The sequence below is a fragment of the Mirounga angustirostris genome, unplaced genomic scaffold (genome assembly GCF_029215605.1).
Source record: "Mirounga angustirostris isolate CCGP_5_RB_7025 unplaced genomic scaffold, mMirAng1.0.hap1 SCAF_11, whole genome shotgun sequence".
In the NCBI taxonomy this organism is placed as follows: Eukaryota; Metazoa; Chordata; class Mammalia; order Carnivora; family Phocidae; genus Mirounga; species Mirounga angustirostris.
In genome coordinates, this window is record NW_026991719.1 from 97,355,052 (window position 1) to 97,480,235 (window position 125,184).

Consider the following 125,184-nt stretch of genomic DNA (forward strand, 5'->3'; position numbering starts at 1 on the left):
CCTAAGCTGAGGTTTTTAAAAAATGAAGCATACGCAATCACATTCTCTTCTGAAAAGATTTATTAATGATAACATTGCAGTGACACTCAAAATCAATTTTGTACTCTAAGTATATAAAAAGTTTAAGTTATTTGAAATCAGTTTATCTCATCCCTGTCTCATCCATGAACATGTCCTTTTTGTGTATGCTTTCTAATATACATCATATATTAGTAGAGTGACACATCGTTTTGAAATTACAAAACCCTCAAATGTGGGGAATACTGGCTCAAAATATTTTCATTCAAGGGATGTGCAATCAAAAAAGTTGGGAGACCTGGGGCGCCTGGGTGGCTCAGTCGGTTAAGCATTGGACTCTTGATTTCGGCTGGCTTGGGTCATGATCTTGGGGTTGTGAGATTGAGCCCCACATTGGGCTCTGTGCTGAGGGTAGAGCCTGCTGGGGATTCTCTCTCTCCCTCTCCCTCTCCCCACCCCCCAACTCCAGCTCGCGCACACGCACACACTATCTCTTCTTCTTCAAAAAAAAAAAAAGTTGGGAGACTACTGCTTTCATAGTATCTACCTTGTTTGAGGCATCAGCAAGATCATGAACGTAATGTGCTTGGCACATAATATTAAGTCCTCAGTGAATGTTGGCTCCGTCTGAGGGAAGCACTAGGGACAGTGTAAGAGATGGTCACAGGCATGAGCCCTGAGGTCAGGCCAGATTGGATGGGTTCCCTTGACACTAGCTGAGTGAACGTGACCACATTATTATTTTCGTTGGGCCTCAAGTTCTCACGAGTCGCCATCTCTTAGAGTTGTAAAGATTAAGAGAGAGAATGCTCTTTTTTTTGTGACGGCTTTACTGAAATATAATCCACATGCCATATAATTCCCCCTTTTAAAGTGTGCACCTCAGTGATTTTTAGTATATTCACACGGTTATGCGACCATCACTATGATCTGATTCCAGAACCTTTTGGACACCCCAGAAAGAAACCTGTACCCATCAGCAGTCATTCTCCAATAGCCCTTTCCTGCCTCCGCCCCACCCCCGAGCCTGGGCAACCGCTAACCTACTTTCTGTCTCTATGGATTTGCCTCTTCTGGACATTTCCTATAAATGGAATCAGGCAATATGCGATCTTTTGTGTCTGGCTCCTTTCACTAAGCCTCATGCTTTCAGGGTCCCTCCACGTTGTAGGATGTGTCATTATTTCATTCCTTGTTATGACCAAGTAATATTCCACTGCGGGGGTACGCTGCATTTAGTTTATCCACTCATCGTTGGACATCGGGATCGTTTTGACCTTTCGGCTGTTGTGAATACAACTGCTAGGAGCTTTCATGTATGATTATGCACGTTTAATGCTTGGCACAGGGCCTGCCAGGTACCCAAGGGCTCAGGACCAGCAGGTAGCTGTCACCCTTACTGCTAAGGAGTGCTACCTTGGGTGATTTGGGGCACGGGGCGTCTGGATTAGAAACAGAAGGCGGAAGGCATCCCCATACTGCACAGTGCGGCTGACAAGCTGCCTTGGCCCACCAGACCCACGGAAGGCAGCATGACATGGAGGCAGGAGCGCAGACCCCGCTCCACCGCTTTCGAGCTGTGTGACTCCAGGCAGGTCACTTAACCTCTCTCAGTCTTCTGTGTGAATTGGATATAAATACTGTCTTCGCTACATACCTCACAGGCTTGCTGCCTGGGCCAAAGAGATCATTAAAAACCATGGAAGCACTTTGAAAATCACAAGGGATTATTATTCCAAGCCTTTCATATTACAGAAGCCTACCCCTCTTGAATAAAGTAAGGAAACACTGTTCTGTTCACCATCCTCCTCTTTCCAGATTGTTCCCGTTCTCTTCAAGATGACACCCCGGCCTTCTCCCCCACAGGCCCGGATGCTAGCACCTTCTTCTTCGCATCTACTTACGGGCCAAGGGTGAGCCGCCTGGGCCAAAACCTGAATCCACATCGACAAAAGACCTGCAAATGCCTCTTCCCTCCCAGGTTGGCATCTGTACGACCTTTCTGGTTTGCTGGAGCTCTACTTGCTTAGAGCGCCCTCTTGTGTCTTCTCCGGGATATCAGTATAATGTGCGCGGGAATTTTTTTTTTTTTTTCTCGTCGCACTTCAGGGCCCATGCTTGACATGTGGAATCCAGTTAAGCCATTGCAGCCCAGGTCTTTTTTTTTTTTTTTTAACTATATGCTAATTTTTTTAAAGATTTTTTATTTATTTAGGGCAACGCTCTCAGGTCCCCTCCCTCCTCGGGAGCTTTGTACTATCACTTTGCTATCACTCAATACACCTTGCTTTGCTGGCCCCCTCCCAAAAAGATTTTTTATTTATTTATGAGAGAGAGAGAGGGAGAAAGAGCATGGGGGGGGGCAGAGGGAGAAGCATATTCCCCGCTGAGCAGGGAGCCTGACGAGGATCCCAGGACCCTGGGATCATGACCTGAGCTGAAGGCAGACGCTTCACCGACTGAGCCACCCAGGCGCCCTGAAGTGTCTTTAAATGATTTGTTCTATCAGCCAAGGAAAAGGTATTCAGAATGTTGAACCTTTCCCAGGGGTGTCCTCATGTAAAGCCCTGGCCCTTGGAAAGGGGAAAATGACAACCAGAGACGGTAACGCCCGGCAGGGTATACACACACACACGAACACACACTCTTTTGCTCAGTGGGAAAGGAGTTTTCTCTCATGGCTTTTCTCCTTCATTGAGAATCACGTGATGATATCAGCACAGTTTTCCGGAAGAAAGAAAATCTATTTTATATCTAGAACCTCAAGAATGTTCCCTGCTCTCTCCATCAGCAAGGATTATAGAAGCTGGAGGGACTTTCCTTCCCATATGCCACATATCACCCTCTTGCCTGTTTTGCAGCCATGAATTTCTCTAAATCCCTAAGCCTCACTGGCAAACGCCACTGAGAGCCAAAGATACACGTGCCTTTGGCTTCCCCCCAGGAACACGCTCCTGAAAAGTTGCATGCAAATTACATTTCTGCAGCTCAGTAATCACTCCCCACTGACTTCTAATAAGATATGCGAGCCCCTCTCTCTTTTCGTTGAGATTGAGTTTCAATGTATGCCTGACACTTCGGCTTTAAGTTTCTCTGCTTCCTGCCACCCCTTCTGACGGTTAAACCACATCTGAAAAATGAAGAAACGACCAGCGAAACATGAAGTTCTAGTTCAAATAGTCTAGGATCTGTAAACAAACCCAACAAGTACATCAGAGAGGCTATTTGGAAGAGACACCAGGCATCGCCATTTGAAATGCAAATACCCACCCCATGTGCACCTTTGGGGGAGACTATTTCCAAGGGCTTGAGGGATTTCTGCCCCACTCCCTTGGGAGGGAGCAGCCACCTCAAGGCGATGGGCATCTTCATTCTGGGGGGGGGGGCGGTCCCGATTTGTCCCTTCTGCTTTCTGCATCCTCTACCCCACTCCCAGCTCTGAAATTCCAGAGACCCTCTCTACTGGAATAGAGACGGGGTGCTGTGGCTCTGGGGACCCGTGTATGCAGCTGGTGACCTCGGGTAGGAAGTACTTGCTAAGTAAAGAAGGAACGAGTCGTTAGGGAGGTGCCGTGGCTTCGGTCCCTGGCAACAGAGCTCAGCGAGGGCCCGTGCGGCATGGGTGTGCGCAGCTGGTCAGAAAATTGTCTTTGTGGTCTTTGGACTGGAACTGGAGATACTGTTAGTGCTGATAGGGAAGGGACTTGCTTGCTTAGTAGCGAGGAAAATTAACAGTCCAAGCATTCTTCCATCCTGCATTCTCCATGCTGGCATTTTGATTAAAAAAAAATATTGCTGCAGCTGTTTGCATATTCTGGAAGTGTATGTGCACGCGTGTGGTTTGGTGTTTACAGATTCGGGGTTGTGGAGGGGAGTTTCCAGAGCAGCGGAAGTAGCTGCTTGTCAGTCAGGGTTCATTTTGAAAACGAAAGCCTGAAAGCTTGGGGCCCACGCTGGGCCTGGGCCTGGTCCCTGAGGAGTCAGCAAAGGCCAAGAGGTGGCTTTGGCTAGTTGGCTCAGCGAAGCAACTACGCGATCGCTATCTTATTTTCTACGAACCGATGAAATCTGTGAGCTGTTTTTTGTGTCCCGAAGGTGCAGTGTGAGGCAGGGATGTGGGAGTGGGCACGGAGGCTCCGGCTGCAGACCACCCCCTAACACGCCCGCACACAATCACAGCTTCCCAGGCGGCCAAACCAGAACAAGGCAAGAACTGGTTCTCCCGCACCTACTACACAAGGATAGTATGACACCGTCGTCAAAGAGTCTCGAGTCTAGCTGGCGTGTCAGAGCAAGGGAAGAGAGACACAACACAGGGCCGTCTGGGCTGCGTACCAGAGGAGGAAGACAACCAGCCGGCTGGGGTGGGGGGAAGGGGCGGGGGGGCGGAGAGCGATCACCCCGGGCTGGGGTCATCAGAGGAGGCACGCTGGAGAAGGTGGAAGCTGAGGCCAACCTTGAAGGACAGGGAGAACGTCCCGGGACAGAAGCTCTGAGGGAGGACATTCTAGAAGAGGAGGGCGACTTCAAGATATGTTCAGGTCAAGGCAAGTCCCTCTGTTGGGCTGGAATTTGGGGCTTGTGTGAGTGATCTGCAGTTGATAAGCCTGGCTTGAATGCCAGTCCCTTGGTGCCAGGACAAAGGCTATGGTGTCACACAGACCTGCTCTGCCACTTCCTGCTGGGTGACCTTGAGCAAGTGACCTCAATCTCTGCAAACTGGGGACAGTAATAATACTTAGCTTTTGACGTGGCTGGGAGGATTAAAAGTGTTAACATATATATAAAGCATCTAGCACAGTGTCCGGCGCATAATAAATGTTCAAACATTGATGACAAATGCGTAGGCTGTCATGAAGGAAAGCTCAAGATATTTAGGGCAAAATATTTGAGGGCCAAGGAGGAAAGCCTCTGATACCTTCCATCACAGGTGGGCCCAGTGGAGTGGGCTGGCTTGGCTTGACCCCCCATCACCTTTGGCCTAGACCGTGGGAACAGTCTCCTGCCTTCTTGTCTGCCTCTCCCAGAATCGTCTTCCCAAACACCACCTTAATCACGGCTGTGTCCCTCTCTGACTCAAGAATCGTCTGAGGGTCCCTGTCGCCCACTAACTGAACTCCCTAACATGGTGGGGGGCAGGAGGCAAGAACTACCACTTATTGAGGGAAAGGAAGAGCAAAGAGAAGGCCACTCTTAGGATGAGGTAAAATATCCTCGAGGAGACAACAGGGACACATCCCTGAAAAAGGCAGGGCATTCCCGTGGCAGCTGACGGATTCACCTGCGCCTGCTTCTTCAAGCCAACTTGGGGAAGGTTAAAGAGAAGAGGGCGGAGGGCCGAGCGGGAACCCGCGGGGAAGAAGGGAACACCTTTATTATTATTATTATTATTTTTAAGATTTTATTTATTTATTTGACAGAGAGAGACACAGCGAGAGGGGGAACACAAGCAGGGGGAGTGGGAGAGGGAGAAGCAGGCTTCCCGCCGAGCAGGGAGCCCCATGCGGGGCTCGATCCCAGGACCCTGGGACCATGACCTGAGCCGAAGGCAGACGCTTAATGACTAAGCCACCCAGGCGCGAATATTTTCCCAGGTCCCCTGCAAGAGCTTCTGCCTGGATCCTTGTCTCGGGTTCCTCTGCAGGAATCGCGGGCAACTCCAGGATCTGCGGGGAGGGTCAAGGCCATACAAAGGGCAAGGCAGGGGAGCCCAGGTCCCAGGCCGCCTCGCCGAATGCTAGGGGCGGGACAAAGGCTGCTCGGGGACAAAGTGCAGGAGATAAGAGGGAAGGGCGAAGGAGGGGGGCGGGGAGCCAGCGCCCAGGAGCTCAAGGATCGCGCTCCCGGAGGCCTTGGCTGCCGGCCGAGCTCAGCCCGCCGGGGAGGGGGCGCCCTAGAGCCTCTTCATCCCGGCAGCTGCGGGGATGGCGAGAAGCCGGCGGCTGGGGCGCTCGGGGCCCGCTCGCCCCCACCCCGCGCCAGCCCCACCGTCGCGCGCGGTGCGGGAGGCGGGGCTGCCCCGGCTCACCTGGCCGCTTGGGGCGGGGCCGCCCGCCACCCGGGGACGCGGAGGTGGCGGCGGTCCCCGCGGGGCGCTGGAGGGCCTGGTCCCCGGGCCCCGGCCCGGAGCTCCCACCCCTCCACGCCCGCCACCTCCCGCGCGGGGGCCCTCCCTCGGCTCGCCGCTCTCTCCCTCCCTCTCCCCTCCTTTGCTCCCTCCCTCCCAGAGCCCAGTTGCTCAAGCCGCTTCCTTCCCCAACGCCAGCGCCAGTTCCTCTCCCGGAGGGGCCCGGGAAGGGCAGCGAACGCTCGACACGGGAAGCGCCGCGCCGGCGGCGGCGGCGGCGGCGGCGGCGGCGGCAAGACCATGGCCGAGCCCCGGGGGCCCGCGAGCCCGGGGCCCAAGGCCTCCCTCGCCGCCACCGCGCTGAGCCCGCGGAGCGCCCTGCAGCCCCGCCCCTGGGGAGCGGACGCCGGCACGCGGGGCAGGGACCGGGGCCACGCCGCCGCCTCCCGGGACCCCCTCCTGCACGGCTCGCCGATGCTCTCGGGAGCAGGCTCGGGCCGCCGGCGGGGAGCGCTGCGGGAGCTGCTGGGGCTGCGCGGGGCGGCCCCCGCCGGCTGGCTGTCGGAGGAGCGCGCCGAGGAGCAGTGCCCGGCCGGGCCGAACGGGCCGAACGGGCCGAACGGGCCGGGCGGCGGCGGGCTGTGCCTGGAGCCCCGCGAGCACGCGTGGATACTGGCGGCCGCCGAGGGCCGCCTGGAGGTGCTGTGGGAGCAGCTGGAAGCCGAGCCCGCCCTGTTGCTGCGCTGCGACCCGATCACGGGCTACACGGTGCTCCACTGGTTGGCCAAGCACGGGTGCCACGAGGAGCTCATCCTGGTGCACGACTTCGCCCAGCGCCGGGGGCTGCCGCTCGACGTGAGCGCCTCGGGCAGCGGCGGCCTCACGCCCCTCCACCTGGCCGCCCTGCAGGGCCACGACATGGTCATCAAGGTGCTGGTGGGCGCCCTGGGGGCTGACCCCTCGCGCCGCGACTACAGCGGCCACAGGGCCTGTCACTACCTGCGGCCCGACGCGCCCCAGAGCCTGCGGGAGCTGTCGGGGGCCGAGGACTGGGAGACGGCGGGCGGCGGCGAGCGGATCAACGCCAACAATAACAGCAGCAGCGCCGCCGCCCGGGCGCTGCGACGGACCCCGAGCTCGGCGGGCACGAGCTCCGTGGAGGCCCCGGCGAGGGCGGCGGCGTCGCCCGGCAAGGAGAAGAACTACGCGGGCAGCCGGGTGGCGCAAATTCAGGGCCTCCTCCGCCAGATGTTCCCCTTCTTCCAGGACCGTTGAGGGCGACAGGGACTGGAGAGCGCGGACGGAGCGCGACGCTGCGGTCGAGGCCTCGGTCTCGGGTGGGCTCGGGCCCCACCCGAAGGGGCGGCAGCTCCGGCCGCAGCCGAGTGCGCTGGGCCTGCAAGCGGCGGACCACCTCCAGGTTTGTCGCAGGTACCTGTCCCAGGTCACCTACGGCCACCGGCCAGGAGACCTGGGGACCGGGAAACCGTCACCGAGAGAGAGCGCAAAGACCAAAGCTGTCCTGGCGCAAAACTAGTCCCCAAAACTAGGGGACTAAGGAGTTAGGGGCAGGAGTGTGGTCCTGCTTGGGAGAGGGAAAGTAAGGCTTCCAGGAGCCATTTCTGGGCAGGCAGAAGCTCCGCGTGTATTGGGAAGCACTTGCTAGAAGAATGAGTTAAGACTGGAACCCACTGATACAGAGGAAGCGCCTAACTGAAGGCTAGACTCGGCTGTTCCTGCGGGCACTCACCCTCCCCCCGCCAACCTGCTCCTGAGACATCCAGGCTTTACCGGTACTTTTTCTAATGTATCACCGATGACTTCTTAAGCATATTAAAGCCGGGTATGTTTTCCTTTCACATGACAAAGCTGTCCTTTGAGTGACTTTTTTTTTTTTTCATTAACCACTGAGTGCGGGAAGCTTCCTACATTCGCGGGGAAGAGTTCACCAACCCCTGGCCATGAGCTAGTGATCCGGGAGGCTCTGGACCTTGTTCCCACAGCAAATGGCCAAGCGGGGCGCTGGAAGGAGCTACACTCACCTTGGCTCTGAGTGGAGACACACAGTTTGCCTGTCTCCCGGACTCTTTTGGCAGCTAGGTCCCACTTCTGGCACAAGTCTCATCCTAGAAGAGTTGTCTGTAGGGGGCAGAGGGGTGGTAAAAGGGGAAAATCTCCAAATGTACATTTCTGATGTTTTATGGTGAGTCATGTAATTTACCTTGACTTCTGCCCTCCTGGGGGACACACCCATCCACGCTTTTTCCAAGATAGGGCTTTAATCCTCGGCATTGCTTTTTAATTACATCTAATACATAAGTTGTAGTTTGGAAACTGGCTCCCATTCAGAAATCGTATGAAGCCAGTAGAATACAGGAGGGTTGACTTTGAGAGGAGGGAAAGCAGTTGGTGGCTAGGGATCCATGCTGCCTTAGAGAACAGTGCATTTTCTTTTTTCTTTTTTCTTTTTTAGATTTTATTTATTTACTTGAGAGAGAGAATGAGCGCACGCGCGCGCACGCGCGCGCAAGAGAGAGAGAGAGAGAGAGAGAGAGAGAGCATTGGCAGGGGGAGGAGGAGAGGGAGAAGCAGACTCCTGAGTAGGGAGCCTGAATCGGGGCTCGATCCCAGGACCCTGGGATCATGACCTGAGCCGAAGGCAGACGCTTAACCGACTGAGCCACCCAGGCGCCCCAGAGAAACAGTGCATTTTCAAAAATAGCACTGTATCCCTAGAAGCTTGGGCCGCCCTTGCAATGGACTGTTGCATCCCCAGCCCTCCCCTCCCTGCCCTTGAACACCAGGGAGAAACAGTCATCACCAAACATAGAAAGCCCAGAAACACTACCCTGAGCTCATCCATACAGGTTTCCATCTCCACCTGGTGGTCCCGTTTGCCCCCCCCATTACATCCTCTGTGCTAGAAATGTTCCGATCTTCCCTTAATAACCCATTAGATTCTTCTCATCCGTAAAATGATCCAAACCCTCCCTATCAATGTTTTCAGCCTGTCACATGTTTCTAGGAACTACACCTTAAAACAAATTTACACAGTGTGATGTAGCAATAACTTTTCGTTCTCAATGAACTTCTTCAATGTTTGAAAGGAGGAGTGCAAACGGTTCCTGGATCTTGGCAGTTGGCATCAGCATCTGGCATAACTCCCTCCATCCCTGTGCCCATTTTATAGTTTTTTTTTAAGAATTTATTTATTTGAGAGAGAGAGAGAGCACGAGCCAGGGGGGAGGGGCGGAGGGAGAGGGAAAAGCAGACTCCCCGCTGAGCAGGGCTCCCTCCCAGGACCCCAAGATCACGACCTGATTGGAAGTCAGATGCTTAAGCTTACCCAACTGAGCCACCCAGGCGCCCCCCCACACACACACACATGCCCATTTTATAGATGCAGGGCTGCAGGTTCTGCTCTACAGTCGCCCTTGACAGCTGCCAAGGCTGGTGGGGCTTGGTGAAGACTGCTGGGACAGGGCCTTCCTGCCCAATGGCTGGGTCTGCAGGCTCCTGGCTTGGAGGGAAGCGTGGCTTGTGCCTTTGCCCCACATTCAAAGGACACTTTGAGGTAGTCCCCTCTTCACGGGAAAAGTCTGAACCTAAGCATCTTAACTAGGAGCAGATCTGGGGACCGGAGACAAGCATCTGCCCTGCTTTTACCAACAAGAAAACCAAGTCAGCCAGAAGGTTCGAAAGCGCTTTCTGTCGTTTCTCCTGCAGTCAGCTATTCTTCCCCACAGATTTTTCTCATCATGTGATAGTCCCTGGCCTACCTCCTCCATGTAAAATTGAGGTTTGGCTGCAGGGGACAAACTCCCATGCTGAAAACTCTCCATGCCTAACATCAAGCCATTGGCATTTCTGGTATGCTTTTTGAGGCAAGACTGGTATGCTTACCCCAAGAGAAAGAACAAATTCCCTAAAAAACTGCTTTCCAGGGGAGCAAAACGGAGTTAGGCAGATGATGCAAATCTGCATTCTATTGGAGCAAGGGACAAGCAAAGGTGACAGAAGCAGGGCTGTGACAGGTGAGCATGGCAGTTGGGGGTGGGGGGTGCTGCACCAGGGCGGGGCCTGGCCCGGGGGTGAGATGCAGGGAAGGCTTTCCAGGAAGGAAGGTAAGGCCTGGTCTGAGGCTCCAGGCGTGAGTGGGAGTTGGTCGGTGGAGAAGGGGAGGGGCCTCCTGGCAGAGCCGCCGGGAGTACGGAGTAAGGTACGTCTGGTCTGGTCCGTCCAGGAGAAGAGAGCAAGTACCAGGAAATGTAAGTCAGCCGGTTTGGCAGGAAGGTGGGAGCTGGGGAGTGATTAAGGGCAAAGCTGGAGAAGTGGATGGGGGCTCAGATCACTAAGGGTCTCATAGAGGAGGCTAAAAGAGGAACGGAGATTTTAACCTAAAGGTAGCCGGGAGCCAGAGAAGGTTTCTAAGCAGAGGAGTAACCTGATGGGATTCTAGAGGAGTCCCTCTGGCAGTCACGTGGAGAATGGATGTGTCAGGGAGCAGGGCGACAACGGGGGGGGGGGGGTGCGTAGGGGGTAGGGGGTGAGGGGCACGGGGCGGGGGAGCATCACGCAAGCAGAGCCATTCTGGCGAAATGAAAGGTTTCAAGAAAAGTCGGGCTTCGGCTGAGAAGTTCAAAGAACCCTGTGGGGAGCACTGGCTTTCAAACTTTTTTTTTCCTCCATAGAATTTGCTGTCACGAAGCTGACCTCGAAGCCCCATGTGGGAAAGGCCCAGGCGAACAGAACCCCCCCTTCCCAGCCAGGTTCAAAACCACTGGTGGGCTCTGCGCTCGGCCTGACCCGGGTTCCGATGCGCACTGCCGGTCACTCACCCCTCGGAGTCATGCGTTCCTCATCGGTAAAAGGGGACCGATCCAATCCCCCTCGCGGGGTTCAGAGGGTTTGACATCATCACGGATCCGCATCCCCCCGCAGCGCGCTGCCGAGAAAATGGGCCGCCGGTTGGAAGAAGGGAGAGGTGTTCGGCGGGCTGTTGTGGTAAAGCTGGTTTCTCGGCCAGGGTGGTCCCGGAAGGTTCTTGTGGTTCCCTGTGTTAACCCCTCTCTAAAATGCGTGCGCACTGATTGCAGGTTCCTGTCTCTCTGCTGTTCCTCAAAGGAGATGGTGCCTCCCTCGCTAATGTTCTCCACCACCGACATACTTGGACCTCAGGCAGAATCGCAGCGAGCCCACAGCTTGTTCCATGGCCCACACAAGTCAAAGCCGCAAGTTAGGAAGGGCCCACCAAGTACTAAGTAGGTGAGATACGGTTTCCCGAGAAAGTCACAGACTAGAGTCAGGGCCAAACCCGAAGTCCTCTGAGGAGAATAAAAGCATGCAAGTCCTTCATCTCCTGACCCTATTATCTACACAAAAGCCCCCTTCCATCCCCTACCCACCATTCCACACCCCGCCTCCTAAGGGCTCTTCTTCCCCCTTGCCACTCATTTGAAGGAAGGAGATGCCAGTCTATCCTCTCAAGATGTGACTCCAGCTCTCCACACCGGCTCCTCCCAGGGCCTAATGCTGTCAATGGTCCCTCTCCGGTATCTCCAAGCTCCCCATCAGTGTGGCTCAGTGTAATAAACATTTATTAAGAAGCCAGGCTCTTGGGGGGACAAACAGGCTTGAGTCTCTCCCCTGCGCCCCACCTTCTGGCCCAGTCTCGTGACTCTCCCTCTCCTCTTCACCGCCAAACCTCTCCAAGGGGAGGTCTCCTCCCCTCAGTGTCTCTGTCTCCTCACCTCTTAATCTCTCCTCAGCCCTCTGCATTCTGCTCTCCACCTCCATCATCCCAACCCAACTGTTTCCACGAGGATCTCCAGTGATGACCCCCCCACACACGAGGGTCTCCAACGATGACCCCCCAGCTGCCAAATGCAAGTCCTTATCTTGATTCACTTCTTGGCCTCACCGGCCAGTGTTGGCTACTTCCTACTCCTTGAAACTCCCTTCTCGAGTCTTCCATGACCTCCTATAGCTTTAATTGTTGGCGTTTACCAACTTGAAGTCTCAGCAAACCTTTCTTTTCACTCTACATTCTCTCCCCAAGTCCTTTTCTCCCTTCTCCACTTCCCGCCCTTCTCCCTCCATCCCTCTGCTTCCGCCACACAGTCCTCCTTGCTGTTCCTTGAAAGAGCCATGTTCTTCTGACCTCTGGGATTCGTACGTGCTGTTCCCTCTCCAGAAACACTCTTCCCTCTATTCCTTGCCCTCTTCACCTGGCCCACTCCCACTCATCCTTCAGATGTTAGTCACCACCCTGGGGAGGACTTCCTTGCCCCCTCAGCCTAGGTTAGCACTTCACTCATTTTGCTCCTTTTCATAGTCCTTATTACACAGGAGGAAATTATCCCAGCAGTTAGTAAATTGCTCTCTCTGCCACCACTAGACTGACATTCCATGAGGACAGGGACCGAGTCTGTCTCATTTACCACAGTATCCCTAGCTCCTGGTAGACGGAAGGTGCTCAATAAATAGATATTGATTGACAATGGAATCATAGATTTGAACTCAAAAGCACAGGAAACAAAACAAGAAATAGATAAATGGGACTTCATCAAAATTAAAGACTTTTGGGCCTCCGAGGACAACTATCAGAAAAGTAAAAAGACAACCCACAGAATGGCAGAAAATATTTGCAAACGTATATCTCATAAGGGTCCAGTATCCAGGGCACCTGGGTGGCTCAGTTGTTAAGCGTCTGCCTTGGGCTCAGGTCATGGGAGCCCCGCGTCGGGCTCCGTGCTCAGCGGGAGGCCTGCTTCTCCCTCTCCCACTCCCCCTGCTTGTATTCCCTCTCTCGCTGTCTCTCTCTCTCTCTCTCTCTCTCTCTCTCTGTCAAATAAATAAATAAATAAAATCTTTAAAAAAAGGGTCCAGTATCCAGAATATATAAAGAATCCTAAACTCAACAACAAAATAATATAAACAACTTGCCTTACAAATGGGCAAAGGACTTGAACAGACATTTCTCGGAAGAAGATATATATGCAAATCTCCAACAAGCACATGAAAGGATGCTCAACTTCATTAGTCATTAGGACTTTGTTGTGTTTTGTTTTGGGGGGGAGGGGCAGAGAGAGAGAGAGAATCTTAGCAGGCACCATGCTCAGCGTGGAGCCCGACATGGGACTTCATCTCATGACCCTAAGATCATGACCTGAGCCAAAATCAAGAGTTGGACACTTAACTGACTGAGCCACCCAGGCGCCCCTGTTGTTTGTTTTTTTTAAGTAAGCTCTAGGCCCAAAGTGGGGCTTGAACTCACGAACCCAAGATCAAGAGTTGCGTGCTCTACCGACTGAGCCAGCCAGGTGCCCCAACATCATTAGTCGTTAGGGAAATGCAAGCAAAACCCAGGATGAGATACCACTTTATATCCACTAGGCTATAATGGCTATAATCAGAAAGTCAGATTATAACAAGCATTGGGCGAGGATGCGGAGAAATGAGAACCCTCATACTCTGCTGGTACGGATGTAAAATGGTGCAGCCACTTTGGAAAGTAGTTCTGAAAAGCCGGCAGCTCCTCAGAAAGTTAAACATAGAGCTACCATATACGATATTATGATTTATCATAAATATGCATTTGGTCTCTGACCCCGTTCCAAGGCACAGAGCTCCTAAAACCCTTGGAATTTCCTGTGATAAGAGTGATCATGGTGGGCGCCTAGGTGGCTCAGTTGGTTAAGCGACTGCCTTCGACTCAGGTCATGATCCCGGAGTCCTGGGATCGAGTCCCACATTGGGCTCCCGGCTCAGCGGGGAGCCTGCTTCTCCCTCTGACCCTATCCCCTCTCATGCTGTTTCTCTCTCTCTGTCAAATAAATAAATAAACAAAATCTTTAAAAAAAAAAAAGTGATCATGGTGTCTTTTGTTATGTTAAACAGGGTGACTTTTGGAAAGCCCTTTTTTTTTTAAACGATTTTATCCCTTTATTTGAGAGAGAGAGCAGGAGCACAAGCAGGGGAGTGGCAGAGGTAGAGGGAGAAGCAGGCTCCCTGATGTGGGACTTGATCTCAGGACCCTGGAATCATGACCTGAGCCGAAGGCAGACGCTTAACCGACTGAGCCACCCAGATGCCCCTGGAACCCTTAAGATGGGGGCTGGTTGCCAGGGGAATCAACCATGTGATTACAGGAATGGAACTTTCAGTACCTCCCCCAAACCTCCTGGGAGGGAAGAGGGCCTGGAGGTTGAGTCAATGGTCAATGGCCAATGATTTAATCAATTGTGACTATGTGATGAAGCCTCCACAAAGACCCAAAAGGACAAGGCTTTAAGAGCTTCTGGGCTGGTAAACACATGGAGGTGCTGGGTGAGTGGCACCCTGGAGGGCATGGGAGCTCTGAGCCCCTGCCCCATGCCTTGCCCTATGCATCTCTTCCGTCTGTCTCTTCCTGTGTTATAGCCTTTTATAATAAACTAGGGGTCTAATAAGTGAAATGTTTCTCTGATTTCTGTGAGCTGCTCCAGCAAATTAATTGAACCCAAGGAAAAGGGGCCTTGGAACCTGCAATCTACAGCTGGTCGGTCAGCTGCACAGGTGACACCTGGGTTTATGATTGGTATCTAGAGGTGGCAGGGGAGGGGGTGAGTCTGGTAGGACTCCGTCCTCAACCTGTGGAATCTGATGCTATCTCCCGGTAAATAGTGTCAGAATTAAGTGAAATTGAGTTACATTGTAGGATACCCAGCTGGTGTCAGAGAGTTTCTCCTTGTTAGTTTGGGGATTTCCCCCCACCGACACACACACACACACACACACACACACACACACACAGGTTGGATTTGGTACAAGAACCTGTTTACTATATGACCCAGAAATTCCACTCCTAGGTATCTAGGTATCTACCTAAGAGAAATAAAAGCACATGTCCACACTTCTCCATGAATGTTCATAGCGGCATCATTCATAATAGCCAACAGGTAAAAATAACCCTGATGTCTATCAACAGATGAATGGGGGCACCTGGGTGGCTCAGTTGGTTAAGCGACTGCCTTCGGCTCAGGTCATGATCCTGGAGCCCCGGGATCGAGTCCCGCATCGGGCTCCCTGCTCGGCGGAGAGTCTGCTTCTCCCTCTGACCCTCCCCCCTCTCATGTGCGCTCTCTCTCATTCTCTCTCTGTCAAATAAATAAATAAAATCTTTAAAAAAAAAACAACAACAGATGAATGGATAAACAAAATGTGGTGTCGCCATACAATAGAATGTTATTTAGCCGTAAAAAGGAATGAAGTTCTGATACATGCAATAATGTGGATGAACCTTGAAAAGGTTATGATACATGAAATAAGCCAGTCACAAAATACCGCATATTATATGATCCCACTGATATTTGATGTCCAGAATAGGCAAATCCATAGAGGCAGAAAGGAGATTAATGGTTGCCTAGGGCTTCGGAGGATGGGAGACTAGAAGGTGATAGCTAAAGGGCAGGGAATTTCTTTTTAAGGTGATGAAAATGTTCTAAAATTCTATGGAGGGGTGCCTGGCTGGGTCAGTCAGAATAGCGTGCAACTCTTTTTTTTTTTTTTAAGATTTATTTATTTATTTTAGAGAGAGAGAGCAGGGGGAGGGGCAAAGGGAGAGGGAGAGAGAGTCAAGCAGACTCTGAGCTGAGCGTGGAGCCAGCACCTGGCTTGATCTCGTAACCCTGAGATCAGGACCTGAGCCAAAATCAAGGGTTGGACCCTTAACCAACTGCGCCACCCAGGCGCCCTAAGCGTTGCAACTCTAGCCCTATGTTGGGGGTAGAGATTACTTAAATAAATAAAACTTAAAAAAAATAAAAATAAAAAATTCTTTAAATTGTGGTAATGGCTGCACATAGCTGTAAATATACTAAAAACCACTAAACTGAACACTTTATTTTTTAAAAGATTTATTTTTTTATTTTAGAGAGAGAAAGCACACACATGAACGGGGGTGGGGGCAGAGGGAGAGGGAGAGAGAATCTCAAGCAGACTTTCCACTGAGCGTGGAGCAGGACCCTGAATTCTTTATTCATACAACTGGGCTCAATCTCATGACCCTGAGATCATGACACTGGGATCATGACCTGAGCTGAAATCAGGAGTCGGATGCTCAACTGACTGAGCTACCAAGGCGCGCCCACACTTCATTTTTTTTAACTGAAGTATAGTTGACATACAATATTATATTAGTTTTAAGTGTACAACATAGTAATTTGACAATTATATACATTACAAAATACTCATTATGAGAAGTGTAGTCATTTGTCAACCATACAAAATTTTTATATTACTGATTGGAATCCCTGTGCTGTATTTTTCATCCCTGTGATTTATTTACTTTATAACTGAAAGTTTGTACCTCTTTTTTTTTTTAAGATTTTATTTATTTATTTGAGAGAGAGAGAGAACACAAGGGGGGGAGCGGGAGAGGGAGAAGCAGACTCCCTGCTGAGCAGGTAGCCCGATGCGGGACTCGATCCCGGGACTCCAGGATCATGACCTGAGCCGAAGGCAGTCACTTAACCAACTGAGCCACCCAGACGCCCCTCTTTTTTTTTTTTTTAAATAGGCTCCACACCCAATGTGGGGCTAACTCACAGCCCTGAGATTGAGTCACGTGCTCTACCAACTGAGTCAGCCAGGCACCCCAAAAGTTTGTACCTCTTAATCCTCTTCACCTATTTCCTCTGTCCCTCCATCCCTTTCCCTCTGGTAACCACCATTTTGTTATCTGTTCTATATCTTTATGAGTCTTTCTGATTTGTTTGTTCTTTTTGTTTTTTAGATTCCACATATAAGTGAAATACTATGGTATTTGTCTTTCCCCGACTTACTTCATGTGGCATAATACCCTCTAGGTCCATCCATGTTGTCATGAATGGCAAGATTTCATTCTTTTTTATGGCTATGATTCCATTGCATGTATATACTGCAATCTCTTTTACTAATGGACACTTAAGTTGCTTCCATATCTTGGCTATTATAAATAACACTGCAATAAATACAGGTGGGCATATATCTTTTTGAATTAGTGTCTTCAATATCTCTGGGTAAATAACCAGCAGTAGAATTACTGGATCATATGATATCTGTGTTATTAATTTTTTGAGGAACCTCCATACTGTTTTCCATAGTGGCCGCACCAACTTGCATTCTCACCAACAGTGCATGAGGATTCCCTTTTCTCCACATCCTCCTCAACACTTGTGATCTCTTGGCTTTTTGATACTAGCCATTCTGACTGGTGTGAGGTGATCTCTCTTTGTGATTTTGATTTGCATTTCCCTGATGATGGGTGATGTTGAGCATCCTTTTATGTGTGTGTTGGTCATCTGTATGTCTTCTTTGGAAAAATGCCTACTCAGGCCCTTTGGCAATTTTTAAATCAGATTAGTTGGATTTTTGTTTGTTTTTTAATGTTGAGTTGTATGAATTCTTTATATATTTTGGATATTAGCCCCTTATCAGATATGTCATTTGCAAATACCTCGCATTCAGTAGGTTGCCTTTTTGTTTTCTTGATGGCTTCCTTCACTGTGCAAAAGCTTTTTACTTTGCTGTAGTTGCAATTATTTATTTTTGCTTTTGTTTCCCTTGCCTAAGGAGACAGATCTGGAAAAATATTGCTAAGGCTGATGTCTAAGAGATTACTGCTTTTTTATTTTTATTTATTTATTTTTAAACAACTCCTTTTTTTAAAAAAGATTTTATTTCTTTATTTGACAGAGAGAGACAGCGAGAGAGGGAACACCTGCAAGGGGAGTGAGAGAGGGAGAAGCAGGCTTCCCGTGGAGCAGGGAGCCCAATGCGGGGCTCGATCCCAGGACCCTGAGATCATGACCTGAGCTGAAGGCAGACGCTTAACCGACTGAGCCACCAAGGTGCCCCAGATTACTGCTTTTTTAATTTAAGATTTATTTATTTATTTGAGAGAGAAGGAGCGAATGGGAAGGTAGGGGCAAAGGAAGAGGGAGAGAGAGAATCTTATTTTTAAACATTTTATTTATTTATTTATTTAAGAGAGAGAATGAGAGAGAGAGAGCACATGCATGAACTGGGGAGGGGCAGAAGGAGAGGGAGAAAGAGAATCCCAAGCAAGCTCCATGCCCAGCACAGAGCCCCACACAGGGCTCAATCTACTAACCCTGAGATCATGACCTGAGCCAAAATCAAGAGTCAAATGCTTAACCCACTGAGCCACCCAGGTGTCCCTTTACTTCTTCTTTACCAATTTCAATGCCTTTTTTTTTTTCTTTTTTTTGGCTGATTGTTGTGGCTAGGTCATCCAGTGCTATACTGGATAAAAGTGGTGAGAGAGGACATCCTAGTCTTGCTCCTGATCTTAGGGAAAAAGCTTTCAGCTTTTCACCATTGAATATGATGTTAGTTGTAGGTTTGTTGTATATGGCCTTTATCGTGTTGAGGTATGTTCCCTCTAAATTCACTTTGTCAAGAATTTTTATCATGAACAGATGTTGAATTTTGTCAAATGCTCTTTCTGCATCTATTGAGATGATCATATGATTTTTATCCTTCATTTTGTCAATGTGGTGTATCGTATTGATTGATTTGCAGATATTGAATAATCCCTTGCATCCCTGGAATAAACTGCACTTGATCATGGTGAACGATTTTTTAATGTATTATTAAATTCGGTTTGCTAATATTTGTTGAGGATTTTTGTATCTATGTACATCAGGGATGTTGGCCTGTAATTTTCTTTTCTTTCTTTCTTTCTTTCTTTCTTTCTTTCTTTCTTTCTTTCTTTCTTTCTTTCTTTCTTTCTTTCTTTCTTTCTTTCTTTCCTTTTTTTTTTTTTTGTAGTACCTGATTTGGGTATTTGGGTAATGCTGGCTTCATAGAATGAATTTGGAAGCTTTCCTTCATCTTCTCTTTTTTGGAATAGTTTGAGAAGAATAGGTATTAACTCTTGATTAAATGTTTGGTAGAATTCACCAGTGAAGCCAATTGGTCCTGGACTTCCATTTGTTGGGAGGTTTTTGGTTACCAATTGAATTTTGTTACTAGCAATTGGTCTGTTCAGATTTTTTATTTCTTCCTGATTCAGTCTCAGAAGATTGTATGTTTCTAGGAATTTATCCATTTCTTCCTGGTTGTCCAATTTACTGACTTATAATTTTCCTAGTAGTGTCATAATTCTTTGTATTTCCTTGGTGTCAGTTGTAACTTCTCTTTCATTTCTGATTTTATTTATTAGAGTCCTCCCCTTTTTTTTCTTTATGAGTCTGGCTAAAGCATTATCAATTTTGTTTATCTTTTCAAAGAACCACCTCTTAGTTTTATTGATCTTTTCTACTGTTTTTTTTTTTTTTTTTTTGGTCTCTATTTTATCTATTTCCATTCTCATTATTTTCTTCCTTCTATTAACTTTGGGCTTTGTTCTTTTTCTGGTTCCTTTGGATGTAAGGTTAGATTGTTTATTTGAGACTTTTTTCCTTGTTTCTTGAGGTAGGCTTGTATTGCTATAAACTTCCCTCTTAGGACTGCTTTTTCTGTGTCCCAAAGATTTTGAACTGTTGTGTTTCCATTTTCATTTGCCTCCAGGTACATTTTGATTTCTTCTTTGACTTCTTTGTTGATTCATTAATTGTATAGTAGCATATTGTTTAGCTTCTACATGTTTGTGTTTTTTCCTGTTTTTTTTTTTTCTTATAATTGATTTCTAGTTTCAAACCGTGTGGTTGGAAAAAATGGTTGATATGATTTCAATCTTAAATTTATTGAGACTTGGGGTGCCTGGGTGCCTCAGTCGTTAAGCGTCTGCCTTCGGCTTGGGTCATGATCCCAGGGTCCTGGGATCGAGCCCCACATCGGGTTCCCTGTTCCGCGGGAAGCCTGCTTCTCCCTCCTCTACTCCCCCTGCTTGTGTTCCCTCTCTCGCTGTCTCTCTGTCTGTCAAATAAATAAATTTTTAAAAAATCTTAAAAAAAAATTTATTGAGACTTGTTTTGTGATCTAACATGGGATCTATCCTGTAGAATGCTCTATGTGCACTTGAAAAGAACATGTATTCTGCTGTTTTGGGATGGTATGTTCTGTATGTATATGTTAAGTCCGTCTGGTCTAATGTGTCATTCAAAGCCATTTTTTCCTTACTGATTTTCTGTCTGGATGATCTATCCACTGAAGTAAGTGGGGTGTTAAAGTTCCCTACTATTATTGTATCACTGTCACTTTCTCCCTTTATATTTGTCAATATCTGCTTTATATATTTAGGCACTCCACTATTGGGTACATAGATACTTACAATTGTTATATGCTCTTGTTGGATTGATCCCTTTATCATAATGTAATGTTCTTCTTTGTCTCTTATTATATTATTTCTTTTAAAGTCTATTTTGTTTGATGTAAGTATTGCTACCTCAGCTGTTTTTTTTTTTTTTGCTTCCATTTACATGGAGTATATTTTTCCATTCATTCACTTTTTGTTTGTATGTGTCTTTAAGTCTGATGTGAGTTTCTTATAGGCAGCATATAGATGGGTCTTGTTTTTTTTTTAATCCATTCAGTCACCCTAGTCTTTTGATTGGAGCATTTAGACCATTTACTTTTAAAGTAATTATTGATGGGCATGTACTTATTGCCAATTTTGCTAATTGTTTTCTGGTTGCTTTTATAGTTTTCTGTTCCTTTTTTCTTTTCTTTTTTTTACAATTTTATTTATTTAATTGACAGAGAGAGAGAGAGACAGCGTGAGGGGGAACACAAGCAGGGGGAGTGGGAGAGGGAGAAGCAGGCTTCTAGCCGAGCAGGGAGCCTGATGCGGGGCTCGATCCCAGGACCCCGGGATCATGACCTGAGCTGAAGGCAGTTGCTTAACCAACTGAGCCACCCAGGTGCCCCTCTGTTCCTTTTTTTCTTCTCTTGCTCACTTCCCTTGTGGATTGATGACTTTCTTCAGTGTTACGCTTGGATTTCTTTCTTTTTATTTTTTGTGTATCTATCATAGGTTTTTGGTTTGTGGTTACCATGAGGTTCATATATAACATCCTAAGTATATGGCAGTCTATATTAAGTTGATGGTCACTTAAGTTCAAACACATTCTAGAAGCACTACATTTTTACTCCTCCTTCTCCACATTTTATGTATATGATGTCATATTTTACATCTTTTTATTTTGTGAATCCCTGAATTAATTTTTTAGATGTAATTAATTTTATTACTTTTGTCTTTTAATATTCATGCTAGCTTTATAAGTGACTGATCTATACTACCTTTACATGTTTGCTTTTACCAGTGAAATTTGTTTCATAATTTTCTTACTTCTAGTTACGTTGTTTTCTTTTCCGCTGAAAGACCCTTTAACATTTCTTGGAAGGCTGGCTTAGTGGTGATGAGCTCCTTTAACTTTTTTTTAAAGATTATTTATTTATTTATTTTAGAAAGAGAGAGAGAGAGCAGGGGTGAGGAGCAGGGGGTGGGAGAGGGAGGGGAAAGAATCTCAAGCAGACTCCATGCCGAGTGCAGAGCCTGACATGGGGCTTGATCTTACCACCTTGAGATCATGACCTGAGCCAAAACCAAGAGTCGCACACCCAATCAATTCAGCCATCCAGGCACACCATTAACTTTTATTTGTCTTAGAAACTCTCTCTCTCCTTTAATTCTGCATGATAACTTTGCTGGATAGAGTATTCTTGGTTGTAGGTTTTTCCTTTCAGCACTGTGAATGCATCATGCCACCTTCTTCTGGCCTGCTAACTTTCTGCTGAAAGATTAGCTGATAGCCTTATATGTAATATGCTTTCCCTTGTCCACAACACACACACACACACACACACACACAGAGTTACTGAGTAAATAAGGAAAGAAAAGTATCAGCTCTTACTTATCCTTGTATCCCCAGTAGCGAGTACAGAAATATGAGCGTTCATTTTGTATAATGCTTTTGGTCGATCCATTTCATATTTGACACTTGTCTCAACCCCAAGGACAGAGAGACACCTGTAGGATCGACGTTTGTTCCCAGAGCAACCTGTGTGCCCTTGGCTTTCAGCTCCCATCACCCAGCAAAGTTGTTGCATGCAGTGTGTGGGAGAGTCAGGCTAATGACAGTGAGAAGTGGCAGCCTTCAGAAAGGAAAGGAGGAGGGGCGCCTGGGTGGCTCAGTTGGTTAAGCGACTGCCTTCGGCTCAGGTCATGATCCTGGAGTCCCTGGATCGAGTCCCACATCGGGCTCCCTGCTCGGCAGGGGGTCTGCTTCTCCCTCTGACCCTCCCCCCTCTCATGTGCTCTCTCTCTCTCATTCTCTCTCTCAAATGAATAAATAAAATCTTTAAAAAAAAATAAAAAAAATTAAAAAAATTAAAAAAAAGGAAAGGAGGAGGAAGTCTATCAGTAGAAAGCTGACGGAGAGGGGGCACCTGGCTGGCTCAAGCGGAAGCATGTGCTGCTGACCCTTGATCTCAGGGTCCTGAGTTCAGGCCCTGCATTGGGTGTAGAGATGACTAAAATAAATAAATAAACTTTAAAAGAAAGTTGACAGAGGAACTAAAAGACCTGGAGCAACGAGGATCCTGGGCTGGGAGGTAAGTCATCTTCCAGGCCTCGGAGGCCCTGAAGCACCTCTGTGAGCTCAGTTCAGTATGATAAATGATGTTCACATTGGGGGCCCTGGGTAATTACGACCAGAGCAAAGTATTCAGTGTTCAGCTGAAGAAGGCAAGAAGTTTATGGGCGTCCTGAATATGTAACAGTCTAGGGGGTTACCCGGCTGGCTCAGTTGGGAGAGCATGTGATTCCCAATCTTGGAGTCTTGAGTTCAAGCCCCAAGTTGGGCATGGAGCTTACTTAAACAAAACAAAACAAAACAAAACAAAACAAAACAAAAGCTCTGATCTGAATATGTAACAGTCTGAAAGCTTTAGTTCATAAGGGGGTGATGCGCCCCAAGGTGTGATGGTCTTCTTGATGTGTCAGCTTAGCTCTGCTACAGTCCCCATTTATTCAAACACTAATTTAGGTGTTGCAGTCGGTGGGGGGGGGTCGTATTTTGCAGATGTAATTAAATCTATAGTTCGCTTTAAGTAAGGGAAGTTATCCTAGATAACCTGGGTGGGCCCGATTCAATCAGTTGAAAAGCCTTAAGAGCAGGGTTGAAGCTCCCCTGAGAAAAGAAATTCTGGGATGCCTGGGTGGCTCAGTCAGTTGAGCGTCTGCCTTTGGCTCAGGTCATGATCCTAGGGTCCTGGGATTGAGTCCCACATCAGGCTCCTTGGTCAGCGGGGAGTCTGCTTCTCCCATTGCCTGCTGCTCCCCTTGCTTGTGCGCTCTCTCTCTCTGAAATATAAATAAATAAAATCTTAAAAAAAAAAAAAAAGAAAAGAAATTCTGCCTGGGGACAGTGGCTTTAGCCTGTGGACAGCCCATACCTGTGAGGTCCGCTGTGCCCTTCTGAAAACCTGCCCTGTGAATTCCCAATTTGCCTAGTCAGACCTCACCATCGCAGAAGTCAGTTCCTTACAATAAATCCCTTAATAGGGATTTCCTACTGGTCCTGCTTCTCTGGCTGAACACTAACTGATAGGAAAAACAACTACGTTACTTCAAGGTGATAGGTTTGTGATCAAGTTAAAGTTTATTCAGATGGAAGATTCCTACCACCCAGATTGTGGTTTCTAATACCATTCTCCAATAAGAGAAACCAAGGATCCTTGTTTCCTTGGAGAAAAGGCTGATTCTAGGGCTGGGGAGGTACTGGATTATAGCACAAAGTATAAAAGAAATATCCGTGTGCATTCCGATATAAAGAAATGATAGAAGGAATTAATGAATGAATGCATAAATAAATAAATAAATAAATAAATACGAAAGAAGAGACAAATCTCACATGCAGAATAATTCCAAATAATTTATGGGGTATTCCTTCCTTAAAGTGTGCTTCCCACTCCTTAAGAGTGTACTGCACATTGTGACTTCCTTCCAAAGAGTTGCGAAGGGGGGAAAGTAACTTTACAGTGGAGAAGCCTGACCAACCCTATTTCAGCCAGGTGATCAAGGTCAATATCAAGGGTGATAAATCATATTGATAGTATATACCCTTAACATGATCTGATAAGAATGGCACTTGATCTCTGTGATCTTCCTCCCCAAACCCTGTAACCTTAGTCTAAACATGAGAAAAACATCAAATAATCCAATAGAGGAGCATCCTCCAAAATATTTGACCAGTACTCCTCAAAACTGTCCAGGTCATCAAAAAGGAAAGCCCAAGACACTATCACAGCCAAGAGGAGCCTAAGGGTACATAACAACTATATGCAAAGTAGATGGGATCCTGGAACAGAAAAAGGATATTAGGTAAAAACTAAGAAAATCCAAATAAACCATGAACTTTAACTCTGTATTATCTTCTCAATTTTTTGGTAAATCTCAAACTGTTCTTTAAAAAGTCTATTAAGAAACCAGATCAGGGGGTGCCTAGGTGGCTTAGTTGGGAGAGCATGTGACTCTTGATCTTGGGGTTGTAAGTTCGAGCCCTACATTGGGTGTAGAGATTACTTAAAAAATAAAATAAATTTTTTTAATTTTTTTTATTAAAGATTTTATTTATTTATTTGACAGAGAGAGACACAGTGAGAGAGGGAACACAAGCAGGGAGAGCAGGAGAGGGAGAAGCAGGCTTCCCGCGGAGCAGGGAGCCCGATGTGGGGCTCGATCTCAGGACCCTGGGATCATGACCTGAGCCGAAGGCAGACGCTTAACCGACTGAGCCACCCAGGCGCCCCTAAAATCTTTTTTTTTTTTTAAAGAAACTAGATCAGGAAAAAATCAGATGAACAAATACTTGTGACTATGCCCTCTACACAAGTTTCAGTATTAGGCTACAAAATCGGGAATCATTCTGCTATTCCCATTTTTACTTTAATTTTTGTAAAGATTTATTTATTTGAGAGAGAGAGTGCAAAAGAGCACAAGCCAGGGGAGGGACAGAGGAAGAGGGAGAGACGGAATCCCAAGCAGACTCCCTGCTGAGTGCAGAGCCCCACATGGGGCTCGAGCTCATGACCCTGAGATCACGACCTGAGCTGAAACCAAGAGTCGATGCTCAACCGACTGATCCACCCAGGTGCCCCACTTTTTTTTTTTTTTTACTTTAATTTAAAAGCCAATCTAGGGCGCCTGGGTGGCTCAGTTGGTTGAGCGACTGCCTTCGGCTCAGGTCATGATCCTGGAGTCCCGGGATCGAGTCCCGCATCGGGCTCCCTGCTCGGCGGGGAGTCTGCTTCTCCCTCTGACCCTCCCCACTCTCATGTGCTCTCTCTCATTCTCTCTCTCAAATAAATAAATAAAATCTTTAAAAAAAAATAAAAGCCAATCTAAATGATTTCAGTGACTGGTGATTTGTGGACCCTCTCTTGATAGTGACTATTCTAGGTCCCAGTCAGTGCAAAAAAAGTGGCTTTTCTATGCCCAGAGACATTAGCAGATAGTCCCCCAGAGATAACTTCACCTTTTATTTCATCTGAAAGATATAAAACATCTAAAAAGAATTTGTTCAACTTCCTGCAACCAAGCTTATGAACTGACTTGCATGTGTACCCATTTTTTTTTTACTCCTGGGCTCCTGTTATAATAATAACATCTACCATTTATGCAGGGCCAGGCACAATAGTAAGTCTATTACCTGCATTATCTCCTTTAATTATCAGACCAAACAGGAGGTTCTCATCATTTTCCCACCTTAAAGTTGAGGAAACTGAGACTCAGGGAGAGTACATGACTTGTCCAAGGTCTCACAGCTAGGTGATAGAACCACGTGTTCCAACCCAGATTCCAGAGTCTGAACTCTTTTGTTTATTGTTTCCTAAAGTACACTCTCCCCCCAATGGGGGGCTCAAACTCACAACCCCAAGTTCAGGAGTCGTGTGCTCTACTGATGAGCCAGCCAGGCACTCCTGAACTCTTTTTTTTAATTCCAGTAGAGTTAACATATGGTGTTATATTAGTTTCAGGTGTACAATATAGTAATTCAACAACTCTATACATTACTCAGTGCTCATCAAGATAAGTGTACTTTAAAGAGCCCAAGTGTCCATCAACTGATGAATGGGTAAAGAAGAGGTGGTATACACACACACAAACACACACACGCGCGCACACACACACGCGCACACACACACTGGAATATTACTCAGCCATCAAAAAGAATGAAATCTTGGGGCCCCTGGGTGGCTCAGTCAGTTAAGCATCTGCCTTCAGCTCAGGTCATGATCCCAGGGTCCTGGGATCGAGCCTGGCATTGGGCTCCCTGCTTAGTGGAGAGTCTGCTTCTCCCTCTGCCCCTCCCTTCACTTGTGCTCTCTCTCTCTCAGATAAATAAATAAAATCTTAAAAAAAAAAAAAAGAATGAAATCTTAGGTTGCCTGGGTGGCTCAGTCGGTGAAGCATACCAGTCTTGATTTTGGCTCAGGTCATGATCTCAGGGTTGTGAGACTGAGCCCGGTGTCGGGCTCCATGCTGGGTGGGCATGGAGCCTGCTTAGGATTCTCTCTCTCCCACTCTCTACCCCTCCCTATTCCCTCTCTAGAAACAAAAAAAGAGGTTCATCCTGGTGGCTCAGTTGGTTAAGTGTCTGACTTCGGCTCAGGTCATGATCTCGGGGTCCTGGGATCGAGCCCTGTTTTGGGCTCCCTGCTCACTGGGGAGTCTGCTTGTCCCTCTCCCTTTACCCCTCCGCCCCCTACTGCTCATGCTCACTCTCTCAAATAAATAAATAAAATCTTTTAAAAAAAGAATGAAATCTTGCCATTTGCAACAATGTCGATGGAGCTAGAGAGTATTATGCTAAGTGAAATAAATCAGAGAAAGACGAATACCATATGATTTCACTCATATGTGGAATTTAGGAAACAAAACAAATGAACATGTGGGAAGGGGAAAAAAGAGAAGGAGAGAGGGGAGGCAAACCACAAGAGACTCTTAACCATAGAGAACAAACTGAGGGTTGATAGAGGGAGATGGGTGAGGGATGGGCTAAATGGGGGATGGGTATTAAGGAGGGCACTTGTGATGAGCACTGGTTGTTATATGTAAGTGATGAATCACTAAATTCTATTCCTGAAACCAGTATTACACTATATGCTAAGTAACTAGAATTTAAATAACAATTTTGAAGGAAAAAATAGTACAAATTTTTTTACAAAGTATATATATATTTTTTAAGATAAGTGTACTCTTAATTCCCTTCATCTACTTCCCCCATCCCCCCAACCCAAGAGTCTGAACTCTTAATTCCTAGGCTCTCCTCCTCTGTAAGACAAATCCCTAGTCCTGTGCTGACCCATCCGTTTCCAGCCTTCAGGAGCTTTGATCCATTGACTATTCCTATTGACCCCTCTTGTCTTCCTACTTTTCCTCTCCTGTGTTCTTCACATCATTATGCAAACAAGCTGTCACTCCTAGGTCAAAATCAAAACCCCTCTCCTAACCCACAGCCTCCTCCAGTTCTTTTGACTTGCATACCCACAACCCAACTCTCTATTGGGTATCTTCACCTGGAAGTCTTACCACCGTCCCAAACGAAATATATGCCAAACTGAACGCTTGATCTCCTCCACTTTTCCACCAAAAAATCTATTGTTTCCCTCTCAGTAGATGACACCACCATCCAATCCACCCTGTTGCCCAAACCAGAAACTTGGGCATCATCCTTGCCACCGTCGTCTTCTTCCTCCCCTATACTCCATCACAAGGCTTGCTGCTTCTACAGGATCTCTCTTATCTGTCCATTTCCCTCCATCTCTACTCCCCCTGCCTTAGTGCTGTCACCATCGTTTCTCACCCAGACTACAAACCACAGCCTCTTACCAGTCCACTCTTAGCCTAACCGTGCCCCACAGTTGACCAGTCCACACAGTAACCCCGATGATTCCTTAACCCCCAACCAGACAGACCACTGTCCAATTCTGAAACTTTCAATGTTTTTCTGGGCCTCAGGATAGAATCCAAACTCCCTCTCAAGACTTAGAGGCTCCCCGAGATCTGACCCTGCTTGTGTCTTCAGCCTCATTCCTACTCCTGTCAGCACTGTCTCAGGCCACCACCCAACATATCCCGTCTGCACTAGCGCCACCCCCAGTGACTCTCAGTTCCCTAAAGTCTCCCAGCTTCCTCTTGACCGGGCCTATTTCACGGTCTCTTTCTTCTGCAGAGGATATGAACCAGCCACACTCCATTCCCCAGACCTAACTCCTCTTCAGCCATAGAGCTCAGCTTGCTCTTCCTCAGCCCCTGCCCTGTTCAGGACAGGTACGCAAGGACTTCATGCCTTCCCCGCCACAGCACTCAGCATTCGGGGCTGCAACCGTCTGCATGCTCGCCTGTAGACTGTGAACCCATGGAGATGGGCGCCTGTGGATGTGGTTCAGCACCGCAGCCCAGCACCCAGCACTGTGGGTCTGCCTCACACTCTGTAACGGGTGTTCCTGGAATGAACAAGTGGCAGGCGGAGGCAGTTGACCTTGAATTTAGATTCACGGTCCTCCTGATTAAACTAATAATCATCGTCTAGTAGTTCATTTGCCTTCTGTTCCCATGCCTCTCTCCCTTTGGTGAACCCCGTGGAAACACTTTTTCTAACGAACACTATATCAGATGTACATTTAGAGAGTTACAAATGTGGTACTAGAGGTTCATGACTTTAGAACCAATTTCCTCATTTCAAGTGGAAGGAAACTGAAGTCCCAAGAGCTGAAGTGGTTGTGAGGGGCAGGCCCCTGGTAGCTATAAAACTGGGACTAGACCTCAGATTTCTTTTTTTTTTTCTTTGTTTATTTAAGTAATCTCTACACCCAATGTTGGGGCTCAAACTCATGACCCCGAGATCAAGAGTCACATGTTTTTCTGACTGAGCCAGCCAGCTGCCCCCAGACCTCAGATTTCTTGATTCTCGCACTCTCACTCCTCTCTTACACCATGCTGTGACGGATTAAAGGTGATCATGAGTTCTTTGACACTCTTCCCAATGGTGGGCTCTATATCCCCTTCCCTTGAATCCCAGTGGATTCTGTAACTGCTTAGACCAATAAAATACAGCAAAAGAGATATACTAGGCAGAGCGCAAACTGAAAATGTAGGATCCCTTCTGAGCATTTATTAAGAATTTCAATAGGGCGGGCGCCTACTTGGCTCAGTGTGGAAGAGCATGGGACTCTTGACCTTAGGATCATGATGAGTTCAAGCCCCCACACTGGGTTTAGAGATTACCAAAAATAAATAAATAAACTTTAAAAAAATAGAATAATTTAAAAAAAGAATTTCAAGACGGCAACGAGCAGGGCATCAAACTCAGCGTGGAGCCCTGTGTGGTTACACAGTCTTTACAGCCATGAACACGCTCCTGCTGCCAGTTTCAGGGCTCAGGTCCGAAGAGTCTGCCAGCAGCATCCGGTTCCTGTTTCTCGGAACATTCAGTCAAGCCAGGTGCCGCGTAAGCAGTCAACTAGCCTGAGATCACCGTGTTGTGCGAAGCCCACGCTTCATGGAGGGGCCCTGGAGGATGAGTTGCCATGTGGAGGGAAACAGACCAAGCAGTGCCAAGGTGCTCAGCGTGTGAGTGTAGGGGTTCAGAACGATCACCCCAAAATGTGTCACTTTTGCACACATTATTTCGAGCTGAAAACAATCAAGGCCCAAAAGACTCAGGAAGAAACTCTCTCCAAAGAGAGCTAACACCATATATAACTACGGTATAACATGAACTAAGTATGGTAGACAAGGAGGCACCTAGTGAGGCCTGTTTGATCCAAGTTCTGTGTCCCCTTGTTTCTGTGTGGCCTAGCAAACACTTGTTTACCAAACATTTACTCCTTTCTATCTTCCTGTGAGTTGCTTTCCTTCCCTTTGAAGTCCCAGGTCCCTACCCTCTTCTCCTTAGTTCAGGATGACATATATACCTCGTTTTACCTGTCATTGGAATCGCTCATGTTTATATGGATTCCCCATACATACATAATCAAATTTGATTTTCCCTTGTCAATCTGTCTCAGATCAAGACACTTCTTAGACCAGCCAGAAGAACTTTGAAAGGTAGAGGAGATTTTTCCTTCTCAGCGTAAGTGAAGAAGCCATCCTGGGATCCTCCGGCCCTGTTGCCCCTTACATCCAGCCAAGGCCCTATACAAGGTCCTGACCCACAAAATGATGATGGAAACAAAATGTTTTAGGCCACTAATTTTGGGGATAGTTTGTTACCCAGCAATAGATAATGGACAAAAGTACTGTTTCTAGTGTGCTTCGAAATGTCCGTGAAAAGCTTTTAAAGCACAAAGCTTTTATTTGAATAAAATGCTACCATTCTGGGATCCCCAAATTCCATACAAAATATATGGTTCTATGCATATTGCAAACACAGGAATGTCACTTTGGTGATTAAAGATAAAAAATATAAAAATGAAAAAAAAAAGATAAAAAATGCAGCTCACACTAGGGACATAGGCTGTTTTGGCACCAGATTTAACCAGACCTTTTAATTTAATATATGTGAGTTCAGAAGGCAAGGGAACTGCTCCCCTTGGCCCCTAGGAACACTCCCCTGTCGCTGCTCTTATAACAGTGTCGGATAACTAACAGTCTGTGTGTCTATCCCCCTGACTAGATCAATGTTTTTCAAACTGTGGATGCAACCTATTAGTGGGTTATGAAATGTATTTTTTAACGAAATAGAATAAAATAAAAATATGAGTATGTGTTGCACACAAATACTAAGTCAAGAACCTTGCAGGTGTGTGTGTGTGTCTGTGTGTGTCTACTGGACTAGACGGTGAGATCCCAGTACAGTGTCCATGCCAAGCCTGTTCACCCCTGTACCCCCAGCAGCCAGCATATGCTGTTTGACACATGAGGGAATATTTGTTACTAAAATATTTGTTACATGAGTGAATGTTATTCTTGACATTTCCTATTTGGAGATGAACATTCTCATCTTCTTGGGACCCTTTACTGTTTCCTAATAACGCTGGGCTCCAGGCTTCTACTCCTTCCATAAATTAGGGAGTCTTACAGCAGCTTATTTATTATTCATTCACTTTCAGTTTTTAGTTTTCAGTTTGCTCCTAAATATCTGCACCAGTGTGAACTTTCTGTTAACTGCCTGCTGAAGCAGAAACTGTCCATCCCCCCTCCAATCCAGTCAAAAGATAAAGAAGGAAGCAAAGGAAGCAAAGGAAGGAAGGAAGGAAAGAAAGAAAAAAGATGGAAGGAAGGAAGAAAGAAAGAAAGAAAAGGGAAGGGGAGGGGAGGGGGAGGGAGGGAAAGGGAAGGAAAGGAAAGGGAAGGGGAGGGGAGGGGAAGGGAGGGGAAGGGAAGGGAAGGGAAGGGAAGAGAAGAGAAGAGAAGAGAAGAGAAGAGAAGAGAAGAGAAGAGAAGAGAAGAGAAGAGAAAAGAGAAAGAAGAAAAAATATTGGTACAGATTTACTCCAGAACTCTTAAAGATAAATTGTTACCATTTACTAAGTCCCAACAACAGACCAGGTATTTTTGACATACCATCTCATTTAATTGTCACAGCAAGTCTGTAACACAGCATTAACCTCCATTTCATATGTCCTCAGGGAGGTTAAGTAACTCCCCTAAGTCACCCAGCGGGCCAGTGAAAGGTAGATGATGTAAACCCAGACCTGCCCAGCTCCAAAGCCCCATGAACTTTCTGCATTCTTCTGCTGCTCCCACACAATTAACCGAAACACCTACACAGAGGCTTCTACTAAGACCAGACAGCCTACAAATAGTACATTTTCTCTGTCAACCGATGGGGAAACACTCTGTGTCAACCTTAAGATAGGTGTTGGGCACCTGGGTGGCTCAGTCAGTTGAGCCGCTGCCTTCAGCTCGGGTCATGATCCCAGGGTCCTGGGATCGAGCCCCGCATCGGGCTCCCTGCTCCGCGGGAAGCCTGCTTCTCCCTCTCCCGCTCTCCCTGCTTGTGTTCCCTCTCTCGCTGTGGGTCTCTCTCTGTCAAATAAATAAATAAAATCTTTAAATAAATAAATAAATAAATAAATAAATAAATAAAATGTGTTAAAAAAAAAGAAAAGATAGGTGTTAATGATGTAGACATCATCAGTGGACCTCAACAGCTTTTGGTGATTTGTAAACATACCAGGAACTCACTTTCCCATCAGCATGCTTCCTTGAGCACCATACTTTAAAATGCCTGGTTTTTTTTAAAAGATTTTTTTTAAGTAATCTCTACATTCAACGTGGGGCTCGAACTCACAACCCCGAGATCAAGAGTTGCATGCTCTACCAACTGAGCCAGTCAGGCGCCCCTAAAATGCATGCTTAATTAATTTCACCCCTAGGCTTAGGTGTTTGGTTGGTTATTTCATTCTATTTTTTTAAAGATTTATTTTTAAGTAATCTCTACTCCCATCGTGGAGTTTGAACTCGCAACCCCGAGATCAAGAGTTGCATGCTCTACCGACTGGGCCAGCCAGGCACCCCTATTTCATTCTATTTTTAGATAAATGTTTTTATTTTCAAACAGTTTTAGATATACAGAAAAGTTGCAAGAATATTACAGAGAGTTCCCGTATGGCCCGCACGCAATTTCCCCTATGGTTACTGTATTTTTTAAATGTTTTCAAACAAGGGGCGCCTGGGTGGCTCAGTCCATTAAGCGGCTGCCTTTGGCTCAGGTCATGATCCCAGGGTCCTGGGATGGGCTCCCTGCTCAGCGGGGAGTCTGCTTCTCCCATTCCCTCTGCCCCTCCCCCACCCGGCTCAGCTCTCTCTCTCTCTCTCTCTCTCAAATAAATAAATAAAATCTTTTAAAAAACGCTTTCAAACACAACCACAATAATGAATTGATAGCAATCAAACAAGTTGCCTCTATCATGTGCTGTTTGGAACCCATCAAAATACATGTCTCAGGGGCGCCTGGGTAGCTCAGATGTTTAAGCGTCTGCCTTCGGCTCAGGTCATGATCCCAGGGTCCTGGGATGGAGCCCCGCATCGGGCTCCCTGCTCAGCGGGAAGCCCGCTTCTCCCTCTCCCACTCCCCCTGCTTGTGTTCCCTCTCTCGCTGTGTCTCTCTCTGTCAAATAAATAAATAAAATCTTTAAAAAGAAAATACATGTCTCAGAGGGCTTGGATGCCAGGCTGTACTGTACAAGGCGGCCACGAGGGCTTCTTCCAGAATGAGCAGCTCCAGATAAGAACATGGGACTCATCCCTGAGTTTCTAAAGAGAAGTAACATTTTATTCTAGCTTGAACTTCCAACTGGCCTTGTGGCCCAAACTAAGAATTTGGTCTAAGGTCAAAAGGGTATGTCTTTTTCAAATCCCACAGCTCATAAGCTTGTCTCATTTATTTCAGGATTCTCTCTTGTTTACTTGACATGTCATCTTTCCCACATCTCAGGATTCTTGGAAACTTCTGAAAATACACACAGCAAAGCAAACTTAAACAAAAACCAACATAAAGAACTGTAGAAAGCACTGGGTGAAGAGAAGCAGCCAAAAGAGGACAGAGGCCCAGAGAAGGAAAACATTGCTGGAGGCAACACCAGGCCTAGTGTGCAGGTGTCTTGTTCCCAGCTCGGAGCTGGGGCGGGCAGGTCCCCTCTGTCCGTACTGTATTCTCTAGGCACCAGCCACCCACTGGGCAGTCATGGTTCCATAGGACCCTGCCTTCATCTATAGTTGACTGATTCTTTTTTTTTTTTAAAGATTTTATTTATTTGACAGAGAGAGCACAAGCAGAGGGAGAGGGAGGGAGAAGCAGGCTCCCCGCTGAGCAAGGAGCCCGATGTGGGACTCGATCCTAGGACTCTGGGATCATGACCCCGGGCTGAAGGCAGCCGCTTAACCGACTGAGCCACCCAGGCGTCCCTATAGTTGACTGATTCTTGACTGAGCCAATCAGGCTCACCCTCTCATGATCTTGCTGTTGCGATTCAGAGATTCCCACCCATTTCTCTCTGGGACAGAGTGGATGCCATGTCTGGCTTTGCTCTAAGAGAAACAGGGGAAACAGGTCTGTCAAGAAGGACAAGAGTGAAGTGGACATTCAGAAAGAAGCTGAAAGAAAGGCCCCAGAGGGAGAACAGCCTGGCTTAAGGGCTTTCAAGACCCTGGTTCTGGTTCTTCTCGAAGCCTGGCTGTCCCCTGCCCTTGGGTTCCACAAGACATCTTTGAAGGCTTGTATTAAGGGCCCCACTAAAAAAAAAAAAAAAAAAAAAAAAGGCAACATATGTGAGTGGCTCCATTCTAACCCCAAAAGTTTAAGTTTATTTTCCTGTTCTTTACAAAGGAATTTTTTTCTGATTATAAACACATGTTCCTTGTAGAAATTTTAATTAGCTTTCTTCTCATTATAAAAAACATTTTTGTTAGGTCTATACATCCTGAGAAATATAAAATGAAAACTAAATCACTTGTAATGAGATGCATACACATGTTCAACTTGTACCGAGATGTTCATAGCAGCTCCATAAAGGCCCCAAGCTGGAAACTGTCCAAATGCATATCCAGAGGAAAATGGGGAAATAAATTGTGTTATATTCACATTCTGGAACACTTGTGAAAATTGATTAAAGGAAACCTTAACTAAAATGGAGTCGGGGGGATGCCTGGGTGGCTCAGCCTGTTGAGTGTCTGACTCTTGGTTTCGGCTCAGGTCATGATCTCCCCGTGGTGGGACTGAGCCCCAGGTTGAGTCACACCACAGGCTCTTCGCTCAGGGTGGAGTCCGCTTCGGATTCCTTCGCCCTCTCCCTCTCCTTTCCCCTCTGCCCCGCCCCCGCTCTCACTCTCTCTCTCTCTCAAAATAAATAAACAAAATCTTTAAAAAATAATAAAAATAAAATGGAGTCAGGAGGCCAGAAAGGCGAGCTCCCATGCCCTACCATTCAAGTCAATTGCAGACCCCGACAGGAAGAGATGTACCTTGCGTTGCCCACAGGAAGAAGCTATACTTCTAGGGTAGCTTACTACCCTAGGAGGAGGAAGAATGATTTTCTCCTTGCCAATGAGCAACTGTCACAACTCAGCCAATGAAAAGCCACCACACTTTGAATTCCCAGTTTACACCAAAGGACTTTTTGTTTATAACAGCCCCTTCCAACTCTCTCCTTTCCTCTCCAGAAGAGCCTTCCTCTTCTTTGTTTGCTGCTTTTGCCTTAGTTTGCATGTCCTGAAATGCAATTCTCTGCTATTCCTGAATAAACTCAATTTTGCTGGTAAAATAAGTTTGTTTTTTGTTTTTTTTTTAAGATTTTATTTATTTACTTGAGAGAAAGAGCACAAGCAGGGGGAATGGCAGAGGGAGAAGCAGCCTCGCCCTGAGCGGGGAGCCCCATGCGGGGCTCGATCCCAGGACCCTGGGATCATGACCTGAGCCGAAGGCAGACGCTTACCAGACTGAGCCACCCAGGCATCCCTAACTGAGTTTTATTTTTAAGGTTAATATATTATACAGCAATGAGAATGAACATCTACAACTGCACGCAGTACCAAAATCTCGTATGATGGTGAATGAGCAAAAGAAATTAGACACAGTAAGGGCAAAGTTAATTATCCCATTCATATAAAAGGCAAGAATAGGCAAGACTACCCTCTGCTGTTAGATGTTGGGACAGCGGTTACATTCGAGGGTGATAGTGACTGGAAGGGGGCCCAAGGAGGGGCTTCTGGGATGCTGATCACGTTCTGTTTCCTGACCTGGATGGTGGTGACACAACTGGATTCATCCTGTGAAAATTCATCGAGCTATACTCTTAGAGTAGATCCGTGCACCTTTCTTTATGTTATATTTTATTTATTTTTTAAAGATTATTTATTTATTTATTTCAGATTGAGAGTGAGAGAGAGAGGGAGAAGCAGACTCCCTGCTGAGCACAGGGAACCCGATGCGGGGCTCGATCCCAGGACCCTGAGATCATGACCTGAGCCAAAGGCACACGTTTCACCGACTGAGCCACCCAGACACCCCTGTATATTTTAAAAGAATTTTTAAAATAGTCTCTAACTCCAGATTTTTTGGGGGGGGGAAGGCGTTAAATTTTAAACTTTCTCGGGGCGCCTGGGTGGCTCAGTCGTTAAGCGTCGTGATCCCAGGGTCCTGGGATCGAGCCCCACATCGGGCTCCCTGCTCAGCGGGAAGCCTGCTTCTCCCTCTCCTGCTCCCCCTGCTTGTGTTCCCTCTCTCACTCTCTGTCAAATAAATAAATAAAATCTTTAAAAAAAAAATTTTTTTTTAAACTTTCTCGTTTTCTTTGCTTCTCCAAGGAAATGACTTTGGGTCTGGCCTACGCTGCCCATCTTTGCTTTTCTAACATTTCCCTCCCTGCTACTTGTTATGTGCATCTCTGTCTTTCTGGAGCCTCTCTAAACGATCTGTACTATCAGCTCCGCTGGAATCTAAATTATTCAAACTGATCAAGAGAACAGTTGCATTTAAGGGCCGGCTGAGAGCCAAGCCAAGCGCCGGTCTGGCTGCCCCAGCCAGTCTCCGTCAGCAGCCCCAAGGGGCCTCATCAGGGACCGTACTTCAGGTGCCTGCCGGTGTGGCGAAGGACATGCTCCTACAAGAGGGTGAGTGGTGGGAACCGTGCCAGGCCCGATATGCCCCCTTCTCCAGATCCTTTCCCTAGCCCCTCACACTCCAGCTACCTACCCCCTGGGCATGTGGAGGCTGCGCACACGAGCTGGCTGAGGCCTTCCCCAAGTCCCCAGCAAGTACCACCCCCTCACTCCTGGTCTCCGTGTTAAGGCCCACCGTTCGTACTGGTCTGTCTCACTTGCTTGCCTGCTCCCCCCTTCATCCATTCACTTGCTCGGTCCCTACATTGCTGGAGCACCTGCTTTGTGTCAGATGCTGGGTTAGGTGAGACGATGAGCAGGGAGCAGGACAGACCCATCCCTATCCTTGCAGAGCCCAGTCTAGTGAGGGAGGCGGATAATGGACCACACACACATTTTCTTCACAGTGACAGTTTGTAGGACACCCACGGGCCCTTTTCCGAGGTACTAAGCAGAAGGACCCGGGGGGGGGGTAGGGGAGTCAGGGAAGGTCTCTCCGTGGAGTGAGAAGTAGGCTGAGACCTTGCAGGATGAATGGGAGTTTCACCAGGTGAAGAGGAAGAACATTCCTTACAGGGAACAGCACGCGGGAAGGCTCTGAGGCAGGGTGGAGCTCGGTGCTCTGGGAGACGAAGAGGCCAGCGTGGCTGGATCCAGCTTAAGAGTGAAACGGGGCCAGGAGCCATGCCATGCTTCTTTGGGGCCGTTTTAAGACTTGCCCCATGAGTAGTGTGAAGTGGCGCGAAAGGGGAGCGGTGTGCTGAGCAGATCGGTGTCTCAAAAAGCTCACTCTGGCTGGCTGCCGTGCTAGGAAGCCAGGATTTCTCCAACTCGTTGCTCTTGACGTTTGGGGTCGGACAATTCTTTGCTGTGGGGGAATGCCCGGTGCATTGAAGGATTTTTTTGTGTGTTTAAGATTTTATCTATTTATTTGAGAGAGCGAGAGAGCACATGAGCAGGGGGAGAGGCAGAGGGAGAAGCAGACTCCCCGCCAAGCAGGGAGCCCGATGCGGGGCTCGATCCCAGGACCCCGAGACCATGACCCGAGCCAAAGGCAGATGCTTAAACGACTGAGCCACCCAGGCGCCCCATATTGGAGAATGTTTAGCAGCATCCCTGGCCTCTATCCACTAGCTGTCAGTGGCACCTTCTTTCCCTTTGTCTAAGCAAAGGGGTCTGACATTGTCAAATGTCCCCTCGGCGGGGCAGGGAGAGGTCCAGCAGCAAAATCGCTCCCAATGAAGACTGTCAAACCATTTATTTCGGTCAGGCCAATCAGTTTTCTCTGATGAGGGTCTGCCACCGTCCCTCCCTCCGTTCCCAGACACGCACATACGATGGACACAGGCACATACACATGTGCACGTGGCCTTGACCACAGTACTCTTGCAGGTCATACTCGTCTCTGGCTGCCCAAACACCCAAACACCCACCAGGGTTTTGCGTGGGCAGGGGTTTGATATTCTCTTCTCTGGAATAGAACAGGTTCAGTGAAGGGTAAATGGTTAATATTTCACTCTGTTCCATCTGGTTCTCGTCGCCACTCCTACTAACAGCAGCTACCTGGCAGCTTAAGCACTCAAAATGCTGGTTGCTATATTAGCAGGAATGAGAGCTGCAGAACCTTCTTGAATCTGTACGATAGGAGAACACCTGGTACAACTGATCTTTTACAGACATTTTCAGTCCTTACAAACCCAAGGTAGGTATGATTTTGGCTAAGTCTCCCTCTTCTTTTTGTTTAAAGATTTCATTTATTCATTTGAGACAGAGAGAGCACAAGCGGTGGAGAGGGAGAAGCAGGCTTCCCGCGGAGCAGGGAGCCCGATGCGGGGCTCGATCCCAGGACCCTGGGATCCCGACCTGAGCCGAAGACAGACTCTTAACGACTGAGCCCCCCAGGCGCCCCTCCCCTCTCATTTCTAATACGACCTATGTAAGGTCTGTAGGGAAGCTCCCTCTGCATCAGTGCCACCTTCGCCCTGTGCCAACCTCCCCTGAAGAGTGAGGCTAAGGTATTTTTAAAGCTCCAAAACATCACATCACGTGACTGCCAATTAGAGCAAGTCCCTCCGCTTTGGCCCGGGAGAGCATCTATAGCAGGCCAACGCTTACGGCTAGCCACACAGCCGCAGGTCCCAGCTTCCCAGGCTGGCTAGTTGGTATTCTGTAGCCCACTCTTCCAATTTCTGGCCAACCCTGGTCCTTAAGGATTATGCTCATTGGAGCCTGTAAACAGGGTCCTGGGTTAGGGACCCCTGTCCATGCCACCCCTACCCCTTGCTGCTTCTGCTACGTCCAGCACGGGGTCCCTACAAACTAGATCCGGGGTTGCCACCAAACTTGATTCCCCCCCTTTTCTCTTGCTATAGTTTCACCTTCATTCCACAGGTAATTAGAGAACTTTTTCCCTTCCCACCTTTTCCAGACATTTGCTCCGGCTTCCACAGTGGCCTGTCACTAGCCTAACATACAGGTGTCTATCCACCAACTAATCCCAAGTACCTGGAACGGTGCCTGACACATAAATGCCCAGTAAATCTAAATTTAGTAAATGCCAAAATGGTCTTTCGATTTCTCTCAACAATTTAAAGATGCAGACATTTAGTTCACAGGCTCTATAAGCCCAGGCAGACCAGTTTGATAACCCCTGGATCAGAGGATTCCTACTTGTACTGAAGACGGGCATTAGTCTGACCCTCGGTCCCGCCGCGCCCGGCTCTGCGCGGTGACCCGAGCCGAGGCCGCCCCTCGGCAGGTGCCGCGTCCCCAGCCTGCGGGCCGCGCACTCGCTCCCTGCTCCCTGCGCTCCCGAGGGGCGGCCGGGCCTCAGCATGAACCACAGCCACCGGCTCGGGCCAGCCAGCAGCTGCCTGGGCACCATGCAGGGGAAGAGCAAGTCTGGAGCTGAATTTTGTCGGTTTTCACTGGACAGATCAAAACCTGGAAAATTGGGGTTTTATGGATTACTGCGACATGTTCAGAAGATACCCAATGTTGGCGTTTTAGTAGGCTACACAGACATCCATGGAGACTTACTACCTATAAATAATGATGATAATTATCACAAAGCTGTTTCAATGGCCAATCCACTGCTTAGGATTTTTATACAAAAAAAGGGAGAAGCAGACTACAGTGCCTTTGGTACACATTAATAAAGAAGAATGTTTTTAACCAATCTATTGCGTCCTGACAACCATAGAAAAAAGCCACGCATAGTCATTAGTATGCCCCAAGACTTCAGACCTGTGCCTTCTATTATAGATGTGGATATTCTCCCAGAAACACATCGTAGGGCTCGTCTTTACAAATACGGCACTGAGAAACCCTTAGGGTTCTACATCCGGGATGGCTTGTGTCAGGGTCACACCGCATGGCCTAGAGAAGGTCCCAGGGATCTTTATATCCAGACCAAATCTGGCTCAAAGCACAGGACTATTAGCTGTAATGATGAAGTTTTAGAAGTTAACGGCATAGAAGTTTCAGGGAAGAGTCTGTTTGTTTTTTTTTTTAAGATTTTTATTTATTTATTTGACAGAGACACAGCGAGAGAGAGACACACACAAGCAGGGGGAGCGGGAGAGGGAGAAGCAGGCTTCCCGCTGAGCAGGGAGCCCGATGCGGGGCTCGATCCCAGGACCCTGAGATCATGACCTGAGCCGAAGGCAGATGCTTAACAACTGAGCCACCCAGGCATCCTGTGCTTTTGCTATTTTGTCTCTAGGGCACTGGATGTTAGCACACATTCTCAGAACCATGAGAGGACCAGATCACTTCCGTTCGAAGTTGTTGCATATTTAACCTGCGGTGCGGAGCCCAGTCAGCTTTTCCTTCAACGGCATTTTTTAAAAATTCTAATGTGAAAAAGTCTGATTCAGTCCTTTGGTACCTTGGGGACCTCAGCTCCTATGTTCCCTGTATTTTATTTTGATTTTTTAATGTTGTTCCTCTGTTGCTAATTGTTACAAGTGATATTTTATTTGTCAGAGAGAGAGAGCACACAAGCAGGGGGAGCAGCAGGCAGAGGGAGAAGCAGACTCCCTAAGGAGCCTGACGTGGGATTCGATCCCAGGACCCCGGGATCACGAACTGAGCCGAAGGCAGACACTTAACCAAGCCATCCAGGTGTCCCACAAGTAATTTTTTTAAATGCGCTTTTTTTTCCTAATATCTAAGAAATCAAACCAATTGCCTGTTTTGGGGAGTTGCTTCCTACGTCATAAAGCATTGAAGCCATGTTCCTGAATTAAAACCTGTAACAGTTGTTCAAGTTCAAAGCTTGTTCTTCCTGTATCACATTTACAGACTCATTCCATATGCGTATAACTTAATGACACAAAAGGCAGTTCCATCAAGGTAATACGTGAGACTTCCTTAATCTCCTCTCACCCTCATTCCCATCTCATTGGAAATCATTCCTTTTGTTGTTGGTGTTTTGTTGGTGTGTTTTTATACTCTAATGTATTTGAGTAGTATGAATCATTTTGGATTATAAAATGCACCCAAAGAGATTTTTTTTTTAAGATTTTATTTATTCAGAGAGAGAATGAGAAACAGAGAGCATGAGAGGGAGGAGGGTAAGAGGGAGAAGCAGACTCCCCGCTGAGCAGGGAGCCCGATGCGGGGCTTGATCCCAGGACTCCAAGATCATGACCTGAACCGAAAGCAGTCGCCCAACCAACTGAGCCACCCAGGCGCCCCCCCCAAAGAGATTTTTACACAGGACAAACTTGGGCACTTTTTTATAGGAGCATTTGGTTTTTCCCTAATGGGATTTCTAGGAACACTGCCTACACTTTATGAAAAAAATATATTCACCTTGGACAGGTAGTTTATTGCTATTTATTTTATGAGGCTATTTATTACTTTCCAACGCACCCACTTAGAATTAAGGGTAAGGCTGCTGACTTCTCTTCCTTGCCTGATTTCCCTGTACAACATGCATGAGCACTGCAGTAGGCCCAAGTTCCCTGTGGCTTATGGCTACTTCTGTTATTAATTTCATGGTAGGGCTAGAATGGGTACCTTTGTACAGTTGCATGCTATGGAAACAATTAAGTGCTATTTTCTCTCTATGGTAAAGATATATGAGGAAGTCTTGGGACTGAAGGAAGGTCACTTAGAATACTTTGTTCACGTTACCACCAAACAGATTATCACTGAACTATTAACTGCACATTATGTAATGCAATGTTCTTTTTTGTTGAATTCACCCAAGTTCTTCCACTTCTATACCGCTATTCATTAATGGCATTCCAGCTTTAACCTCACGAGGTATAGAAATTTGACTCTAGAATGGCAAAATGTTAACATGTAGTTTAAATTTCATTTTAAGTGGTGCAGGGGTTCAACAGTAAGTAAAAATCCTTTCACATACTACTTTTTGTGGGTTTTTTTTTAAGATTTTATTTATTTGACAGAGAGAGACACAGCGAGATGAGGGAACACAAGCAGGGCGAGTGGAAGAGGGAGAAGCAGGCTCCCCGCAGAGCAGGGAGCCTGATGTGGGACTCAACCCCAGGACCCTGGGATCATGACCTGAGCCGAAGGCAGTCGCTTAACCGACTGAGCCACCCAGGCGCCCTACTTTTTGTTTAACAATGTTTTAACATCTGAACTTTTCTCTTGGGGGTAAAATACTTCAGGGCTTGACTTTTCGTACAAATTTTAACTCTAAAGTACAGATTTGTATGTATTCATGAAAATGAAAATCAAAGCTGCTAATGCTTTTTATTTTAGTTATCCTAAGGGTATATGTCGGTGGTGTTAAAACTAGATCTCTCATTTAAATTGTTGGTGAAATAACTGATTACTAGCCATATTGTAAAACCAATAGATCTTGGTATACAATGTCAGTTCATTGGTAGTCTGAATCAATTATTTCAAGTGTACCTTAACAGAAATGTCAATGGATTCAGTGTAAAATTTTATAGTACTAATGTCAAGCCTGTGAATTTTGTTCTGTATCCTGAGTAAACTTACTGTAACGTTCTCATGAGCTACCAGCAAAAAAATGTAATTTTGTGAACTATAAACTTTCTAATTTTACATGCCATGTTTTTACATGAATGATACTTTGTTTAATCTATCAAAGTATTTTACAATTTTACTATAAACTGTACATTATCACTAAATGAACTTTTGATTTTAAAAATTCAATTTAGCTTTAGTTGTAGATTATTTTTTACAAATATAGACTTGTGAAAAAAGACTGGCATCATAGAATAGCAGAAAAAGATGCTATTGAAGAATGTGCTACCCAGAGGTATGAGGACGACACACATACTCACTACCCGTAAGGTGTTAAGAGCCATTAGCCACATGGAGCTTCTTAATTAAAATTAAATAAAAATTCAAGTCAGTTCTTTACTCAAACTAGGCACACTTTTTTTTTTTTTTAAAGCTTTTATTTATTTGAGGAGAGAGAACACAAGCCAGGGGAGGGGCAAGCAGATACCATGCTCAGTGGGGAGCCCAATCCCAGGACTGAGATCATGACCTGGGCCCAAGGCACTGAGCCATCTGGGCTCCCCCTAGCCACACTTTACATACTAGTTGTCAAGGGCCACTTCCATCACTGCAGAGAGTTCTGACAGTGCTATGCATGATTTGACAGGTGGGGGATTCAGTCCTTCGCAAATCAGAAACACAACAGCAGTGGAGGTGAAAGGTCTCCCATTTATTACCGAACCAACCTACTGGTGTGGAGGTGTAGTCACAGAGAAAATCATTTCCATGATAAGACAAGTCTACCGCCAGGTAGGAAGGATGTTTACAGAATGACAGAACACATGATCTTCACGCAGCTTAATTAAATATGTGTGCCAATTAAGTGTGTCATCTCATGATGGGTGACGCCTTACAGACCCAGCTTGGTTCTCCTCCAGTGCCTCCTCTTCGAGTTGTACCTGCACAGAAACAAACCGCAGCTTACCAAGGCCGTCTGACTGCAGTTTCGCTGCCCTCATTTACCACAAACGCTGCCTTGTCAGTACCGTAAAATCCTTGGAAGGCAAAGGGTCCCATTTTTCCTTCCTTTAACGGGTTTGGAGCTCTCTTTGGAGAGTAGAAAGTGATTTGCTAGATGTGTCTAAGAACTCGTCAAATCAAATTTTTACCTGAGAATGACTCCAGGCTAGGAAAACACACTGGTTCTTACTCGAGACTAGACGAGTGGGGAAGCTCCCTCCCCTCCCAAGGGTACACCCACCTACTTTTGATTCAACACACCTGGGGGGTAGACCCAGACACATTTCTATTGAACCCCCCCTTCCAAACTTCATCAGAAGCAACATTTCTACATCATGGGTCACACACATATAAAAGCCCCCACACTAATTTTTACAAGAGGTTAACACACCCAATCATTTCAAAAGCAAAGCAAGAGCTTTGCAGAGCTAAGGCCACCTCAGAAGTGTCCATGTCAATCAGTCACGACTTTACCCTCATTAAGGCAAAATCAAACATGACTGACAGATTTTCTTTCAGCAGGATAATGTCAGTACTTCCACAAAAGGAAACACCGTAATTGCAACCTGCTTTCAACACACTTCAAAAAGTTGCAAGACCGCTGAGGTAACAGAAAAATCAATTGTTGCCCGATCTCCGGGCTGAGTGTATACACTTTCATTCTGCACAATAACCCGGGAACCGCAAGTCCCACCACCAGATGGGGATATGACACCGAAGCCTATGTTCATGTCAACACATTAAAAAGGGGCATTACTATGGATGTCTGAGGTTCTCAAGAGAAACTCATCAAGCTCGTACAAGGGCTGGACTCCAAAGTAACCATTTCGCCAAGTGACTCAATGCTCTTTTTCTCAGTATTGTTACGAGGCCAACACCAGGGGTTTTAAGATCTTGTTGCACTTCTCACAGTGAGACACCTCCTATACATATTAATATAAATAACAAAGGCCAGTGTTCAGTACAGGATAAACTAAAGGCAGCAACTACCTGGCCTATAAGGCGACAGAGTGTGGTGATTTTCACCTTTGTAACTGGCTAAAAGAATTAAGGAAACAGGCCCCCCAATTCACATCTTGGTCTTCTGTGATTCAGTCAAATCAGAGTTCTATACTGGTATCATGACTTCAAAGTCTCTATCTTGCAAAAGGGACCCAAGGCTAGGCCTGCTCTAGAGTCTCAGGTTCAAGAGGCTTCTCAAATAAAAATTTTGGTCATAGTATTTGCTTCCTCCTCCTTTGTGGTCTTTTGTTGGGCTCCCTTATTCAGGAAAGCCAGAGAATCTAATACTTCATTTTAAACAAACCCAAGTTCTGGAAGCTGTTTAACCCACAGGGGCTTGTCGCTGGTTGTGAGCCCTTTTGAGGCTTATTTTTCTTCCTTTTGAGACCTGTCTCAAGGTCCAGCTGGTCCCCCATAGAACAGTGAGACTGAAAGGCATGCAGGAGACCTGAGTTTTAGGTTTAACTCTGCCTGTTCGCTTAGGTGACCCTGGAGGCCCTCTGCAGCCATCTGAGCCCTGTCTTTTTTCCAAAACCATCAATTCAACTACTTCTGCAGTAGAGAGCAATCTCCCGATCTTTAGAAAAGATAAACACCTCAAGATGGACTGGGTGCGCAACATGGCCTTCCGCACTGCGATGAGTAATGAAGACAGCCTTCCCACCTTATGTTCTGGCACAGACTGAAGACAACAGGAAATTAACAAATATGGAATGTCTGCCTCTAATCCCAGCCATGGGCTGGGTTGCTGTCCAGAAACACTGAGGAAGCGCGTTAAAAGAACCACCACAGGGCAACCCTCTCGGGTCCCCTCCCTCCTCGGGAGTTTTGTACTATCACTTCGCTATCGCCCAATAAACCTTGCTTTGCTGCCCACCCAAAAATAATTAATTAAAAACAAAATAAAATAGCAACCACAAAAAACAAGCAGGTAGTTGTGGGGGGGTCCTTACCTGATCTTATTACCAGTTTTCATCCGAATCCACTGGGGAATGGGACGATTCTGCTTTTGTTTCTTGGCCAGGAATCGCTTGATTCTGAAAGTCTTGTGAGAAGACTGGGAAGGAAACGTAATCAATTTAGACAGCAACACCAGAGCTTGCTCCACTGATCCAAAGTCAGGAACGCCCTCAATCCACAAACATTTGAATGCTTCATCTATACCAAAAACAACCTTCTCAATGCTAAACCCACCATGCCCTTTGCTGTTCCTCACAACTTCTGGAGGCAGATACCATAATCCCCATTATTCGAATAAAAATCAGCAATGAAAGTAAGTAACCTACTACTAATGCGCAGAGCTGGGATTCAAACCCAGGTCATCTATGCTTCCAAAGCTAGGGTACCTTCCCATCTTCCCTGCTGTCACCCCAGGACCCAGCGGACCACTGGGGATGGCTGGGGAATTTGGTTTTCACAAAAGAACACAGCTTTTTGTCAACCAGAACAATCCAGCACTTGCAAGTCAATGAGTTTCTGTGCATTATGTAAAATAGGGGTGGCTAACGATGCGGAGCGCGCGTGAGCCAGAGCGAGGGGGAAGGGCAGGAGTCAGTTCCCCAGCCGAGCCGATTCCTCGCTGAGGGCGGGGCCAGATGCAGGTCTGGATCCCAGGACCCTGAGATCATGACCCGAGCCGAAATCAAGAGTGGGCGGCTTAAACAACTGAGCCACCCAGGCGCCCCCATCACTTACCATTTTGGTATGAACTCTCCTGTACTTAAAATATCCTTTTCAAGGACGACTTTCCCAATTTCTCATTTCATTTTTTGGTTTTAAGAACTTGGGTCATCTAAGTCCAACCCCAACCACTCCCGCTCAAGTTTGCGGGACAATCCAGAAATGGCAGGTAGTCTCAAGTCTGGCCAACGTGGTCCGACACACCCTTGCACCTTGCATAATAGGGGCCTATTACAAAGAAGGCGAAGACTACACTCCTCTCTCCCAGCTCACTGTAGCAGCTGTAAATTTCCTGCCAACTAAAAAAACCAGATACCGATCCTCTCCACACCTAGAAGCATATAGCAATTTTAATTTCTCAGAAAACGATCACAGGTAAAACCCACGACCATAACTGTCCGCAGCTTGCATTTTACGAAGAACGCCCGAATGGCATATTGATCCACACCGCAGCACCTCTCCTTCCAGGTGCTTCCACGGGGAGATGCGCAAGTCCCTAACAAAGGACTAACAAGTCCTGTAAGTTCATAACGTATGATCCTGGCCGCCAACTTAAAAAAATCTTCCGAAAACCAGCAGACCCCATTCGCTTTTCGATGCCCGGCGCGCGTGGCGGCCACGATTTCTGTAGTGGACACCCCGCCACCCCGACTTCTCTCCCTGCCCCAGGATCACAGTTCGCTCCAGAAGGGCGAAGGGCAGTGGGAACCCCTGCTAGCCTGGGCCGCGCACAAAGCACCACCCCTCCGACCTCGCATGGCCAGGGCAGCCGGCCCCTCCTCGAACGCCTGCTAGCTTCCCGCTAGGCCCGCGGACTGGAGCGGTGGCCGAACTCGACCTTCCCTGGAAAAAGGCTTCTAGAAGGCCCCCGCACCTCGACGCAGTGTGCGGCGCCAGCGAGCTCGCAGGGGCCTCAGGCCTCGGGAAACCAGCCCGGAGCCGATGGCAACGGATGAACTTACCATGGTGAGAAGCAGCCAGCCACGCAGAGCAGGATGGCGGCGAAAAAGAGAAAGGAGGAACAGGGCGGAAGGACGTATTTAGACGACGCAGCCGAGGGCGGAGCTTAGAAGATGACGCCGGAGCCCCAAGGCCGCCGGCCGCGGCCCCCACCCCGCCCCCCGCGCGCGCCGCGCTCCCGTGGGAACTGGGCACACCGGGCGGTCCGGGCGAGCGGGACTTCGCTTTGCCGCGCTTCCGTAAGTGCGTCCCTCAGGAGCCGGTCAGTGTGCTACGCGCGCCGTGCTTCGTGGCTGAGGCACACGGCCCGCGGTAGAGCCCCAAGTGCTAACCCTTCCCGAAGGCGGAGGGAGCCGAGCGGGCGGGGCTGACTCCCAGGGCGGGCAGCGGAGACGTCACGTCCGAGTGCAAGGGACTTCGGTCCTGGGCGCCGGAGGGAGTGGCCCGAGGGCTACCCTCCGCCGGGCTGGGCCGGCGGCGCCCGTCTCGGTCCTGTCTCGACCTCGAGAAGTCGTCTCGACCTGGCTGGGCCGTGCTGGACGGGAAGGGATGGTGATGCTGGAGGAAGCAGGAGAGGGCGGCGGGGGCTGCGCTAGGAGGGTCCGGTAAGCCTAGGCAAGAGGTGGCTAATGGAGGTCTAAGCTGAGAAAGTTCGGGACAACCTTCTCCTTGGCTGCTAGGAATCCCAGGCTTTTAGCCCACTTTGCAAAAATGTATAGGAATTGATGGCATGCGTTTTGGATGTTAATGATACCCGTTTTCATGTTGGTCTTCTCCACATTTAAAAACAAAAACCTCTCTTTGCAGTCACCTCAAGCAGTTTTTGCACCAGTAGATTAAGGTAAGGGTTTTTAATGGTCCAAATGGTCCATGTATAGAACTCTCAGAATACATGAACTTGGATGGGGGGGGGGGGATCACAACTTCGTTTTTATCAAACTGTCTGAAATTTAGTTCTTTCTTTCTTTACAAACATAAGCAGCAAACTGTAGCGGCGTTAACAGTCCCTATGACTTTGTCACCAATAGAAATCAAAGATGGTTTCATATCACACTGCAGTTGATGCAGACGTCTTGAAATATCATTTATACATTCATCACTTCTTTGAAATTACAGTACAGTTGACCCTGGAACAACATGGGTTTGAACTGCATGGGTCCACTTATAGGTGGATTTTTTTCGATTAATACAGTACAGGACTATAAATGTGTTTTCCTTATGATTTTCTTTTTTTTTTTTTTTAAGATTTTATTTATTGGGGCGCCTGGGTGGCTCAGTTGGTTAAGCGACTGCCTTCGGCTCAGGTCATGATCCTGGAGTCCCGGGATCGAGTCCCGCATCGGGCTCCCTGCTCGGCAGGGAGTCTGCTTCTCCCTCTGACCCTCCTCCCTCTCATGCTCTCTGTCTCTCATTCTCTCTCTCTCAAAAAAAAAAAAAAAAAAAAGATTTTATTTATTTATTTGACAGAGCACAAGCAGGGGGAGCCGCAGAGGGAGAGGGAGAAGCAGGCTCCTCATTGAACAGAGAGCCCGACGTGGGGCTCGATCCCAGGACCATGGGATCATGACCTGAGCAGAAGGCAGATGCTTGACCGACTGAGCCACCCAGGCGCCCCCCCCCCGCTTTTTTTTTTGAGAGAGAGAGAGCAGGAGGGGGGGGGCAGATGTGCAGAGAGAGAAGGAAAGAGAGAATCTTAACCAGGCTCCAGGCCCAGCACGGAGCCCATCAGAGGGCTTGATCTCACGAACCTGAGATCATGACCTGAGCAGAAATGAAACTGACTGAGCCACCCAGGTGCCCCCTCATGATTTTCTTAATAACCTTTTCTCTAGCTTACTTAGTCGTAAGGATACAGTATATAATATGTATACTGTATAGAATATGTATTAACCAACTGTTTGTTATCCGTCAGGCTTCTGGTCAGCGGTAGGCTATTAAGTTTTGGGGGAGTCAAAAGTTACATGCAGATTTCCCACTGTGCTAGGTTGACACCCCTAACCCCTGTGCTGTTCAAGGGTCAACTGTAGTTATTAGACCCCTAAGGAGAACTGTGTTAAGAAGCTCGTATGTTACTACAGCACACATTTCTTTTAGAAAATATTTTGATAACTATATTGCAGTGTAACTGGTTTTCTTTGTAATCCTATGTACTTTGTTTTATGCATTTAAAAACATTCTGAAGATAAACTTCATTAGACTGCCAAAGGATTCCATGGCACAAAAATGGTTAGGAATCCCTGTATTGGCGTATTGTGACAGATGGTAGAACAAACAAACTAGTAGGAGACTTTGGAAAGAGTCTGGGCAAGAAATGATGGCCCATGGGGCGCCTGGCTGGCTCAATTGGTAGAGCATGCGACTCTTGATCTTGGTGTTGTGAGTTCAAGCCCCACATTGGGTGGCCCCAGGATGTTGAATAAGAAGAAATAAAATCAAGAGATGATTGTGACATTAACAGGACTTGGTCTCCAAGTTTCTGTCTTGAGCAACTGGATGCTGGTGCCTTAGGTCTAGAGAGGAAATACACAAACAATAGGAAGCTTGAGCCCATTTAATAAGCATTTTTTAACAGCAAAAGTTTAGTTACTTTAATCCCATCCAGTTTTTAAATTCAGACTGTCATCCGGATACATTTTTTTCATCATCCAGATAATTTTACGTTTAACTGAAGTGAGACTTCAGGCTTCTTAACCTAGATTTTTACTGTTTATTTGAGAGCCAGTATTTTCTTTTTGGTGGCCCAAAGAGCAGCAGATAAACCTTTAGTTGCTAAATTACTATCATCATCATCATCATCATTATAGCTACTATTTACCTCAGGTTTAGGGTGTGATTGACACTGCTAAGAGCTTATATAAATCATCCTTTTTAAAAAAAAAAAAGACTTTATTTATTTGAGAGAGAGAGAGCACAAGCTGGGGAAGAGGCAGAGGGAGAGGGAGAAGCAGGCTTCCTGCAGAGCAGGGAGCCCGACGCGGGGCTCGATCCCAGGACCCTGAGATCATGACCTGAGCCGAAGGCAGACACTTAACTGTCTGAGCCACTCAGGCGCCCTTAAATCATCTTTTTTTTTTTTTGCCTTTTTATTTTTTTTAAAGATTTTATTCATTTGAGAGAGAGAACATGCGCAAGTGGGGGGGAGGGGCAGAGGAAGAAGTAATAGGAGACCCACAGGAGACATGTAACAAAAGGATTACAACAAGGATGCATTGAGAACATGTAAGTTTAGGAAGCAAGTGTGTCTTTCTGTTCACTTCGGGGAACACCAAGATTCAAGACATAAGGCGAACCTCATCATGATGGTCATGGTAAGGAGGGTCGGCGCTGACCGCCCACCCGCAGTCTGTGACTGAATTGCTCCCCACCCCCCCTTCAGCTTTTCCCTCAGCTGTCTCCCATTCTCCCCAGTCCTTTCTATATTCTCTTCTCTCATCCTTACCTGTGACTCTCCAAGCCTCTGAATCAGGGCCCACCCATACTGCAGGCTGGGCTGCCTAACAGGGAACCGCCGAGCACTGACTCTAGGCACACAGTATTCACCTAGCTTCCAAAGGGACGGCCAAGGGCTCTCCTTTATTGGCAACTTGCTCCTTTTCGTCCTTTTGTTTTATTTTGTTTTCTTGGTTGGCATTTTCCACGTTGAGATTTTTTTACTGTTTGTTACTCTTTGGATGCCATTGGTCCTGAGCCTACGCTTGCCGTCTCCTCCTCCTGCTCCCAGTTCTTGCCAGGAGTGCACCTCTAGGATACTTAGATCCGCACACCAGCTCCCCCTGCCTCCTACTCTTTGGCCTGCGCACCCTCAGGGCCACTGGGAGCAGGTACCGGGGAGGGGAAATCATCTTTTTAATTCTTACAGCTTTGTAGGGCGCTCTTCGTTCTACCTGGTTTTCCTTCTACCTTGCACGCTACCCATTCTGAGTTTCTTTTGCTTATTCTTCCTTATCTCAATTCCTTTTTAACATTGGAGAGCCCCAAGGTTTAGTTTTGGACTTCTTCTCTTTTCTATATACACTCCCTCCTTTGGCGATTTCATCCAGTATCAGCTCTAAATACTCTTGGTTGATGATACCCAAACATATATCTGGACCTTCCTTGAACTCCTCCTGCCTTCCCAACATCCACTTGGATGTCTAATAGATACCTTAAACTTAATATGCCCCCAACAGAGCTCCTGATCTCCCCCCCACCTCCAACTGGGTCACTCAGTCTCCCCATTACAACAGATGGCACCTCCGTTCTTCCTGTGGCTTAAGCCAAAATTTATCTTCCACTCTTCTCTCTCACATCCCGCATCTGGTTTGTCAGCAAATCTGGTCAGCTTGACTTTGAAATTTTATCCAGAATCTGAGGACTTCTCATCACCTCTCCACGGGTCCAAGCCACCTGCTCTCACCTAGATGATTTAAGGCTCCTCACTGGTCTCTCTGCTTCTGTTCCGGCTTCTCTACAACAGCCGGAGTGACCCTTTCAAGACCTAAGGCAGATCACCTCACTCCTCTGCTCAACACTCTTCAGTGGCTCCCTATCCCTCTCCTGATAAAAGAAAGTACAGGAATTTGCTGTGGCAAATAAGTGAGGTTGGACTACCTTACTCCTCTGACCCAACCTCCTGCTACTCTCTCTCATTTAGTTTGCTAAAGCCTCACCGACCTCCTTGCCCTTCCTTACATACACCAGACACAGTTCTCTTCACAGCCTTAGTACTAGGTGTTCTCTCTGCCGAGGACTCCCATTTCCCCAGGTAGCCCGTGGCTGGTCTCCTCGCCTCCTACAAGTCAAGGCTCAGATGTCTCCGTTTAAGAGAGACCATCCCCCCAACAGTCTGTAGCCCCATTCCCTGCTTTTCTCGGTAATACTTACCACCTCCCATCCTGTCATATCACTTATGTATCATCTAATTCCACATTGGAATGAAGCTCAGTGAGGGCGGAGAGATTTTTTTTTAACCCTCTATTTTGAAATAATCGGGGATCCGTAAGAACTCCCCCAAATCTACAGAGAAGTCCCGTGCACCTTTCGCTCATCCTTCTCTAGTGTCAGTGTCTTGTGTCACTAACATACAATGTCAAAACCAGGAAATTGATGCTGGAATAATCCAAAGAGCTTACTCAGATTTCACCTTGTCTGTGTGTGTGTATGGATGGGTCTATATAGTTCTATCCCATGTGTAACTTCATGAACTACCACCACGCTAAAATACAGAACTGTACCATTACCACAAGCCTCCACAAGGGCAGGTTTTGGTTTTGGTTTTGGTTTTGTTTTCGTTTGTTGGATTTGTTTGCTCCTGTACCCCCAGCACCAAGACCCGAGCCTGACACATGGTAGGCCTGGGAGTCCGTTGAACTGAAAAGGGCACTAAATGAAGGCTGGTAGGACAACCTGAGTCTGAATACTAGCAGTGCAAAACACCAGCCGCATGTCCTTGGATCCATCACTGAGCCTGCCTGTGCCTCAGTTCTCTCCTCTGGAAAATGGGGAGAAATCCTATCACCTACCTCCTAGTGCTGTGGCGAGGGTTCAGGGTTACTGGTAAGACATGTTAAGCACCTAAGCAGCGCCTGGGTGGTTCAGTCGTTGGGCATCTGCCTTCGGCTCAGGTCATGATCCCAGGGTCTTGGGATCGAGCCCCGCATCCGGCTCCCTGCTCGGCAGGAAGCCTGCTTCTCCCTCTCCCACTCCCCCTGCTTGTGTTCCCTCTCTCGCTGTGTCTTGCTATCTGTCAAATAAATAAATAAAATCTTTAAAAAAAAAAAAAAAAAAAGAACGTGGTGCAAAGGAAGCCAGACAAAAGCACGCATACCATATGATTCCATTTACGGAAAGGCCCAAGCCAGGAGAACGGACTCTGTGCCATGCGAAGTCAGGATAATGGTGATCCTTGCGGGGAGGGGGCGCTGGTCATACTCTGTTCCTCGCTCTGGGTGCTGTTTCCGTGGCTGTGTTCACTTGTGACCGTTCATCTAGCTGTACGCTCTGGGTTTGCACCCTTTTCTGTATGGGGGTTCTGTTTCAGCGTAAAGTTCAAAACACATCTCCCTGGGTCTACAGACAAAACTGTAGATGAAACAATTTACAGAAGACTCTCTGCCATCCCAGTCTGCCCCAGCCACCCCATCGGCTAGTTTGTCCCCATAGGTAAATTTTTTTGGTTGCCGATTTCTCCTTCCATTGTTTCTTTTGGAAAATACCTGGATATTTTCTTTTTTTCTTAAGATTTGTTAATTTGAGAGCGAGCATGAGCAGGGAGAGGGGCAGGCAGAAGGAGAGGGAAAGAGAATCTCAAGCAGACTCCCCACTGAGCATGAAGCCTGACCTGGAGCTCGATCCCGTGACCCCGAGATCATGACCTGAGCCCGAAACCAAGAGTCGGCTGCCCGACCGACTAAGCCACCCAGGCGCCCCCTGAATATTTTCATTTTCATGTCATTTCAGATATTCATATATTTGTTTGAATAACCCCCGCCCCTGCCTTCCTATGACAAGCAGCCCGGCACATACAAGAGAGCCTGTGAGGTGGATGGAAGGAGCCTGGGGTGGCGCACGGCAGGTGGAGTGGAGTGCAGGAAATGAGGCTCACCAGCCTTCTGCAGGGAGGAAAGGCATCTGGAGGAAGGGGAAAGGATGTGGAGTGGATGCGTGCGTTTACTGGGGAAGTCAAATGCCCTCACTGTGTGCATTAGTGGGATGGACGGTACCGTCATCTGCAGCCCAGTGTGGCCCACGTGCTGAGAGGGACACATGGGATGCTGGGAGAGCACAGAGCACCCCCTTCCCCCAGCCTGGGCAGGAGAAGGTCGGGGCAAAGGTCTTCAGAGAAGTGGCTGCTTGAGGGAAATCCTGATGAAGGAATGGGAAGCAGCAGACAAGGGGAGTGAGGGACGGCTTTCTGGCTTTCCGGCTTTCCAGGAAGAGGGAACTCTATATTTGCAAAGGTGTAGAGACCCGGAGCAGGTATCCTGGGCCTCCCAGGGCAGGCCCAGGAGTCTGAGCTTTATCCTGGAGGCCAACAATCTGCAACTTCTTTTTTTCTTTCTTTTAAAGATTTTTTATTCATTTATTTGACACAGAGAGAGAGAGAGAAAACACAAGCAGGGGGAGGGGCAGAAGGAGAGGGAGAAGCAGGCTCCCCCCTGAGCAGAGAGTCTGATGTGGAACTTGATCCCAGGACCCTGGGATCATGACCTGAGCCAAAGGCAGTCGCTTAACCGACTGAGCCACCCAGGTGCCCCTATGGGGGCTTTTTTTTTAAGTTTTTTTTTTTTTTTAGTAATCTCTACACCCAGCATGGGGCTCCAGTGTAAACCCTGTGAGGTCTTATGTTTTGTTCACTGCCATCTTCCCTGAGCCTAGACTAGTGCCTCACAGAAGGCGCTCAGTAAACATCTGAAGAATGGATGAATGGAGTCTAATGCATCCACCAGCTAAAATACAAGAACGGGCTCCTCGGGGCAGTTTACATCTTCATTGTTTGGCCTGGGCACTTCTTGTTTTGAGGAACCCCTGAAGCACTTTGGCCCAGCTAAAAAGGTTCCTCAGTGTGGTTTGAAAATAACTACTGAAGGCAAATGGGAGCCATTGAAAGCTTTGGAAGGGTAAGCGGCAATTATGGAAGTATTTTAGAGAGACCCTATGGGCAGCCGTGTGGAGAGCAGATGGGGGCGGAGGCAGGAGTGGAAACAAAGAGACCCATGGGGGCCTGGCGCCACAGCCCCCCCCCCCCCCCCCCCGTGTTCTCTTTTGTTGCAGTTGCCTAGTGATCCCTGGGTCTCTCCCTCCCACTCCTTGGCAACCTAGCTCCTGGCTCACTGGCACTCTCTCGAACACCACTGCTGTCCTAATTCTTTTTTTTTTTTTTTTTAAGATTTTATTTATTTACTTGAGACAGAGAGAGAGGGGGAGAAGTGGACTCCCCGCTGAGCAGGGAGCCCGACGCGGGGCTCGATCCCAGGACCCTGGGATCATGACCTGAGCCGAAGGCAGACGCTTCACCGACTGAGCCAGCTTGTCCTAACTCCTGATGAGTGCAATATCCCTGCAGATGCTTCCAGCTCCTTGGGCTCCTGTCCTCCGGTGATCTTGTCCTCCCCACACCGCAGCCACTCAATCCCTTGCCATACCTCTGACCTTGGCGTTAGCCCATTCTCGCTGTCTGTGCCGCTCACCTCCTCGGCCCCCTCAGCACTAGCCCTACGTCCCTTTCATCTAGCCTCGCTTCCATTCTCCTAGAGCAGTTCTTCTCGAGGTTTCATCCGCAAGCGAGTCAGCTGGGGTTCTTGGCAGAATACAGATTCGGAGTCTGCATTTGTGACAACTTCCCGGGTGATACGTGTACCCCTGGGCCGGGGACCCACACTTTGAGCAGCAAGGGCCCAGACCAGAGGCTGGCAAACTTCTTCTGATGGTAAATATTTTAGGCTTTGCAGGCGACCCACGTCTACTGCAACCATTCAACTCTGCTGTTGCAACTAGACAATACATAAACCGAGGGGTGTGGCCGCGTCCCGATAAAATTTTCATTAGGCTAAAATGTGAATTTCAGAGTTTGTGATTGTCGCAAGCAGTTCTTCTGATTTTTTTTTTTTTCAACCATATAAAAATACAAAAGCCCTTCTTAGCTTGCAGGCTGTGCACAAATGTGCCGTGGCCAAGTGTGGTCCACAGCCAGCCTGTGGCCTGGATGACAGTTTCAAGCCTCTCCTCTGTCCTCAGACCTGCAGTCCTTCCTCTGTTCTCGCAGCTGATGGCCTTGCTTCCTAGTCTGAGAGGCACCGTAAGCCGTCACGGGAGAACTTGCCTAACTCATCCACCACGTCCCAGCCACGGGCACCTGCGCCCACCTCCCCTGCCTTCGTCCCCCTTCCTACAGCTGAAGTGTCCTTGCCCCAGCCAGCCTCTATTTTAACCCGTCACCTATTCGAGAACCTTGCTCTGGCAGTTCCTCGCTTTCTGTCCCCACTTCTCATGGCATCATTCCCATCCACATCTGAATACACAGGGTCACTTCTCCCATCTTAAAAACCTGCCCTTTGCCCCAGCTCCCTTTCCAACTACAGCTCTTTCCCCTCCTCCCTTTACAATAACACCGGGAAAGATTTGTCTATAGCTGCCGTCCCAATCGCTCTCTTCCCATTTTTTTTTTTTTACGCAGCCTTAGGCAACCACTAAGATACTTTCTCTCTATGGCTTTGTAGATTCGGGACATTTCATATACATGGAGCCGTACGTTATGTGGCCGTTTGTGTCTGGCTTCTTTCACTTAGCATCATGTTTTCAGGGGGCCTTCACGTTGTAGCATGTTAGTACTTCATTCCTTTTTTACAGCTAAATAATATTCTACCGTATGGACATATTTTGTCTATCAGTCGATGGACACGAGGGTGGCTTCCATTTTTTGGCTATAGTGAATAAAATAACACTGGCATGCAGTTATCTGTTTGAGTACCTGTCTTCAGTGATTGGAGGTATATGCTTAGCGGTAGAATTGTTGGGTCCCATGAAAACTTATCAATTTAATGTTTAACCTTTTGAATAACTCCCAGACTGTTTTTTTCCCCACAGTGGCTGCATCATTTTTACATTCCCTCCAGTAATGTAGGAGAGTTCCGATTTCCCACATCCTTGTGAATGCTTGTTATTTTCCATTAAAAAAAAAAATTGATAGCCATCCTAGTGGGTGCCCATCCTCTCAGGAACCCACTCCAATCCGGTTTTCACCTAGCACTCAAACCGAAACTGTTCTGAAGATCACCAGTGACCTCTCTGTTGCTAAATCCCAAGTTAATTTCTCTGATAGGATCTAATTTGACCCGTCAGCAACATTTGTCTTAGTTGACTTCTCCTTGAAATCAACTTTCTTCACTTGGCTTCCAGGACAGTACACTTGCTTGGTTTACTTCCTCTCTTGCTGACTGCTCCTTCAGAATCTCTTTCTCTGGGGGATGCCTGGGTGGCTCAGGCGGTTGGGCGTCTGCCTTTGGCTCAGGTCACGATCCCGGTGTCCTGGGATCGAGTCCCACATCGGGCTCCCTGCTCAGCAGGGAGCCTGCTTCTCCCTCTCCCTCTGCTTGTGCTCTGTCAAATAAATAAAATCTTAAAAAAAAGGGGGGGGGGGCACCTGGGTGGCTCAGTTGTTAAGCGTCTGCCTTTGGCTCAGGTCACGATCCCAGGGTCTTGGGATCGAGCCCCGCATCGGGCTCCCCGCTCAGCAGAAAGCCTGCTTCTCCCTCTCCTACTCCCCCTGCTTGTGTTCCCTCTCTTGCGTTGTCTCTCTCTGTCAAATAAATAAATAAAATCTTAAAAAAAAAATCTTTCTCTGGTTCTTTATCTTATGTCTAAATGCTTGAGCGCTCCAGACCTCAGCCCCAAATCTCTTCCCTTCAATCTATACTTACTCCCATGATGATCTCCATCTCATGGCTTCACATGTCCACAACTAAGCCCCCGATAACCCCTGCACCACCAAACACACACACACACACACACACCATTTTTCTTGCAGTTTTCCCCATCTGAATCCTTTCTCCATCCTTCCGGTTGCTTAAAAAATCTTTGACTCTCTCACCCCCCACATCTGGTCAGTCAGCAAATTCCGTGGGCTCTCCCTACAAAGTATGTTCAGAATGTGATCACTTCTGACTACTTCCACTGCCGCCAGCCGGTCCAGGTGACCATCATTTCTCCACTAGACTACTGCAATAGCTTATCCTCTCTTTGTCCTTCTTTCCCCTGCGTTGGTCTGTTTTCAACACAGCAGCCAGAGGGACCCTTTTATTTTAAAGTATTAAGTCAGATTATATCACACCTCTGCTCAAAATTTTGTGGTGGTTCCTATATCATAGGGAAGAAAAGCCCAAGTCCTAACTCTGACCTATAGGATCTTGCCCCTGTTAGCTCTCTGACTTTACTCCATCCCTTTTGGCTGCCCTCCTCCTTGCTCACTCTACTGCTCACTCTACTCCAGCCGTTATGGCCTCTTTGCCATTCCTGAGCAGACCAGGCACGCTCCAACCCCAGGGCCTTTTCACATACTTTTTCCTTTGGAGGCTTGTACCCCCAGATACCCATGGAGCTAGCTCCCTCATTTCCTTCTCAAGTCTTTACTCCGAAATCACCTTCTCATGTAGGCCTTTCAACCCCCCAACCATGAACATCATATTCCCTTTCCCTCATTTATTATTTCTCTCAAGCACCTGTCACTTTCTTTTTAAGTAATCTCTACACCCAACATGGGGCTCAAACTCACAACCCTGAGATCAATAGTCACATGTTCTGACTGAGCCAGCCAGGCGCCCCGCACCTGTCACTTTCTAACAACGCTTATTTTGCTTGCTTTATTGACTTTCTCCACTTGAACATAAGCTCCATGAAGGCAGGAATTTTGTGTTTTAGTCACTGATATAACTCCAGAGTCTAGAACATAAATGGCACATGGTGTATGCTCAAAAAATAGTGAATGAGTGAATAAATAATGGTAACCTGAACAAGGGCAGTGAAGGGATGGAGAGGAGGGAGAGGAATTGGACAAACGATACAGTGATTGGCTGTAGGGAGTGAGGATGGAGTCAAGTATGACTCTCAATGCTGAGTGGATAGGTGGTTGGCATCCTCGACAGGAGGGGGAGGAACCTGAGTTCAGTTTGGGACCAGAAATACTTGTGGGTCATTTGGGTACAGATGTCTAGCAGGCAGCTGCATCTGAGATTAGGGGGGTGGCAGGGCCAGAGATATGGAAGAGAACCTTAAAGTCTGGAAATATAGATAATCTACCCTATATTACAGTAGTAATGAACAATTACGTATTTACCCATGTCTCCATAGTAGGAGCTTGATAATTACTGATAATTATTTGGTGAATGAATAAATGTGAGTTTTCTAAGGATGGCTAATCCTATGTACGTAGCGGTCAATGTATACTTTCCAAGAACTCACCACATGTGAACCTATCTTTGCTACCTTGCCTTCCTTAATAATGACATAAGTGGTCATAATAGGTTTTTGTGGCATAGAATACGGCCCCAGAGATTGTAAAGAAAATTCTGGGCAGGCCCCATAAAAACATAAAACATACACGGAGTTTCTGTATACCGACAAAAGGCTCCCAAACTCTTATTAACCTTTCTCCTATGGAATTAAAGATGGCATCTGTGAATACCCCGGAGAGTCAGATCTTCATTTACTACCCGAGTTCAGTTACTGCCTCAGGACCACCCTCTGTAGGCCTGCTGGGGAAAGGGGGTGCGGTTCCTGTTTTTGAAGGCCTGAATGCCCAAAGCCATCTGTTTGTCACTGCCCTGAAGGGACCGAATCCCACTGCCCTCGCCCCTTGAATTTTCCCTGCCTGCTTCCCTTAGTATCACTGCCCACCAGAGCAGCAAGCTCCGCACGGCTCTAAGTATCGTGAGGGTGGGGACCTTGTTCACTCACAGTGTTAGTGCCAGCACATGCGAGATGCTCAGCGAATGTTCCCATACCCCAAGTCTCCGCTGTCTCCATCCTGTCGTTGTTCCCAAACAAACCAAACCTTTGTCTGAAGTAGGCAAAAATGGAATGAATGCTTACTTTTGCGTTGTTTACAGCAGTTGGTTTTCACTAAGACCACGAAAGGATGAGTTAGGAGGAAGGGGAGCCAACTAGGGAGAGCAAGGCGGCCCTGTGGAAAAGGAAGTCAGGATGGATGTTTTAAATTGCTCAGCAGGACGGAGGGCCCTCCTGTAGTCTCACCAGCTGATCTGGTTTCGGGGTTTTCTCCAGCAACACTTGGCAGCTTAGGGGCAGGCCAGGCCATCATAGCCCTCCTCACAATGGTGCACCGTGCTCTGGTTATTTCTAGTTGTTTCTTGCCACCACTGGACCATGGTTTCTCAAAGACAAGGACTTGAGGGGCGCCTGGGTGGCTCAGTTGGTTGGGCGACTGACTGCCTTCGGCTCGGGTCATGGTCCCGGGGTCCTGGGATCAAGCCCCGCATCGGGCTCCCTGCTCAGCCAGAGGCCTGCTTCTTCCTCTCCCACTCTCCCTGCTTGTGTTCCCTCTCATGCTGTCTCTCTCCTCTCTCTCCCTGTCAATTAAATAAATAAAATCTTTAAAAAAAAAAAAAAAGACAAGGACTTGAGTCCTTGACACCCGCCCCCACCCCGGGGCCTGGCACACCATCAGTGATTAGTAAATGTTGGCTAAAATGAACGTAAATGGAAAAAAATGTAAGGGGCGCAGGGAGGTGTGGTTACTGAGTCGGACTGGCAAGGCAAGTAGAACGAATGAGGGAGGTGCCGATGGGAAAACAGCCCAGAGAGGCCTGGCTGTGGGTCCCAGGCTGGGGAGGGAGGCAGGCGGTACCAGCTCAGGGCTGTGGAGCATCGCCTCTCCACTTCTCCGCAGGCCTACTGTCCCCTGTGCTGCCCCGCTTTCACCTGCCTTCCCAGGAGACCTACGCTACTGATGATCACTTCCCCTGGGCCCTTCTCAGAGCTTTCCTTTCGGCTTCCAAGCATGCTTTAGTAGTTCTCCTACTTAAAATAATCCTTCATATCACCACCATTTACCTGTCTTCGTTTTCTCACTGCCAACTTCTCTCTCTGCTGTTTCCATTCTCAACCTCGTCTGGCTTCCATTCCCTATAATTCCATTCCCTGATTTGTAAGTCACTGCAACCCGTGGCCTTTTTTTGAGCATTACACCTGACCTTCCAGCAGCATCCAACCCTAATGGCCACTTCCTTCGCCTTCTTCAGTCTTTTCTCCTGGGTTAGGGAATGTCGGAGTCTTCTGGTTTGCCACCTACTCTCTGGCTCCTCCTTTTCTGTCTTTGTAGATACTTCTCCTCACCTGTAACCTTGGGGTTCTTCAAGGCTGGGCCCTAGGTCTGCTTGTTCTTTCTTCACTCTCTTTTCCTAAGTGACTAAATCTAGACCCATGGCTTCAATGATCACCTAGAACTAGATGAATTCCAAATCTGTATCTCCAGCCTGGATCTCTTCTCTGAGCTCCAAGGCCCATTTATCCAGCTGCCCCATCCGCATTTCCTACCCGCCACTCACCCCTCACCGTAACATGGTTTCTGCCTCAGCAATTCACTACTGACCTCAATGCTGCCAAGCCCGGTGAACACATCTCAGCTTCCCTGACCGCTCCGTGGCACGGACCACTGCCAGCCATTCTCTTTGAAATTTTCCCTTCCTGTATTTTAGTCCTCTCTCCCAGTTGAGAACTATTCTCTTTTAGTCATCTTCAGTCCTCTTTACCTGCCTCTTGGGATACTGGTTTCTAAAAGCTGAGTAAAACTAAAGCAGTGACTTATTAAGTAAAGGCAGACTGACGCCACATTAGGAGAAGCTGTCGGGATGAATATTAAGCAGCAGCTCAAGGATGTTGTCCAAACATTTTGGTTCTTGTGGAACAAGAGTAGTGAACCATGATTTGATCTTCTTGGTGGGCAAAATAAAACAATGCTAGTGAACGCAGAAGTAAGTATCCTTCATCCCCTTTCAAAATACCCAAGGGGTTAATTCAGTATCGAAAGTTTAATGTCTCAAAATGAATAGCTAATTTAGTAAAGTTAATAAATACACTTGGCTTCATACTTGAGTGATGTTGATATTTATTGACATCAATGCAAAACAAGCCAGGACTAAAAGTTGCTATTTGACAGGAACAAATATTAATACGGTTTCCTTCCTGGAGAGGGTATGCACTCAGATCATGAGACCTAAGATTAAAACAAAGACTGGATTGTCAAGAAACAAACAAGGGTTAAATTTTACTTATTAATATAAAAACTGCTAAAGGCAAAAGGAGATGTTTAAAAATACTCTTTATGCTAAGCTCACGTAAGCCAACAAAAAACTAAATCCTAAAATTTTAGGACACAGGATATAGACATGACATGACTATTTAAATTTTTGTACAGACGAAAATTTGTTATATCCTCCACTGTCCTTGTACTACAATTACATGCTTGTTGCATCTACACTACACAAAGTCAACAGTTATCATCAACAATGAATGTAACTAGATCTGAACAAGACTTCACAGTGACTCTGTTCCACTCAAATTAAGAAAATTCAATCCAGGATTTAACAAAACCTTGCTTTTAGAACCAGCTGTCTTTTTTTTCCCCCTCCTCGTGTCATACCTAATTAAGTCCTCACCTGACCTTTCCTGCCTGCAAACTGCAATGCATGTCCTCTCCCTCATCTTTGTCTGACACTTTAAAATTAATTTGTAGGAACTGCATAAAAAATGAAATTGAACTTCCAACCTGAACCTGCGATCAGGTTCCTGCTTTGACGCAAAGAAAAAAAACATACTCCTCTGCAGTGTACCCCACCAGCACAGCGATCCCCTTTCTCTCTCTCTCTACTCCTTTGCCCTGAAGGCACTTCTGGATTGCTTAATACATGCTCTTTGGCTGCCTAGACAGTCAGGACACCTAAGGCCTTTTGGACTTATCACTCCTCTCCTCCTTCTTTTCTATGGCTAATACCACTTTCCTGCTTTTTTTCTATTGCTGAATCTCCAGACTTGGTGCTGTCATCAGGCGGACAGAGTCGATTTCGGCTTCGAGCTCCTGGTTGGTAAAGCTGCATTGCTGGGCGATCCTAAAATAAAATTAAATGTTAATGTTACAACACTGCCACTAAACATTTACAGGGGATCTTCAGAGTCATAAGTTGTGTATTGATATATACCAAAAACAACTCCTACGAGATCAAAAATGTGAGGGCACAGTCCCTGACAGTGCTGATGGTTAATTTGCCTCTTAACTGCCCACTTCCTTTCCCCTATCTCCAAATAAAAGCAACCATTTTGTAAGTATTATTTTCTAAGCCTACGGTACGTTTTCAATGATTTTCTTAACCATTCCAAGATGAACTGAATTAGCTTTTATTTCCTTTACTTCAAAACCTCAGCCATTGCCTCTCTTCCCCATCACTAAATTGACTTTAACATTCACTGCCACATAAGAAAATTTTAGGAGTAAAAGAGTAAATAAAGAGGGGCGCCTGGGTGGCTCAGTCAGTTAAGCGGCTGCCTTCGGCTCAGGTCATGATCCTGGGGTCCTGGGATTGAGCCCCGCGTCCGGCTCCCCGCTCAGCGGAGAGCCTGCTTCTCCCTCTCCCTCTGCCTGCCACTCTGCCTACTTGTGCTCTCTCTCTGTCAAATGAATAAATAAAATCTTAAAAAAAAAAAAAGTAAATAAAGAATGCAGTCTTAAGTGGCGACCTCCCTGAAATTATGAGCTCAGACCCCATGCAACTTGCCACAAACATGATTATTTCTTAATTCATGTATGGCAACTTAACACCCCAGCCTGAGACTCTCTAGGTGGCATTTTAGATCTCAGATTCCTAAATAAGGCTCAAATTAAAGTCATCACGTACCTCTCAGTTCAAGTAACGTATGTGGTTTATGATAGTATGATCCTGGAAAACTTAGATATATAGGCCCTTTTTAGAATTCAACAAAAAATTACATGAGCCTTCCTTACTCTTTCTCCCTGGTGTATGAAAGTTAGCCTTAAAGCATTATTATCAACTGAATAATTCCAACAAAATGTTTCACTATTTTTATAAGATAAAATGTTGAAACAGGGAAGATTCCTGCATAGTATTATAGTATTTAAAGAAATGGATGATGGGGCTTCCACTGTGCAAAGATGGGACAATGTAAACCTCAACAAGGACAATAACTGATAATAACAAGTTGGAATACACCAAATATTTCTAAATCCACAAATTATTACAGACAAAACAAAACACTGATTACCTAGAAGTGGCTGGGATACCAACTCATTACTCTGAATGCTGGTACATAAAGGGAAAGGATCAAGTGTTTATCCTGCCTTTCCTATATAAACTGAATTTCAGGCTAAAAATTTTTTATAGTAGATGGATCAGGCTTACAATACCTGAACCTACTGATCAATGGTTTTTTCAACTTTATCACCTTGAGAAATTTTAAATCTATAGAAATGTAAGTTGCAGACATCATGACCCTTCATCCCTAAATATTTCAGCTTGTATATCCGAAAAACAAGGACATCCTGTTCCATAACCACAATACAATTGCTATTGATTGATCAGAACATTACACTAGAAAGACACCCATATGTCCCATGCTTCCTCATATAATGCAACAGGAAGTACACAACACAATCTTTGAAGTATTCTCTTCTTAAGATTTTATTTTTAAGTAATCTCTACACCCAACGTGGGGCTTGAACTCACAACCCTGAGATTAAGAGTCACATGCTCTACTGACTAAGCCAGTCAGGCACCCCTCTATCTATGAAGTATTCTTTTTTTGTTTTTTAAGATTTATTTATTTATTTGAGAGAGAGACAGTGCATGGGGAGGGGCAGAGGGAGAGGGTCAGGGAGAGAAGCAGACTCCACTAAGCGCAGAGCCTGATGTGGGGCCTAAACCCACGACCCTGAGATCATGACCCAAGCTGAAATCAAGAGTCAGACGCTCAACTGACTGAGCCACCCAGGTGCCCCAATCTGTGAAGTATTTTTGCCAGAAATTGAGCCTGAATATATTCAGGCCTGTAGGTGAGGAGCCACCTGTTTTTATGAATAACGTCTGATTAGCCCACAGCCATACTCATTCTTTTACATATTTATGCCTGCTTTCCTACAGAGCTTAGTGGTTCTAATAGAGACCATATGGCCCACAAGGCCTAAAATATTTACTATCTGGCCCTTTACAGAAAAAATCTGACCCCTGCCCTAGGTATAACTACTAGTTTTCAAGGAAACAGAGAAGATAGAGAAACATGTTAAATGGTACCACAGGGATATAATTAGCCCAACCAATTTAGAGCCGATAGCTCCTCAGGACAAACTACAGGTTTCTGTAGCAAATAAATGGCAGGATAACAAAAGGAGGGGGGATTGTTTAGATTAAAAGAGACTTAAGGATACAATACAATTTGTGGACCATGTTTAGAGCCTATAAAGAAGTTATTAGTGAGACAATTGGGAAAAACAACACAGTAGGTAGGACATTAAGGAATTATTATTAGGGTTTTTTGGGGGGGTATGAAAATGCTATTGGGGTTGTATTAAGAAAAAGAATCTGGGGGCACCTGGGTGGCTCAGATGGTTAAGCATCTGCCTTTGGCTCAGGTCATGGTCTCAGGGTCCTGGGATTGAGTCCCACATCAGGGTCCCTGCTCTGCGGGGAGCCTGCTTCTCCCTCTCCATCTGCCTCTCCCCCTGCTTGTGCTCTCTCTCAAATGAATAAATAAAATCTTTTTTTTTTTAAAGATTTATTTATTTGAGAGAGAGAGAATGAGAGAGAGCACCAGAGGGAAGAGGGTCAGAAGGAGAAGCAGACCCCCCGCCGAGCAGGGAGCCTGATGTGGGACTCGATCCCAGGACTCCAGGATCATGACCTGAGCCGAAGGCAATCACTTAACCAACTGAGCCACCCAAGCGCCCTCAAATGAATAAATAAAATCTTAAAAAAAAAAATGTCTCTAATATTGATGTATTTAAAGAAGATGGTATGTCTAGGATTTGCTTAAAAATAATCCAGGGGCACCTGGGTGGCGCAGTCGGTTAAGCATCTGACTCTTGATTTCGGTCCAGGTCCTGATCTACGGGTTGTGAGATCGAGCCCTGCATCAGGCTCTGCACTCAGTGTGGAGTCTACTTGAGATTCTCTCTCCCTCTCCCTTTGCCCCTCCTGCTCGTGCTCACTCTCTCTCTTAAATAAATAAATCTTTAAAAACTCTGTTCTACTTTTGTGTCCGTTTGAAATTTCTACAATGTTAATAAAAGGACCCAACTGAGACTGAAAAAAAGTTGCAGACAGTTCAACTTCCCTTTACAACGTCTGTCATAAACAGTGAGCTAGCCCTTTCCTTTACACTTGCAGGAAAAAAAAAATCCTCATGAAAATAGATATAACGAAAAGCACCACCTTGTTTCTTATGCGATCTCTCTTAACCACTTCCTCTTTCTTTTCAGTTTTTTCTGAGCTGCCTACTGATTCTGTACTTTCAGTCTTCTTTCCTTTATCCCGAACCGCTTCTTTCTCTTTTTTCAATTCTTCTTCCTTTCTTTTAAAAGCCTTCTCCTTCTCGTAGCGCTCCTTCTGCCTGCGGCGCTCCTCTTCCTGCCGCTTCAGCCTCTCCCTCTCCCTTTCCCGCAGGATGCGCTCTTGGTCTCGCTCATAGTCCCGCTCCCGCTCCCTGTAGTCTCTGCCACTCTCCTCTTCAGGCCTGCATGGGAAACAGATCTGAGCTGGCACCCTCAAAGCCCATCTAGTCACACATGCACGAGTGCTCTGATTAGGACTTGGCCACTACAGTGAGGTGGCACTTTTGGAGCCGAGTAAAAAAATACGAGTGTTTCGAAAACCAGTTAAAAAAAAAAAAAAAGTGCACACCAGAAGTCATTCACCCAGATTAAGATGCTAGAATATTTGAAACCTTTCCTCCTCATCCCCCTACCCCTCATAATTCAGGCACAAGTCCAGGACATGGCAGTAAAACTAGCATGTAGAAACATGTTGAAAACAAGTGTACCAAAGAGCCCTGGACTACTGACCTCTTAGGCTTTTCATCTTTAGGTTCGCCATCAGAGCGCTTGGGCAGTGTACAACTCTGCCCACTGGCTCTTTCATCATTCAGATTCTCTTTGTCCAGTTTCTTGGCTTTTTCTCTTTTATCTAATTCTTTTTCATCTCCTTTTTCTGGCTTCTTGAGTAGCTTTAAAGAGAACAAATTTATTATTTTGAAGGGTGGGACATTCTCTTCTGATTCTATAAAGAAAACAATATACTGCTATAGAAGGCCTCTCTGCAGGTACTCTTCAACTTACAGGTGAATGAATAGTGCACAAGAGCAGTGATTGACTAAAAGGATGCTATTAATGTGAAAGTGTTATCCACTCAATGTGGTTTAATCACTTGTGGCAATAGGATCAAGACTCCTTTGGCTTTAGATGGGTCAACCTTTCAGTGAACCAGTGCCCACTTCCAAGTACGCCTTCTGTAGCAAACTAGCTTATCGATACAACTTGATGAGAAAATTGGCCACAAATTTAAAATTCTAGGCAGATTACTGTTGGACCGTTTTCTTGTAGTACTTGGAATGACAAATACCTTTGTCACCAAAAGAGAGATCCATTGCAAGAATAATTTTGCCTTGAGCCTGAGAATAACACACTTATGATGGTACAATGACAGTTTTCATTATTTGATTTAAAAATCCAAATACCTCACAGAACAGTGAAGTTCCATCTCTACTGAGTAGGAACTCTGCTCAATGTCACTATATATATATACATACATACATATATATGTATATATATACACACACATACATAAATATATATACATATATATATGAAATACATATATATGACAGAATGGAATTCTAAAATAAACGTGCTTTATAAAGTCCAAATTGCTAACAAAATAGTTTGTCACACCACTGCCACAAACCTCTCTAGAATACCCCCAAGCGTTGGATATTCAGAGAGATTCTTAGGCAAAATAGAAGAATTTCAAGTCTCAGAGTGAAGGCATCATACAAAGTTTCATCTCAGGGTGAAGGCATCACACAAGTCACCAAGCAAAAGGCAAAGCACCACCAGACTTAAGCATGAAGTATTTCAGCACATAGCCACTGCAAATGGCGAGTCCGAACTGGACACTGAGGAGACACCAATGTAAAGTGAGGCAGGTTTCACTGGAAGTGTTCTTATTTTTCTAATGAACATCTTTGTAGAACCCAGGATGTTCATTACTCTATTAAGAACATTAATGAATGTTTCTAGTACGGCCGGCTCTACCTTCTGCCTTGCTGACAGGAATAGCCAGTAAGGTCACTTGTGGCATGGCAGAGAGAGAGATCACTAGAAGAAATTAAGATGGGAACCTCTCCACCCCACTACCAAGCTCCTTATTGCCAATAATGAGCCTGGGAGAGCCTTGGGGGAACAGACCCTGGCCACGTAAAGTGCTTAATTTTGAGGAGGTAAAAGGAGACCCTGCCACCATTTCTGTAAGACTTTTTCTGACCTTCTCTGAAGTACTACATGCTAGTACTTGCCCAGGAGGTTTGTGGGAGCAGAAGCTGCCTAAGCCATGCCCTCAGAAGGGAAGCAGTAAGGCTGGGATTTTTCTACAAGTTTTCCTCTTCCTACCTGCAGTGTGTTAATCAGAATCTGCCACTCACAGATTCCCAGGTAGATGAGAGAAGGTAACGGGGAGAATGGTGTGAGAGGGGAAGCGTGGGATACAGGATATCTATCCCTAATACTCCCACAAGGCAGCCCATTAGGAGAGGCACAGGAAGAGAAAGAGCTATTTAGGCACGGTTATCCTCTAGCTGTATATTGTTGAAGCTTCTGGGTACCCAGCAGAGCATCAGGAAGTCATCTGGGCTTCCTTCTAAAGTAGGAATTTAAAATGGCTCAGATTTTAAGGAGACTCAAGTCAGTCTGAAGGAGTTTTCTACAGGTATCACTACCACCACCACCAAAAGGACTTATTATTAACTAAGACCTGTGTGTGTGACATGATACTAGATGCTCTGTATCATGTACTTGGTCCTTACATTTTTCTGATTCACAGCTTGTAACAGAAACCTGTGTACCTGAAGACAGTGGAAAACAAACAGATGAGGCAACTTCATGTATCAAATATGAAGGAAAAGCTGCATAAAACCCATAATTCATGCCAGCCAGCCCTAAGCCCTTACTTATGAAGAACTGAGAGAATAATAATCCAAACATTGAACATTCTCAATGATAAAAATAACGCAGATATTCACTGAAGAAATATCATGTAAGTTATGTAACCTGTTTAAATTATCTCGAATTTTAAAAAATAATACTATTAGCATTATAGTAAAGATTCCTATTGGTTCCCCCCCCCCAAAAAGACAACAACAAAACCAAAAAACTATATTTACACCAACACAAGATGCATGCATATTTAAAGAAGTAGATACATGCAATTTTTAGCAACATGCAGCCTATTTAAGGGATTTTCATACCTTAATCTTTGGTTCATCCTTTAATTTGTCCCTTTCTGGAACTCTGTCTATCTTCTTTAGCTTTTCTATATCTTTCCTTTTTCGTTTTTCTTCTTCTTTCCATTTTCTCCTCTCTTCTTCTCTTTGTCTTTTCCTTTCTATTTCTCGCCTCCTTCTTTCTTCTCTTTTTTCTTCTCTCATTCTCTGGAAAGAAACATCAACATAAGCCTTCAAACAAGATAATCATCACCAAAAACTTAATCCCAAAGGTATGGTGGGAACCCACTAAATTGGATCGGCTTTCCTTCCTACTTTCTACAAAAGTGGCATCCTATCTCTTTAACCCCCTCCCCATCCCATTATGAATATGAGAATAAAGACCAGGGCCTGCTAGTATCAGAGTCTCCCACTGTTGCCTTGCTATATTTCCAGAGGCTTTCAGAAAATCAAGGGAGTGTCTCTGGAACAAGCTAAAGACTCTCTGGGTTTGCAGAGTGAATCCTTGGTCCAACAACCAGACTGAAGGAGAGGGCCAGAGAGTAAGGTAAATCTTTAAAGAATAATGGTGGAAAAAGCAGCTATTTCTCCTCTAGGATCCCAATGCTCGTATGTTTAGAGACTATGAACCAATGAAATAAAAGTACTGAGAGAACTATAAAAACAAAAGGTTTACCTGCTTGTTTTTCAGGAAGCTCAAAAGTGGGGTTGTCTTTTTAGCTACATAAATGTAAACAGATTATTAATAATACTTATCAACCCCTAGAAAGGATTCCATTTTCTGACATTCCCTGCCAACCACCCAAGGTGGGAAAAGTATACCCCTTAAAACAGTTCACAAGTACGTTATCAGAAAGAAGTTTCACAATATTCTACTTCAATTCTGAAGGTTTAAAATACTTTTTAAAAAGTGAATTCAAATTAAAACAATTTCTTAAAAGAGTAATTCCCAGTGTTGGTGAGAATTAAGTGCAAAGGACATTCTCTTGTTTTACAGATGGGAATATAAATTTGTTCAACTGGGAAGAAATTGGAGGAAGGAGCTAAAAATATCTAATCTTTCTGACCCTACAATTCCACTTCTGGGAATTTATTCTAAGGAAATCATCAGAGACGGGCTTATACTCTGCATCTATTAATAAAAACCATTTTAGGGGTACCTGGGTGGCTCAGTTGGTTAAGCGTCTGCCTTTGGCTCAGGTCATGATCTCAGGGTCCTCAGATTGGACCCCATGGGCCCCCTGCTCATTGAGGAGTCTGCTTCTCCCTCCCTCCCTCCGCCCCCCCCGCTCGTGCTCTCTTTTGCACTCTCAAATAAATGAATAAAATATTTAAAAAGTTTTAGAATATGTAATTTTTAATATCCTGAATAATGCTATCTAGTCTTGTAATTAGTTTTTTTTTTAAATGTTTTGGGGTTTTTTTTTTGTTTTTAGAGAGAGTGAGAGTGGGGAGGGGGAGGGGGAGGGGAGAGAATCTTAAGCAGGCTCCATGTTCAGTGTGGAGCCCGGCACAGGGCTTGATCTCATGACCCTGAGGATCATGACCTGAGCCTAAAACAAGAGTCGGGATGCTTAATTGACTGAGCCACCCAGGCACCCCGCCTTATAGTTAGCTTTTTGAAAGCATACTTCCTTTGGATAAATTCCTAGGAGTGGAAATCTTGGGTCAGGGGCTTTGCTTATGTTTAGAGCTGATAGAGGAGTGACCATTTATTACTAGAAGAGTGACAATTTACTACTAGAACATCCAAACTAGACTTTCTCAAGAAGTTTTCAATTTTGCAGTAACTAATTGCACCTTTTGATATTTTCAAATTTTTTTCAGGAATGTGAGCTGCTTGTTACTAGAAAATACCAGTTGATCTTCAAAGGCTTACCAACATCTAAAGGTCCCATGAGTCTTTAGACTTTTTCTACTTATATTTATGTGGCATTAAAACAGGTCACAGAGAATTTTTCCCATCTTATCAATGCATTTACATAAGCCTGTGAGGGCGGTACTATATGCATTTTACAGCAAAAGAAACAGAGTCTCAGAGAAGTAAATGCCTTCCCCATGGTCACACAGCTAGCAAGTGCCAGAAGTGGGAGTCAGACAAGTCTTCTGAGGAAAAAGCCATTGTCCTTAATTCCTGTTGCCCACTTACCTATTAATTCTCTATTTTTCGCTTCTATTTCCTCTAGCAGTGTCTCTGGAGTAGATGTCATTTTCTCATTATCTGCAGCATAACTTTCCAAAAATTTTCTATATTCTGGATCTAAATCATTGTTTAAGTAAACAGAAAATATAGACTTTAAAAAAACTTTCTACATCATGGAAGATTAAAAATAAACCTAAACACACCCACTAGACTATTTAGGGCTTTATCAGTCCCTTACTCTCAGAACTCCTATTCCCTATACGCACTAAGGGAGTCTGGTATAACACGGACTCAGGGATAATCAGACACCACAGGAATGTTTAGTAGTTTGCCTTAAAAGTCACTACTCTAACTAACCCAAAGTCACACTTATGTGAGAACTGAAAGTTATAGTTATGGGACCTTCACAGTATTATAGATAGCATGTAAGCAATTCCTGTATGGATATACCTCGCTTTAAGTAAACCCAACGTCTGAAAATCAGGAGTTCCAGAAAGATAAACTGAGGTCCTAGATGTTGCACTGGAGCTTATGGTAATTCCTGGAGTTGTTTTTTAGATGCATCTGACATCAGAAAGGGTAACACATCTGAGTCATTCCATTGCTTGTACTTGTGGAGTTTCTACGCACTGTGGAGCATGTCACTGATCTAGTCTCCCAGATCTGAATTTTGATATAATCAGTAAGTACCGGTGTGGTGAATCTTTTCCATGTTTTCTTTACAAAATACCCACTATAATAAATAATGGAAATCAAACTAGATGATTCCAAAATGTCAACCAGATATAAAATATTAGGTAAGTCTTATCCAACATAACATTACAGAGCTCAAAATCTGGATCCAGTTTACCCTACATGGCAATTAGTCTAGTTTTTCAGTTCCTCTATTCCAGTTCAATGTAATTACTATGTGTGCAGTTAGCCGCATATTCAAAGCCTAAAAAAAAAAATAGGCCACTTCAGCTACTTTATATTGTTACTTGAGTTACTTGAGTACAGAAATTTTTCCATCCCATCTCTCAATGATAAACCTCCCCTCTTCATAAAAATGTAAACTAAAAAAATCATCATAAAATAGTATGAGACCTTAAGGAGTTGTGGTACTACTTTGATACATCTCATTTTTCCCCATTGTCTTCTAATCAACAAACCAAAGGTAATTTACTGCTCAACAGTCAACAATACATTGCTTGATGCTGGAGGAATGAAATGGCAGTAGCCAGAAGAGTGGGAATTCTACAGGAAACCCACTTCCATTCTAACAATTAAACAAAGCTTTCATCAGTGAATTACATCTCTCGTGAACCTTATTCTGTATGTTTTCCTATTAGAAGACTGGAATCCAATTAAATCCCACAAAGATAATATTTTTTAAAAACCCATGGCAATAGCATTACATAACTAGAGCTATACTGTACCATCATCGATAGTCCCAACTTTGGTATCTCTTTTCTTAGTCTTCTTTTTTGCAGCTTTTTGAAAAGGTGCAAATTCTACTATAGCAGGATATTCCTGACCTGTTTAGAAAAAATACCACACTTGCTATAACATAAAAAAGTCAAAAAGTGGATACTAGAGTCAACCCACCACTCTCTAGCCCTCCTTTGATGGGAGTCATGTAAACAGGGCCTCAATGGGCATAAATCACATGGGCACAAATCACATGGGCACAACTAAAATCAATGTGTTACCAAAGGAGCCCCAAATTCACATAATGAAAAGATATGGCAGGGAAGTAAAATATTCATTTAAATTCAACTTGAGTGTGATATTTTGATTTGTGGGGGAAAAAAACCTACAAATCCATTTTCATTTAAAAAATACATCATAAATCTCTAGACTAGGCAAATCTATAGAAATACAAAGAAGATCAGTGATTGCCTAGAGCTGGGGCACAGTTGGGGGAGAGTGGGGAATGACAGCTAATGAATATGGGGTTTCTTTGGAGTGCTAAATGTATTCTAAAATTAGATTGTGGTGATAGCTGCACAACTCTATGAATATACTAAAAACCACTTTAAAAGGGTGAATTCTATGGCATGTGAATTATATCTCAATAAAGCTGTTTTTACACCAGGAGACACCAAAAGCACAGGCAGTAAAAGTGAAAAATAGATAAACTGAACTACATCAAAATTAAGAACTTCTGTGCATCTAAGGACAAAACTTGAGTAAAAAGGCAACCTACAGAATGGAAGAAAATATTTGCAAATCATTTATCTGATTAAGGATCAATATACAGAATATATAAAGAACTCCTACAACTCAGTAACAAAAAAACCCAATTAAAAAATGTTCAAAGGACTTGAATAGACATTTCTACAAAGATGATATACAAATGGCCAACACGCATATGAAAAGATTAAAATATTACCTCACTAATCATTAGGGAAATGCAAATCAAAACCACAATGAGGTATCACCTCACACCCATTAGAATGGTAGCTATTAAAGGAAAAAAAACAGAGAATAACAAGTGTTGGCAAGGACATGGAGAAATCAGAACCCTTGTGCATTACTGGTAGGAATGTAAAATGGTGCAGCTGCTTGGAAAACAATATGGTGGTTCCTCAAGAAATTAAAAATAGAATTACCATATGACCCAGCAATTCCATCTTTGGGTATATATTCAAAAGAAGTGAAAGCAGAGACTTGAAGAACAGATATTTGTACACCCACATTCATAGGAGCATTATTTACAATAGCCAAAAGGTGGAAGCAATTCAGATGTCCCTCAACAGATAAATGGATAAACAAAATGTAGTGTGTGTATATACATACAATGGAGTATTACTCTGGCTTAAAAAGGAATTTCTGACACACCTACAACATGGATCAACCTTGAGGACATTATGCTAAATAAATAAGCCAATCTCAGAAAGTCAAATACATATGAGGTACCTAGAATGGTCAACTTTATACAGAATGATGGTTCACAGAGACAGAATGGTAGTTGCCAGGGGCTGGGTGGAGGGAGAAATGGGGATATGGGGATTTACTGGGTAAATTTAATTTAATGGGTAGAGAGTTTCAGTCTTGCAAGATAAACAAGTTCTAGAGATTGGTTGCACAACAGTGTGAATGTACTCAACACTACTGAACTATACACTTAAAATGGTTAAGATGGTAAATTTTATTTATGTGTATTTTACCACATTTAAAAATGTAAACAGAAAAAAGGAATCAGGTAATAATATATGCAATAACACAGATGAATCTTGAAAACATGCTAAGTAAAAGCATATTATATGACTCGTCCAGAAGAGGGAGAAGGGGAGATGATTGCTAACGGTTATAGGATTCTTTTTGGAATAATGAAAACATTCTGGAATCACATAGTGGTGATGGTTGTACAACTTTGTGAATATACTAAAATCCACTGAATTTTATGGTATGTGAGTTATATCTCAATACAAAAAACCAAGTGACTGCTGGAAAAAGAAAATACACCAGATCCCTGCTATAGAATAATGTCATAAAGGGTATAAAATACTATCATTGGCATGTAGACGTAAGCCAGAATAGAATAAGCAGAAATGACCAGAAGGCATCGCAAAGCGGTCAGGGAGGAAACATGATTTTGGAAATCCTAGTGAATACAGAATCAGATTAACTTATTAACTGATCTATTTGAGAAGGAATAGATAAACCAGACTGAAGCAGAAGGAACTGTGGAAGAGAGGCTGAAAAAAACAAAAACAAAAAACCAGAAGTGAGGCGAGGCTCTGAAGGACTCTGACTACCAGGCTAAGGAATTTGGACTTTTTCCCCCTGCCACTGCTATCTTAAATCACTATTTTCAAAAACATTAATTTCATGGCAATATGCGAGTTATACAAAAATGAAAAAAGAAAAGGAAAATTCTGTAAATTTAGAGACAATGGTTGTCTAAGCATTAGGAGGGAAGGACACAGTGTGAAAGTATAAATAGATGAGCGAGATATTTAAAAACAATAAACTGACAAGATTCATCACGTGTTTAAATATAAGGGATAAGAAAGATCAGAAAACGTTAAAACACAACTCAGATTTCCAGGAACACATTGCTATCTACTGGAATAAAGTTGGAGTGGAGAAGTAACTGCTTTTGGTGGGGGGAGGGGGGCGGAGACTAATAAAAGCTGGTCAAACCCGGTGGCAATTCTTCAACTTTTACTGGCATATTCCCTGACAAAGATTTCATTTTTACCAAATTTGAAGTAATACTGAGAAACAGCCCAACAAAAAGACACGTCATTTACCTATGATCACAAAGCCAAAAGAAAAGTGGTAAATGGCAGCTTGGACATTCTCTGGCTAAATGTTGCAAGGGGCAGATAATAAATAAAAAGAGAGTTAATGCTGAAGTTTTTCTTCTCTATAGACTCCTGGATACAAAATGGGAGATCATCAAGTTCGATGTTTTAAGTACAAATACAAATTAGAAAGCTGAACAGTATTCCAACTGGGAATTACCGGCTTAAAGGATTTACATTAAAATAAATAAATCAATGTTGGTCCTTGAAGCAAGATGACAAGTAAATATTTAAAATGTGTCATACATGTTCAAAGAGTCATTTATCAGTATTACTGCTACAACTAGTAAATAGTCAAAACAACAGATCATCTAATCCAGGGCAAAAAAATTAGCCACAGGAAGAGAAAACAGTGGCAATTTCATTCAGCTGATCAAACTACAGAAGTAACAGGTTAATAAAAATACCCAAGGGCTGTGAAAAGTCACACATCTGTTTATAAGACTACAGTAAGCTCAGCAAATGTGTAAAACTCTTTATCACCCAGAATTTTAGAAAAGCTACGAAGGCATTGAGAAAACACTGTGATACACACATTGTCTTAAACATACAAATGACAAAGAAACTCCCCTTCAGTTATAAGGACTCACCTTTATTGTCAAGGAATACATAACCATCAAAGCGATCCCTGAACAAAATAATGTCCTCTTGGTTTTTAAAGTTGATGTATGCTCTGGCATACATATGAGGATACAGACTGCAGAGAGGAAAGCAATTATGTAAATGTGCTTGCAGGTGTCTGGCTGAATTACAAGTATGCATATATTAAAGAGACAGGTTCAAAAATCAAATGGAAAACAGTAGGATAAAAAGAATGGAAGAAAATTTTTCATTTACCCCCGCCCTCTTTTATTTATTCATTTTACCTAGTATCATTAGAAAAAAACTCAAAATAATCATGCTCCGGCATAGGCTGAAGATGTTCCTGAAGCTGCTCCTTGGTCAAAGTGGGAGGTAATCTCCGAATTACCACCTTAAGAAATGAATAAGGAAAATAAAATTAGAACAAATCAATTTTCTGTCATACCGGAAAGAATCACTGTCTCTGAAAATAGATGGTGTTTAAAAGATGAGCTCACTTATATAAACCCAGGAGAATATTATTCTAATGCTCAGAATTAGTCAAACGAAATAATTTTTTTAATAAACTCTTAGAAATGAGAACTGCATGGAGCAAGGAAAATCTTAGGTTCTGTTAAACGGAAGCCCCGCAGTTCACTTGGTTTTCGCATCATTTTCTAGTACCCATTTTTCAATAGATATATTAGCAAGAAATTAGTAGGCTAACGCTGGTCTTTCTAGGTGCCACGAACATTTGACTTATTATCGCCCTACCACATACGACACATCCTAACACAAAATCCTCATTCAGCGTGAAGAATTCAAAACTCCACGGAATACTAAAAGTTCCCTCGTTGCTCCCCAAATAGGATGAAACTGACCCGGCCCCCCGACCATTAATCCCCCCACTCTCGCTCAACTCGCCTCCATTAATACTCTTTATCAGAAACTACTCCCACCCCTGCTGGCCCCTTCACTATTTAGTAATTCCCCCCAATTAACCTTTTAATTCCTCATTCTCTTTACTATCGCTCCCCCTCCCACTATCATCTCTCAGCTCTGACCTAAACCTTCTCGTCTGGGAATCCCCTCCTTTTCCCTCACTCGCACCCCGGGGCTTGGCCGAAAGGGGCTCTCCCCACCCCCCCCATCTCGGACGAATGGACGAAGAGAAGGTGACGCGATTTTCACTCAGGTGAAGAAACAGAAGCGCAGACTGGGAGAGGAAGAGGGCAGCCCCATTCCCAACCATCCTCGCGGGTGGCGGACCCGTCCCGCCCTCTCCCGGGCCAACAGCCGGCCAGGCACCTTGCTCAGCGCCTCTTTCTTCTCCTTATTTCGATCCTGCTTATCTTCCCCTTTGGTGCTGTCCCCCGAAGCCCCACCGCCGCTGCCTGTGGCCCCCGGGGGAGTCAACAGGGTTACTCGCTTCTCTTTAGGCCTATGCTCCTTCTCCTCCTTCATGGCCACCGCTTCGCTCCTCACAGCGGCTGCCGGGCCTAAACGCCGCTACGCCGGGCACCTACGACGCCCGGCCCACTCCCGTCGAGCTCCGCCCCCAACAAACGCCCCTAGTGATAAGCCAGGCCCCACGTTCCATTGGGCCCCTCCAGGATCTCGCGAGACTTCAGGGCGCCAGGCTTCCTTTGATGGAAAGGTTTTAGCACCTGGTCTTAACTTCCCGCCTATCGAATCCCCGCACCGCCCAATCCCCTCGCGGCCCATACTCCCTCGGGGCCGCTCTTCTCGCGTCATTAACAACTCCGCCATCTTGACTAGAACGACTCTTTCGCGGACTACAAATCCCGGCATACAAAGTAGTTAGCCGCTTTTGGCCGGGCTTTTTGGAGCCTTAGCTCAGTGTCTCTATTTGTAAGTAAATGGAATCTTTACCATTGGAAGTTTAGTGTTGGGGACGCTTGGGTGGCTCAGTTAAGCGTCTGCCTTCAGCTCTGGTCATGATCCTAGTCCCTCATCGGGCTCCTTGCTCGACGGGAAGCCTGCTGCTCCCCCTGCTTGTGCTCACTTGCTTTCTCTCTCTCTGAAAAATAAATAAGTAAAATGAAAAATAAAATAAAATAAAGTTTGGTGATTTTCAGATCAAAGATAGGTTTTGAAAAAAAAAAAAAGAAAGCTAGGTTCTGCAGGCTTCGTTTTCCTCAGGTAACCCGATGTTATCCAAAGTTTACCTCGCTGGAGGAAAGACCTGTGGTGTTTTTTTTTTTCATTCTTTTTAGATTTGTATTTTCTATTATCGACTCTAAATGTACTTTCAGAAAATTTGGAATTTCTTTTCCTTCCATTGATTAGGATTCACAGATATTTAATTAACACTCACCATTCACTGATATTTAAAGGAGTAATATGACCAAAATGTATGAGATTTGTTTTCCTTATCCTTTTTTAAGTAAAAGGATTCTATCATGGTACTCACGCCTCACGGGAGGAGAAAATAAAATATAACCCAACTTGCTTTAGATGGGTTTACCCTTTCTCCCGCTTTGAAAAAGGCTAATCATTCTTTTTTTTTTTTAAAGGTTTTATTTATTTGAGAGAGAGAATGAGATAGAGAGATAACATGAGAAGGGGGAGGGTCAGAGGGAGAAGCAGACTCCCCGCTGAGCAGGGAGCCCAATGCGGGGCTCCATCCCGGGACTCCGGGATCATGACCTGAGCCGAAGGCAGTCGCTTAACCAACTGAGCCACCCAGGGGCCCCTGATTATTCATTTTTTAGAATAGCCCCAAACTGGAAACAATTCAAATGTCTCAGCTGGTGAATGGATAAACAAAATGTGATACATCCATAGAATGAAATAATACTCAGCAATAAAAATGAACTGATACATCTATCAACATGAATGAATTTCAGAATGATTATGCTGAGTGAAAAAATCCAGACACAGAGAGTACATGCTGTACAATCTCATTTATATGAAATTCTAGAAAGGGTAAAACTAGTGATAGAAGGCAGATCAATGATTGCCAGGGTACAGGGGTAGGGAGAAGGGATTGACTGCAGAGAGATTCCAGGAAACATTTTGGAATTATGAAAATGCTCTTTATCATGGTTGTGGTGGTGGTTGCACGACAGCACACATTTGTGTAAACTCGTTGAATTGTACACTTAAAGTGGGTGACTTATTTTAAGTAAATTAAAACTTCAAGTTCACCCCTCAAGTTTAAAAAAATGCAAAATTTGAAAAGTGTTTCCCTAAATGATAGAGCATTTGTATTTCATGGAGTCAAAGGTACCATTTGAATCTAAGACTACCAGGGACTCCTCAGTCAGTTAAACATCTGCCTTCAGCTCAGGTCATGATCCCAGGGTCCTGGGATCGAGTCCCTCATCAGGCTCCCTGCTCAGTGGGGAGCCTGCTTCTCCCTCTCCCAATCCCACTCCCCCTGCTTGTGTGTGCTCTCTCTCTCCCTCTCCCTGACAAGTAAATAAAACCTTAAAAAAAATCTTAAAAAAAAATACCACCATTATTTTACATACCAAGAAAGAAAAGAATGCTGCCCATTGAACTATGACACACCATCAATTTTAAGATTCATCCTGATTTCAGAGGTGTTAAAATGTGGGGGGCAAAGGTCAGAATCAATTGAATATATTATTTCTGTATTATGTGCAGTTAAGGAAAAAGGAAGAGAAATGGGAAAGAAGGGCAAATGGTAAGTTGGAAAGATACACAGACACCACAAGGGGCAGGAATCAAGTTAAGGATGCAATAGAAGCCCAAGGCAGAAAGCTGGCTCAGAGCCAAGGTCCCATCTTTGCTGACATCTAGAATATATTACCCAGACTCTATCCTTAAATTTTTCCCAACCTCTATTGCCAAGTATATGCCTGATTCCTCTTGCCAAAACTGTTCTTTGTATTTGAGATCTGTTACTCACTCCTGTCTCCAGTACCTGGCTGTTCTTACAAGCCTAGCTTAAGTATCTGCCTCTGCATTTACATCTTGGTGTCTGCCTCTGTTTTGGAGTGCTCACTAGCTTTTTTTTTTTTAAGATTTATTTATATATTTGAGGGGGGAGAGGGGCAGAGAGCGAGGGAGAGAGAGTCTTAAGCAGACTCTGCCCTGAGCAAGGAGCTTGACGCAGGGCTCCATCTCACAACCCCGAGATCACGACCTGAGCCGAAACCAAGAGTCGGATGCCTAACTGGCTGAGCCCCCAGGTGCCCCAGAGTGCTTGCTAGCTTTAAGCCACCAGCTATATGTCAGCTGTCCCAGTGGGGTGTTCCAGGGCTCAGTCCTTAGACCTCTTTTCTTTTTTTTTTTTTTAAAGATTTTATTTATTTATTTGAGAGAGAGAGAATGAGAGACAGAGAGCATGAGAGGGAGGAAGGTCAGAGGGAGAAGCAGACTCCCTGCCGAGCAGGGAGCCCGATGCGGGACTCGATCCTGGGACTCCAGGATCATGACCTGAGCCGAAGGTAGTCGCTTAACCAACTGAGCCACCCAGGCGCCCATTAGACCTCTTTTCTATCTACACTCACTCCTTTGTTAATCTCATACTTTTCTCTCTTCACTGACAACTCCAAGATTTGTACCGCCAGCCCATACCTCTCCCCTAAATTCCGGACTCTGAAGCAGCTGCCTATTTGATAGCTCCGCATAGATGTGTAACACGTTCAGATTCTCTGAACACATCCGAAACTGAACACTTGATCTTTCTCCACACCATCTATAATAGTTTCCTCTTGCTGCTGTAATAAATTACCACAAATTTAGTGGGTTAAAATAACACACCTTTATTATCTTACAGTTGTGTAGGTTAAAAGTCCAACACGGATCTCACCGGACTAAAACTGAGGTGCAGGCAGGTGCACCTGCAGACTGAGTTCCTTGCTGGAGGCTCCAGGAGAGAATGTAGTTTTTTGTCCTTTTCAGAGTTTTGAGGCTACTCATATTCCTCCACTCATGGCCCCTTCCTCCATCTTCAAAGCCAGCAACATAGCATCTCTCTCTGACCCTGCTTCATCTACCTCTTTTTCACTCTCTCTTCTACCTCCTCCTTCCACTTTTTTTTAGAGAGGGAGCAGGGAAGGACAGAGGGAGAGAAAAAATCTTAAGCAGGATCCATGCCCAGTGCAGAGTCCCAGACGCAGGGCTTGATCTCACGACCCTGAGATCATGACCTGAGCAGAAACCAAGAGTCAAGAATCAGAGGCTTAACTGACTGAGCCACCCAGGTGCCTCTCCCCTTCCACTTTTAAGACCCCTGTGACTATATTGTTCTGGATAATACAAAATACCCTTCCTATGTTAATGTCAGGTGATTAGCCACCTTAATTCCCTTTGCCATATAATTTATGTTAAACAACAAAATTCAGCCGAATAAATTTGAAGATCTAATTGGCTTTATTAAGGGATTCTTGAATTGGGCAGTATCCCTTCTAGCAAATAGAGAAATGCTCAGAAGAGCTGTACAAAATGGAAGGTTTTTATAGATAGGAGGGTGGGGCAAGGAAGTTATTAGCAAAAGGAAAGAAATGATCGTTTGAGGCCAGGACATCTTTCTGAGAGGAAAAGAAAGGTAGGGTGTTTATCATGCAGATTACCTCACTAGTGCTGATCAGGAAATTTCACCTTGACTGTTAAAAGGTCACATTCCTGGGATATGTTGAAACTGGAATTAAATCTTGGTTTGCTCTTGTTGGGGAGGGGGGCAAGTGACTCCATATCAGGGTTTTTTTTTTAAACACTTAACATAGTCATATCTTCTAGGGATTAGGGTGTAGACAACTTTGGGGGGGGCATTATATTGTCTACCACACACTGTAAAGTTTATTTTTTTAAAAAAAAGATTTTATTTATTTATTTATTTGACAGAGAGAGCACAAGCAAGGGGAGTGGCAGGCAGAGGGAGAGGGAGAAGCAGGCTCCCCACTGAGCAAGGAGCCTGATGCGGGGCTCAATCCCAGGGCCCCGGGATCATGACCTGAGCCGAAGGCAGACGCTTAACCAACTGAGCCACCCAGGCGCCCCATGTAAAGTTTCTTTTTAATTAAACTTTTGATTAAGGTATAATACATGTACAGACAAGTGTACAAATAATAAATGTACAACTTGATAAATTTTCACAGAGTGAACACACTCATGTAACTAGCACTGAGAGCAAGAAATAGTATTGCCAGCCATCTAGATGCCCCCTTTGTTTCCCTTCCAGGTCACTTCCTCTGCCAAGAATACCACCATCCTGACTTCTAACACCATTGGTTAATTTTCCCTGCTTAAAAGTTTATGTAAACCGAACTATATGCTGTATATTCTTTATGTCTGGCTTCTTTCTCTTAATATTTATGACTAAGGGATTCGTTTATATTCTCATGTGTAGCTTTGAATTGTTCATTTTCGTTGCTGTATAATATTCAATTGCACGAATCTACCACAGTGTATCCATTTCACTATTTGGGGTGCTGCTCTGAATATTCCAGTACATATCATCTGGTGATCATATGTATGCATTTATATCGGATACATACCTAACATTGGAATTGCTGGATCATAGAGTAAGCATATGTTCCATTTTAATAGAGGAAAAATTTTACTTGACCTGTTAAGATTCTTCTAGCTGGCCTAAGAATTAAAGTGACATAAGACAGAGTAATAGGAGAAAAAAGGCAGAGTTTTTTACATGTGCACAAAGGCCTAATAATAAAATTGAGACCCAAAGAAATGACCAAGACAGACAGTTTTTTTACTTTTTTGGCAAACAAATCTGTGAGGAATTGACAGGACAGCGAAAACTTATGTTTGGGGTGCCTGGGTGGCTCAATCAGTTAAGCAGCCTTTGGCTCAGGTCATGATCCCAGAGTCCTGGGACTGAGCCCCACATCGGCTCCCTGCTCAGCAGGGAGTCTGCTTCTCCCTCTCCCTCCTCGCCCCTGCTCATTCTCTCTGTGTCTCTCTCTCTCTGTGTCTCTCTCAAATGAATAAATAAAAATCTTAAAAAAAAAAAACAACTTATGTTTGGGAGCTTCAATTAGTTCTAAACAGAGTTTGGGTTGAGGCAGTAAACTTGTAAAAGTAACAAGACTTGTTTATACAACCTTCTTGTCTATGAAGTCTCTATTTCTGATGATAAGGATGTCTCTTTGCCTCCTGGTACAGGGAATACCTTTCACATAGGAGATTTATTCCCTGCTTTCTGGAGAGAAAGGGAAGTCAGAATGTTTCTTGCACTGACTCTTTCTTAAGTAATTTTAATTCTAAATAGTCACTATGTCAAAGTGATACATCTGATTCAGCCTGCCCTTGGCTTGCACGCTGCCAAATAGCCTTCCAATGTGTTTGTACCATTTTACATTCTTAATAGCCGTGTGTCAGTCCCAGTTGCTTCATACCCTTGCCAAAACTGGATAAGTATATAGTGGTAGCCCATTGTTGTTGTTGTTGTTGTTGTTGTTAAGATTTTATTTATTTATTTGCCAGAGAGAGAGCAAGTTCACAAGCAGGGGGAACAACAGGCAGAGAGAGAAGCAGAGTCCCTGCTAAACAAGGAACCTTTTAATTTTAAAAATTAAAGGAAAAGATGTTTATGTTATGTTACAAAAACATGAAGAGATTTCACGTCAAATATTAAACAAGTACTGTAACACATTCTATAGGTATAGAAGTAAAGGAAGACAATTAGATAAATAACAGAATGTAGAGAAATTCAGGTTGGGAGGATTTGGAGCTATAAAAAAAACCCAAAGTAAAAAGAAAAATCAAAGAATATACAAAAAAACCCAAAAATATTAAGATCAGAAATGTTTCTAATTTATTTATGGTAAACAACTACTAAGCAGTCACAACTAAGCCTAAGGGGGAAAATGGTTCAAAATTAATACTTTCCTAATTTCTAGTAGGGCAGTGTCCCAAAGGGGGGGGGGGGGAAGAGCTTCCAATGTTAAAAGGTCTCATAGTTCACATTTTGTCTTTTTTTAAAGATTTATTTATTTATTTATTTGAGAGACAGAGAGAGAGCATGTGCGTGAGCGGTGGGGAGGGGGGATTCCAAACAGACTCCCTGCTGAACGAGGACGTGGATGCAGGGCTCAATCTCACCACCCTGAGATCATGACCTGAGCCCCAAAATCAAGAGTCAGATTCTTAAACAACTGAGCCACCCAGGTGCCCCCACATTTAGTCTTTATGGACATTCGGGATCTTTTGCCTTTGGGTTGCTTCAAATACTTTAAACTTTGGTTGTTCAGATAATCATATGAGTATGTAATGAATAATGGTGAGTTTAAAAGCGAAATCATTTAGGGGCGCCTGGGTGGCTCCGATGGTTAAGCGCCTGCCTTCAGCTCAGGTCATGATCCCAGGGTCCTGGGATCGAGCCCCGCATCGGGCTCCCTGCTCAGTGGGAAGCCTGCTTCTCCCTCTCCCACTCCCCCTGCTTGTGTTCCCTCTCTCGCTGTGTCTCTCTCTGTCAAATAAATAAATAAAATCTTTAAAAAAAAAAAAAGTAAAATTATTTAGAGGCATCAGCAAAGAACAGAGTATTCAAAATAGAAAAGCTTTATCTTGATGATGTTAAGATTAATACTTTATTTTTTTAGAGGAGGAGAAAGAGGAGGGTCAGAGGGAGAGAGAGAGAAGCTGAAGCAGGCTCTATGCCCAGTGCAGAGCCCAACACAGGGCTTGATCTCGTAACCCTGTGATTGTGACCTGAGCTGAAATCAAGAGTCGGATGCTTAACTGACTGAGCCACCCAGGCACCCCCTAGATGAATACTTTAAAATTAGTTTTGGGGCGCCTGGGTGGGTCAGTCGTTAAGTGTCTGCCTTCGGCTTAGGTCATGATCCCAGGGTCCTGGGATCGAGCCCCGCATCGGGCTCCCTGCTCGGCAGGAAGACTGCTTCTCCCTCTCTCACTGCCCCCTGCTTGTGTTCCCTCTCTCGTTGTGTCTCTGTCAAATAAATAAAATAAAATCTTTAGAAATAAATTAATTAATTAATTAAATAAAATTAGTTTTTCTGGGGTGCCTGGCTAGCTCAAGAACATGTGGCTCTTGATCTTAGGATTGTGAGTTCAAGCCCCTCATTGGGTGCAGAGATTACTTAAAAAAAATTAAACAGAAAAAATAAAGTAAGTCTTTCTGGGGCTCCTGGGTGGCTCAGTCTGCCGGAGTCCAGCTCCAGCCGGGGTGGGTCTCTCATAGGAAAGGACGGCGTCGGCGAATGAGGAGACACAGACACAGGATCAGGTTGCAAGCATCTCCTCCTGACAGCCTCGGAGGAACTTTATTTATATGTTAGGATATTTTTGTTTTTCCAAATCTGAGATCACTTTCTGGATTACAGCCATAGCCTTCCTTCATTTTTCCTTTGTAATGATTAACATGACCTTTATTGATTTCCGCTTATTGGCTTTCGCTAAAACTAAAAAACAGTACGCAAAGAGAAAGGTGCCAGACAGAGCGTGACCGTCTTGTTATTTTGTTCTATAGAAACTAATTCTTCGTGGAATTAGTTTCATTATGATTGCTTAGATAGGTGTAACTAAGATGAGTAGTCACTTTATCATGAAACCCCAGAAATATTCCCACAATTATAAAGATTGCCATAAACAAAATGAAAGAGAATAGCAGGAGCCAGCTGTGGAGTCTCCTGTTTTCAGGATCGTCCCCCATACTTGGACTTTGTCAAACAGCATGAGGAGCTTGGCTTGCGCCATCAGTCAGTTAAGCATCTGCCTTCAGCTCAGGTCATGATCTCAGGGTCTTGGAATGGAGCCCCACATTGGGCTCCCTGCTCAGCGGGGAGTCTGCTTCTCCCTCTCCCTCTATGTCTGTCCCCACTAGTGCTGTGTCTCTCAAATAAATAAATAAAATCTTTTTTAAAAAGTTAGTCTTTCTGCTGCTGTTGGAGAGGAAAATTTTTCCCCTATCCTCAAGACTCTCTAGCTGGTCTAAGAATTAAATTGCCATGAGGAAGATTAACAGGAGGAAAAAAAACCAAAGTTTAATTACGTATGCACAGAGGCCCAATAATGAAATTGAGACCTAAAGAAATGACCAGGGCAGGCAGTTTTATACTTTTTAGACAAAGAGATAATACATCTGTGAGGAATTGACAGGCCAAAGAAAGCTTATGTTTAGGAGCTTCAATCAGTAAGGAATTCCAAACAGAATTTGGGCTGGGGTAGTAGATTAGTAAAAGTATAAGGTTTGTTTATACAGCCTTCTTGGCTCTGAATTCTCTCTCTGGTGATAAGGATGTCTGTTTACCTCCTGGTACAGGGAGGGTGTATCTTTCACATGGAAGATTTATTTCCTGCTTTCTGGAGACAAAGTTGGTGGGGAGTGTCAGAGTATTCTTGCACTGGCTATTTCTTAAGTAACTTTTTTTTTTAAGATGTTATTTATTTATTTGAGAGAGAGCGCGTGAGAGAGAGCTCGAGCAGGGGGAGGGACAGAGGGAGAGGGAGAAGCAGGTTCCCCGCTGAGCAGGGAGCTGATATGGGACTCAATCCCAGGACCCCGGGATCATGACCAGAGCCAAAGGCAGACGCTTAACTGACTGAGCCACCCAGGCGCCCCTTAAGTAACTTTTAATTAAAATAATCAGTATGCCAGATGGCACACTTTGAGATGGCTTGCCCTTGGCCCCTACCCTACAATTTAAAAAAGTTATTTGGGGGGGCGCCTGGGTGGCTCAGATGGTTGGGCATCCCACTCTTGATTTCTGCTCAGGTCATGATCTCAGGGTTATGAGATCAAGCCCCACGTTGAGCTCTGTGCTCAGCCAGGAGTCGGCTTGAGATCCCCTCCCTCGCCTTCTGCCCCTCCCCTGCTTGTGCTCTCACTCTCTCTCAAATAAAATCTTTTTTTAAAAAGTTATTTGTTTTTTTCCTAAATTTGAAACTCAAACCAAAGGATTATTTGCCTAATTCTCCAAATCCTTCTCCTTTTCTATTCAGCTTTACACAGAAGCAAAAGAGAGATTATCTATTGAATTTTATTGAAGGTGAGCATTGAGTTCGTACTGTCCACTCCCAATTAAAAGGGAAAAGTGGGCAAGGCATATTGAACACACAGAAAACCCTTTTTTCGACCTAAAATTTCTGTTAATTTATGTGCTTTGCTATAGATTGCTTTTCTAATTTTACTAATAAAAAAAAGCTGGAGAATACTTAAGACCCTAGGAGCTAAATAAAACTTATTACCTGACTGATCATCTCGAAGGCAAGTTTCTAAGTAAGAGTAAATTTGACTATGTTTTGTTCTTTATCATTAGCTCCAGGGGACCTCTTTTTATACCTCCCTGACATTCAGTATAAGGAGATAAGGGTTCTTATAATCTTTTACTAAAGAATCTGCCTTTACCCATCCTGTGTTAAGGCATGTATTAGCTCCAATTGCTTGTAAAATATGTTTTGGAGAATTTCCTGATGTCACAAACACGTCTATTGTAGAAAATAGTTCCAGCTCACAAACTGTATCTGTTACTAATTACTCAAGTCATGGCAGACTGGCAAACCACAAGTAAAAGATAGTAGTATTTCTTTTTTTTTCTTTTTTTTTTTTAAAGATTTTTATTTATTTATTTGACAGAGAGAGACAGCGAGAGAGGGAACACAAGCAGGCGGAGTGGGAGAGGGAGAAGCAGGCTCCCCGCTAAGCAGAGAGCCCGATGCGGGGCTCGATCCCAGGACCCTGGAATCATGAGCTGAGCCGAAGGCAGACGCTTAACGACTGGGCCACCCAGGCGCCCCGATAGTAATATTTCTAATGGGACTTACTCACAGTGCAAAGTCTTGCATATACTTCCCCTTAGCCCATTTAATTACAGTTTTTGGTAAATCATAATTCAGTGTTAACATTATTATGATTATTTAAAGTTGTTCGTAGCTGAGACATATAATACAGTTGACCCTCGAACAACATGGGTTTGAACTGCACAGGTCCACTCTTGCATGGATTGTTTTCGATAAATATACATATAGTACTGTAATTGTATTTTCCTTATGATTTTCTTAGTAACATTTCTTTTCTCCAGCTTACTTTACTGTAAGAATACAGTATGTAATACATACACAAAATATGTGTTAATCAAACTGTTTCTATTATCAGTAAGGCTTCCAATCAACAGGAGACTGTTAGTAGTTAAGTCTTGGGGGGTCAAAAGTTCTACTTGGACTGTTGACTGTGTGGGGGATTTGGTGCCCTTAACCCCTGCATTGTTCAAGGGTCAACTGTATACTCTTATTATACTTCTTTTCAAATATGACATTTTGTTTTATCTAGAGTTAATAATTACTCTGGTTATTTTGTTTGATTGGTTTTCTTGTACCTATTAGTAATTATTCATCAGACCCCTCCAGAGATATAAAACCCTACTCCACAAGGTCAAAGGAATCAGGTAATCTTTTAGTTTTAGTTTTTATTTTGTTTTTTATTTGGAGACATATTTCTTCTTGCCATCTACCCTTCTACTCCTGTAAGGATTGATTGATCTTTAGGCTTGCTACATAGATGTTATCCTGGAAATTCACTTTGTCTTTCTTAGATTCCCATTTACTGGATGTCATTCTACTGTTTTTGACCATTGGGTTGTTTCCAATTTCTGGCTATTAAGTAATGTTATGTACATTCTTATATATGTGTCTTTATGCAAGTATTTCTGTTGGGTATATATTTAAGAGTGGACTTGCTGGGTCACAGGTATGTTGAACTTGTGAACTTGGATAGAAAAAAATTACATCTTTATTTTCACTAACCATTATGTGAAATTTAGCATTTCCTTCAATTATGAATGTAGGCAACAAAGCATGGCAGTATCAGCCCTACTTGTACGTTTGACTGACAGAAATCATAGATCTTTTCCCAGCATATTACACTTGTTGCGCATAATGTGAGATACTATTTATGCTGATGCCTTTAGTTCCTGAACTTGGATGGGTTTCTGCAGCACAAATTGGATTATATGTTGTTGGCTTCGCCCACACATGTACTTAGTTTCATAATTCCTCCATTCAGCTAAGCGAGTTTTTTTTTTTAAAGATTTTTTATTTATTTATTTGACAGAGAGAGACATAGCAAGAGCAGGAACACAAGCAGGGGGAGAAGGAGAAGCAGGCTTCCTGCTGAGCAGGGAGCCCGATGTGGGACTTGATCCCAGGACCCTGGGATCATGACCTGAGCCGAAGGCAGACGCTTAACGACTGAGCCACCCAGGCGCCCCAGCTAAGCAAGTTTTAATGACCTTGTGTGTCCATGTCTTTTATAATTATCTATTATCATTTTTATTATTTTATTTATTTTTTTTTAAAGATTTTATTTATTTATTTGACAGAGAGAGAGCGAGAGCAGGAACACAAGCAGGGGGAGTGGGAGAGGGAGAAGCAGGCTTCCCGCTGAGCAGGGAGCCCGATGTGGGACTCGATCCCAGGACCCTGGGATCATGACCTGAGCCGAAGGCAGACGCTCAACGACTGAGCCACCCAGGCGCCCTCTATTATCATTTTTAATTAATTAATTAATTTTTATTTTTAAAGTAATCTCCATGCCCAGTGTGGGGCTCAAACTCATGACCCTGAGATCAAGAGTTGCATGCTCCACCAACTGAGCCAGCCGGGCACCCCATATAATTATTATCTTTTTGGTGGGATTTCAGGATGTTGTGGAAATGAAAACATTTTCATTCTGTCATGTTTCCAAAGTGTTCTATATGGCTTTAAATTTTAATTGAATCTTGTAGTTATGTTTTTTTTCAGTATTATTTATGTATACCTTTCATCATTTAAAATAGGTCAGTCTTCATAGAGGTATATCATATTAGTCTTCCCAAAGAACCAGCTTTTGATTTTATTGATCATTTCCACTTTTTGTGTGTGTGTTTATTAATTTTTACTCTTCCTTGTATTATTTTTTTCCTCTGTCCTCTTAGGTTTGTTCTGCTCTTTCTCTAGCTTCAAAAATAGAACTCTTGGGGCACCTGGGTGGCTCAGTCAGTTAAGCGTCTGCCTTCATTCGGCTCAGATCATGATCTCAGGGTCCTGGGATCAAGCCCCACGTTGGGCTCCCTGCTCATTGGAGAGTCTGCTTCTCCCTTTTTCTCTCCCTCTGCCTCTCCCCCTGCTCATACCCTCTCTCTCTCTCTCTCAAATAAATAAATAAATAAATAAATAAATAAATAAATAAATAATCTTTTTTAAAAAATGGAACTTGGGGCGCCTGGGTGGTTCAGATGGTTAAGCGTGTGCCTTCGGCTCAGGTCATGATCTCCAGGTCCTGGGATCGAGCCCCACATCGGGCTCCCTGCTCAGCAGGGAGTCTGCTTCTCCCTCTTCCTCTGCCTCTCTCCACTGCTCCTGCTCTCTCTCTCGCTCTGTATCTCTCTGTCTCAAATGAATAAATAAAAAAAAATTCTTAAAAAAAATTTTAAAAAATGGAACTCTTGGGGCACCTAGCTGGCTCAGTTGGTAGAGCATATGACTCTTGTTCTCAGGGTTGTGAGTTCAAGCCCCACATTGGTCAGGGAGCCTACTTTAAAAAAATAATAAAAATAAAGATAAAAATAAATTTTAAAAATAGAATTCCTTATGCATTGATTTGACATAATTTTCTTTAGATTTTATTTATTTGACAGAGATTGAGAGAGAGAGAACAAGGAAGGGGAGTAGCAGGCAGAAGGAGAGGGAGAAGCAGACTCCCTGCTGAGCAGGGATCCTGACGCTGGACTTGATCCCAGGAACCCTGGGATCATGACCTGAGCCGAAGACAGACACTTAACCGACTGAGCCACCCAGGCACCCCGATTTGGCATATTTTTAAAAAATGTGTTTAACACTATAAATTTTCTTCATTATACCATTTTAGATGCGTGTCACATGTTTTTATATTTTATTGTAATTCAGTTTTAACTTTTTCATGATTTCCATTAAGATTTTCTTATGAGCTCATTGGCTATTTAGGGTTGTATTTTTAGTTTTTTAAATGTATGGTTTTGCTTGTTTTTACTATCTCATTTTTTCTTTTTTAAAAGATTTTATTTATTTATTTGAAAGAGAGAGAATGAGAGACAGAGAGCACGAGAGGGAGGAGGGTCAGAGGGAGCAGCAGACCCCCAGCTGAGCAGGGAGCCCGATGTGGGACTCGATCCCGGGACTCCAGGATCATGACCTGAGCCGAAGGCAGTTGCTTAACCAACTGAGCCACCCAGGCGCCCTTTACTATCTCTTTTAATATTGATTTAAAATGTCAATGTGCATGTTTAATTTTTAAGTTTAGAGTTAATAAGTAACTACATCATTCTTACAAACAATACATGGAGTTTTCAGGGCTTTAACTCCAATTCTTCCCATCATGCCATCTACTTTCCTGTGTTATGGTTGTGAGGTGTTTGAGTTTCATTTTTTTAACCCTCCCTTTATATGTGAACAGTTAGTATACATTTAGATTTTGCAAAGTTGGGACACCTGGGTGACTCAGCTGATTAGTTAAGTATCTGACTCTTGGTTTTGGCTCAGGTCATGATCTCAGGGTCGTGAGATTGAGCCCCATATCAGGCTCCATGCTCAGCAGGGAGTCTGCTTCTTTCCCTCTCCCTCTGCCCCTCCCCCCCTTCACGTGCACACACTCTCTCTCTCAAAAAAGTAAATAAATCTGAAAAAAAAAAAAAGATTTTGTAAGGCCTTTGCTCACCATTTCTTTTTTCTTTTTTCTTTTTGTGTTCGGTTTCCTTCTTGCAAAAATCTTCATTTTAATAGTTATGTCAGTAAGTGTGTGAATAGTAAACACCCACAATCTTTATATGTCTAAAAATGCTCTTATTTCTCTCTCATGCCTAAATAAAAATTTATCTGGATACATTTCCACCAAGTACCTCACCTCCTTCAAATCTTCGCTCTAATGAGATGACCCTGACAACCCTTTAATAACTTTCAGCCCATTTCCCACCCCAGACCATTTCAATTCCCTTACCTGTTTGGGTTATTATTATTTTTTTTTTTTTGAGAGAGAGAGAGCACGTGCCCACAAGAGCGCTTGCACATGTGTGCACGTGCCGGGGGCGGGGCAGGGGGGAGGAGGCAGAAGGAGAGGGAGAGAAAGCCTAGCGTGAAGCCTATCTCAACCCTGAGATCAATGACCTGAGCCAAAACCAAGAGTCAGAGGCTTAACTGACTGAGCCACCTAGGCGACCCGAGGGCATGCATTTCTATCTGTTTCATTTGTTATGTATCCCAATCATTTAGAAAACTGCCAGGCACAGAGAAGGTGTTGAGTTTTTTAAAAAAATGAATTCATTGGCCTTGCTGAGTCTGTTGAACGGATGTAGAATTCTTGATTGATTTTTTTCTTCAGCACTTGGAAGATATTATTCTATCATTTTATTATCCTATTATCTCTGATATCTTTTTTTTTTCTTGAGAAATCTGTAGTTATTTTTCTATTGTTACTTAGTTGGTAATCTCTCTCCTTTTTTTTTTTAAAGATTTTATTTGTTTTTTTGTCAGGGAGAGAGAGCACGAGCACAAACAGGGGGAGCGGCAGGCAGAGGGAGAAGCAGGCTCCCCGCTGAGCAGGGAGCCCAATGTAGGGCTCGATTCCAGGACCCTGGGATTATGACCTGAGCCAAAGGCAGATGCTTAACCAACTGAGCCATCCAAGTGTCCTGGTAATCTCTCTCTCTTATCTTTTAGGATTTTCTCTTTGTTTTTTATGTTCTTCAGTTTTACTACTTTTTTTTTTTTAAAGATTTTATTTATTTATTCATGAGAGACAGAGAGAGAGAGAGAGGCAGAGGGAGAAGCAGGCTCCCAAGGAGCAGGGAGCCCGATGCAGGACTTGATCCCAAGACCCTGGGATCATGACCTGAGCCAAAGGCAGATGCTTAACCATCTGAGCCACCCAGGCGCCCCAGTTTTACTACTTTTTTTTAAAGATTTTATTTATTTATTTGAGAGAGAAAGTGAGAGAGCATGAGAGGGGAGAGGGTCAGAGGGAGAAGCAGACTCCCCACTGAGCGGGGAGCCTGATGTGGGACTCGATCCTGGGACTCTGGGATCATGACCTGAGCTGAAGGCAGTCGCTTAACCAACTGAGCCACCCAGGTGCCCCAAGTTTTACTACAACTTGTCTAGGTGTGGATTTATTTTTATTTATCTTGCTAAGTATTTGAGGTTGCTCCTCTGGCTTGAAGACTTATTTCTCAAAAATCTCTTAGTCATGGGGCACCGTATCTTTTCAGGTTTTAGGAATTTGAACCTTACTCCCAAACACCTCTAGGCATGAGGTATCCTTGGTATTTCATCCACCTTTTGCATTATTTTACTCTTATATGAATTACCTCATCCATCCTAGGACTCTGTTTTGCTCTTCAATCCAATCTCTTCTGCTTTTGGTCTTCCCAACTTAATTATTTGAGATTAAGTTTAACTGTATTCTAGACAAGATAAAAGTTTATTTCTTTATGCTATAAAGTCAGAAGACATGAAGTCCAAGTTGAGTTGGGTGGTTTTGTACTCATCAGGGACACACGCTTGTTCTTTATTGTTGCTCTGATATCCTTAGCCTGAGGCTTCTGCCTCATAGTCCAAAATAGCTGTTGAGCTCCAGCCACTTGATCTGCATTCCAGCCAAAAGGAAGAAAGCAAAATGAACTTGTCCCTTCTTTTAAGGGACACATACCACGTCCACTTACATCACTTGTCAAGGACTTACTCTGTAAGGGAGGTTAGGAAATGTTTTTACTAGGCAGCTATCAGTACTGCTTTTACTCAAGAGAAAAGGAGAGAAAGGACAATGGGGGATAATTAATAGTTTCTATCACACCCATTAAATTGTTCACAACCTTAGAGTGAGGATCCTGTTTTGTACCTTTTCTAAAAATCAGTGCTCACAAGGAGCTCAATAAAAATCTCTTAATAATGATGATTAATCCTTTCAGCAAACATTTATTTAGTACCTATTTTATGCCAGGGACTGTGTTAGGCACTGGAGCTACAAAAATGAACACAGGAAACAAAGAAGTTGTTGCTTTACGCAGTTATTTGAACCATTAACAAAAGTTGTCAGGCAGAGGAGAGGGAAGACATTCCAGGCAAAGGGAATAGTTTATGCAAATTATCAAAGGTATGAAACAGCATGTCATGTTAGGAACTGCAAGTTGTCTGGTCTACCTAGACCAGTGGTCTTGATCATGGGCTGTTTGCCTTTTAGGGAACATTTAGCAAAGCCTGGCGAAGAATATTTTTGGTTGTCAGAACCAAGGGAGTGCTACTGGCACCTGGTGGATAGAAGACAGAGATGCTGCTAAAAATTTTACAATATGCAGGTTGTGAGCCTTAAAAGTAACACAGCCAGTTATTGTACCAGCAAATGGGTTGATTCAGGAATAGCAGAGTAATTGCAATTTGGAACAAGCAAGCCATAGGAAAAGCCACGGGCAAGTTTAGAGAACAAAGGAGAGGACCGCTCTTTTATGGAGGAAAGAGGAGAATTGGGAGGGGCTGTTATAGACAAAAAGTCCATTGGAGTGAACTGTGAGTTCAAAGTGTAGTGTAGATTTCTTTTAAAGATTTATTTATTTATTAGAGAGTGAGCACGAGCAGGAGGGGCAGAGGGAGAGGGAGAGAGAATCTCAAGCAGAACCCTAAGACAGAGCCTGACTCAGGGCTCCATCTTACGACACTGAGATCAGGACCTGCACAGAAACCAAGAGTCCATTGCTTAACTGACTGCACCACCCAGGCGCTCCTGATGCTCAAATATAGAATCTTCCTTCCTTGTGCTGGAGTAGTGAAATAATGTGACTAGCAAGGTGTATCTCTTCCTGTTGAGGTCCATAACTGATGTGGAGTGGTAGTGCATGAGGCTTCCCCTTCTGGCTTCCTGACTCTATTTTATTTATTTATTTAAAAGATTTTATTTATTCATTAGAGAGAGCATGAGCAGGGGGAGAGGGAAAAGCAGGCTCCCCACTGAGCAGGGAGCCCAATGTGGGGCTCAGTCCCAGGACCCTGGTATCATGACCTGAGCCAAAAGCAGACGCTTAACTGACTGAGCCACCCAGGAGACCCTCTATTTTATTTTTTAAAGTTTTATTTATTTAAGTAAATAAAACAGCTGTGGGGCCCTGATATCAAACCTGACTCCATTTTATTTATTTTATTGTATTATTATTTTTCTAAAGATTTTATTTATTCATTTGAGAGAGAGAGACAGAACACAAGCAAGGGGAGAGGCAGAGGGAGAGGGAGAAGCAGGCTCCCTGCTGAGCTGGGAGCCCAACGTGGGGCTCGATCCCAGGACCTAGAGATTATGACCCGAACTGAAGGCAGATGCTTAACCATCTGAGCCACCCAGGCACCCCTTTATTTTATTTTCTTAAGATTTTATTTATTGGGGTGCCTGGGTGGCTCAGTTGGTTAAGCGACTGCCTTCGGCTCAGGTCATGTTCCTGGAGTCCCAGGATCGAGTCCCACATCGGGCTCCCAGCTCGGCAGGAAGCCTGCTTCTCCCTCTCCCACTCCCCCTGCTTGTGTTCCCTCTCTCGCTGTCTCTCTCTCTGTCAAATAAATAAATAAAATCTTAAAAAAAAAAAGATTTTATTTATTTATTAGAGAGAGAGAGAAGCAGACTCCCCACTGAGCAGGGAGCCAGACGCAGAATTCGATCCCAGGACCCCAGGATCCTGAGCTGAGCTGAAGGCAGATGCTTAACTGACTGAGCCACCCAGGCGCCCCAAGTCTGACTCCATTTTAAATGAGATTTCCCTTTATTAATTTTCACAGGGTAAGCCCCCCACAAGGAATTATTGGGACCAAAATCACAATAGTGCTGAAGCTGAGAAATCCTAACGTAGAGTATAGAATGTAAGAGGGGTGGGCATGGGAGGGCATAAGATACGAAGCCAGAGAGGTAGGCCTGATTCTAAAGAATCTTGTTTTCCTGCTAAAAGAAAAACTTGTACTTTATCCTGGAGACTGGGATCAGAAAATAATTAAAGGAATTTTTAAAAACTTTTATTATGGAAGTGTTCAAGTGTGCCTAACAGTGGGGAGAATGGTATAATGAACCCCCGTTGAGCAGTCACTCAGTTTCAGCAATTTTCAATTATCAATATTTTTTCTAATCTTGAAAAATGTATTTATTTAAAACAGGAAAAAGAAAAAGAAAAAAAAATTAAAACAGGAAAACTGAGGGTGCCTGGGTGGCTCAGTTGGTTGAGCGACTGCCTTCGGCTCAGGTCATGATCCTGGAGTCCCGGGATCGAGTCCCGCATTGGGCTCCCTGCTCAGCAGGGAGTCTGCTTCTCCCTCTGACCCTCCTCCCTCTCATGCTCTCTGTCTCTCATTCTCTCTCGCAAATAAATAAAATCTTAAAAAAAAACAAAAAACAAACAGGAAAACTGGGCGCCTAGGTGGCTCAGTCGGTTAAGCGTCTGCCTTCGGCTCAGGTCATGATCCCAGGGTTCTGGGATCGAGTCCCGCATGGGGCTCCTTGCTCAGTGGGGTGTCTGCTTCTCCCTCTATCCCTACCCCCTGCCCGTGATCTCTCTCTCTCTCTGCCTCTCTCTCTCACACACTCTTTCTCTCTCAAGTGAATAAATAAAATCTTTAAAATAAATAAATAGGGCGCCTGGGTGGCTCAGTCGGTTAAGCGACTGCCTTCGGCTCAGGTCATGATCCCGGGGTCCTGGGATCGAGTCCCGCGTCAGGCTCCCCACTCTGCAGGGAGCCTGCTTCTCCCTCTCCCACTCCCCCTGCTTGTGTTCCCTCTCTCGCTGTGTCTCTCTGTCAAATAAATAATAAAAATAAAATCTTTAAAAAAAATAAAAATAAAAATAAAATAAAATAAATAAATAAATAGGAAAACTTTTGGGGCATTTGACTGGCTCAGTTGGAGGAGTATGCGACTCTTGATTTTGGGGTCATGAGGTCAAGCCCCATGTTGGGTGTAGAGATTAAATAAATAAATAAATAAAACAGCGAAACTTTTGATATTGGAGTTTGATGATACGGTAGGTTATTAGATCAAAACATTTCATTTTGAGAAAACTAGTGCACTTGCATGATTGTTAGCTACTTTATTCGCTGGCAGAAGAAATGATATGTTATCTAGCAGTTTCATTCTGTCATTGGCACTTACATTAAAAAATTAAAATTTAAAAAATTTTATCATGGAAGGAAAGAACACTTAACATGAGATCTGTCCTCTTAACAGATTTTTAAGTGTAAAATACAGTATTCACTATAGGCACAGTGTTGTACAGCATATTTCTAGAACTTATTCATCTTGCTTAACTGAAACTTTATACCCACTGATTAACAACTCCCCACATCCCCCTACCACCAGCCTCTGTTACCCACTATTCTATCCTCTGTGCCTATGTATTTGACTATTCTAGATACCTCATCTAAGTGTAATCATGCAATATTTGTCCTTCTGTGACTGGCTTATTTCACTTATCATAATGTCCTGATTTCCTTCTTTTTTTTAAGATTGTATTTATTTATTTATTTATTTGAGAGAGAGAGAGAGAGAGCGCACTCAAGCAGGGAAAGGGGCAGAGGGAGAGGGAGTGAGAGAATCTCAAGCAGAGGCCATGCTGAGCGCGGACACGGGGCTCGATCTCACAACCCTGAGATCATGACCTGAGCCAAAATCAAGAGTTAGACTACTCAACCAACTAAGCCACCCAGGTGCCCCAGATTTCCTTTTTTTTTTTTTTAAGGCTGAATAATATTCTATAGTATGTATATACATTTTCTTTATCCATTCATCTGTTGATGGACATTTAAGTGGTCTCCACATATTGGCTGTTATGAATAGTGCTGAACATAGGAGTGCTAATCTCTTTGAGATCTTGATTTTAGTTTTCATGGATAAATATCCAGAAGTGGGATTTCTGGATCATATGACAGTTCTATTTTAATTTAATTTTAAATTTTTTTTTAAAGATTTTATTTATTTATTTGACAGAGAGAGATAGCAACAGCAGGAACACAAGCAGGGGGAGTGGGAGAGGGAGAAGCAGACTTCCCGCCAAGCAGGGAGCCTGATGCGGGGCTCGATCCCAGGACCCTGAGATCATGACCTGAGCCGAAGGCAGACGCTTAACGACTGAGCCACCCAGGCGCCCCTAATTTTAATTTTTAAAAAAATTTTTATTTATTTATTTGCCAGAGAGAGAGCACACAAAGCAGGGGGAGTGGGAGAGGGAGAAGCAGGCTCCCCGCTGAGCAGGGGGCCCGATGTGGGACTCGATCCCAGGACCCTGGGATCACGACCTGAGCCGAAGGCAGATGCTTAACTGACTGAGCCACCCAGGCATCCCTTGATTTTAATTTTTTAAAGAACTTCTGTACTGTTTTCCTTACCAGCTGCACAAAGGTTCCCAGTGTACAAGGGTTCCAGTTTCTCCACATCCTTGCCAACAGTTGTCTTGTTGTTGTTGTTGTTGTTAATAGCCATCCTAACAGGTTTGAGGTGATATTATGGTTTTGATTTGCATTTACCTGATGATTAGTGTTGTTGGGTATCTTTTCATATATCTGTTGGCCATTTGTATATCTTTGAGAAATGTCTAATCAACTCGTTAGCCCATTTTTAATTGGGTTATTAATTTAGTTGGTTGTTTTTTTTTAAAGATTTTATTTATTTATTTGAGAGAGAGAGAATGAGAGAGAGAGTGAGCATGAGAGGGGGAGGGTCAGAGGGAGAAGCAGACTCCCCGCCGAGCAGGGAGCCCGAGGCGGGACTCGATCCCGGGACTCCAGGATCATGACCTGAGCCGAAGGCAGTCGCTTAACCAACTGAGCCACCCTGGCGCCCTTTAGTTGGGTTTTTTAATATTGAGTTATAGGATTTCTTTATATATTTTGGAGATTTACCCCTTATCAGATATATAGTTTGCAAATATTTTCTCCCATTCCTTAGATTGCCTTTTCACCCTCTTGAATGTTTCCTTTGCTGTACAGAAGCCTTTGAGTTTAATATAGTCCCACTTGTTTATTTTTGGTTTTGATGCCTGTGCTTTTAGTGTCATTAACATGAAATCGTTGTTAAGACTAAGGTCGTGATGGGCACCTGGGTGGCTCAGTTGGTTAAGCGACTGCCTTCGGCTCGGGTCATGATCCTAGAGTCCCGGGATCGAGTCCCGCGTCGGGCTCCCTGCTCATCAGGAAGCCTGCTTCTCCCTCTGACCCTCCCCCCTCTCATGCTCTCTCTCTATCTCATTCTCTCTCTCAAATAAACAAAATATTAAAAAAAAAAAAGACTAAGGTCATGATGTTATCTCCTATGTTTTCTTCTAGGAGTTTTACGGTTTCAAGTCTTATATTTAAGTCATTAATCCATTTTGAGTTAATTTTGTGTATGGTATAAGATAAAGGTCCAGTTTCAGTCTTTTGCAAGTGGATGTCCAGTTTCCCAACAACATTGGGAAGACTATCCATTCCCCATTGTGTATTTTTGGCACCCTAATTTAGTAAAGTTGCAGGATACAAAATTGACGTATAAAAATCAGTTGCATTTCTTTTTTTTTTTTTAAGATTTATTTATTTGTCAGAGAGAAGGAGAGAGAGAGAGCAAGCCAGTACAAGCAGGGAGAGCGGCAGGCAGAGGGAGAAAGTCCCTGCTCATCAGGGAGCCCGATGCGGGACTCCATCCTAGGACCCTGGGATCATGACCTAAGCTGAAGGCAGGCGCTTAACCAACTGAGTCACCCAGGCGTCTCAAACAGTTGCATTTCTATATACAATGATGTATCTGAAAAGGAAATTAGGAAAACAATCCCGTTTACAATAGCATCAAAAAAATAAAACACTTAGGTATAAACTTAACTAAGGAGGTGACTTGTACACTGAAAACTACAAAATACTGATGAAAGAAATTGAAGATACAAAAAATTGGAAAGATATCACATGTTCATGGATTGGAAGAATATTGTTAAAATGTCCATATTACCCAAAGCAATCTACAGAGTCAATGCAATCCCTATCAAAATCCCAATGGGGGGCTCCTGGGTGGCTCAGTTGGTTAATTGTCCAACTCTTGGTTTCAGCTCAGGTTGTGATCTTGGGGTCCTGGAACTGAGCCCCACGTCAGGCTCCGTGCTCAGGTTGGAGTCTGCTTGGGATTCTCTCTCTCTCTCTCCCCCTCTGCCCGTACTCCCCACCCCCGTATGTGTGCGCACTCTCTCTCCTCTCTCTCTCTCTCTCTCAAATGAATAAATAACTCTTTAAAAAAAATTCCAGTGTAATTTTTTACAGAAAAAAACAATCCTAAAATTCATGTGGAACCATATAGGATCCTGAATAGCCAAAACAGTCTTAAGAAAAAACAAAGTTGAAGGCATCACACTTCCTCATTTCAAAATATATTATAAAGCTATAATAATTAAAACAGTATGGTACTGGGATGCCTGGCTGCCTCAGTTAGTGGAACATGTGATGCTTGATCTCAGGATTGTGGGTTGGAGACCACATTGGGTGTAGAGAGTACTTAAAAATAAAATCTTTTTTTAAAAAGTAAAACCTATAGAAAAAACCGGTATGGTACTGGCAGACAGACATTAAGACTGATGGAACAGAATAAAGAGCCCAGAAATAAAAAACAATGATAAATATTTTGTCAATCTTATTTCAACTATCACTGAAAGATTTTATTTTTTATTTTTTTTAAGATTTTATTTATTTATTTGAGAGAGAGAATGAAAGAGAGCACATGAGAGGGGGAAGGGTCAGAGGGAGAAGCAGACTCCCTGCTGAGCAGGGAGCCCGATGCGGGACTCGATCCCGGGACGCCAGGATCATGACCTGAGCTGAAGGCAGTCGCTTAACCAACTGAGCCGCCCAGTCGCCCTATTTTATTTTTTTTTAAAGATTTTATTTATTTATTTGACAGAGAGAGAGACAGCGAGAGAGGGAACACAAGCAATGGGAGTGGGAGAGGGCCGAGCAGGGAGCCCAATGCGGGGCTCAATCCCAGGATCCTGGGATCATGACCTGAGCTGAAGGGAGACGCTCAACCGACTGAGCCACCCAGGCGCCCCTGAAGGATTTTAAACAGAAGAGTTGCATGATGAGATTTCCATTTTAGAGAGATCTCTGATGGCAGGTTCCAGGATGAATTGAAGGGAGTGAGACAGAGAGGAGAGAGCCAAATGAGGACAGTGCCAAATTCCTTACTTCCTGCTGTCTTTTGAACTTGCTTCAATAAAGTTCACCCTGCTTCCAAGCCTCAGGATCCATACTTGCCAGGGCCATCCATGGCTTCCCTTGAGTGAACTCCATGAACTCCCTGGTGAGTTCTTATCTTCCTGGACCTCCCAGTGGCATCTGACATAGTCAATCACTCTGTCTTCCTTACCACCCTTGCTTCCCTTGGCTTCTGGGACACCAAGCTCTCCTGATTTATCTCTGATCTTACTAGTCAGTCAGTCCTCTGTGCCTTCTGTGGTCTCCTCCTCCCTCCATCCTCTAGAGTCTGGGGGTTGGAGAGCCCTAGGGCTAGGGCCTCCAACTGCCTCTCTGTGCATTCACCTCCTCAAGGATTTCATTCAGTCTCAGGTTTTTAAACATTCTATCTGCAAGGACACCTGCTGCCCAGAACTTTCCTCTGGGCTCAGACAGATCCAGCTGCCTCCTGGACAGCTCCCTTTGGAGGTCTAATAGGCCTGTCAAACTTAGCACATCCAAACTGAAGTCCTCCTGAGCCTCTCTGCCAATATCCCCCACATCCCTTAATGGCATCTCCATCCTTCCAGTTGCTTGGGTGAAAACCTTCACATCATCCTAACACCTCTCACATGCCAACATGCAGACCGCTCTGAGCCAGCAAGACCACACCCATGATTGACTCCATCATAATGATCGATTTGACCTTCACTGCCTACCTGCAAGTGCCCACCCACCTTTGCACCACATTTTCCTAACAAACCTGGAAGTATTTTCGGCACTTTGGAGACAGTCTTTGAGATGCTAGCTTGCTGTCTTCCTGGTTTTGGCCTCACTGAAATAAATTCCTTTCTTTTTTCACTACCACTCATTTCTCTGCCTTTGGATTTTATCAGTGGTGAGTGGCCGAGCCTGGTCTGTTTGGGGCCTCTGGAGGGAGATGCTCTTGCAGCCCTGCACACCAGCAACAAGCATTGTGGGGCTGAAAATACTGGAACCCTGATCACCCTGTCCTGGCTGGTAAGGTGGTTCCACACTGGCAGAGGCAAGCTAAGAAGACCTGAGGCTACTGCCCCTTTCCCACCTAGCACTCAGGTCCTAAAGGGGGGATTTCACTCAGAAGCAAGTCATTCATCTTACCCCCAACTCCATTGTCTTGGCTTGGAGATTTTTCTTTGGGGGAGAAGTAGTCACAAACAGACGGCTCCTAATCTCTTCCCAAAAGAACTGACTTCAATGGCAACATAGGATGAGGAAGTTCAGGCTTAAGGATATTCTCTGTAACACCTTATTATTATTATTTTTTTTTTTGAGTAAACTCTACCCCCAACTTGGGGCTCAAACTCACGACCCTGAGATCAAGAGTTGTTTGCTCTACCAACTAAGCCAGACAGGTGCCCTCAAGCTGAAGGATATTCTCAAAAACAGTGGTGCTTGTGGTAAAAGGCCATTGGGAGATAGATTTGGTGGAGAGAGAAACTAAACTGTAAGCCAATTAATTTGCAAGAGAAATGGGTAAGGAGACAGCTGGGAGGAGCCCCCCTGGGATCAGAACAAATCTAACACTGACATCAGGAACTGTTCCTTCTAAGGAACTCTAGTTTGATTGAGTTATTCTATCCAGCAATTTATGTCCCAGGGTATTGTTGGAAACAATAGAGCAATCATCCTGCAGTTAGTGAAGTTTAACATTTGGGCATAGTCAGGAAAAGAGGCAAAGAGAAACCTGTCAAAACCACTGTCATCTCAGGGTAACTGTGGGTATGCCCAAGACCACACCCCTTGAGGACCAACATAATAGGCTTAACACTGGTGTGTGTTTTGGGGGGGGGGAGGTGGTGGTGGTAGCAAGAATAGACTTAAATGAAATAATCCAGCTAGTTACTACAAATAATAATAAACCCGAAAGAGAGGGTGGGGAACCTTTACCTAGAGTCAGTACATTACCTAAATCATCCAGTTCCAACAAAAAAATTTTTGATATGCAAAGGAATAGGAAGTATAACCCATACAGTGGGGCGGGGTTGGGGGGCCATGGTAAAGGAGATAACAAAGACTACCCGTGAGAATAACCAGATGTCATATTTCTTTTTCTTTTTTTTTTTTTTTAAAGATATTATTTATTTGTTTGAGAGAGAGAGAGAGCAAGCACAAGCTGGGGGGAAGGGCAGAGGGAGAAGCAGACTCCTTGCTGAGCACAGAGCCCGATGTAGGGCTCCATCCCAGGCCTCTGAGATCATGACTTGAGCCAAAGGCAGCCGCTTAACCAGCTGAGCCACCCAGATGCCCCTATAGGATGTCATATTTAACAAAGACTTCAAAGTAGCCATTTTAGGGGCACCTGGCTGGCTCAGTCAAAAGAGCATGTGACTCTTGATCTCAGGGTCATGAGTTCAAGCCCCATGTCGGATGTAATGATTACTTAAATAAATAAAACTTAAAAACAAAGTAGCCATTTTAAATAGGTTCAAGAAAATAAAGGAAACCATGGTTAAAGAAAGGTACGATGACAATGTCATTCAAAAGAATGCAATAGATAGAAATTATAAAATGAGAACCAAATGGAAATTCTAGAGTTGGAAAGTACAGTAACTGAAATGAAAAATTCACTAGAGGGGCTTTTATTAGTTTGCTGGGGCTGCCATAACAAAATGCCACAGACTGGGTGGTTTGAGCAACAGATATTTATTTTTTCACAGTTCTGGAGGCTAGAAATCCAAGATCAGGGCATCTGCAAGCTTGGTTACTTCTTTTTTTTAAGATTTTATTTATTTATTTGACAGACAGTGAGAGAGGGAACACAAGCAGGGGGAGTGGGAGAGGGAGAAGCAGGCTTCCTGCTGAGCAGGGAGCCCGATGCGGGGCTCGATCCCAGGACCCTGGGATCATGACCCGAGCCGAAGGCAGACGCTTAACCGACTGAGCCGCCCAGGCGTCCCAGTAGGAGCCATTTCAAGGACACAGTCTTGAGAGAGCAATATGTTATTGAGACCATCTGGACTGGATATGTGACTGATCCCTGTTAAGGCCTCTGTATAAACTTTGAATATTCTGGTGGGCAGATGTGGAGATTTACTCATCTTGCAGGCACCCAAGACAAGTTTTGTAGGTAAGTTCCCTTGCTTATTAAACCCACCACCAAACAATTTGGAGTGGTCTGCCTCTTTCTTGGGTCTCTCCTTGCCCTCTGTGTATGGGGGCCGATTTCAGATTTCATCCAGGGAACTCCCGAGGTTATGAACCAACAGTAGTTATGTAATTATTAAAGACAATATAAATGCATATTTCTTCCCTTAACTGATTTAAATAGTAACTGTATAAAATAATATGTATATAATGGATTGTTGGGCCTATAACATATAGAAATCCAATACATTTAAAAAAAAAAAAGAAATCCAATACATTTGCCAATTACAGCACAAAGGAGGTAGGTGGAGCAAAGACGTATTGTGCTAACTGACTTCGGATGATAAATGTACTAGAATAAAGAGAATCAGAAATGATAAATAAGAAGGTTAATATAACAAAGTATAAATACATATATACTTTCTCTCCTTTCTTCCCTTAGTTCCTTTAAAAGTCATAAAATTATATATAACAATGTATTGTTAAGTTTGCAACATTTATAGATGTAATATTTTTAACAATATCACAAGGGGGCAAAAGAGGGGCACCTGGGTGGCTCAGTCAGTCAAGCGTCTGCCTTTGGCTCGGGTCATGATCCCAGAGTCCTGGGATTGAGCCCCACGTCAGGCTCCCTACTCAGTGGGGAGCCTGCTTCTCCCTCTGCCTCTGCTGTTCCCCCCGCTTGTGCTCTCTCCAAATTATTTGAGAGAGAAAGAGCATGTGTGTGGAGTGCGGGGGAGGAGCAGAGAATGGGACAAGCAGACTCAGGCTGAGTGCGGAGTCTGACGCAGGGCCCAACGTCGGGCCCAATCCCATGACCCCGAGATCATGACCTGAGCTGAAACCAAGAGTCAGACGCTTAACTGACTGAGCCACCCAGGCGCCCCCTCCAATTACTTTTTCTTACCTCGTCTTAGAGTTCTTTCCTTTTCCTTGAGTCCGCTCCAGGTATATTTCTTCCTCCCTGTTCCTAGGACATGTCAGGCACTTTCCTGCCTCAGGGCCTTTGTGTTCTGTCTGGAACCAGATACCTGCTTCATTTAGGTCTCTGCTCAAATGTTACTTTATCAGAAGAGGCCCTCCTTGACCATCCTATGAAAAATAGCATTCCCCCACACCACTGCACTCTTACTCCCTTACCTTGCTCTGTTGTTCTTCATAGTACTTACCTCAATCTGATATTATATATATGTATGTGTAAATCTATTACTGTCTCTCATGTAAGTTCTGTGGAAGCACGGACTTGTGCACTTGTTATGGCTGTATTACCAGTGCTTAAATCAATTCCTGGCATATAGTGGGTGCTCAGAAACTATTAAATGCATGTCCACCGCCTCCAATCTAGTCCGGTCTACTATAATATCAACTGAACTAGTGCTCCAGCCTCCTAAGTGATCTCCGCGTCTCATGTCTGATTCCTTCAGTCCGATCTCCACACTGCAGAATTCTCTTTTTAAAATTCAAATCGGATCATCTCACTTTCTTTCTTAAAACCCTTTGATGGCGTCCCTTTGCCCTTCGGATAAAACCCAAAGTCCTTAACATGACTTGCAAGGTGCCTGCTCTTTGGCCCCTGATTACCTGGCCACCTTGTTTGTTTCCTGCAGCCATGCTGTACTGCTTTGAATTCTTAGCTGAAGCCAGGCACTCGCTTCAGGTCCTTAGTATGTATGTACTTATACCTCTGCCTGGGATACTCTTTGTCCTGCTCCCCTTGTAGGTCTCAGTTTGAGGGTCATTTCTAGGGGAGCCTTCACTGACCTCTCAGACGAGGTTGGCTTCTTCAGAGTCTGCTGCAATCTTATTGGGGCTGGCATGCTTGCTTTTTTCCCCACATACTTAAAAAAAAAATTAAGAACAAAAGTTTAGTTTCCATCTATGAAACGAAATTGCACCATTTAATTAAAAGTGAGAAAAAATAGTTGACTTTGGGGTGCCTGGGTGTCTCAGATGGTTAAGCATCTGCCTTCTGCTCAGGTCATGCTCCCAGGATCTTGGGATCGAGTCCCGCATCAGGTTTCCTGCTCAGTTGGAAGTCTGCTTCTCCCTCTCCCTCTGCACTTCCCCCTGCTTGTGCAATCTCTCTCTCTCTCTCTCAAATAAACAAAATCTTAAAAAAAGTAGTTGACTTTAAAAAATGTAATCATAAACTTGTAAATAGGAAAAATATTTTGAGTACACTATCGATATGTGTGCTTTTGTGATTATGATCCCTTTTTTATTTTTATATTTTTTAAAGATTTTATTTATTTGTCAGAGAGAGAGAGAGCACGCGTGGAAGGCAGAGGGAGAAGCAGACTCCCTGCTGAGCAAGGAGTCCGATGTGGGACTCAGTCCCAGGACCCCGAGATCATGACCTGAGCTGAAGGCAGACACTTAACCAACTGAGCCACCCAGGTGTCCCAGTCCCTTTAAAAAAAAAAAAAAGATTTTTTACTTTTGGGGGGCAGAGGGAGAGTGTGGGGGAGGGGCAGAGGGAGAGGGAGAGAGAGAATCCAAGCAGACTGCCCGATGAGCACAGAGCCTGACACAGGGCTGGATGGATCCCAGGACCCCAAGATCATGACCTGAGCCAAAATCAAGAGATGCCCAACTGACTGCCTTTGGCTCAGGTCATGATCCCAGAGTCCCAGAATCAAGTCCCGCATCGGGCTCCCCACTCAGCAGGGAGTCTGCTTCTCCCTCTGACCCTTCCCCCTCTCGTGCTCTCTCTCTCTCTCAAATAAATAAATAAAATCTTGGGCGCCTGGGTGGCTCAGTTGGTTGAGCGACTGCCTTCGGCTCAGGTCATGATCCTGGAGTCCCTGGATCGAGTCCTGCATCGGGCTCCCTGCTCGGCGAGGAGCCTGCTTCTCCCTCTAACCCTCCCCCCTCTCATGTACTCTCTCTCTCTCTCATTCTCACTCTCTCAAATAAATAAATAAATCTTTAAAAAAATAAATAAGTAAATAAATAAATAAATAAAATCTTAAAAAAAAAAGAATCGGTCGCCTGGGTGGCTCAGTCGTTAAGCGTCTGCCTTCGGCTCAGGTCATGATCCCAGGGTCCTGGGATCGAGCCCCACATCAGGCTCCCTGCTCAGCGGGAGGCCTGCTTCTCCCTCTCCCACTCCCCCTGCTGTGTTCCCTCTCTCGCTGTGTCTCTCTCTGTCAAATAAATAAAATCTTAAAAAAAAAAAAAGAATCTGTTAAATGTTGTGGATCCTAAGAATAATGCTCATTTGCATATATCTTGTATACTTTTTTAAAAAAAATCCTGTATACTCTTAAGATTCAGAGGCAGGTATTAAAACACGTGGAGCTGGGGCACCTGGGTGGCTCAGTTGTTAAGCGTCTGCCTTCGGCTCAGGTCATGATCCCAGGGTCCTAGGATTGAGCCCCGCATCGGGCTCCCTGCTCAGCGGGAAGCCTGCTTTTCCCTCTCCCTCTGCTGCTCCCCTGCTTATGCTCTTTGTCAAATAAATAAAATCTTAAAAAAAAAAATTTTTTTTTAAAGATTTTATTTATTTATTTGACAGAGAGACACAGCGAGAGAGGGAACACAAGCAGGGGGAGTGGGAGAGGGAGAAGCAGGCTTCCCGCAGAGCAGGGAGCCCGATGTGTGACTCAATCCCAGGACCCTGGGATCATGACCTGAGCCGAAGGCAGACGCTTCACGACTGAGCCACCCAGGCGCCCCAAAATCTTTAAAAAAATTTTAAAAACATGTGGAGGAGTAGACAAATGTCAGCTTTCTCCTATTCTTTCTCTCAGCTCTTGACAGCTAACTTCTTGATCTGTGCCTTTAATCCCATCCCTTGTCAGTTCTGGAGCTTAGTCGCCAGCAGCATTCTTTCCCTTTCATCTTTTTCTCCTGGACCCTTTCCATCAGCTTAACTTTCTGAATATAAATTCTCAGGAACAGCAAAAAAAAAAAAAAATAATAATAATAATAAATAAATAAATATATATGATTCTTTTTCACCTCGTAGCTGTACTTCTTTTGTGACAATTTTCAGAACACTTCCTTCCTTTGCCTTCCACGGCAATGTACGCTCCTGTTTCTCTGTGTCCCCACGGTGTCCTGTTCCCCATTTGGCTGTTGCTTTGTCCCATCCCGTAAGTGCTGTTTCCCAGGTGATGCTTTCTTTAAGCCCTTTCCCAGTAGGCTTCTCATGTATCCCCATGTACTTTATACATTCTCTTATAAAATGTATCACTTTGTATCAAATAAATTGATGATTCTGAATTCCTCCAAGGCTGGGATTGGGTTAACCCTGAGAGATCAACAACCCAGTGCACTTTTTCCTTTGTTTCCCTTGTACTCATCACATCTGTCACCCCCCCTTTTTTTTAAAAGATTATTTATTTATTTTAGAGACAGGGGGAGGGGCAGAGGGAGCCCCTCCACGCTGAGCGTGGAGCCTGACATGGGGCTCCATCTCACGACCCTGAGATCATGACCTGGGCCAAAATCAAGAGTCCGACACTTAACCAACTGAGCCCCCCAGGCACCCCACATCTGTCACTGTTTGATGTCTAGCTCCATCAAGACAGGGGCTGGGTCTTTCTTGTTTGCTAATATCCCCTAAGCCAAGCACAGTGCCTGACACAGAGTAGGTGCTCAAAGAATATATATATTTTTTTTTTTTTTTTTTTTTTTTTAAGATTTTATTCATTTATTTGAGACAGAGAGAATGAGAGACAGAGAGCATGAGAGGGAGGAGGGTCAGAGGGAGAAGCAGACTCCCTGCCGAGCAGGGAGCCCGATGCGGGACTCGATCCCGGGACTCCAGGATCATGACCTGAGCCGAAGGCAGTCGCTTAACCAACTGAGCCACCCAGGCGCCCCACAAAGAATATATTTGAATGGATTAATGAGTGTGAATTAAAAAACTCTAACCCATAACTTACTATTGCATCTGTTTTCTGGGATCGGCACAAATACTAAGTAGATCAGTGAAAATTTATTCATCATTTGGTCTAACTGGCCTCTCTGCCTCTCATCTTCCATCTTCCTGTAATCTATGCAATAGCCTGCAACCACAGTAACATTAAAAAAAAAGGAGAGAAAGTCTGATTGTGTTCCCCTCCCCATACCTGTTATCTCATTACCTACAGAATATAGTCAAAGCTCCTCAGCCTGGATTCAAGGCTTTGACCCCAATATCCCTTTCCAAACATCTCTGGGTTTATTTATTGTTTATTATATGCCAAGCACTGGGTTAGTCACTGAGGACTTTCCAAACTAGTTGGGAAGACAGGTACATAGATTAACATGATCAGTTCTTTTACAGTCTGTGAGAACACAGTTTCAGACAGCGGATTATAAAATGTTAGGTTTTCGTCCTCTGAACTCGGCTTACAAGTTCAGTCTAGAACTGCATTGTCCAATATAGTGGCTACCAGCCATATTTCAGGTACTCAACTGCCACATGAAGCTGGTGGCTGTCATGCTGGACAGCACAGCACAAGCCATTTCAATCATTCGTGGAAAGGGGGTTACCTATGGTGCTTTATTTTTTTTAAAGATTTATTTGAGAGCGAGCAAGATTGAGAGAATGAGTGGGGGGAGGGGCAGAGGGAGAAGCAGACTCCCTGAGGAGCAGGGAGCCAACCCTAAGACTGGATCCCAGGACCCTGAGATCATGACCTGAGCCAAAGGCAGACGCTTAACGGACTGAGCCACCCAGGCGCCCCCCTATGGTGCTTTAAAGAGAGCAAGGACCATTTCCCATACATGCACTCTGGGGCTAGCTACCAGCTCCCCCACCCAATTCTCCCACTCACACCCCACCCCCCAAACACACAGCTTGGCTGGGGCAGATTTTGAAGTAGTACACAGGCTTCCAATAGAGCTCATGCATGGAGGTAACTTTGTAAACTATTGATACAGAAACGTGATATAATAGGTTCAGTTCTTGCTTTCATTACAGCTTTACTTCAAGCAAATTCTAGCTCTTTTCTCAAACTTCTCCCATCCTCGGAATTTATGCCAAGGGGTTCTGAAAAGTTACGTTACACCCAGGCAGCATATATAACAGGTAAAAATCCAGACTGTACCTACCTCGAGGCTTTTACAAGCCATCCATCCAGGACCCTATTTCACCACCCGCCTTTTCCTTTCACTTTCCCTAGAAAGGAAGGACACGACGAATTAAGATTTCCAAACAACAAAAGGATTTATTTTGAAGTGTGAGAATAATAGGAAAACTAAGTGATGGGGATTGGACCCTCATCGGGGTCTTCTGGGAAATCGGAAGCACTACCCTCTTCTGCAGCTCGATGCTTCTCCAATTTAGCAATCAATTCTTTCGCTGGATTGAAGACGCCATTGGTCTGCTGGTCGCAGACATAGCAGCGAGGGGTGGTGCGGAAATGCTGCAGTGCACAGCTCTCGCAGAAATAATGCCTGCACTTGGTGACAACTGGATTCTGGAAGGTCTGGCGACAGATGAAACACTTGAATGGTATTTCCTCATCATCGCTTCCCACTTCATAGTTTTCGTCCTCATAGACACCATAGCGACCCTCATCAAGCTCACGTTCGATCTGCCACCCATGCTTGTAATCTGAACGGTCATGGAGGAACTTGCAGCTGTCTCCGAAGCCGCAAAAGCCAGTCTCCTTGTAGTCCTTACAAATGTCGGGCTGGTAATCCCAGCGCACGGTGGCACGTAGATGCTCGGGAGCTCGGATGGGGCCCTTCCTCACCATCCCGGAGGAAGCATTGCCCATAGACGTATCCTTGGGCTTCATGTATTTCTGATAATTATTGATTCCCCGGTAGATCTTGTCATCTTCCTTGCCCCGCAGCTCCTCCTGGATCTTCTGGCTGCGCTCAAAGATGGCTTGTGCGTCACGCTCCTTCTCTGTGTCTAGCTCGTAGACGGCAGTCGCCCCCATATCCTCTGGTCCCACGGGTTTTGCGGAGCGGGTGGACTTGTACACCACGCCAAGACTCTCGGGCTCGTTCTCCTCCTCCTCCTCGCTGCTCAGGTCGCCGTAAGCCGCCTTCTGTTTACCACTGCCACGAGTCTTCTGTATCATCGGATTGTGGATGGCCCGCTTCTTCTCCCGCCGAACCACAGTGCTGCCTTCGTCGCTGCTGCTGTTGCTGTCTCCGGGCTCCTGGTCGCAGACCGGGCGCTTTCTGCGGCCTGCAGCCCCTTTCCGCCCCGCGGGCTTCTTGAAGAGGAAGGTGCACACCTGCTCTGCCGCCTTGCCCGGAGACAGTTGCTCTGCCATTTTGGAGTCCCGAGCTCCGGAAGGCTGCGGCGCGCTCGGCCGCGCGGGGCCTCTTACGTCACCGCACGTCGCGCGCGCGCTCGCCGGTCGCGGCGAAATGGGCTGCCCGAAGCGGCCGGCGGGAGCGCGAGCGTGCGAGGGTGCGAGCGCGCGCCGCTCCTGAGCCCCGCCGGCCCCCGTCGCTTCCTCCCGAGGCGTGCGGGGCCCCGCCCCGCGGGCAGGCTGCCGCGGAGCCTACTGGGAAGGGGGCCGAGGCCGGGTCACCTTTACCGGGCCGGGCTGGGAGGGGTTTGGCTCCGGCAACGGCGCTGCGATGTGGTTCGAGATCCTGCCCGGGATCGGCGTCATGGCCGTGTGCTTGGTCATCCCCGGCATAGCGACGGCGCACATCCACAGGTTCAGTAACGGCGGCAAGGTGAGGCGGCCTCTCCGGCGCGACGGCTGACCCGGCGGGCTGGCGTTACAGAGCGGGCGGTGGGAGGCCGCTGGGGTCCGGAGCCGCTCTCCCACCCGGGGGACACCGGCGTCGCCCCCCTCCTTTCTTCGTGTTGCCTAAAAGCAGAGGCTTGCGGAACGAAACCCGACGGAAACCACATTCTGCTCTAGCAAGAAGCGGCTAGTTGGTGGGTGAAGAGTGGGCAGGAGGGCGGAGTAGGTTCGGGGGCTGACAAGGTAGATCAGAAGGTGGGCCCAAACTCCTGGGCGTCGCTTTGGTCTTGCCTCCACTCCCTCGGATCGCTGAGCTTTTGATTGTAATTTCTCGCGTCCGCATCTTGATACCTTCTCGGTTTTTCACCTCCTTACCTTTAATTAGGTTTTTGCTTTGACATTTTTTTTTTTTTAGATTTTTTCTTTTAAGATTTTATTTATTTATTTGAGAGAGAGAATGAGAGACAGAGAGCACGAGAGGGAAGAGGGTCAGAGGGAGAAGCAGACCCCCCGCTGAGCAGGGAGCCCGATGTGGGACTTGATCCTGGGACTCCAGGATCATGACCTGAGCCGAAGGCAGTCGCTTAACCAACTGAGCCACCCAGGCGCCCTACTTTGACATTTTTTATCCCCCACTTTTTTCCCCAAGCCTTTAGGAATTTACCGCAAGATCCTGCTTTTCACATCAGGATTGTAATTTTCCTCTTCTCCTAGCCCTTCACGTTGTCTCTAGGGTACAGGGTATAATGTATTTGCCTTCTGGTTTTGATTGTTCTTCACGTGTGATCTACTGCTATTGTTTCTTCTCTTGAAGACCCCAAAAGGAAACAAGTAGTCCTGTCTTTAAGGGGGGCGTGGGGGAGGTGGGAGGGAAGGAGGAAAGAAAAAAAAAACAAAAACAAAACATGCTGGTTAAAATAGAAAGTGTAAGAACTCTTGGTGACCATCTTAATTTTGAAGTTTAATGGTCCGATTTTATTTAGGATCTGGTCTTAATTTGGTTTTTGTTTCGGCGATGATTCCATTTTTCTAGAATGTCACTTATGAGTTCTGGTAGCCCTCTATTGGGTCACTCATTTTCTTAAACATTGTGCAATAATGATTTTTTTTAATTGTAGGAAAAAAGGGTTGCCTATTATCCGTATCAGTGGAGTTTGATGCAAAGAGATAGGCGGGTCTCTGGAGTTAATCGTTACTATGTGTCCAAGGTAAGATGGCTTTGCTGCTAGACATCTGTCAGGGTTGAGATGGGTTCTGGTAATGTTTTGTCAGATGTCTTAACAGTGCTAATTAATTTGCATTGTCTTGTCTACTGGTGAGGTTGAGCAGCCTTTCAGAAATTTAATGATCGTTTGTATTTTTTATTCTGTGGATTGTCTGCCTATGTGCTTTGCTTGTTCTGTTTTTGTTTTTTTTTTTAGTGGGGGCTCTTTATATATTATGGTTATTAATCATTTGTCTGTTTTATATGTGGTAGATCTTTTTCACCAGTCTGTCTTCTTCACTTTATGATGTCTTTCATCGATAGTTTTCACTTTTGGTGTTTAGTTTATCATATTTTGTCAGTCAGGATTTGGGGTTTTATGTCTTGCTTACAAATAACTTTCCTACCCAAGATTATAAATATATTTTTAAAATTTCTCCAAATATAGTTTCTTTTCTTTTCTTTTTTTTTTTTTTTTACATTTAGTGCTTTGACACATCTCCAGGTCATTTGGGGGTATAATGTGAAATCACAGGATTTAATTTCACTTTTTTCCAAGAGATAGCAGCCAGTTGTCACAATTATCCATTTATAGAACAGTCCATTTTTTATTTGAAATACCATTCTAGTAAACTAAATTTCTGTATACACGTGGTCCTGTTTCACGAATACACTCTTTTATACTCCATGAGTTTGCCAGTTCCTGCACCCAATACCGTATGTAAAGAATTACTATAATTTTACATATTTGATTGAATCCTGTGGAATTGCTCTCTTTGTAGGTCGGATATAGCCAAGCAGTAGCATTTTCATATGATTAAACCTGTTAGGATGTTTTTAGATCTTGTAGGAGTTCATCTCCATTATTCTTCTAAAAAAATGTAGTTACTTTTTAACATTTTCTCCTTGCTCGTTTATTCTTCACAGTGAACCTAGGTTAATATTAATTTCATTTTATAGATGAGAAAACAGGGTCAGAGTGGTTAAATAACACTGTAAGGACTCAACCTAGGTGATCTGCCTGTCAATATAGTGCTTTTTGAGGATCTAATGAACATGATGATGAAATCAACTCAACTGAAGCAGTATTTCTCAAAGTGTGGTCCAAGAATAACCATCAGAGTCAGCTGGCATATGAAATAAAATGAAGATTCCTAATTAGAATTTCTACAGGGTGGCTCCTAGGACTAAGCAATTTTTATTTTTTCTCAAGGTGGTTCTGCCCGCAAAAGTAAACAAAATACCTGGACTATGTTATTTTAACACGTGGAAGAAATGTCATCACTGATTAATCTTTTACTCCCTAGTTTCTGAAGTCTTTGGTCATGAACTAAGTAAGAAAGAGTGGGTCTTCTGAATAAACAGTGTCAGGCTTACAGGGCAAGAGTTCTGGAGTTGGGGGTCCCTGACCTTGAATTCTGGCTCTGCACTTCCTTACTGACTTAAGCAAGAGACTTTTAAGCTGAGTCTCCATTTGTTCATCTGTAAAAAAAGTAGAATGAGGTTAAGAGTATCTTCCTCATGTTGGCTGTTTTTTTTTTTAACGGTTTTACTTTACTGTCCTTACTCTCTGAAGGATCCACATGGTAACTGGTTTTCGTTCTGATGGGGGGGGCACTTTTCATATAAAGTGATGTTTGCTTCTGTCAGAAAATGAAAACTAGAAATCGTTATAGGTTATTCTTCGTACATTAGTGGTTATAAAATTCAGTTCAATTTATTGGTGCAGTGAGAGAAAGGTGGGATGTGCAGGTACTTTCTTGAGTGACAGAGCATGCCACTGACGCCGGAATTAGGAGTACCGGCATTCCTCATGGCGTGTACAGGTAGTGGGTTTTCTGCACATGGAAGCTCTGGGGCAGCCCTGCAGGGAGCAAGTCTGTGGGCGCCATTTTCCCCCCGGCATTTGCTCACTTTGTGTCTGTGTCACGTTTTGGGAATTCTCAAGCTATTTCAAGCTGCTGCTTGCTATTTGTTCCGGCGATCTGCGATCAGTGCTTACGACTCACGGAGAGCTCAGATGATGGTTTGCATTTTTTAGCACTAAGGCATTTTGAAATTCAGGTGTGCAGGTGGTTCTGTAGACGTTCGCGGTCGCGCACTTAACAGACGGCAGTAGGGCGCGAGCACAACCTCTCTGTGCGCCTTTCCGTCAGCTCCCGTCGCCGCGGTGCTCTGCCCCTCGCCGCACGGTACCCCCGAAGTTCGCCGCATTTGTACGTTTGTGGCCGTAACGGAATTCTCACACTTGCCTTTCTGTTCTGTTTTTCAGGGTTTGGAGAATATCGATTAAGGAAGCATTTTCCTGATTGATGAAAAATAACTGTCATACTCATCTACCCCTTCTAGAAGGTTATGCAATGTATTAATGTGCATAATAAAAACAACAAAAAAGTAAAATCAAGGGCTTTCTTTGCCTTTTTTTTTAAACAGTACTACACAAGGGCGCCTGGGTGGCTCAGTCGGTGAAGCATCTGCCTTCGGCTCAGGTCATGGTCCCAGGGTCCTGGGATCGAGCCCCGCATCGGGCTCCCGGCTCAGCAGGGGAGCCTGCTTCTCCCTCTGACCCTCTCCCCTCTCATGCTGTTTCTCTCTCTCTCTCTCAAATAAATAAATAAATAAATTCTTAAAAAAACAAAACAAAACAGTACTACACAAACTCAAGCAATCTACCCAATGTAGCTTTATCACCTTTAAAAAAAAACTAGGAGGCAACTGAGGCTTAAAATTATAGATAGAATGTACAGCAAGCACGTGCCCTTGTGCCCACTGCCCGACGTGTCACCCATGGTAGTTGTTACTATTGGAATAGATAGGAATATATTAAAAAAGACATCATTCCGGGGCGCCTGGGGGGCTCAGTCGGTGAAGCATCTGCCTCTGGCTCAGGTCATGATCCCAGGGTCCTGGGATCGAGTCCCACATCGGGCTCCCAGCTCAGCGGGAAGCCTGCTTCTCCCTCTCCCTCTGCTGTTCCCCCTGGTTGTGCTCTCGATCTGTCTGACAAATAAATAATAAAAATAATTTTAAAAGAATTCCAGGTAGAATGCTTTTATTTTTTTAAGTTTTTATTCCTTTTAGTAATCCCTACACCCAACATGGGGCTCGAACCCACGACCCTGAGGTGAAGAGTCCCATGCTCCTCCGACTGAGGCAGCCAGGCGCCCCCAGGTGGAATGCTTTTATGCACCTTCAACTTGAGTGCGTGCTGCATCTAACACCTAGGATGCCCTGAAGTGTTGATTTTTGTTCGTGGAGAGCAGGGCCAGCCATCATTATTTTACTCAAATGAGTATACTGACTGCTTGAAATAAAGAGTTGCGTGTTCACGCCTAAAGGTGGCCCAACAGTACAAAGATCTGAAAAGGTGTGACCTTGAGAGATGGTAATCCCCGGTGTGTGTAGACCAACCCCCCAGGTGACCACAGGCCGTGTGGGTGAGAAAACTAAATTGTTTTTCATCTACCATCTTTGACCCTCTTAACCTTTGATGTGCTGATGACCTTAATCACCGGCGCTGGGTGCTTTCCATTGAACTCAGGCCGCAGGGCAGGGCCTACAAGAGGAGGGAGGCGGCGGTCACACTTGGAGCATTACCCTCTGCCGTGCCATGCTGTGATGAAAGTGCTGAAGGAGAGCCATGGTCATACGATGACAAACTTCACACAACTCAGGTCTGCACTTGGCTGTGCACAGGCCTCACTTGGTTGACGGTCACGAGAACTAGCTCGGGGAAGGGAGAGGACAGGCGTACAGACAGGGCTGTGGATGACTGGTCTACCGCCGAGTCTGTGGAGTCTTAGGTCTGTCACCTGTCTACTGTGCCTCTAGGCAGGGGTCATCCGCTAAGCGTATCTCCTTAGACGGATTCAGGCCTGTCTAGTGAAGGGCCACAACGTGACAGGTAGTGATCAGTTGTCAGGCTCAGAATTGGGGTCTGAACCCTTCACCTCCCTTTCCTGTGGCACCTGTTATAAAATTTAGCAGCCTTATTATACTCCGCTGCAGCGAGTGAACCAGATGAAAACACCAGTTAGAAGATTATAGTGGTGGTTTGTAGCCTGCATTTCTCTGGATTTTTTGCAAGTGTGATCAGCCAGAAGCATTTTCTTACAGCAGCTCTGACAGAGGTGGTCTGGCCACGGACCCCCCTCCCCCCCACCCCTGATCCATAGGTCGCTTGCTCTTAAGATTGAAATGATGTGGGGCGCCTGGATGGCCCAGTCGGCTGAGCCTCCAACTCTTGATTGCGGCTCAGGTCCTGATCTCAGGGACTTGGGAACGAGCCCCGCATCGGGCTCCGCGCTCAGTGGGGAGTCTGCTGGAGATTCTCTCTCCCTCTCTCACTGCCCCCCACCTCCAATAAATATATCTTTGGGGAAACAAAGATTGAAGTGATGCTTGGGGAACAATGCCATTCACTTGGTTTTATTCACTACCTTTAATTTTTTATTTTTTAAAAAGATTTTATTTATTTATTTGACAGAGAGAGACAGCGAGAGAGGGAACACAAGCAGGGGGAGTGGGAGAGGGAGAAGCATGCTTCCCGCCGAGCAGGGAGCCCCATGCGGCACTACCTTTAATTTTTTATTTTTATTTTATATATTTTTAAGATTTTATTTATTTATTTGACAGAGAGAACAAGCAGGTGGAGGGGCAGAGGGAGAGCGAGAAGCAGACTCCCCGCGGAGCAGGGAGCCCGATGCGGGGCTCGATCCCAGGACCCTGGGATCATGACCTGAGCCGAAGGCAGACGCTTAGCGACTGAGCCACCCAGGCGCCCCTACCTTTAATTTTTTAAATACTGTGTTCACATAGCTCAAACATCTAACAGTATAAGGTATTGAGTGAAAAGACTTGCTCTAATCCCCTGCCCGGCACCTCCCCATTGTCACACCACCCGAAGGGGCTCTTTGTGTTTGTCTGAACACAAACACATGTTCTGTCTTCCCTAAAGGTAACATGTGATACAGTTTATGTCACTTGTTTGCAAGAATGGTTCTCGTTTGGAATGACATCTACCAGGCTGCTGTCGTTATTTCTAGGGTCCAGTGAAATAGTCAATAGGAAGAGACTTTGAAAAAGGTTAGAGGGGGGCGCCTGGGTGGCTCCGTCGGTTAAGCGTCCGCCTTCAGCTCAGGTCATGATCCCGGGGTCCTGAGGCCGGCTTCTCCCTCTCCCTCTCCCGCTGCTTGTGCTCTCTCTCTCTCTCTCTCTCAAACAAACAAACAAACAAACAAACAAACAAAAAAAAAAAAAAGCTACACGCCAGGCACTGTGCCTCAGATTTGAGTAAGACCCAGCCTTGCCCTTCTGGAGCTCGCAGTAGGGGTGAAACAGTTAAGGACGGCTTGGGGTGAGGACTGCTAGGAACAGAAGTTTGCGGAAGGTGCGGGGAGCAAGAGGGCGGGGCTTGACTCAGTCTTCAGTCCGGGCGGAGGGGGGGGGGCGGAAGGGGTGGAGCGGGAAGGGAAAAGGCCTAGGGTAAGCTCCCAGGTGATGCCCACACCAAGCCGAGTCGCGAAGGTTGGGTAGGGTTTAGGAGCTCAACCCCCGAGGGGGGACCCCGCACGCAGAGAAAACGGCCCGGCTGGGGCCACAGCCTAGCAGGGCTGTGCAGGAGAGCCCTACGAGCAGGGGTGCAGAACTAGAGCAAGGGGGGAGGCGGGAAGGAGCGGGGAAGCGTGACTGGAGAGGCCGGCGGGGCCCAGAACCCGAAGGGCCTGGTCCATCTCCGTCGGGGCGCTGGACTCCCTCCTGGGGCCGCTGCGAGCCTCCGCAGGGCAGGAAGCGGGAGTTCGACGGCGACAGGCATACCCCTGCCCGGCGGCTCTGCGGAGGACCGACCCAAGCGGGGTCTCCCAGCCAGGGCGACGCTCGCAAAGTTTAGCAGGTTTTCATGCGGTGCTACTGCCACCTAGTGGGTAGAGGCCCGCAATGCTTCTCAACGTCCTCTGATGCCCAGGACCGTTTGTTTCGGGAAGAGCTGATGTGTGATGCGGAGACTCAAGAGTGCCGAGAGGACCAGCGCCCCAGGCGGCCCCGCCACCTGTCGGCGGTGCGACCTTAGGCAAGTCGCTGCACTGCTCTGAGCCCCAGGTCCCCCGTCTCTCCAGTGAGGCTAGTGTGCGCCCTGCACGCGGCCCTGGGTAGCGGAGGAAGCCATGTGCGGGAGTCGGCTTGTAACTACAGCCCTGTGCATGTGGGAGGGATCGTTGCTGGCACCGTAAGCACCCCCTGAGCAGCCGTCCAGTCCGCTCCTCGGGCGATGTCGGGGGACCGTCAGGCCCAGCGCCTGACCGAGTGCAGCGGCCCGGGGTTCCCTCTTAGAATGAATGGTCACAACGGAGGTATTCCCAGAGCACCGCCCTCCAAGACGACAGAAAAGACGCAGCTCAGTGGTGGCTCTGAAGGCATTTTCCGAGAGCGGAGAGCAGAATTCGGCTTAATGCCACCGTGAGAGCCTGGGCCCGCCCTGCCCGGCCAGGCAGCTTCAGCTCGCTCCCCTCTACGGCACTGAAGCCGGCCGTCCTCAACAGGAAGCTTCTGGATGAGGGCAGGGGTGCGGCCTGAGAGCTGGGCATCACTTGCTTTGCTTTGCTTTTTTTAAGATTTTTTTATTTATTTGACAGAGAGAGAGAGAGCACAAGCAGGGGGAGCGGGAGAGGGAGAAGCAGGCTCCTGGCTGAGCAGGGAGCCCGATGCGGGGCTCGATCCCAGGACCCCGGGACCACGACCTGAGCCGAAGGCAGACGCTTAACGACTGAGCCACCCAGGCGCCCCATTGGAACACATTTTGTGTCCTCTGTTGTCTTGTTTCTTGGCAGATGTTCCTCAGTTCCAGAAACCGTGAAGAAACCAATTATTACCTGTGGGCCAGAGAGTGGTCAGGTAATAAAGTTTACAAACAAATATGCAATTTCAATGAAGACCCCAAAGAACTGTAATTCCAAAGACAGGAGAAAAAGGGGAAGACAGTGGAAACACTGAGCATTAGGGCCCCAAGAAAACAAAAATCTCTCCCGTGTATCTTAGAGTTTTTTTGGTACACTTTGCCCGCCCCCTGCCTGTGTACCACCTCCGCGTGGCTCCGGAATGTCTCTTTCACTGCACAGAGATTTGTCCTTCTGGGCCTAACACCCTTGGTTTCTGGAGACCAGAAAACAGGGTGGCCCCCAGAAGCCCCCTCTCCTCTCTTCCCTGTAAGAGACCCGACTTGGGGGTGGGGTGGCTCAGGTCTCCCGAGCAACCCTGGCGTTTGGGCCCGGGGCCTGGAAGAGCGGCCCACCCTGCTTATGCCTGGGGCCCAGAAGCAGGGCCGCCCTGGCAGAAGTGCGGCTTCCCGGGAGCAGCTCCGCCCCAGCGCTTTGGTTCCGAGCGAGGCACTGTTCGACCAGGCACTCGCGCCGGACCTGGGCGCTCCGGGACGGCTGGAACGTTCTCAGAGGTCTTCGGGACCGCACGACTCTCGGGGACCCGCCCACCTGGGGTGGACCAGCATAGCGCTCGGGGTCCCTGGCCTTTAGTGCTGGAGGCTGGGCCGCAGCCTGGGAAAGGCCCGGGCTCCCACCGCCTCGTGCCCCTTCCTGGGACAGTCTGGCGGCCTCGTAGACCTGGAGCGCGGGCCTACGGCCCTCCTGGCTTAGATGCCGCCCAGCCCCAGCACGCCTTGCTGGTTCTCTTTCCATGTGGGCGTGCCCTAGCTTGCCAACTAGACTCAGCGCACCGAGCGAGGCTGGGGCCGGGTCCTGCCTCCACCCTCATCGCCCACAGTGCCCGCCACCCGTGCCTGTCGCGGGGCCGTAAAAGCCCCGTGCCGGCGGCCTGGTTCACCTGGCCGGACGCTGTCGGCCCGTGGCCAGGGCTCCGTGGCGGAGTGCCGACCGCCTTGCCAGGCACGGGTAGGGAGGAGGGCGGGGTAAGAAGAGAAACCAGGTGGGCAGGAGCGCGGGAGGGCGCAGAGGCTGGGAGGCAGTGAAAATGCCTGTCCCGCCCGCCCTGCGCGCCGGTCTCGGTGGCAGTGGACGCAAAGCACGTTGCGGGCGGCGAAGGCCCCTCGGCATGGTCTGGAAGGGCCCGGGGCCCGCTGTGGCCGCACGTCTTTGCGCCCGGGCTCCCCGTGCTCTCAGGTGAACAGAGGCGCATCACTGGACCACAGGCCGGTGTCCGAGCCGGGACCGCGGGCCCGGGGGGCTCCGAGGAGGCCGGACGCCCTGTGTGAGGAGAGGCTCATGGTGGGGGGGGGGCAGCAAGGTGGGGACTTGAGCTTGGGGCTTCCTGGCCTGCTGCATCTACTTCTTCCTGGGGAACGAGGGGCTGCGCTGGGCTCCTCCTCCACCCTCCCACCTGCGCCTCTCTTCTCCCCTCCGTCCCCGGGCCGCACTCCCCTGCTTCGGGGAGAGCAAAAGCATCCGAGTAGGGCGCAGTTTGGAAGAACCCGTCCTCAGCACTGCCTGTGTTCAAAGGGCGCTTAATCGGGAGAGCCCAGGGCCAGAATCTGTGGCTTGGGGAAGAGGCTTGGCTGGGGGCTGGGGGCTGGGGGCTGGGAGGTAGGGATGGGAGGGGGTCAAGTTCTGGCCGCGGAGTTTAAGCTCCTGATTCAAAGAGGCGCCTTCTCGCCTGGCTTCCCCCATGAACGCATCTTGCCTACAAGGAGTTTCTTGTCACTTGCCTGCACGTCCTTCTCCTCTGGGCCATTAAGAATCCCAGTGATCGCCTGTGAAACCCTTTGTCTGGGGTCCGAGGCTGAGTAAGCCACACTACTCCCGTCCAGCCCCAGCCCCAGCCCCCACGTCGCGGCGCCAGCAGGCTCGGTGCGCAGGCCGTGGGTGGCGCCTTCCCAGCAGCGAGCTCCGCATTTCGTCCTGGATCAGGAGGACGCTTAGCAAATCACTCTCCTTTCTTCACTGGGATCGGGACTGATTGTCGTAGGATGAGAAGCCAAGCACTTTGTACACAAAGCACGGTGGTCAAAAGCAGGGGTTGTGAGACGGAGGGATTTCACAGGTTAATCAAATTAATAAAATAAAACTGGGTCTTAACACAGGGCCAACAACTTTTTTAAAAAGATTTTATTTACTTATTTGACAGAGAAAGAGAGAGCACAAGCTGGGGGAGAGCTGCAGAGGCAGAGGGAGAGCAGGGAGCCTGACAGCGACCACACAGGGCTCGATCCCAGGGCCCCAGGATTATACCCTGAGCCCGAGGCAGACGCTTAACCGACTGAACCACCCAGGCGCCCCAGGGCCCACAACTTTTGATTTCACCATTTAGAAGAACACTTTATACTACTACTACTACTACTAGAAAAACGATCTGACCATTGTAAAGACAGCTGTGATGCTGTTCTCAGTCTTCACACGAATCGTCTGATCCGATCCTCCTACGAACCCCTCCCTATTCCACAGGCACTGTGATCCCCACTGTGTAGACAAGGAAACTAAGAAATGTGAAGTACGCTGTTCCTGGGCCTAGGCTGATAACCATTACGTTGGAAGCTCATCCTTGATTCACAAAAGACAGCTCTGAAAACAGTCAAGCCACAAGGGAGGTCCGAACCTCACAATGTGGGCCTGGAGAAGTAAGAAGTTCCATCGTGAGGCCAGTGGCCTTGGGTTTAACACCCTTGGTGCCTCAGTGGGTTCCCCTGTACAGCAAGTACTGCCGGCCTCCAGGCTGCCGGGAGGAGGGGGGCTCACACACGCAGCCCTGCACACGGCCGGCTGCCGGGAGGAGGGGGGCTCACGCGCGCGGCCCTGCACACGGCCGGCTGCCGGGAGGAGGGGGGCTCACACGCGCGCGGCCCTGCACACGGCCGGCTGCCGGGAGGAGGGGGGCTCACGCGCGCGGCCCTGCACACGGCCGGCTGCCGGGAGGAGGGGGGCTCACGCGCGCGCGGCCCTGCACACGGCCGGCTGCCGGGAGGAGGGGGGCTCACGCGCGCAGCCCTGCACACGGTGGCCAGCACAGAGAAGGGATTCCTGTGGCCTGCCATGCGTGCTCCTCCTGGCACAGCCCTGCGGCGCCCCCCTTCCCCCCCGCCCCCCGGCTGGGAAGAAGCCACCAACACCACAGGGTGGAGGTCACACCGTGGCTGGAACTGACTGACAGAAGCCGGCGGACACGCAGGGCTTTGCTTCCCATTGGTGGGAATGGGTGTTGCCCTGGAAGCACGTGTAAACATTCTGTCTGGCGGCGTGGGGCGGGGCGGCCGCGAGTCTGAGGCCCATACTGTTCCAAACAAGGATCCGCTCACTCAGGTGCCCGGGGTGGGGGTGTGGGTGGGGGTGGGGGGGTGTTTGTGAAGGGGGGGCGCCGCAAAGAGGCCTCGCGCAGTCGTCACCCCCCCCCCGCTTGACCACACCCCCGGCCCTTCCCACCCGCGCCGCGCATCTGGCCTCTCTAGGAAGGGGAGCCAAAACACTAGGACAGGCCAGTCGGAGGGACGCTTACGAAGGATTTGTGCCCTTGGACGAGCGAGGGCGCAATGGGAGCTGCTTGCCGAGCCCCGCTCCCCTTTCCTTCTCCTGCCGGAATACAGGGCTCCCAGGGAAGGTCTTAAGGAGGTCCTTCCACGGATGAGACCCCTGCCTCTTCTGCCTGGTTTTTTGTTTTGTTTTTATTTATTTATTCATTTGAGACACAGAGATACAGAGAGAGAGAAAGCATGAGCGGGGGGGGGGGGGGGGAGACAGAGGGAGAGGGAGAAGCAGGTTCCCCGCGGAGCCAGGAGCCCGAGGTGGGGCTCGATCCCAGGACCCTGGAATCATGACCTGAGCTGAAGACAGACGCTTAAAGGCTGAGCCACCCAGGTGCCCCTCTTTCTTTTTTCTTTTTTCTTTTTTTTTTTTTTTAAAGATTCTATTTATTTGACAGAGAGAGACACAGTGAGAGAGGGAACACAAGCAGGGGGAGTGGAAGAGGGAGAAGCAGGCTTCCCACCGAGCAGGGAGCCCGATGTGGGACTCGATCCCAGGACCCTGGGATCATGACCTGAGCCGAAGGCAGACGCTTAACGACTGAGCCACCCAGGCACCCAGGGTGACTCTTCTTGAAGGAGGCTCACAGAAAGCAAGTGAGCACATTCTGGACTTCAGATGGGAGTGTGAGAACAGGGCCCCACAACTCTTTGTGAGTCCTGGAGGGAGGAGAGTGCGGTAGTTGAGTGCACCCGCTGTGGAGCCAGTCTGGCCATGAACTTGGCTTCCTCCTTTCACATGGTAACAAGAGTCTCTCTGAGGGGCGCCTGGGTGGCTCAGTCATTGAGTGTCTGCCTTCCGCTCGGGTCGTGATCCCAGGGTCCTGGGATGGAGCCCCGCATCGGGCTCCCTGCTTGGCAGGAAGCCTGCTTCTCCCTCTCCCACTCCCCCTGCTTGGGTTCCTTCTCTCGCTGTGTCTCTCTCTGTCAAATAAATAAATAAATAAAATCTTTAAAAAAAACAAAAACAAGAGTCTCTCTGTGACCCAGGGTCTCAGCAGGAAACCTGGCATACTAAGAGCAGGGTAGGTAGAGAAGGGTTAAGCAAAGGGAGTGTTTACGGAGGTGTGGGCAGACAGGAGGGCAACAAGGGCAAGTGCGGCTCCCCCGGGGCTAGAACAGTGGGGCCACAGGGCTAAGGGGAGAGCATAACTGCCGTTAAGGGGCTGAGAAGTGAGACCCTTGCCCTGGGACAAGCGGGGCCGCTCCAGCCACAGGGGACCCTGCAGGGGGACCACTCCCCAGGGAACATATCACTTGCCCTCATTCTCCTTCCTCAGCCTTGTCTCCGCATTGTGTGGAACCTCCTGGAAGCCAGAGGGCATGGGAGAGCCCACTGATGCAGTCCAGTCAGGTCAGCCTTCCAAGGGAGAGAGC

General features: G+C 45.9%; 5 protein-coding genes, 1 long non-coding RNA gene, 1 other non-coding gene and 1 pseudogene across 9 annotated transcripts; 4 read left to right on the forward strand and 4 right to left on the reverse strand.

Annotated features, from left to right (window-relative positions):
- The first annotated feature begins 5,571 nt into the window (after positions 1 to 5,571).
- Positions 5,572 to 8,647, forward strand: SOWAHD (sosondowah ankyrin repeat domain family member D). The gene has a single exon (XM_045866474.2). The coding sequence runs from the start codon at positions 5,753 to 5,755 to the stop codon at positions 7,358 to 7,360; it is 1,608 nt and encodes a 535-aa protein (XP_045722430.2). The 5' UTR covers positions 5,572 to 5,752; the 3' UTR covers positions 7,361 to 8,647.
- A 30,807-nt stretch (positions 8,648 to 39,454) lies between these two features.
- On the forward strand, positions 39,455 to 40,421 carry LOC123846016 (partitioning defective 6 homolog beta-like; annotated as a pseudogene).
- A 2,857-nt stretch (positions 40,422 to 43,278) lies between these two features.
- Positions 43,279 to 47,607, reverse strand: RPL39 (ribosomal protein L39). The gene is made up of 3 exons (XM_045881852.2): positions 47,234 to 47,607; positions 45,545 to 45,648; positions 43,279 to 43,528 (listed from the first exon to the last, which is right to left on the reverse strand). Exons 1-3 carry the CDS (start codon positions 47,234 to 47,236, stop codon positions 43,480 to 43,482), a joined length of 156 nt encoding a protein of 51 aa, XP_045737808.1. The 5' UTR covers positions 47,237 to 47,607; the 3' UTR covers positions 43,279 to 43,479.
- On the reverse strand, positions 44,033 to 44,162 carry LOC123851674 (small nucleolar RNA SNORA69). Its single transcript, XR_006792671.1, has one exon. It is a non-coding gene; the product is annotated as a small nucleolar RNA SNORA69 (small nucleolar RNA).
- Positions 47,607 to 71,373, forward strand: LOC135361960 (uncharacterized). The gene is made up of 3 exons (XR_010406239.1): positions 47,607 to 47,836; positions 68,822 to 69,768; positions 71,049 to 71,373. It is a non-coding gene; the product is annotated as an uncharacterized LOC135361960 (long non-coding RNA).
- On the reverse strand, positions 61,807 to 77,777 carry UPF3B (UPF3B regulator of nonsense mediated mRNA decay). 3 transcript variants are annotated; one of them, XM_045881853.3, is made up of 11 exons: positions 77,529 to 77,777; positions 76,526 to 76,632; positions 76,250 to 76,356; positions 72,783 to 72,881; positions 71,371 to 71,481; positions 69,898 to 69,941; positions 69,246 to 69,428; positions 68,805 to 68,843; positions 66,790 to 66,950; positions 66,161 to 66,461; positions 61,807 to 62,830 (listed from the first exon to the last, which is right to left on the reverse strand). In XM_045881853.3, exons 1-11 carry the CDS (start codon positions 77,682 to 77,684, stop codon positions 62,681 to 62,683), a joined length of 1,458 nt encoding a protein of 485 aa, XP_045737809.1. In that variant the 5' UTR covers positions 77,685 to 77,777; the 3' UTR covers positions 61,807 to 62,680. The 3 variants fall into 3 exon arrangements, with proteins under 3 accessions (XP_045737809.1, XP_054365052.1, XP_045737810.1); XM_054509077.2 differs by lacking the exon at positions 72,783 to 72,881; XM_045881854.3 differs by lacking the exon at positions 68,805 to 68,843 and having other exon boundaries at positions 77,529 to 77,774.
- Positions 77,778 to 110,612: 32,835 nt separating this feature from the next.
- RNF113A (ring finger protein 113A) lies at positions 110,613 to 111,804 on the reverse strand. The gene has a single exon (XM_045866608.2). The coding sequence runs from the start codon at positions 111,695 to 111,697 to the stop codon at positions 110,663 to 110,665; it is 1,035 nt and encodes a 344-aa protein (XP_045722564.1). The 5' UTR covers positions 111,698 to 111,804; the 3' UTR covers positions 110,613 to 110,662.
- A 116-nt stretch (positions 111,805 to 111,920) lies between these two features.
- On the forward strand, positions 111,921 to 115,730 carry NDUFA1 (NADH:ubiquinone oxidoreductase subunit A1). Its single transcript, XM_045881864.3, has 3 exons — positions 111,921 to 112,112; positions 113,245 to 113,334; positions 115,603 to 115,730. Exons 1-3 carry the CDS (start codon positions 112,011 to 112,013, stop codon positions 115,621 to 115,623), a joined length of 213 nt encoding a protein of 70 aa, XP_045737820.1. The 5' UTR covers positions 111,921 to 112,010; the 3' UTR covers positions 115,624 to 115,730.
- Positions 115,731 to 125,184: the final 9,454 nt, after the last annotated feature.

Bases quoted from the DNA above. Each gene is read 5' to 3' on its own strand.
- NDUFA1 (XM_045881864.3), top strand. From the start codon at position 112,011: ATGTGGTTCGAGATCCTGCCCGGGATCGGCGTCATGGCCGTGTGCTTG. The intron at 112,113-113,244 runs GTGAGGCGGCCT...TTTTAATTGTAG, and splicing joins GGTTCAGTAACGGCGGCAAG to GAAAAAAGGGTTGCCTATTA. The intron at 113,335-115,602 runs GTAAGATGGCTT...TCTGTTTTTCAG, and splicing joins ATCGTTACTATGTGTCCAAG to GGTTTGGAGAATATCGATTA.
- SOWAHD (XM_045866474.2), top strand. From the start codon at position 5,753: ATGCTAGGGGCGGGACAAAGGCTGCTCGGGGACAAAGTGCAGGAGATA.
- RNF113A (XM_045866608.2), bottom strand. From the start codon at position 111,697: ATGGCAGAGCAACTGTCTCCGGGCAAGGCGGCAGAGCAGGTGTGCACC.
- UPF3B (XM_045881853.3), bottom strand. From the start codon at position 77,684: ATGAAGGAGGAGAAGGAGCATAGGCCTAAAGAGAAGCGAGTAACCCTG. The intron at 71,482-72,782 runs GTACAGTATAGC...ACAATGATTTAG, and splicing joins AGTTGGGACTATCGATGATG to ATCCAGAATATAGAAAATTT. The intron at 62,831-66,160 runs GTGGTGCTTTTC...ATTTTATTTTAG, and splicing joins GAGATCGCATAAGAAACAAG to GATCGCCCAGCAATGCAGCT.
- RPL39 (XM_045881852.2), bottom strand. The intron at 43,529-45,544 runs GTAAGGACCCCC...GTTTCTGTGCAG, and splicing joins AAAACTGGTAATAAGATCAG to GTACAACTCGAAGAGGAGGC.